The sequence below is a fragment of the Balaenoptera borealis genome (assembly GCF_965194805.1).
Source record: "Balaenoptera borealis genome assembly, chromosome: 17".
NCBI lineage: Eukaryota > Metazoa > Chordata > Mammalia > Artiodactyla > Balaenopteridae > Balaenoptera > Balaenoptera borealis.
The window spans coordinates 50,430,656-50,574,834 of NC_138876.1; the positions used below are offsets into that span (position 1 = coordinate 50,430,656).

The following is a 144,179-nucleotide window of genomic DNA, read 5'->3' on the forward strand; positions in this document are numbered from 1 at the left end:
GATGCCTTATTTTTTTAAATTGAGTTATGTATTATGTGTTAGGCACTGTTAAGTGCTTTGTATACAATAGCTCATTGTTTTTAAAAGCCATCCTATGGCCTAAGTGGTATTATCTTTACTTGATAGATGTGAGGAAACTGAGAATTAGAGTTTAAGTAATTTTCCAAAAGACAGAGAGCTGCTAAATGATGAAGCCAGAATTCAAAACCAGGTCTGGCACCAAATGTCATATTTCTAACCACTGAACTGTTTCTCTCTCTCTCTGCCTTTTGCTTTACCCATTAATTCCCTAAGGTAATGTTTGGTAACTAGCACACAGTCCTACACAAAAGAAAGGGAAGGTAACATTCATTAAGTGCCCATTTTGTGCTGGAAACATTGCATTTATGCTTTCAGATGTGTATGTGTGCATGTGTTTCAGAGGGAAGTGAAAGAGGGAAGTCCTTGCATTTAACACATAGAAGCATTTACTCCATTATGTGGTTAGCATTGTAAGTCAAATAGTGCAATGGGAAGAAAATTGAGTTGGATTTCTTACCATAGTCTTTGTAAACTTGAAGGTCTTTTTTTTTCCTGGTAAAATGTACTCACTGGTAAATATATTCCAAGAAGTTCCAGAAAGGGAAATTCCAATCCCGATTAAGGAGTTTTTTGTTGGTTTGTTTGCTTGTTTTATTGGGATATAGTTGCTTTACAATGTTGTGTTAGTTTCTGCTGTACAACGAAGTGTATCATCTATATGTGTACCTATGTCCCCTCCCTCTTGGACCTCCCTCCCACTCCCCCATCCCACCCATCTAGGTCACCACAGAGTGCCGAGCTGAGCTCCCTGCACTATACACCAGATTCCCGCTAGCTATCTGTTTTACACATGGTAGTGTATATATGTCAATCCCAATCTCCCAGTTCATCCTGTTCCCCCCTCTCCGTGTCCACATGTTCATTCTCTACGTCTATATCTCTATTCCTGCCCTGTAAATAGGTTCATCTGTACCATTTTTCTAGATTCCACATATATGCGTTAATATACAATGTTTGTTTTTCTCTTTCTGACTTACTTCACTCTGTATGACAGACTCTAGGTCCATCCACTTCTCTACAAATGACCCAGTGTAAGTATAGAGAGGGAATATCACCAGGAAGAGGATACATAAATAACAAACCAAAGGAAAGAAAACTTAGCTAGAGATAAAAGGATAAAAAAAAAGATTGTGTAAATATAGGAGCTACCAGTTGCCCTGTTTTCTCTGACACTTACTCTTTATTCCACTAGCTCTATTTTCCCAGTGTAAAATGCTTACAACTGCTCCCATATAGTCTCCCTGTTGTACTCCACTACAAGGCTGCATGTCATATTAGTGATAAAAACAATGGGTCAAGAATTATAGATTTAGTTTCACTTGTGTAGTGACAAATTCAGAGCTGACTGTGACATTAAAGATGACCCTAAACCCAGGAAAATTGGGCCATATAAAGATTTGACTCTTAACTGTCTATAAGAACCCCTCAATACTGAAATCTTTAGCCCAATCTTCATTTGGTCATGAATAGCATCAAGAGAATGGGAAACTAAAATTATTTTATCTGTGCCTTACATTTAAAGGACACATTACCTCCCACCCTCAATTATCTGGATTGAAATAGATTAAGATATATTACTACAATGTTACAAATTTGTAACACCAATTATAAACAAAAACATCTTTAAGACAATCTCCCAATAAACTTTTAAAGGTGAAATAAAAATGACTGTTGGTATTTATAATATTCATTGAGTGCTGCTAATGATGCAGGAACAAATAAACTAGTTACTGCTTGTAGCCAAACATGGTATCATCCACAGCCTTCTATCACTAAAGCAAGGGGCAGTCTAGTAAGCTTGGTAATATATTTTGTATTGCAGCCTTCAGTGTAAATTTGAAAGCCAGAAACAGCAAGCCATGTTATCTTAGCATTTCTAAATTTTATACATTTAGAATGACTGAATTGAAATGAAACTACTGAGTATTTTAAATGCTGCTCATAGATAACATATCACATCATCCAGAATCATAGCCATCTGTGAAAATTATACATAGATTTATTATTCCATGTCATCGATCGATATCATCTGTTCTCTCTACAAATATTTTTTCACTCATTTTCTTTCTTTTCCTCTTCTATATGATTTATTATTTCTTTCTTTCATACTCTACCTCTCTTAATTAAGTTTCTGAATGAAACTTTTTTTTTAAAAAGAAAAATGGCTTATGATAGCAAATAAGAATGCAGTGAAAGAAAACAAAATGAGAGCCGTGGCTTCTCTAAGCACTTGACTTCTATTACTTAGTCTTTTAGTTAATTTTTATGTATCATTTACCAGGAAGAATGTATAGTTATCAAGTCCTGCAAAGCACTTAACAACACAGTAGCAGGTTCTGTTGGTTATTTCAATGATGAGATGTAAAAGTTAAATCTAAAATATAAAGTGCGTTGCAAAGAAGGTGACAATTTTTTGAGAGTTGCTGACTTTCACATGAGTCGGAAATTGCAATAAAATTTTTATAACAATTGAATTTCAGTAAACAAAAAATTGTTCCTATGAGATAGAATTGGCACTACTGGTATTTCTAGTTCACAAATGAGAAAACCTTAGTAAGGTTAAAGGACACGCCCAAAGTCATATGGTTCATTAGCAACTAAATGTGATTTGAAACAGTATTTTCATATTCCAAAGTCTATTTTTGACCCAACATACTGTATAATTAATGCTATATTGTATTATGTTATTTTCATTTAAATATTTTGTCATAAATTATTTCTCTTATATGGCTCTCATTTTTATATGGATATCATTTTTATTAGCTATATAATTCTCCATCAAATTGATGAATATTTTCTTTTGTTTGATTTTGCTCTTACAATAAAGATATAGTGATATTGTCACATACATCTTTACCTTTCTGTTAAATTTTATCCTTAGGATAAATTCCTAGATATGTAAGTGTTGAGTAAAGAATGATTTTTTAAAGTTGTCTTTGCTTGGGATAAGTTATTTCTTTTATTTAAATGATTTTCACAAGAAACCATATAAGTAATGTATAAATATATACTAGTTGAAAAATCCTTGAACAACATAGTGAGACACCTCCTAATAGTGTATATTTTACTTATTCTGGTTGGCCGTGGTCTTTCAGGCTGTGTTTTCCTTAAGTAAGTACATTAATCCTATAATGGAGAACCTGACATAGAACCAGTCAGGTTCTGACTGAACCTGAAGGAATAATAGTTAATGAGTTGAAAGATGCCTTCTACCAGAAGATACATCATAGCTACCTTGCCCCACCAAAACAAAGAATATATTATACATTATACATTATAATGTTACACAGATGAAATTTTAAATTAATTGGTATAATTTTCTAGGATTTCACAATGAATACATTCGCAATGAATGCAGTTATGTTTACTATGTTAAGATCCTTTCTTAAGGACATTTAATAATGTAGTTCCTCATGGATATCTTCATCAACTCAGCCTTTAAGTTTTCTACTCTGGAAAACCCTACTGGAAAACCCTTTAAATCTCATTTCTCCTGATCATGAACACTCCTCAGCTTACTCACTCTCATGATGGTTATTCATTCATTTATCCAACAGATAATGCCAAGTTTTCTAGATGCTGAGAATGGAGCAGTATCTAAGAGACAGATAAGGTCTCTGTTTCCAAAGGGCTTACAGTATTGTTGAAGGAGACAGATAGGACAAAGCAGATAAATAGACATTGTTAGGTTGTAATAAATACTATGATATAGTAAAACAGGAAGACAGAGATGGTCTTGGGCAGTAGGTTGGGGAAAGAGGGCTGTTATCTTAAGGTAAAAAATCTGTCCAAGCTTTTGAGCTAAGACCTAAAAGCTGAGGAATAAGCAGTCTAGGGAGCAATAGATGCAAATTCCTGGGTAAGCAAAATATTTGTACTGTAAAATAGAAAGATGGCCAGAGGGACTGGAGTATAGTAAATGTGGCAGGAGAACGGCTTGTAGAAATCGTCAAGGCCTGATCAGGTTGGGCATTGTGGGTCGTGCTAAGAAATTTGGATTTTATTTTGTTTGCAAAATCAACCTTACTTTGGAGGTTGTTAAATAAGAGAGTAAAATGATGTGCTTTATTTTTTCAAAAGACCATCTGGCTGCTGTATGTCTAGTCCAAAGTCAATCTTCACCCCATCTCGTGATGACATCCAGTGTCTAGCACATACTAAATGCTGAACAACTAAGTTCAAATTATTCACTCTAAGTCCAATATCTTCTCATATATAATCTCTCCTTGTTAACTGTCTCTTTTCCCCACTCCACTGACCACAGGGAAGATTCTTATTCATTAAAACTCATCTAGAGCATTACTGTTCTGGGAAGCCTTCCTAATCTGCAGAGCTGAGTAAAGTGCCCTCCTCTATGCAGCTTTTCGATTTTGTGCTCACATTGTTATAATATGATCATGCCTTTTTGTAATTGTTAGTTGTTGGATGTCTCTCCTTCTATACAATGCTTAGCAATGCTTGTTTCTTTTTCTCACTTAATCTTCAGGGACTTTTTCAAATGATCTGCACATATTCGGTTCTATCTAAACTGCCTTTTACTGTCAGTGTATTTCATCATTTACCGAACTTTGAAGCTGAATCTAGGGAAGGTGGTCTCTCTAAAGATTACCCCAAGCCAACTCTGTACCCCTTTCACACTATTATACCTACACTCTAGACAATTCTTATTTTGCACTGATAGTTGGGTCCTAAATACCTCCAAATTAAAATTGTTTTTATTATTAGACATGAGTTCTTTGAGGAAAGAATTGCATCTTACCTATCTCTGAAATCCTGGCCTCTACTGCTATGTCTGTCACATAGTAAGTACCCAATAAGTGGTAACTATTATGAATTTGAGATTCTTAAAGCAGTGATCACTGATGTTTTCCATAAAGGCAAACTACATCAGCCTAAAAGATATTAAAATCCTCCATTCATAGTGTTTCCAAGAAACAAATATTTTTCAATCAGAAAATATATTTTTACCTTTGCAATGATTCATAGAAATAAATCTTCATATGTAAAAAACTGGATAGGATAGAAACTTTAGTTTTATATATTGGAAAAAACAAATAACCTCTTTTTAATAGTTGCTAAGAGCAATATATCTAACTTTTACCTAATTGGTAATGATTTTTGTAATGATGTTCAAATGTAAATGCAAAGAGATGAGTTTTCCTAACTGTGATAGAGGGTCCATCCCTAAGACTTGGAAGGGCAAGAAGGGCCAAAGAGACTGAAATGAAAATTAGAATGTTCACACAAAGATAAGTCTTTGTGCTTTTTATTTTTATTTTTGAACACATGGACAGCCATAATAGGAAAGTAGGAATTCAGCCAAATGAATGTCTGAACTGTCCCCTTTTTTGGTTAGAAGAGAACTAGCTGAATGGTCCCCTGGGTAAGAGATCAGCATCCCTATACCCACTTCCCTTTCCCTCACTCTTGCATTTTTAAAGCAACAACAACAACAACAGCAAAATAAGTATAACCAGAAAGGATAATGCTACTGTAATCAGTGCGCAGGCAGGGGAGGATGAGATTTTCAATCATAGTTATTTATTGGAGAAAAAACAATGCTGGCCTGACCATACTATAATTAAGGTTGCAAACTCAAAATTCTTGAAACCCTAAAAAGAACACAAGAAGATCAGAGGTGACCTTGCTGCCGACCTGACCGTTCCATCGAAGGGGAGTGCAGAGGACTTGAGGAAAGCATGTGTTGGTCCAGAATCCACATCCTGTTTGTCTCTGGTAAGTCTCTGGTCCAGAGTCTTAGGTCCTTCATAGATTAAGAAGCTTTAAGATGCTGCTCTCCTCTGGCACTCAGCAGGACATAGGCCCCTGCACTGCTTATATTAAAACTGGGTGGAGATGTGTGAATATTCTCAAATAAATGAATTCAACGGGAGGAATTCTTGCCAGTGACAGTTTCTGTAAGATACACATAAGACTTAATTACGATGAAGAGAAGAAGAAGGACCAGTGTGAATCACTCCGTGATCATGTCTAAACTGCAGGGAAGATGCCCTTATTGTAAGACCACATAAAAGAGCCTGAAAAATGGGTGTGAAGGATGACAGGTTCTAGCTGTCATTGGCTAGATGCTCTGCAAACACAAAAACTGGTATTTCTAATGTAAATATGCATGGCAAGGAAGAAAGAAACATTTTTAGATGGAACACATAATGAGGTACTTCTTCTTCTTCTTCTTCTTTTTTTTTCTGATTACTCCAGAAAAACTAAAGACCACACAGGAACAAGATAGTAGGACAGGAAATCCCCTGTACCTGCAATTTTGTTCAGTCACTTATTAGTAGGAGTAAGGAGAAGGGTGGCACACAGGAGCAAGTGCTGCCAGCTGAGATTTAATGCAACCACTAAACAAGAAAACCATGAGAAAATGAAAAATTGGAGCCCAGTTATCTTTCACTGGACAGAAGTGGATCTCATTCACCACTAGCAAAAGGAACCATGATGAGGTGGAAAGGCCATGGGGGCTGGAGTCAGAAGACATGACTTTGAGTCCTGAGCTCTGCTACTTACTATGATCTTGGATAAATCTGGTAGGTCACTTTGAGCTGGTTTACTCAACTCAAAGAAAATAATGATGTTATCAGCAGCAACAGTTTTACAGCATGTGCTATAGTAAATGAGATAAGATTAGCAAAACTAATTTGTTATTACCTTTTCAATAAAAATAGACTAAACTCAAGTGATCATGGGAACTGCTCCATCCTTACAACTCACCATCTCAAATTAGAAACATTTACCAAAAATCTTCTTCCAAGCACACCCACACTCTAATCTCCTCTTCTCTCTTTGCAATTAGTTTGCAGAACAGCTTTCTGATTGCCCACCTTTATTCTAGTCAGCTGTAGGCCAGCTAAGGTGGCCAATCAGGGATCTGAAGTAGATAGACAGATGGGAATTTCAAGTACTTTGGGGAAGCGGGTGTGTATTACTATAGATTTTTCACAGCCTGTTTTGCTGTGCTCATTAGTTGGCTTCTTTCCCTTTGGATTCATTTGCATAGCACTTTTCCACATTTGTACTATCATTTGCAGTTATCCTGACCAAAAACTATGCAGTATGTGACATTACTGAGCTGCTTTCCCACAACCTGGAAAAGATTGACACTTATTAGAGTCCATTTCAAAAGGGCCACATTCATGCATAACTAGTGAAAGAAAAACTTGGCCAAACAGAGTCCCAATTTTAGCATTTGAAATCCCTGAACTAGGTTTATGATAAAAGCAAGACCAAGAGGTAATCAAAAAGGTTTGGCTGTTGTTCATTAGTGCCACTGAATATAAGAAGCTATTAACTTCCCTTAGCTTTGAAAATATCAACAGACCACAGCGATTTGATTTCTAACCTGGATGCCATAATGACTGATGAGTTCAGTTCACTGAAACAAGACAAGGACACTATAATAAAGATTAGCCCTGAACATGGCCTAATCACTTCATCTTCCCAGTTCTCATTTCCTGGTCTGTAATGTGTTAACAATACTTGCCTTACTTATTCCACAGGTTGTTTATTTTTTAGCAGATATTTATGTTTGTTTATTAAGAAAATTATTATAGTGTTTCAAAATGGTAACTTTATTATGATATATATACATATATATCATAATTGCCATTTAGGAAAATATATTTATATACATTGAAAACATATATATGCATTGTTTTATTTAATATATTTTTCAGTTACTATTTTAAGGCTTTATATGTATAAATTATTTATGTATTTATATACCTGTATATGTCTAAATATATAAAAGTATATTGTTAAATCTTTTACTGCAAATCATTACATACAGGTACATAAAGAGTAAAGGAGTATTTTTAGATCTTGGGTTTTTTTTTTTGTTTTGTTTTGCTTTGTTTTATTTTTCTGTAAAATGACTAAGCTCTTTTATGCCCCAAATTGTAGAAATTCTTTTTGGTCACAGACAACTGTTGGTGCTTTTTGACATTCTCTCAAATCATGTTTTAACAGATTCCTTTTACTTTTTTTTTTTTTTTTTTTAATGGCTGTGTTGGGTCTTCGTTTCTGTGTGAGGGCTTTCTCTAGTTGTGGCAAGCGGGGGCCACTCCTCATCGCGGTGCGCGGGCCTCTCACTATCGCGGCCTCTCCTGTTGCGGAGCACAGGCTCCAGATGCGCAGGCTCAGTAGCTGTGGCTCACGGGCCCAGTTGCTCTGCGGCATGTGGGATCTTCCCAGACCAGGGCTCAAACCCATGTCCCCTGCATTGGCAGGCAGACTCCCAACCACTGCACCACCAGGGAAGCCCTCCTTTTACTTTTGAAAGAAAATTTGTTTCTAATAATCATTGTTAATTGTGTATTTTGACAATGTTGCCTGTAAATATTTATCTTTAAAATATTTATGATATAACTTGTCTACTTAAGTAGATATTCTTGATTTTGCCTATCCCAAATTCAGACCTTACAGTCAGAATAATTAAAAAAAAAAAAAAACCTGTTAACGATGTATTTTATGAATAAACTATATTTAGATTTCCTAAAATGGCCATTAGGTAACACAGGCAGATTTTGATGATTAAATGAGAAAATTATGCTGAAAAAGCTACTGAACACTGAACAGTTAGATGAATTTACTTTTTTGTGGTCAGTACATTTCATAGTGAGACTCCATAATATTTTCTTTGAACTGTGATATTAGTTAACTTAAAGCCTACAGAACATTCTAGCTTAGTCTCTAAGAATTATATAGCTGGTTAATATTCACATAATATAGTAGTTAATATCCATTTAACTACTCCGTGGGTATTTAGTGGTTGTTTATTTACTTACATATGCCTAGCTTCTGATTTTACCTTTAACAATGAAATAGCCACCCACAAATATAATTAAGATGAGGCTCAAGACCTTTGCATACGTGGAGATATCCTGCACCCTGGGGCCCCACTTCACAGTCATGCAGTAACAAATATTAAGGTGTCTGTAGAGAAAATGAATATAGTGACTGAAATACAGCATTATCCTAATTGCCTCACAGGAAGAAGTTCTTGCAAGAATCGGTGTTCAGGAAGAACTCTCAATAAGATAAAAGTCCATTGTTTAAAAAACAAAAATCTTGTACTTAAGAAAATGAAGCTACTTTCTACTGATAAAGAAATAGATGTTACATAGTAGTTTATATACTATTTTTATTTTTTCTACCCTTCCTTACCCTATGATTCGAGAGACTTGTTGAGTTCTGAAAATGATCCTAAAGTATGTATAGAGTTAGGTCCCAATGTCTGATCTGGATCTACCAGTCTTCTCTTCTACTTATGTGGAAAAAATTAAGTCTACCCTGTTGCACAACTCCAAGCACACCATTCACATGGAATACATCTCTCATTTTCCTATCCTCGTACTTTTGCTGATGATGTTTTCTGCACATGAAATGCTCTATTGTATATGCCCTTATATTTCTGTTTGTCAAAATCCAAACTTGCAAAGTATGTCTTGATAGTCACCTTCTGTAAGAAACTTTTTCTGATTCCTAATTCAAATGTGAGCTCTCTCATCTTTGAAATATTATAGCACTTGTTTATACTTTTCTGATGGAATATCATTTTTGATTATGTTTTTATATATATTTTATACTCTCAGTAGAATATAAGCTAATTGAGCAAGACTTCATTTCTATGTCCCCACAGTTTTTAACACATAGAAGATTCATAAATGAATGGAACAGAACAGAATCAACTATAATTATATATTTATAGTTTAACTATAAACTGTCAGTAGGTGATGAACCTGAAGTTACCAGTTATTTTTTTTTTTTTACCAGTTATTTTTGATAGAATTTATATGTAAAATTGATATGAAATAAATGAATGAAACAAATTTCAGGGAGATAAAAAACCTTAAGTTAAAAAAATTAATATTATCAGAAAAACAAATGGCCACTTTCCACAAATAGACTGGCCCTCGGCTAAATTTGAAACATTAGGGACTTCCCTGGTGGTCCAATGGTTAAGAATCTGCCTTCCAACGCAAGTGACGTGGGTTTGATCCCTGGTCAGGGAATTAAGATCTCACGTGCCGCTGGGCAAATAAGCCCGCGTGCCGCAACTAGAGAGAAGCCCCCGTGCCACAATGAAGAGCCCGCGCACCACAACGAAAGATTACCAAAAGAAAGATTACCAAAGGAAAGATTACCAAAGTCAGATGAGGAGAGTAAATCCGTGAAATGTTTCCAAGATATATGCATAGCTTGCCCTGACTTTTGTTTGGATGATCCCAACTATGCATAACATAAAGCCCCAAACAGTAAAAAAAAAAAAAAAAAAAAGTCCAACAATGACCCAAATAATCAGAGAAAGCCCAGCGGAGGCAGTATACGTAAGAACCCTCTTGTGGGAATACAAATATGCCTGAGCCAGTCGTATGCTCCACTATGAGACAGACGCCATTCAGTACAGTAAAGTTCTGTTTCATTTGGACTTTTTCTTCTTGGTGAGACATGTTTACCACAGCATATAGAAAAATGACCAGCCATTTTGTACTGGAATCACACCTGTGGGTTGAAGAGGCGGGGAAAATATGCTATGCATAAGATGGTACAAGAAGATGGCAAAAACAGTTCTTGGCAACTGTTCTATCTCCAAAATATATCTTGACTCTGCCACTTCTCTCCATGTTCACTGCCAAGACCTTTGTCCAAGTCACACAGCCCCCAACCTGAATTATTGTACTGTAATAGCCTTCTAACTAGTCTCCCTTCCTTCATTCTTAATTCCTTAAAAATCTGTACCTGCATGTAGTAGCCTGTGTGATTTTTAAAAATTCAAATCATTACATGACTACTCTTCTAAAAACTCTCCATAAAGTTCCCTTTGCATTTGAGATTATATGCACACACTCCTTCCCATGGCCTATACTGGGGCCCAGAGTAGGCCACCCCAAAATATGTCTCAATGGCCTGTTGACTATTTTGAATTAAAGTTATTTAGAAAACGGCTGATGCAGGAGGAGCACTTTGACCCTCTTCTCTGTCTCCCTGAAAGCAGGAAATAAATCTCTCATGTGAAAGGTTTTCTCCCTGCATCTGGAGATGGAATCCCTTATCACCAGAGATCAAGGAATTCAGGGCAGAGAAGCCTGTATAAACAAATCTTTTTACTTCTTTACTAATTTGCTACCCAAGCACAAACTTTGCTATTCCTTACTAATTAAGCACTTAAAGCCTAAGTTTCTTTGTCCTCATAAATTCATTGTTTCTTTTTCTAAAACATATAAATGCTGCCTGCTTTGGTCACTTCTTTTGTCCCATTTCTATGAGACCTCTGTGCACCTGATTAAAATTTGTTTCTTTTTCTTTTCTTATTCTTTCTTGTGTCAATTTTATTATTAGTCCTGCCACAAGAACTCAGGAGGGGCAGAGGGGGAAATTTCTACCTCCTTGACACTTGTAAAGCCCTGTATGATTTTGTTCCCCACTACCGCATCTTGTATACTGTTTCAGTCACACAGACCTCCTTCTCATTGCTCAGAAAAAGCCATGCTCTTTCCATCTCAGAGATTTTTCATTTCTTGTTCTCTTAGACTAAATGGTCATATCCTAGCAAGGCTGGTTCCTGCTTCTCATTTAGGATTCAATTTTGATGACACCTCTTTATTAATTACTCTATTTAAGGTAAGTCTCCCCTGCTAACTCACTATTACTACTTCCTCTTGGTCATTAAAGCTCTTATAACAATCTGTAAGTATTTAATATATTTATTTTGTTTGTTGTCTTTTTACCCCACTGTAAAGTAAGCACCCTAAGGACAGATATTACACCTCTCCTCATTACCATTGATACTACAGGACCTAGTAATAAATAACTGAATAAATATCTCGATAAATAATACTAATACCCTCACTTCACATCAAATCTTGTGTTATTTGGCTTGATTTTTCAGCACAGTAAATTTAATCTGAATTTTCCAACATCTGCACATTTTCACCATGCTGTGCTTGTATAGACAATGCATATTTATCTCTTTTGATAATGGACTAAAGAATTTGTAAAATTGTCCAGAAAACTGATGATACCTGAATACATGAACATTTTAATTTGCACTGAGGCAGGTGATAGATGGGCCCCTGGGTGAGCAGCTGGAGTCTGTTCCTTATGGACTGATACTCCAAGATGAAGATAGGAGAGGCTGAGACCTGCCCAGATAAGAGATGAGAGACCACATATTCCTCATTCTCTAAGTCAAGGAGACCTTCCCAACTAAAAAGCTCCTTGGAGGTCAAAAGGGGAGTGATGTCAAGCTACCCATAGACCTCTTAGCTGGAACCCATCTTGGCTAAGAGATGTGGGCACTCACGGGAGTGTTACCGAGTTCAAGCTCGCTCTGCTCACCACACGACAGGCCAGTAAATCAGAGATGAGGTGTTGAGGCAAGGAGTATGACTTTATTCGGAAAGACCGAGAAGATGGCAGACTAATGTCTCAAAGTAACCACCTTATCGGGGTTTGGATGCCAGTTTCTTTTATAGCACAGAGAAGGGGAGGAGATGAGGAAGTAAACTAAAAAGGCCGTAAGTTTTGCAAATATCACCTGGAATGGCCAACCTCGGGGATGGGATGTGTTAATTTCTTCTTTCTTGCAGCCATCTACAGGTGGAAAGAGTCCGGATGTTTCCCTGAAGAAAGCCACTTTGGTTTAACGTTCAGGCAGAGGGGCAGGGTTCCCTGAGGCAGGCCATTATGTATAGACAGTATCCTTTTAGTGAACAAAAGCAGCAGAAAGCAAAGGTTAAAGTAAAAGAAACAGATCCAATATATAGTCAGATTTGGCTCTTCCCTGTAACAGGAGGGTCCTGAGATGTACCAAATACAGACTCAGAACCAGGCAAATCAAAATGATTGGCCAAAGGAAACCCAGAAGAAATGCCCCATATAAGTGATTTAAACTACCACGAGGGTGCGACTCTCTCTCTGAGTCTGCCCATGTGTCTATCCACACATACTGTACTCTTTTTACTCCTAATAAACACTTTACTTGTTTCACTACTTTTATCTTTGTGGGAATTCTTTTCTGCAAAGCCAAAGGGCCAGGGCCTTGTCACTGACCACTGGTCTAGTGGCTAGGATTTGGAGCTCTCATTGCCGGGGTCCGACCTCAATCTTTGGCTGGGAACCAAAACCCTGCTTTAAGCCACTGCAGGCCAAGGCACCTGAGATCAGTACTATTGTCTGATGAGTAATATTATTTTAGGATTGAACATACAATATGCTTTTAATTTCATGTCCTGTGCAAGTTTATCTTTTTAATAATAATACTATGCTATTTACTCATGGTCAGCTTAAATAGTGTTAGAAATCTTTCTTCTTAAACACCATAGTTTTCTATTACAAAGAAAATATCTGTTCATTGTAGAAGCAAATTTAAATACAGATAGTTTAGAAGCTTAAACAAAATAACCATAATCTCAACACATAGAGATGATTATTATTAATCTTTATGAATGTTCTAAGTACATATGTAATTTATAAATTTTGAATTGCAGTGTATAAATTTTAGGAAACGCAATTTTCACTAACTGTATTGTCACATTGTAATGACATTAAATATTTTTCTATAATTGCATGTTAATGATGCATACATATTCTATTATGAAGAAATGCCATAATTTATTTAACAGTATTCAAGAAATAGCAATTTGAGCAGGTTTGTGACAGGCATTCTGATAGACTCATTGAAAGCCACTGTGAATAAGACGTAATTCTTGTCCTCAAAACGTTAAAAGTCTAGTGGAGAACACAGACCAAGAGCCAGGTAATTGCTAGACAAGGAGCTAAAACTGTGAAAGGGGTGGATTTATTTGTTCCCTATTGATGTTATAACAATAAAAATTTATTCTTTTTCAGTTCTGGAGGCCAGAAGTCCAAAATCAGTTTCACTGGGTTAAAGTCAAGTTATCAGCAGAACTGGTTCCTTATGGAGGTGTTGAGGTGAGAATCAGTTTCCTTTCCTTTTCCAATTCTAGAGCTGTATTCTTTGCATTTCCTGGCATTCTTTGAATTTCCTTCATTCTCCTTCCTCCGTTTTAGAGCTAGCAGCATAGCATCTTCAAATGTCTCTGCTTCCTTGGTCACATATTCTCTCTCTTCTGTAGTAAAATCTCCCTCTTCTTCCCTATTTAAGGACACTTGTGATTACATTTAAGGCCATCTCCAAAATCCAAGATAATCTCCCTGCCTCAAGATCCTCAATGTAATCACGTTTGCAAAGTCCCTTTTGTCATTTGAAGTAACATTCACAGGTTCCAGGGATTACGATCTGGATATCTTTGGGAGCTATTATTCAACAGTGGGTAAAGAGAGCTAGGGGAGCACATGGGAAGAGACTTACACCTAGGGTCAGGGAAAGCTGGGTGCAGTGGTAGATGTCAAAGGTGAGACTTTTCAAAAAAGTCTAGATTAGCCAGTAAAAGGGAAGAGAAGAATGGTCTTTTTTTTTTTTAAACACCTTTATTGGAGTATAATTGCTTTAAAATGGTGCGTTAGTTTCTGCTGTATAACAAAGTGAATCAGCTATACATATACATATATCCCCATATCTCCTACCTCCTGCGTCTCCCTCCCACCCTCCCTATCCCACCCCTCTAGGTGGTCACAAAGCACCGAGCCTGATCTCCCTGTGCCATTCGGCTGCTTCCCACTAGCTATCTATTTCACATTTCGTAGTGTATATATGTCTTACTTCTCCACCATCTTGAAGGACCCCCCAGAATGGTCTTATTAAAGTAAAAAAATAAGAGAAAGCTGAGGACCAGAGGACAGCTGGCATTTATGGAACTGTTGATAATTCGGGTGGATCAAGTTGAACAAGAAGAAGGGATGAGAGAAAGGAAAGGAAAGCAGAAGCCAGAATTGGAAGAGTTTGTATCCTGGGGTAATGGAAAGCCACCAAAGTGTTTTCAAAGTTGGAGGGACAGACCTAGCTTGTGCTCTAGAAAGATAACTCTGGTTTCAGTTTGGAAAATGTATTGGGGAAGAAGCAATCATTCATGTATTCAATATTCAACAAATATTTTTTCAAACTACTAGGAGATGGTAGGCCCTAAAATACTTATAAGTCAGACATGGTTCCCACCTAAGCTTATGAAATCTATTTAGGGAAGGCAAAGCAAAAAGATAATAAATAGTTAAACCAAATGTTTACAGTTTGAGAAATGGTTCAAAAGGAATACATGCGGTGATGTAAGAGAGCCTAACTGGGAACCCTACTTTATATAAGGTGCTTAGGGAAGGCCTTTCTGAGGAGATGAGAGATGAGCTAAGATTGAAAGAGTGAGAAGATGCCAGAAGATTCCTGTCAAGAAAGGCACTATTTGTGAAAGAAAGAGAAAGGATGCCAGTGAACCCCAGTAGAGCCAGCAAGAAGGCTGTGTTAGATGAGAGCAGAGAGATCAGCAGACTCAGACCTTGTAGATTTTTTTTCTAAGCATAATAAAAAGTCATTGTGTGTTTTAAGTCAGAGGGTGACTTGGATGGGTTTACTTTTTAAATATCAAATGAGTATATAAAGAGATACAGTTGATCTGAAGTATGATAATGAAACGGGGATGGAAAAAGTTGTCAGATTGAAAATATATCTTTGGAAATAAAGTTGACAAGACATGATTAGTCGGATATGAATGATGGGGAGTTCAAGAGTAGAGGGAGGAGAAGGCAAGGGAGAGAAGGATAAAGCTTAACTTGATAGATGGTGGTATTATTTGCTGAGATATGAAACATAAGAAGGAAAGCAAGCTTGGGGTATGTGTTGCAGTGAGGAATGAAAAGGTCAGTTTTGGAATGTGGAGTTTTCTGAGGAACATTAAAGTGGGCGGGCCTAGTATGAAGCAAATCTGGAGTTTAGGAGAAAGGGCTGACTTTGGGAGTCATTGATGTCTAGATGACAATTAAGACCATAGAGGGGGATGAGGTAGAACAGAGAAAGGGTATAGAATAAGAAGATAACAAGGCCCAGACTGAATTGAGTAAGAACTTGACAAGGAGAGGACCAAATGTAGCAGAAAAACTAGGGACGTGTGGTGTCACAAAAGGGAAGAGAACCATTCATAAAGGAGAGAATGGTCAGCCACAGCAAATAGGAGAAGGACTGAAAAACTTCCCCTGGACTTAGAAACTCAGAGGATGTGTTAGTGATTTTTGGCAAGAGAAATTTCAGGGGAGTGGTTCAGACAGAAACCAGATTAACTGGGCTGAGGAGTGAATAGAGAATGGCTAGGGAGGTGGAAAAATGAGAATTGCTATAGACAGCTCTTTTAAGAAGTCTGGCCATAATTAACTTAAGCTATTGGTGGGAGTGTTAATTGATACAAACTCTTAGGAGGGAATTTGCCAATATTTACTAACACTTAAAATGTTCATATTCTTTGATCCAAGTAGTTCAATTTCTGGACATAATATTTACTTATAAAAGTACAAAAGTAAATATACTTTTTCACATTGTTTCCAAGAGCAGAAAGTTGGAAAAATTAAAATGTCCTTCAATAGGGAATAGAATAAATATTGGTACATTGCATAATGGAATATCATATAGTGGTTTAAAATAATGATGTAAATTTATAAGTACTGATATAAAAATGTTTAAGAAGTAAGTTTCAGAACAGGATACATAAGTAGTTTATGGAAAAACAAAATCTGGAACTCTAATACTAGACTGAGAATTGTGGTTATTTTGGTGGGGGTTAGTGATCATGTGTACTTTCACTTTGTATACTGTATATAACTGTAATTTTTAATTTTTACCTTATTACTTTAGAAAACAGAGGGGAAAAAAAAGAAATCTGGCTGTAATGGAAAGAGGAAGGAGAAAGAGAGAGGTAGATGGAAAGAGGTAGATTAAAAATATATGAGAAAGTCCTGAGCCGGTTTAAGTATTACTGGAAGGAGCCTGAAGAGGTGAGTGGTTGGAGTGGAGTGAGAGGAAAAAAAGCACTCCAACAAGCTGGAGGAGAAATGGAGAAACAAAAAAAAATTATTCTTAGAAGAAGGAAGTGCCTCTGTTAGCATAATAAGAGAGTAAGAAGCCAAAAAAAAAAAAAAAAAAATTGTGGTTTCCATTCAGTAAAGAATTGTGTGAGTTCTTACCTAGTAGCATTGGAGGATCATTTAATGATATCCTCTATTATTTGATATTTTTATGTTTCACAGTTTTTGTTGTTTTAGGCCAGCATTTCTCAAAGTATGACAATGAGACTCCCTGTGACCCTTTCAGGGGGTCAGACATATTTTCATTATAATTCTAAGATGTTATTGCATTTCTTACTCTCACAGAGGAGATTTCCAGAAGCTACATGATATGTGATTTTGCAACTGATTGAATACATATATGGGAACCCAACACTCTTCTATTTATCTTCTTTAAATATTAAAACATTTGCAAAAGTATAAAACAATGTCACTCTTCTCATCAATTATTTTTCATTTTGGAAAATATAATTATTTTTCATCAAGAAGTAATGGGCATATTATTGTTATTTTAAAATGATTTTTTCCCTCAGTTTTAATTTCCACTATAGCAAATACTATGGATAGATATAACGCCATATAAGCAAAAGGTCTTTGACTCCTCAATAATTTTTAGACAATGCCTCAGTGAACATCATTGTGGCTTAATCTTCACACACACCTATGATTATTACCTTAGAGTGATTCTTGGATGTTGAATTACTGGATCAAAAAATGCACAAAAGACTAAGGAGACAGAACTAAGTGTAATGTGTTATTCTGGATGAGATCATGGAGCAGAAAAAGGAAATTAGGTAAAAACTAAAGGAATCCGAATCAACTGTAGACTTTAGTAAATAATAATATATATATGTTGGTTCATTAATTGTAACAAATGTATCATACTAATATAAGATGTTAATAATAGGGAAAACTGAGTACAGGGTATTTGGGATTCTATGTACTATTTTTTCATATTTTCTAGAAATCATAAACTATAGTAAAAATATAAAGTCTATTTTTTAAAATGGAGTGTATTAGGGCCCTAGGGCTGCCACTAACGCATTGCCAAAAACTTGGTGGTTTAGGAACAAAACAGAAATTTATTCTTTCATAGGTCTGGAGCCCAGAAGTCCAAAATTATGTTGTCCACAAGACCACATTTCCTCCAAAGGCTATCGGGGAGAATCCTTCTTTGCTTCTCCCAGGTTTTGGTGGCTTGTGGCATCCTTGGCTTATGGGTACATCACTCCAGTTTCTGCTTCTGTCTTCACATAGCCTTATCCTCTTCCATCTGTGTCTTCTCTTATCTTTTATAAGGACACCTTGTCATTGGATTTAGGGCCCATCGAGTCAATCTAGGATGGCCTCATCTCAACTTTCGTAGTTTAATGACACCTTCAAAGATCTTTTTTCCAAAAAAGGTCACTTGCATAGATTCCAGGGGTTAGGTCTTCAACATATCTTTTTGTTTAAGTCCACCATTTGGCAAAATTAATGAAGCAATAATAATAATAAAGAAGAGCATTCTAGTCAAAAGCTGGGGAATAATGCAAAAATAATAATTTTGGTTTTAAAAGGTACAGTCTGGGTCTTTCTTTCTGAATGTACTTTGCCAGCTGGGCTCTTTGCCTCTGAAGACCACTCTGAAATTGAGATCACACAGCGTGTGATATGCATGTAAAATATCTGGGAAGGGTGAGTGGGCTGTCAGAGATTAAAAAGACTAAAGAGACTTGTGCATGTGTCTGTCTTGTTTCCTGATATACCTATATGCTAAGTCCTTGAACAGTGACTGGCACACAGAGGATTTCAGTAAATTTTGTTTAATGACTCAATGTGTCTGCCACCCTTTGGCATATATATCCCTACATTTATCTATCTATCTATCTATCTATCTATCTATCTATCTATCTATCATCATCTATCTATCTATCTATCATCATCGTTTTTTACTGTCCTGTGTGTATTTTCCTCTACAACTATAATATAGGTAACTTGAGAACTCAGGTCCACATTGTAATTCTTTCTAGGCTGCATAGTCCCAACACATAAATTTCTACACAAGGGGCCCAATAAAGATGGATTAATTCTGATACCACCAATGACTGATTTATCTGTGAGTCTTGCTCATAATTGGTATTCCCCCTTTTGGTTGGGATGACATTTATTTTAGTGTAAAATAATACAGTGTTGGGTTTCTTTATAGCAGCTGCTCAAATGTGTCATCAAGGATTTTGCAAATGAAAGAGGAAGAATCTATTTAGTAATAGAAAGGGTTCAAGAGCTGATTAAGGAGGTCAGGTGGTTCTGCTGTTTGATTCAGCAGAATTCTTCCTAGAATCTGCAAATTAATATCTGGGTGACCTAGGGAAAATCACTTATACCTCCATAACCTCTCCTAATCTCAGTTTCCTCATCTATATTGTAGGGATAATCATAGTACTACCTTCCTGGTGTTTTCAGAATTAATGATATTTGCTAAAACATTTGATAACATAAGCTTTGTACAGAGTAAGCATTCAAAAAAAATTAGCTGCTATGTTATTCTTAACCATTCCAGTTGAAAAGACCATCTCTCTGCTAATCATCTCTCTCACATTTAAATCTCTGGTCTGGTGCTCTTTCATGATTTCCAGACAACTGCCTACTTGATATCTCCAAGTGGATGCCCAAAGTCTTCTCAAATTTATTATATCCGAAACAGATCTCTTTATTCCATTCCCACAAACCAAGCATTAACCAAAACCAAATCAAATAAAAAAAATTTTTTTCCTATTCTCTTTCCTATCTACTAAACTACTCAGGTTCAAAACCTAGTAGTAATCCTTAATTCTTCCCTTCCCTCATATATAATCCATCACTAAATTGTATTGGTTCTAACTCTAAAATGCATATTGAATCTATTCATCTCTCTGTCTAAACTGTCCCACTCTAGTCCAGGCTTTCTGAGGGGAGTCTCATTTTTGCCTCTCCCCTCCTCCACAATCCACTCTTCACCGAGCCATCAGTGGGCATAAATTTCTCCTTAAAACTCTTCAGCCGTTTTCCATCATGTTTAGAATAAAATTAAACTCCTAAATGCACTTCAGGTTCTGGACTGTATTTATCCTCCGACTATCTCATACCACCCTTCTCCATATTGCCCCCAGCTCTTCTTTTTGCCTGGAAAGCTCTTCCTCCACTCATCAGCATGGCTGGCTTATTCTCCTCCATAGTATTGCATTGTGCAGTGCCACTTGCTAAGAGATGTGTTTCCTACCACCCCAAGCAAATTAATTTTTTCCACCTCACACACAAATTCTTTCTCACGAGACCTTGTTCATTTAATTTTTAGCTCTCTTTGTAATCTGTAATTGTCTTTTTTTTTTTAACATCTTTATTGGAGTATAATTGCTTTACAATGGTGTGTTAGTTTCTGCTTTATAACAAAGTGAATCAGTTATACATATACATATGTTCCAATATCTCTTCCCTCTTGCATCTCCCTCCCTCCCACCCTCCCTATACCACCCCTCTAGGTGGTCACAAAGCACCAAGCTGATCTCTCTGTGCTATGCGGCTGCTTCCCACTAGCTATCTATTTTACGTTGGTAGTGTATATATGTCCATGCCATTCTTTCACTTTGTCACAGCTTACCCTTCCCCCTCCCCATATCCTCAAGTCCATTCTCTAGTAGGTCTGTGTCTTTATTCCCATCTTACCACTAGGTTCTTCATGACCTTTATTTTTTTTTTAATTAATTAATTAATTTTTGCCTGTGTTGGGTCTTCGTTTCTGTGTGAGGGCTTTCTCTAGTTGTGGCAAGCGGGGGCCACTCATCACGGAGCGCGGGGCTCTCACTATCGCGGCCTCTCTTGTTGCGGAGCATAGGCTCCAGACGTGCAGGCTGAGTAGTTGTGGCTCACGGGCCTAGTTGCTCTGCGGCATGTGGGACATTCCCAGACCAGGGCTAGAACCCGTGTCCCCTGCATTGGCAGGCGGATTCTCAACCACTGCACAACCAGGGAAGCCCTTTTTTTTTTTTTTTTCCCTTAGATTCCATATATATGTGTTAGCATACAGGATTTGTTTTTCTCTTTCTGACTTACTTCACTCTGTATGACAGACTCTAACTCCATCCACCTCACTACAAATAACTCCATTTCGTTTCTTTTTATGGCTGAGTAATATTCCATTGTATATATGTGCCACATCTTCATTATCCATTCATCTGATGATGGACACTTAGGTTGCTTCCATGTCCTGGCTATTGTACATAGAGCTGCAATGAACATTTTGGTACATGACTCTTTTTTTTTTTTTTTTTTTTAACACCTTCTCCCCGAGGGAAGGGGAGTGAGGGAATTTTTTTTTTTTTTTTTAAAGCACTTTTCTTTTTTATAGCTACTTTATTTATTTATTTTATTTTTTATTTTTGGCTGTGTTGGGTCTTCGGTTCACGCGAGGGCTTTCTCTAGTTGAGGCAAGTGGGGGCCACTCTTCATCGCGGTGCGCGGGCCTTTCACTATCGCGGCCCCTCCCGTCGCGGGGCACAGGCTCCAGACGCGCAGGCTCAGTAGTTGTGGCTCACGGGCCCAGCCGCTCCGTGGCATGTGGGATCTTCCCAGACCAGGGCTCGAACCCGTGTCCCCTGCATTAGCAGGCGGATTCTCAACCACTACGCCACCAGGGAAGCCCCATGACTCTTTTTGAATTATGGTTTTCTCAGGGTATATGCCCAGTAGTGGGATTGCTGAGTCATTTGGTAGTTCTATTTTTAGTTTTTTAAGGAACCTCCATACTGTTCTCCATAGTGGCTGTATCAATTTACATTCCCACCAACAGTGCAGGAGTGTTCTCTTTTCTCCACACCCTCTCCAGCATTTATTGTTTCTAGATTTTTGATGATGGCCATTCTGACTGGTGTGAGATGATATCTCATTGTAGTTTTGATTTGCACTGCTCTCATGATTAATGATGTTGAGCATTCTTTCATGTGTCTGTTGGCAATCTGTATATCTTCTTTGGAGAAATGTCTATTTAGGTCTTCTGCCCACTTTTGGATTGGGTTATTTTTTTTTTTGATATTGAGCTGCATGAGCTGCTTGTAAATTTTGGAGATTAATCCTTTGTCAGTTGTTTCATTTGCAAATATTTTCTCCCATTCTGAGGGGTGTCTTTTGGTCTTGTTTATGGTTTCCTTTGCTGTGCAAAAGATTTTAAGTTTCTTTAGGTCCCATTTGTTTATTTGTGTTTTTATTTCCATTTCTCTAGGAGCTGGGTCAAAAAGGATCTTGCTGTGATTTATGTCATACAGTGTTCTGCCTGTTTTCCTCTAAGAGTTTGATAGTGTCTGACCTTACACTTAGGTCTTTAATCCATTTTGAGTTTATTTTTGTGTATGGTGTTAGGGAGTGTTCTAATCTCGTACTTTTACATGTACCTGTCCAGTTTTCCCAGCACCACGTATTGAAGAGGCTGCCTTTTCTCCATTGTATATGCTTGCCTCCTTTATCAAAGATAAGGTGACCATATGTGCGTGGGTTTATCTCTGGGCTTTCTATACTGTTCCATTGATCTATATGTCTGTTTTTGTGCCAGTACCAAACTGTCTTGATTACTGTAGCTTTGTAATATAGTCTGAAGTCAGGGAGCCTGATTCCTCCAGCTCCATTTATCGTTCTGAAGATTGCTTTGGCTATTCGGGGTCTTTTGTGTTTCCATACAAATTGTGAACTGTTTTGTTCTAGTTCTGTGAAAAATGCCAGTGGTAGTTTGATAGGGATTGCATTGAATCTGTAGATTGCTTTGGGTAGTAGAGTCATTTTCACAATGTTGATTCTTCCAATCCAAGAACATGGTATGTATCTCCATCTATTTGTATCATCTTTAATTTCTTTCATCAGTGTCTTATAATTTTCTGTATACAGGTCTTTTGTCTCCTTAGGTAGGTTTATTCCTAGATATTTTATTCTTTTTGTTGCAGTGGTAAATGGGAGTGTTTTCTTAATTTCACTTTCAGATTTTTCATCATTAGTGTATAGGAATGCAAGAGATTTCTGTGCATCAATTTTGTATCTTGCTACTTTACCAAATTCATTGATTAGCTCTAGTAGTTTTCTGGTAGCATCTTTAGGATTCTCTATGTATAGTATCATGTCATCTGCAAACAGTGACAGCTTTACTTCTTCTTTTCTGATTTGGATTACTTTTATTTCTTTCTCTTCTCTGATTGCTGTGGCTAACACTTCCAAAACTATGTTGAATAATAGTGGTGAGAGTGGGCAACCTTGTCTTATTCCTGATCTTAGTGGAAATGGTTTCAGTTTTTCACCATTGAAGACGATGTTGGCTGTGGGTTTGTCATATATGGCCTTTATTATGTTGAGGAAAGTTCCCTCTATGCCTACTTTCTACAGGGCTTTTATCATAAATGGGTGTTGAATTTTGTCGAAATCTTTCTCTGCATCTATTGAGACGATCATATGGTTTTTTCCTTCAGTTTTTTAATATGGTGTATCACGTTGATTGATTTGTGTATATTGAAGACTCCTTGCATTCCTGGAATAAACCCCAGTTGATCATGGTGTATGACCCTTTTAATGTGCTTTTGGATTCTGTTTCCTAGTATTTTGTTGAGGATTTTTGTATCTATGTTCATCAGTGATATTGGCCTGTAGTTTTCTTTCTTTATGACATCTTTGTCTGGTTTTCATATCAGGCTGATGGTGGCCTCGTAGAATGAGTTGGGGAGTGTTTCTCCCTCTGCAATATTTTGGAAGAGTTTGAGAAGGATAGGTGTTAGCTCTTCTCTAAATGTTTGATGGAATTCGCCTGTGAAGACATATGGTCCTGGGCTTTTGTTTGTTGGAAAATTTTTAATCACAGTTTCAATTTCAGTGCTTGTGATTGGTCTGTTTATATTTTCTATTTCTTCCTGGTTCAGTCTCAGCAGGTTGTGCATTTCTAAGAGTTTGTCCATTTCTTCCAGGTTGTCCATTTTATTGGCATAGAGTTGCTTGTAGTAATCTCTCATGATCGTTTGTATTTCTGCAGTGTCAGTGGTTAATTCTCCTTTTTCATTTCTAATTCTATTGATTTGAGTCTTCTCTCGTTTTTTCTTGATAAGTCTGGCTAATGGTTTATCAATTTTGTTTATCTTCTCAAAGAACCAGCTTTTAGTTTTATTGATCTTTGCTATCGTTTCCTTCATTTCTTTTTCATTTATTTCTGATCTGATCTTTATGATTTCTTTCCTTCTGCTAACTTTGGGGTTTTTTCGTTTTTCTTTCTCTAATTGCTTTAGGTGCAAGGGTAGGTTGTTTATTTGAGAGGTTTCCTGTTTCTTCAGGTAGGATTGTATTGATATAAACTTCACTGTTAGAACTGCTTTTGCTGCATCCCATAGGTTTTGGGTCGTCATGTCTCCATTGTCATTTGTTTCTAGGTATTTTTTGATTTCCCCTTTGATTTCATCAGTGATCACTTGGTTATTAAGTAGTGTATTGTGTAGCCTCCATGTGTTTGTATTTTTTACAGATCTTTTCCTGTAATTGATGTCTAGTCTCATAGCATTGTGGTTGGAAAAGATACTTGATATGATTTCAATTTTCTTAAATTTACCAAGGCTTGATTTGAGACCCAAGATATGATCTATCCTGGAGAATGTTCCATGAGCACTTGAGAAAAATGTGTATTCTGTATTTTTTGGATGGAATGTTCTATAAATATCAATTAAGTCCATCTTGTTTAATGTATCATTTAAAGCTTGTGTTTCCTTATTTATTTCCATTTTGGATGATCTGTCCATTGGTGAAAGTGGGGTGTTAAAGTCCCTTACTATGATTGTGTTACTGTCGAGTTCCTCTTTTACGGCTGTTAGTGTTTGCCTTATGTATTGAGGTGCTCCTATGTTGGGTGCATAAATATTTATAATTGTTATGTCTTCTTCTTGGATTGATCCCTTGACCATTATGGAGTGTCCTTCTTTGTCTCTTGTAATAGTCTTATTTTAAAGTCTATTTTGTCTGATATGAGAATTGCTACTCCAGGTTTCTTTTGATTTCCATTTGCATGGAATATGTTTTTCTATCCCCTCACTTTCAGTCTGTGTGTGTTCCGAGGTCTGAAGTGGGTCTCTTGTGTACAGCATATATATGGGTCTTGTTTTTGTATCCATTCAGCCAGTCTGTGTCTTTTGGTGGGAACATTTAATCCATTTACATTTAAGGTAATTAACGATATGTATGTTCCTATTCCCATTTTCTTAAATGTTTTGGGTTTGTTATTGTAAGCGTTTTCCTTCTCTTGTGTTTCTTGCCTAGAGAAGTTCCTTTAGCATTTGTTGTAAAGCTGGTTTGGTGGTGCTGAACTCTCTCAGCTTTTGCTTGTCTGTAAAGGTTTTAATTTCTCCATCAAATCTGAATGAGATACTTGCTGGGTAGAGTAATCTTGGTTGTAGGTTTTTCTCCATCATCACTTTAAATATGTCCTGTCACTCCCTTCTGGGTTGCAGAGTTTCTGCTGAAAGATCAGCTGTTAACCTTATGGGGATTCCCTTGTGTGTTATTTGTTGTTTTTCCCTTGCTGCTTTTAATATGTTGTCTTTATATTTAATTTTTGATAGTTTGATTAATATGTGTCTTGGCGTGTTTCTCCTTGGATTTATCCTGTATGGGACTCTCTGTGCTTACAGGACTTGATTAACTATTTCCCTTCCCATATTAGGGAAATTTTCAAGTATCATCTCTTCAAATATTTTCTCAGTCCCTTTCTTTTTCTCTTCTTCTTCTGGGACCCGTATAATTCGAATGTTGGTGCGTTTAATGTTGTCCCAGACGTCTCTGAGACTGTCCTCAGTTCTTTTCATTCTTTTTTCTTTATTCTGCTCTGCAGTAGTTATTTCCACTATTTTATCTTCCAGGTCACTTATCCTTTCTTCTGCCTCAGTTATTCTGCTATTGATCCCTTCTAGAGTATTTTTAGTTTCATTTATTGTGCTGTTCATCATTGCTTGTTTCCTCTTTACTTCTTCTAGTTCCTTGTTAAATGTTTCTTGCATTTTGTCTATACTATTTCCAAGATTTTGGATCATCTTTACTATCATTATTCTGAATTCTTTTTCAGGTAGACTGCCTATTTCCTCTTCATTTGTTAGGTCTGGTGTGTTTTGACTTTGCTCCTTCATCTGCTGTGTGATTTTCTGTCTTCTCATTTTGCTTATCTTACCGTGTTTGGGGTCTCCTTTTCACAGGCTGCAGGTTTGTAGTTCCCGTTGTTTTTGGTGTCTGTCCCCAGTGGCTAAGGTTGGTTCAGTGGGTTGTGTAGGCTTCCTGGTGGAGGGGACTAGTGCCTGTGTTTTGGTGAATGAGGTTGGATCTTGTCTTTCTGGTGGGCACGTCCACGTCTGGTGGTGTGTTTTGGGGTGTCTGTGGCCTTATTATGATTTTAGGCATCCTCTCTGCTAATGAATGGGGCTGTGTTCCTGTCTTGCTTGTTGTTCGGCATAGGGTGTCCCACACTGTAGCTTGCTGGTCATTGAGTGAAGCGGGGTCTTGGTGTTGAGATGGAGATCTCTGGGAATTTTTCACCGTTTGGCATTACATGGAGCTGGGAGGTCTCTTGTGGACCAGTGTCCTGAAGTTGGCTCTCCCACCTCAGAGGCAGAGCCCTGATGCCTGGCTGGAGCACCAAGAGTCTTTCATCCACATGGCTCAGAATAAAAGGGAGAAAAAATAGAAAGAAAGAAAGAAAGAGGGTAAAATAAAATAAAATAAAATAAAGTAAGATAAAATAAAATAAAGTTATTAAAATAAAAAATAATTATTAAGAAAAAAATTATTTATAAGTAAAAACAAACAAAAAAAACGGATGGACAGAAACCTAGGACAAATGGTGAAAGCAAAGCTATACAGACAAAATCCCACACAGAAGCATACACATACACACTCACAAAAAGAGGAAATGGGGAAAAAATAATATGTCTTGCTCCCAAAGTCCACCTCCTCAATTTGGGATGATTCGTTGTCTATTCAGGTATTCCATAGATGCAGGGTACATCAAGTTGATTGTGGAGCTTTAATCCGCTGCTTCTGAGGCTGCTGGGAGAAATTTCCCTTTCTCTTCTTTGTTCGCACAGCTCCTGGGGTTCAGCTTTGGATTTGGACCCGCCTCTGCGTGTAGGTCGCCTGAGGCTGTCTGTTCTTCACTCAGACAGGATGGGGTTAAAGGAGCAGCTGCTTTGGCGGCTCTCGCTCACTCAGGACGGGGGGAGGGAGGGGTAAGGAGTGTGGGGCGAGCTTGGGGCAGCAGAGGCCTGCGTGAAGTTGCACCAGTCTGAGGTGCGCTGTGCGTTCTCCCGGGGAAGTTGACCCTGGATCACGGGACCCTGGCAGTGGGGGGCTGCAGAGGCTCCCGGGAGAAGGGGTGTGGATAGTGACCTGTGCTCACACACAGGCTTTTTGGTGGTTGCAGCAGCAGCCTTAGCGTCTCATGCCCGTCTCCTGGGTCCGCGCTGATAGCCCCGGCTTGCGCCCCTCTCTGGAGCTCCTTTAAGCAGCGCTCTTAATCCCCTCTCCTCGCGCACCAGGAAACAAAGAGGGAAGAAAAAGTCTCTTGCCTCTTAGGCAGGTCCAGACTTTTTCCCGGACTCCCTCCTGGCTAGCCGTGGTGCACTAACCCCTTCAGGCTGTGTTCACGCTGCCAACCCCAGTCCTCTCCCTGCAATCCGACCAAAGCCCGAGTCTCAGCTCCCAGCCCCCGCCCGTCCCGTCGAGTGAGTAGATAAGCCTCTCGGGCTGGTGAATGCTGGTCGGCACCGCTCCTCTGTGCGGGAATCTCACCGCCTTGCCTCCGCACCCCTGTTGCTGCGCTCTTCTCCATGGCTCTGAAGCTCCCCGCTCCACCACCCACAGTCTCCGCCCTCGAAGGGGCTTCCTAGTGTGTGGAAACCTTTCCTCCTTCACAGCTCCCTCCCACTGGTGCAGGTCCCGTCCCTATTCTTTTGTCTCTGTTGTTTCTTTTTTCTTTTGCCCTACCCAGGTACATGGGGAGTTTCTTGCCTTTTGGGAGGTCTGAGGTCTTCTGCCAGCGTTCAGTGGGTGTTCTATAGGAGCAGTTTCACGTGTAGATGTATTTCTGATGTATCTGTGGGGAGGAAGGTGATACCTGCGTCTTACTCTTCCGCCATCTTCTGCTCTCTCTCTGTAATTGTCTTTTGTTTGTTAGTTTGTTTGCTAGATCATTGTTTCACTCAGCCAGGAAAAAGTAATTTTTTTTGAGGTAAGGTCTTCCTCAAAATGACATTATTTGTGCATTGTGAAACAAGTAGCCCAGTTTCCTTGCTTTCAAAAATGCCTAATTTTGTTTAATTAGTGTCAGGACAAATACAGATATTTTTAAAAGGCTGAATTCTCCCTGTTGAAGATATTTTCCTCCCCTCATTTTTTTTTTGACTCATAACATTTACTTTAGAAAACAGTATTGTAAGCATTTTCTTGTCTCTTTCGAATGTACATAAATTCTTTTGGAGACTAAATAGGCCTTTGGTAACTATATAACCCAGAAATGTTCATCTGAAGACCAGGGGGCCATCTCTTAGAAATGTAATCATCAAAGAAGACTGTGCCTCATTTCTTAGTTTCTGTGAAATGATCAGGGCCTAACTTGGTGGAGGGGGAACACATGGCTCCAAGTTGCAAAACTATCTTGTATTATAAGATATGAAATTTTATTTTTCCTTTGGAAATTAGGTAACACAGCTAACACAGAATTAGCTAACACAGAAGTTCACCCCAATTTGACCAGGTGAGTCTAGGATGAAATATGTATGAAAAACAGTGCTGTCAAGTCCTCTTACTTGAGAACCAGTTATTGTTTATCTTGAGGAGGTGCATGAATAGGTTGTATCTGCCTGGCTACATAGAAGGGTAACATTTATTTTTATCTTGTAGCGAGCTGACTGTGATGCCTATCACATTGTAATTTAATGCTTATTCAATAACTAAACTTTTATTTCTCTATTTCTTTTGTGGAAGAGAACTTCTGGGCTGGGAAAATATTCTGTTTTTAATTATATTTCCCCAACATCAGTAGTAAATATACTTCAAGTTTAAAGAAAAATTTAATTGTTAAGTGCTTAATAAAGTAATATCACTACTGGCAAATAAAATTTCTAGTTAATTGATTTTTAAAAATTCGAATTGTCTTTAGTGGTCATACAATACACTCAGGGCAATTTTCAGTGTTCCAACCAATTTTCTTTTCTTTTTGCATTCTTTGATGGAAAATGCCTGTGCAGGTCTAGCTCCTTGAATTCATTTGTGAATCATTAAAATAAACAAAAATGATTCATTATATCATTAGCAAAAGTTGCTTTTGAATTAGTGACAAAATAAGACTTCTAAGGTAGTTCTCTTTAAAGAGCATATTTACTAGTAAATAGATTAATACAGATATAGCTGACATTTTCCACATTTGCTTTCATCACAGAAATATGTTAGTTGGTTTTCTTCATTTAACCCAGTGTAATTCTCTTTACACAATGACTGTGGCAAGAATGATAATATGACTTCTAATGGAGAAAAGGGAAGTAATCTAAAAGTAGTTTTATGTTGATCAATGCTCAGGAAATAGCATACTTCAGATGGACATTACTTTAGGAATAAAGTAACTGGGTTATCTCATAGTACTTTGAAATACCTTGTCGGGGAGGAAAAACTTTTCCGCGATCTTCTTAGGGTCCCTGGCTGGGTCTGAACATTAAACTGACAAGACAGTTTAACAGGAGAAAAGTATATAAATTCTACTAATTTTTTACATATACATGCGAACCTTCACAAAACAGGGAGCAAAACAGGGAGGTTTCATACTTTTTAGACAAAAAATAAATTTGTGAAGAAGTGACAACACAAAGGGGTTTGGGCTAGGGGTAGTAAATGATGAAAAGAGATAAGGGTTAGTTTAACAATATGTGTTTGTACAGATTTCTTGGCCCCAAATTCCCTGTCTCTGGTGAGAAGCTCTTCCTTCCTCCTGATACAGGGAGGGTACATTTCACATGGGAGTTTTATGACCTGTTTTAGCAAAGAAGGGTGAGGAGACCTTCAGAGTGACCTTCTGCTGTTTTCTCAAACTCCTTCAGCTTAAGATATTTTATATGCCAAGATGCTATATTTTAGAGTAGTGTGTCCTGTACCCCATCAGCCTAAATACAGAAGGCTTTGAAGTCTGCATCTCCTGCAGGTTCAGAATCACAAAACTGGTTTTTTCCTCCAAGTACAATACTTCTGGAGGGGAAAATACTCCCTGGAATTATGCTGTCAAAGACTGAGAAGAACCTGTAATAGAGGACATTTCTTCCCCGGCAATTCTATTTACTCCTAAAACTGTTACCGATATGAAAGATGAAACATTTCTTTCTTCAAAAAGCCTTTTCCCCAATAAGCCTGTGTATCAGGAGTGACTTTGTCTATTATGCTTAGGAACAAGATACATCTATTTATGTTTCTAAATTAATTAAACTGACTCAGGCCCTTACCTGATAGGGTTGGTGGGAATTCTGAATCTTACTCTTTCTTCAGGATCCTAAAATTTATGCCCAACCTGGCAGGCAGAATAGGGAGAATGCTCATGCTCCAAAGACCATACCTTTAACCTGTGGTACTCATTGTCTTTCCACTTGCTCTTTCTGCTATATGCTGGTGATATTGGGTACTGGTCCAGCCTGACCTGGACAAGCCCAACTATCAATTGCTATCCACTCTCCTGCTCCAAACCCCCATCCTGGTTCCTCTGGAGTGCTGTGTTTGCAAGGGTCCAGTCTTTTCAACCCAAGAAAACTTCCCAAACCACCATCTGTCCTCAGAGCATCAAGAAAGCTGCTGCTCAATTAGAGCTGCTTTAGGACTTTCATAGGCTTCTCCATACATAAAAACTATTTAAAAATGTATATTTACAACTGCTCGTATTAGTTGTTGTTATATACACTTTTTTTCCTCCTAATTTTAAAAGAAATTAAATTTAAAATATTTTCATGGGCCTTAGGCTCTGAGCCTTTTGCGCTTAACAGATAAGTGGGCCAGGCTCCCAGGACTAGTTTCCACCTTCCTCCCTTAGGGTAGATTCAGCTCCATTGCTCATAATGAGCCTAAAATTCTAAACTGTTAACTCACTTCTGGGAATAGAAGAAATTTAGAATTTTGAGTCATTTAACCTTTGTAGGGTGCCTGGGTGAAATATCTCTCCTTTGTTTGTGATAAGACTATCCCCCCAATAATAGAGACAATTTTTCAACCTTTTATTCCCCTTACCCTTTTAAACTTTGTGCCATTCTACTAAGGGGCAGAGGTGGAAACAAGGCTGGTGGTCATCCTGCCAGTTAGAGCCTTTCTTAGTGAGTGCATCCTTTTTTTCAACACTTTGAGTGTTGTAAACTACTTGGAGAATGCCTCAGAAACAAATATGAGGGAGGGAGGGTAAGGTGAGAGAGCTCAGTGATCTTAGTGAGGGGAAGAGACTTCAAACAGGAAATGAAAAGTACTTGCAGCTATTCTGTTGATAAGTTCCCTCAGGGTTTCTGAATATCTGCAAAAAGGAATCAACCAAAGGTGATGGAAGTTGGAACTTTGGACTGGTTATCTACCATAACAAACTACCTAGGTCAGTAGTTGAATAAGAAGTGGTACAGTTTTCAAGAATGAACAGCTTCTGGATTATTAGTTTGAGGATCCTAGTTTAAAAATTTTCTAGTTGTTTCTATTTCACAGTAACTTCTAGTTTTAAAGATATATCCACTCAAATCTCTCTAAGAGTATTATTTATATTTTAAAATTGTCTTCTCTTTAGTCTTTAATTTTCTTAATTTTTTTTAGATAAATTAAATTAAACTTGAGGATTCTTTATACAATTGGTATCCTTAAATTGTGAGATTTTGGTGGCCATAATGTCTTGCACCTAGATTTTATAAGCAGGGCCTGAGCAATACCATATTGTTTCTATGAAAGGAGAGGAGACATGTCTCTTTTAATATTTTAATGTACTCCTTGCCAAAAAAAAAAAAAAGAAAAGTGTGCTTACATTGAAATACACATTTATTTATTTAGTTTTGTCTGCCTTGGGTCTTCACTGCTGTGCATGGGCTTTCTCTAGTTGCGGCGAGCAGGGGCTACTCTTCGTTGCAGTGTGCGGGCTTCTCATTGTGGTGGCTTCTCTTGTTGCGGAGCACAGGCTCTAGGCGTGCGGGCTTCAGTAGTTGTGGTGATCTTGGAGAGGCAGCAGTAAATGGTGGCATGAAGCAACATATTAATTCCCTGCCCAGGAACTGAACCTGGATAGCCTGGATGAAAACCAGGAGTCCTAGCCACCACACCCCCTGGCTTTTGCCCCCAGTGAAAAATGCATTTCTCACGGAGGCAAAGCTGTAGAAACAGGTACAAAGTTTATTATTAGAGACGTAGCACAACAACAAGTGGGAGAGCACACAAAGAAACTGTTTGTTTAGTTAAGATAGAAGCAAGGCAGAGATGCACACCCGGAGAGAAAGGGTGTGGGCATCCTCCCTAATGAGGAGGCGTGCAGTAAACAGGCGGTTAAGTCATTTATATAGGGCAGTTCTTCCCGGTCTTTGTTTACTTTGACTAATTATCTGGTTTCTTTTTCCACACCTGACCTACCTTAGGACCCTCCCCAACATGTGTGCTCAACTTTTTTCCAAGATGGATTACAATTCAGAGGCGTATGGGACGGCCTTAGCATCACATATTATGGGGTGGTGCCCCCTCCTTTTTGGCCACCAAGGAACCTTTCTGCACATGTGCAATGTTTCCCTTGCCCTAAGGATGGGAAATGTATGACCTCTTGATCTTTTAACAGCGCTTACCCCCTCTCTGTCCTTGCCATAAAAGTGTCCAATGTCCGGTTATCTACCCTATTCCTGTTGTTGTTTCTTATATCGAAGTGCAGATCTCGAAATATAGACAGGAGTCTGGTCATAAATATGTAGTCTGGAGCCCGTTTGTCTCTTTCTTCAGGAAATGTAAACAGGGAGCTGGTAATGAATGTCCAGCCTGGAGCTCATCTTCTTCTCACCCCAGGAGGTGTGAACAGGAGGCCGGTTGTAAATGCCTAGCCTGGAGCCCATCGATCTCTTGCCTCAGTGGCATGCGGGCTCAGTAGTTGTGGCTTGCGGGCTCTAGAGCACAGGCTCAGTAGTCATGGCACATGGGCTTAGTTGCTCCGTGGCATGTGGGATCTTCCTGGACCAGGGCTTGAACCCGTGTCCCCTCCATTGGCAGGTGGATTCTTAACCACTGCACCACCAGGGAAGTCCCTAAATACACATTTCAGATTGAAAAAACAAGCCAATACTTTAAAAACTGACCTGGACATAGAAATTATTTTGATTAAACTTGTAGATTTCATATTCTTTATGATAAATAATATGTAAACACTAAAAATATTTCAATTATGTTCATTAGTGACTAGATGAATGGGTGTACCTAAATAGTGATGATTAATTGAGCTTTGTCAAGTTAATGGGAGGAAGCCTGTGGCATTTTCCAGACTTTGGCCCAGAATCACTCAACATTTTATTTAGTAAAATGAAAAGTTGATGGATAAAATTACCAAGAGCAACTTTGTGAAATTTGTGGATGAAAAGCTGGGAGATTCCAGATTTAGGAATCAAAATTATATTGAATGACTGGAACTAGGGATGAAGTTAGAAAAATTAATTTAAGAGAGATAAAGGCAAATTGTTACATATGGGCCTAAAAACCCAAGTAGAAATAAGGCAAAATAGCATTGATATAAAAAGACAAAGGATTTTTAGGTAATATTTAAATATCAATTCAGCAATGAAATGTGACTGCTAAAAATAGGTTTTTAGTATATTAACTATAAGGGAAAAGATATCCCAACCATGCCAGTAAGACCTAACTAGATTAGGAGCACTGTGTGCAGTTATGGGTACCATACTTTAAGAGGAATAGAGATCATGCCTCTTCTTAAATTGCCATTGAAGGAAAGAGGGAGTATGTTGAAGCAGGAAAGAAAAAGTCATCAGGAACAGAAGTTGCCTGGAAACATATAAAGGGCTGTCATATGGAAGAGAGATTAGATTTATTCCATAATCTTAAATAACAAAATTCAACTGAGTAAATTTTAAAGATCTAATTGGTTTTATTAAATGATTCATAAGTCAGGCAGCATCTCGTCTAGTGACTAGAGAGGGGCTCCAAAGGGCTACAGAAAGGGAAAGGTTTTTAAAGGTAGGACAAGGAAGTCATAAACAAACAAACAAAAGGATTGTTTTGGGTGAGGTTCTTTTCCTTTTGGGAACAAAAAGGGTCTATGTGGCAGATTACCTCACTGGTGCTGACCAGATAATTCCATACTGACCAGTTAAGATTACATTCCTAGAGAAGGCTGAAACTGCAATTAGTTTAGTTATTAAGCCCCAGTTTATTGATGTGAGCCTGGGTCAAGTGACTCCATTTTGGGCCTGTGGTTTTCTTTTTAACAATACTGTTCCAAGGTTTGGACCAATAGATACATACAACAGGGAAATAGATTTTTAAATCAGTGTAGGTGTTGGTGTCATCGAAAAAAAATTAATCAACAGTCAATCTAAGAAAGAAATGGATAACTTTATTCTAGTCAAGCTGAAGATTATAACCTGGGAAAGTCTTTCAGAAAGCTCTGAGGATTGTTCTGTCCATTAGAGGTGAAAGCACAGTTATATAAGCTTTTGAGACAACAAAGTAACATATTGACAGTTTACATAGTCCAACAAGGCAAATAGTGGATCATCATGACCCCTTACAGGATTGAGAAAGGAATGTTATCTTCTAAGGAGTTACCTTGCTGGCTCCAGGAAGATATTGCTTGTTTTTGGCGAGCAGGCATTCCTGTGTCTTCTAAGGAGATCTAATTAATGTATATTGCAGATGTACAATGCACACTGCAGAGGAGGGAGTAGTGGCTTAAAAAAGGCAGAGAGAGAATTTTATGTCAAAATTTTCTTGTCCTGCCTTAACAACAATTTTATTTCATATAGGAAAGAACTATCTGATAGAATGGTCTGGAGATGAAATACATTGCCTCGATAGGTAATAAGGTCCCCCATCATCAATGAAAGTTTTTAATCATGATACATGCATGCATACTTAACATCTTCGCTGTAGAGGAATTTGAGGCATAATTTTTCCTTTGAACCTTAGAAAATCGTTAATTCTGACACCAAATTTAAAATGATTAAGGACAAAATTGGTAACAAGAGTAGAGGCACTGTAGAATAAATTTTCTGGAAAACGATTAGAAGGGAAGAACAGATCAAGTAAAGGAATTTTATTTTATTTTTTTTATTTTTTTATTTTTTATTTTTTCGAGGATACATATATATTTAAATAAAGGTTTGAGTAGATTGGAAGGACAATACATTAAATACACTAGAGATGTGCTTCTCAGAGTTCTGAACTTTAGCATAGGAGCCCATTTAGGCTATGCACTCAGTTTACTTTGTAGCTTTGTTGCCCTTAAAATTAGATCCTGGGTCTAATTTTCTTTTTTTTTTTTTTTTTAAACATCTTTATTGAAGTATAATTGCCTTACAATAGTGTGTTAGCTTCTGCTTTATAACAAAGTGAATCAGTTATATATATACAATATGTTCCCATTTCTCTTCCCTCTTGCATCTCCCTCCCTCCCACCCTCCCCATCCCACCCCTCTAGGTGGTCACAAAGCACCGAGCTGATCTCCCTGTGCTATGCGGCTGCTTCCCACTAGCTATCTATTTTACATTTGATAGTGTATATATGTCCATGACACTCTCTTACCCTGTCACATCTCACCCCACCCCCTCCCCATATCCTCAAGTCCATTCTCTAGTAGGTCTGTGTCTTTATTCCCGTCTTGCCACTAGGTTCTTCATGGCCTTTTTTTTTTTTTTTTTTCCTTAGATTCCGTATATATGTGTTAGCATACGGTATTTGTTTTTCTCTTTCTGACTTACTTCACTCTGTATGACAGACTCTAACTCCATCCACCTCATTACAAATACCTCCATTTCATTTCTTTTTATGGATGAGTAATATTCCATTGTATATATGTGCCACATCTTCTTTATCCATTCATCTGATGATGGACACTTAGGTTGCTTCCAGGTCCTGGCTATTGTAAATAGAGCTGCAATGAACATTTTGGTACATGACTCTTTTTGAACTATGGTTTTCTCAGGGTATATGCCCAGTAGTGGGATTGCTGGGTCGTATGGTAGTTCTATTTGTAGTTTTTTAAGGAACCTCCATACTGTTCTCCATAGTGGCTGTATCAATTTACATTCCCACCAACAGTGCAAGAGTGTTCCCTTTCCTCCACACCCTCTCCAGCATTTATTGTTTCTAGATTTTTTGATGATGGCCATTCTGACCGGTGTGAGATGATATCTCATTGTAGTTTTGATTTGCATTTCTCTAATGATTAATGATGTTGAGCATTCTTTCATGTGTCTGTTGGCAATCTGTATATCTTCTTTGGAGAAATGTCTATTTAGGTCTTCTGCCCATTTTTGGATTGGGTTGTTCGTTTTTTTGTTATTGAGCTGCATGAGCTGCTTGTAAATCTTGGAGATTAATCCTTTGTCAGTTGCTTCATTTGCAAATATTTTCTCCCATTCTAAGGGTTGTCTTTTGGTCTTGTTTATGGTTTCCTTTGTTGTGCAAAAGCTTTTAAGTTTCATTAGGTCCCATTTGTTTATTTGTGTTCTTATTTCCATTTCTCTGGGAGCTGGGTCAAAAAGAATCTTGCTGTGATGTATGTCATAGAGTGTTCTGCCTATGTTTTCCTCTAAGAGTTTGATAGTGTCTGCCCTTACACTTAGGTCTTTAATCCATTTGGAGTTTATTTTTGTGCATGGTGTCAGGGAGTGTTCTAATTTCATACTTTTACATGTACCTGTCCAATTTTCCCAGCACCACTTATTGAAGAGGCTGTCTTTTCTCCACTGTATATGCTTGCCTCCTTTATCAAAGATAAGGTGACCATATGTGTGTGGGTTTATCTCTGGGCTTTCTATCCTGTTCCATTGATCTATATTTCTGTTTTTGTGCCAGTACCAAACTGTCTTGATTACTGAAGCTTTGTAGTATAGTCTGAAGTCAGGGAGCCTGATTCCCCCAGCTCCATTTTTCGTTCTCAAGATTGCTTTGGCTATTCGGGGTCTTTTGTGTTTCCATACAAATTGTGAAATTTTTTGTTCTAGTTCTGTGAAAAATGCCAGTGGTAGTTTGATAGGGATTGCATTGAATCTGTAGATTGCTTTGGGTAGTAGAGTCATTTTCACAATGTTGATTCTTCCAATCCAGGAACATGGTATATCTCTCCATCTATTTGTATCATCTTTAATTTCTTTCATCAGTGTCTTATAATTTTCTGCATACAGGTCTTTTGTCTCCTTAGGTAGGTTTATTCCTAGATATCTTATTCTTTTTGTTGCAGTGGTAAACGGGAGTGTTTTCTTAATTTCACTTTCAGATTTTTCGTCATTAGTGTATAGAAATGCAAGCGATTTCTGTGCATTAATTTTGTATCCTGCTACTTTACCAAATTCATTGATTAGCTCTAGGAGTTTTCTGGTAGCCTCTTTAGGATTCTCCATGTATAGTATCATGTCATCTGCAAATAGTGACAGCTTTACTTCTTCTTTTCCGATTTGGATTCCTTTTATTTCTTTCTCTTCTCTGATTGCTGTGGCTAACACTTCCAAAACTATGTTGAATAATAGTGGTGAGAGTGGGCAACCTTGTCTTGTTCCTGATCTTAGTGGAAATGGTTTCAGTTTTTCACCATTGAGGACAATGTTGGCTGTGGGTTTGTCATATATGGCCTTTATTATGTTGAGGAAAGTTCCCTCTATGCCTACTTTCTGCAGGGCTTTTATCATAAATGGGTGTTGAATTTTGTCGAAAGCTTTCTCTGCATCTATTGAGATGATCATATGGTTTTTCTCCTTCAATTTGTTAATATGGTGTATCACATTGATTGATTTGCGTATATTGAAGAATCCTTGCATTCCTGGGATAAACCCCACTTGATCATGGTGTATGATCCTTTTAATGTGCTGTTGGATTCTGTTTGCGAGTATTTTGTTGAGGATTTTTGCATCTATGTTCATCAGGGATATTGGCCTGTAGTTTTCTTTCTTTGTGACATCTTTGTCTGGTTTTGGTATCAGGGTGATGGTGGCCTCGTAGAATGAGTTTGGGAGTGTTCCTCCCTCTGCAATATTTTGGAAGAGTTTGAGAAGGATAGGTGTTAGCTCTTCTCTAAATGTTTGATAGAATTCACCTGTGAAGCCATCTGGTCCTGGGCTTTTGTTTGTTGCAAGGTTTTTAATCACAGTTTCAATTTCAGTGCTTGTGATTGGTCTGTTCATATTTTCTATTTCTTCCTGGTTCAGTCTCGGCAGTTTGTGCATTTCTAAGAATCTGTCCATTTCTTCCAGGTTGTCCATTTTATTGGCATAGAGTTGCTTGTAGTAATCTCTCATGATCTTTTGTATTTCTGCAGTGTCAGTGGTTATTTCTCCTTTTTCATTTCTAATTCTATTGATCTGAGTCTTCTCCCTTTTTCTCTTGATGAGTCTGGCTAATGGTTTATCAATTTTGTTTATCTTCTCAAAGAACCAGCTTTTAGTTTCATTGATTTTTGCTATTGTTTCCTTCATTTCTTTTTCATTTATTTCTGACCTGATCTTTATAATTTCTTTCCTTCTGCTGGCTTTGGGGTTTTTTTGTTCTTCTTTCTCTAATTGCTTTAGGTGCAAGGTTAGGTTGTTTATTCGAGATGTTTCCTGTTTCTTGAGGTAGGCTTGTATTGCTATAAACTTCCCTCTTAGCACTGCTTTTGCTGCGTCCCATAGGTTTTGGGTCGTCGTATCTCCATTGTCATTTATTTCTAGGTATTTTTTGATTTCCCCTTTGATTTCTTCAGTAATCACTTCATTATTAAGTAATGTATTGTGTAGCCTCCATGTGTTTGTATTTTTTACAGATCTTTTCCTGTAATAGATATCTAGTCTCATAGCGTTGTGGTCGGAAAAGATACTTGATACGATTTCAATTTTCTTAAATTTACCAAGGTTTGATTTGTGACCCAAGATATGATCTATCCTGGAGAATGTTCCATGAGCACTTGAGAAAAATGTGTATTCTGTTGTTTTTGGGTGGAATGTCCTATAAATATCAATTAAGTCCATCTTGTTTAATGTATCATTTAAAGCTTGTGTTTCCTTATTTATTTTCATTTTGGATGATCTGTCCATTGGTGAAAGTGGGGTGTTAAAGTCCCCTACTATGATTGTGTTGCTGTCGATTTCCCCTTTTATGGCTGTTAGTACTTGCCTTATGTATTGAGGTGCTCCTATGTTGGGTGCATAAATATTTACAATTGTTATACCTTCCTCTTGGATCGATCCCTTGATCATTATATAGTGTCCTTCTTTGTCTCTTGTAATAGTCTTTATTTTAAAGTCTATTTTGTCTGATATGAGAATTGCTACTCCAGCTTTCTTTTGATTTCCATTTGCATGGAATATCTTTTTCCATCCCCTCACTTTCAGTCTGTATGTGTCTCTAGGTCTGAAGTGGGTCTCTTGTAGACAGCATATATATGGGTCTTGTTTTTGTATCCATTCAGCCAGCCTGTGTCTTTTGGGGGGAGCATTTAATCCATTCACGTTTAAGGTAATTATCGATATGTATGTTCCTATTCCCATTTTCTTAAATGTTTTGGGTTTGTTATTGTAGGTGTTTTCCTTCTCTTGTGTTTCTTGCCTAGAGAAGTTCCTTTAGCATTTGTTGTAAAGCTGGTTTGGTAGTGCTGAACTCTCTCAGCTTTTGCTTGTCTGTAAAGGTTTTAATTTCTCCATCACATTTGAATGAGATCCTTGCTGGGTAGAGTAGTCTTGGTTGTAGGTTCTTCTCCTTCATGACTTTAAGTATATCCTGCCACTCCCTTCTGGCTTGCAGAGTTTCTGCTGAAAGATCAGATGTTAACCTTATGGGGATTCCCTTGTGTGTTATTTGTTTTTTTTCCCTTGCTGCCTTTAATATGTTTTCCTTATATTTAATTTTTGACAGTTTGATTAATATGTGTCTTGGCGTGTTTCTCCTTGGGTTTATCCTGTATGGGACTCTCTGTGCTTCCAGGACTTGATTAACTATTTCCTTTCCCATATTAGGGAAGTTTTCAACTATAATCTCTTCAAATATTTTCTCAGTCCCTTTCTTTTTCTCTTCTTCTTCTGGGACCCCTATAATTCGAATGTTGGTGCGTTTAATGCTGTCCCAGAGGTCTCTGAGACTGTCCTCAGTTCTTTTCATTCTTTTTTCTTTATCCTGCTCTGCAGTAGTTATTTCCACCATTTTATCTTCCAGGTCACTTATCCTTTCTTCTGCCTCAGTTATTCTGCTATTGATCCCATCTAGAGTATTTTTAATTTCATTTATTGTGTTTTTCATCATTGCTTGATTCCTCTTTAGTTCTTCTACGTCCTTGTTAAATGCTTCTTGCATTTTGTCTATTCTATTTCCAAGATTTTGGATCATCCTTACTATCATTATTCTGAATTCTTTTTCAGGTAGACTACCTATTTCCTCTTCATTTGTTAAGTCTAGTGTGTTTTGACCCTGCTCCTTCATCTGCTGTGTGTTTTTCTGTCGTCTCATTTTGCTTATCTTACTGTGTTTGGGGTCTCCTTATCACAAGTTGCAGGTTTGTAGTTCCCGTTGTTTTTGGTATCTGTCCCCAGTGGCTAAGGTTGGTTCAGTGGGTTGTGTAGACTTCCTGGTGGAGGGAACTAGTGCCTGAGCTCTGGTGGATGAGGCTGGATCTTGTCTTTCTGGTGGGCACGTCCACATCTGGTGGTGTATTTTGGGTTGTCTGTGGCCTTATTATGATTTTAGGCAGCCTCTCTGCTAATGGATGAGGCTGTGTTCCTGTCTTGCTAGTTGTTTGGCATAGGGTGTTCAGCACTGTAGCTTGCTGGTCATTGAGTGATGCTGGGTCTTGATGTTGAGATGGAGATCTCTGAGAGATTTTTGCCGTTTGGTATTACGTGGAGCTGGGAGGTCTCTTGTGGACCAGTGTCCTGAAGTTGGCTCTCCCACCTCCGAGGTACGGCCCTGATGCCTGGCTGAAGCACCAAGAGCCTTTCGTCCACACGGCTCAGAATAAAAGGGAGAAAAAATAGAAAGAAAGAAAGAAAGGAAGGAAGGAAGGAAGGAAGGAAGGAAGGAAGGAAGGAAAGAAAGAAAGAAAGAAAGAAAGGAAAGAAAGAAAGAAGCTATAATATAGTGAAGTAAAATAAAGCTATTGTAAAGCAAAGCTATACAGACAAAATCTCCCCCAGAAGCATATACATATACACTCACAAAAAAAAAAGGAAAAGGGGAAAAATTAATATATCCTGCTCCCAAAGTCCACCTCCTGAATTTGGGATGATTCGTTGTCTATTCAGGTATTCAACAGATGCAGGCACATCAAGTTGTTTGTGGAGTTTTAATCCGCTTCTTCTGAGGCTGCTGGGACAGATTTCCCCTCCTCTTCTCTGTTCGCACAGCTCCTGGGGATCAGCTTTGGATTTGGACCCGCCTCTGCGTGTAGGTCGCCTGAGGGCGTCTGTTCCCCGCCCAGACAGGACGGGGTTAAAGGAGCAGCTGCTTCGGGGACTCTGGCTCACCCAAGCCGCGGGGAGGGGGGGGTACAGAGGAGGCGGGGCGAGCCTGCGGCGTCAGAGGCCGGCGTGTCGTTGCAGCAGCCTGAGGCGCGCAGTGCGTTCTCCCGGGGGATGTTGTCCCTGGATCACGGGACCCTGGCAGTGGCGGGCTGCACGGGCTCCCGGGAGGGGCGGTGTGGAGAGTGACCTGTGCTCGCACACAGGCTTCTTGGAGGCGGCAGCAGCAGCCCCAGCGTCTCACGCCCGTCTCTGGGGTCCGCGCTGATAGCTGCGGCTCGCGCCTGTTTCTGGAGTTCATTTAGGCGGCGCTCTGAATCCCCTCTCCTTGCGCGCCGCGAAACAAAGAGGCAAGAAAAACTCTCTTGCCTCTTCGGCAGCTGCAGACTTTTTCCCGGTCTCCCTCCCAGCCAGCTGTGGTGCGCTAACCCCTTCAGGCTGTGTTCACGCCGCCAACCCCAGTCCTCTCCCTGCGATCCGACCGAAGCCCGAGCCTCCGCTCCCAGCCCCGCCCGCCCCGGCGGGGGAGCAGACAAGCCTCTCGGGCTGGTGAGCGCTGCTCGGCGCCGAGCCTCTGTGCGGGAGTCTCTCCGTTTTTCCCTCTGCGCCCCTGTTGCTATGGGATCCGCGCTGTTAGCTGCAGCTCGCGCCCGTCTCTGAAGTTCGTTTAGGCGGCGCTCTGAATCCCCTCTCCTCGCGCACCAGGAAACAGGGAAGAAAAAGTCTCTTGCCTCTTCGGCAGCTGCAGACTTTTTCCCGGACTCCCTCCCGGCTAGCTGTGGTGCACTAATCCCTTCAGGCTGTGTTCACGCCGCCAACCCCAGTCCTCTCCCTGCGACCAAAGCCCGAGCCTCAGCTCCCAGCCCCGCCCACCCCGGCGGCTGAGCAGACAAGCCTCTCGGGCTGGTGAGTGCTGGTCAGCGCCGAGCCTCCGTGCGGGAAGTGCGGGAATCTCTCCGCTTTGCCCTCCGCACCTCTGTGGCTGCGCTCTCCTCCGTGGCTCCGAAGCTTCCCCCCTCTGCCACCTGCAGTCTCTGCCCGCGAAGGGGCTCCTAGTGCGTGGAAATCTTTCCTCCTTCACAGCTCCCTCCCACTGGTGCAGGTGCCGTCCCTATTCTTTTGTCTCTGTTATTTCTTTTTTCTTTTGCCCTACCCAAGTACGGGGGGAGTTTCTTGCCTTTTGGGAGGTCTGACGTTTTCTGCCAGCGTTCAGTGGGTGTTCTGTAGGAGCAGTTCCACGTGTAGATGTATTTCTACTGTATCTGTGGGAAGGAAGGTGATCTCCGCGTCTTACTCTTCCGCCATCTTCTCTCCTCCAGGAATTTTATTTTTAAGGAAAATCCGGGTTTTGGGGAAAAAAAAAAAAAAGGTCCAGTGGAGAGTGAGAGAAATGACAGGAGGTAGTTTGGGAAGTAGGCTCTATGAAAGATGGGAAGTGCAATTTTAGAGAAGAAACACATTTCTGAAACTAATGAGTTGCTTGTGAGAATGGATAAACATGGAAGTTTTCTGATTCTCCTGTTCTCCTAATTGGTCCTAATTTTTCTTCATAAATTAGGAAATTAAGTATTTGACTGAGGGGGCTGAGGGTGGGCAGAGGATTAATGACAAAGGAGGGAAATACAAACCACCCCCTACTGCTTGGTACTGCTGATGCAACACCTTAGTCTTTCATAATTATGTCAATTTCTTTAGTATAACTTTCAGCATAATTTAGTCTTGCATTTTGTCTTGTCCCACATCAGCTCTGTTTTTCTACTGTCATAATTCGTTTGTCCCTTCTGAAGTTCTTCCTTAAAGAGCTGAGTTGCAGATTCTAATCCACTGATCTGATTATCATGTTTAACGTGAAGTGATCTTTCCAAAATGCAAAATATAACTAAAATTGTTTTAGGAATTCAAGTTGGATGAAAAAATAGTAAAAATTTTAAATTAAACCTCAGTTCTGAGAATACATTCTGAAGACAAGTGTGGCAATCAGACATAAGGAAAACAGATCTGTGAACCAAAGAGAAATTATTTTATGCACAATTCTATCCTGTTTCTTTTTAAAAATTTCTTTCTATTGAAGTATAGTTGATCTACAATATTGTGTTATTTTCAGGTGTACAGCAAAGTGATTCAGTTATATATATATATATTTATATATATATGTGTTTTTGATTATTTTCCATTATAGGTTATTACAAGATATTGAATATAGTTCCCTGTGCTATACAGTAAATCCTTGTTGTTTATTTTATATATGGTATTGTGTGTCTGTTAATCCCATACTCCTAATTTATCTCTCCTCCACTTCCCCTTTGGTAACCATAAATTTGTTTTCTATGTCTGTGAGTCTGTTTCTGTTTTGTAAATAAGTTCATTTGCACTATTTTTTAGATTCCACTTATAAGTGCTATCATATACTATTATTTATCTTTTCTGTCTGATTTACTTCACTTAATATGATAATCCCTAGGTCCATCCATGTTGCTGCAAATGGCATTATTTCATTCTTTTTTATGAGTAATATTTCACCATATATATGCCACATCTTCTTTATCCACTCATCTGTTGATGGACACTTAAGTTGTTTCCATGTCTTGGCTATTGTAAATAGTGCTGCTATGAACATTGGGGTGTATGTAACTTTTTGATTTAGAGTTCTTGTCTTTTCCAGATATATGCCCAGGAGTGGGATTGCTGGATCATATGTAACTCTATTTTTAGTTTTTTAAGGAACCTCCATACTGTTTTCCATAGTGGCTACACCAATTTACATTCCCACCAACAGTGTAGGAGGGTTCTCTTTTTTTCCACACCCTCTCCAGCATTTATTATTTGTAGACTTTTTGATGATGGCCATTCTGACCTGTGTGAGGTGGTACCTCATTGTAGTCTTGATTTGCATTTCTTTAGTAATTAGTGATGTTGTGCTTCTTTTCATGTGCCTGATGGGCATCTGTACATCTTCTTTGGAGAAATGTCTATTTAGGTCTTCTGCCCATTTTTTGATTGGGTTGTTTGTTTTTTTTTATTGAGTCATATGAGCTGTTTGCATATATTGGAAATTAAGCCCTTGTCAGTCACACAATTTGCAAATATTTTCTCCCAATCCATAGGCTTTCTCTTCATTTTGTTTATGGTTTCCTTTGCTGTGCAAAAGCTTGTAAGTTTGATTAAGTCCCATTTGTTTATTTTTGCTTTTATTTATTTTGCTTTGGGAGACTGACCTAAGAAAATATTGCTACAATTTATGTCAGAGAATGTTTTGCCTATGTTCTCTTCTAGGAGTTTTACAGTGTCATGTCTTATATTTAAGTCTTTAAGCCATTTTGAGTTTATTTTTGTATATGGTTTGAGGGAGTGCTCTTACTTCATTGATTTACATGTGGCTGTCCAGCTTTCCCAACACCACTTGCTGCAGAGACTGTCTTTTCTTCATTGTGTATTCTTGCCTCTTTTGTCAAATATTAACTGACTGTAGGTGTGTGTGTTTATTTCTGGGCTCTCTATTCTGTTCCATTGACCCATATGTCTGTTTTTGTGCCAATACCATGCTGTTTTGATTACTGTAGTTTTGTAGTATTGTTTGACATCTGGAAAGGTTATGCTTTCAGCTTTGTTCTTTTTCCTCAAAATTACTTTTGCAATTCTGGGTCTTTTGTGGTTCCATCTAAGTTCTAGGATAATTTGTTCTAGTTCTGTGAAAAATGTCATGGGTAATTTGATAGAGATCACATTAAATCTGTATATTGCTTTGGGTGGTATGGCCATTTAAACTATATTAATTCTTCCAATCCAAGAACATGGTATATCTTTCCATTTGCTTGAATCATCTTTAATTTCCTTTATCAATGTTTTATAGTTCTCAGTGTATAAGCCTTTCACCTCCTTGGTTAGGTTTATTCTTAGGTATTTTATTTTTTGATGAATTGTGGAGATTTTCCCCTTTCCTATAGATTCTTGCTTTTTTCTATTTAGAGAAGACCATTCAATATTTCCTTTAGGATAGGTTTAGTATTGCTTTATTCTTTAAGTTTTTGCCTCTCTGAGAAATTCTTTGTGTCTCCTTCTATCCTAAATGATAATCTTGCTGGATAGAGTACAGTATTCTAGGTTGCAGATTTTTCCCTTTCAAGACTTTGAATATATTTTGCCACTCCCTTTTGGCCTACCAAGTTTCTGGAGAGAAATCAGCTGATAGCCTTATGGGGGCTCCCTTGTAACTGACTCTTTGTTTTTCCCTTGCTGCCTTCAGAATCCTCTTTTTCATCTTTAACTTTTGCCATTTTAATTATGATATGTCTTAGAGTAGATCTGTTTGGGTTCATCTTGTTTGGGACCCTCTGTGCTTTCTGTACCTGAATATCTGTTTCCTTTTTTAGGTTTGAGAAGTTTTCAGCCATAATTTCTTCAAATACAGTTTTGATCCCCTTTTCTCTCTCTTCTCCTTCTGGGATTCCTATTATGTGTAGGTTGACGTGTTTTACTTATCCCATAGATCTCATATGTTGCTTTCATTTTTAAAATTTGTCTTTCTGCCTGCTATTCTGATTTGATGATTTCCCTTAGCCTATCTTCCAGATCACTTACTCATTCTTCTGCATTATTTAGTTTGCTATTTATTGCCTTCAGCTCAGTTTTCATCTCAGCAATTGAGTTGTTTAATTTTGATTAGTTCCTCTTTAAAGTTTCTAACTCCTTGTTACAGTGATCTGCATTTCTATTGATAGTCTTTTCTTAATTCCTTCAGCATTTTTATTACCACCTATTTGAACTTGGGGTCTCGTAGACTGGAGAGGTCTGTTTCACTGTTTGTTCTTTCAGAGGATTTCTCTTGTTCTTTTAATTGGGAGTAGTTCCTCTGCTTCTTCATTTTACTTATATTGCTCTGACTCTATGAATTTAAGAGAAACAGTTATCTACTATGGTCTTGAAGGGCTGTTTTTATGTGGGAGCAACCTCTGTAGACTGTATGAGTCCAATATTTTGGTGTGAGGTCTGTTTTTAGCGTGGATGCTTGCCACATCTTTCCTCAGGGTGTGCTGGCCCTTGTCCCGTTGATAGAAGGTGTGACTGGTGCCATGGTGACCAGTGCCTGCAATGGATGTAGCGCAGGGCCTCCTCTTTGCTTTGTGGTTGTCACAGTCTCCCCAGTTGTTGGAGTAGAAGCCTCCAGATAGAGTTCTAAGCTGTGGTGTGATGTAGACAGGACTGGAGGGCTCCCTCTGGGAAAGGAGCTGCTGTGTGTTCTCTCCAGGAGCTGTTTGCTAGTAAGTGTGACTCTGTGATGCCGCCTGCCACCTGGTGTGCACGCCAACAAAGATCACCATTGCTGGCACTGTTGTCCGTGGCCACCTCCACTGGGGGAGTGCCAGTAATTGGCTTGGAGGTCCTTTAGGCAGGCATGTGCACTCACAGAGCCACTGGCATGAAAACCTGCAGAAGCTGGTCCCTGTGCCCACTGTGGGAGTGCCAGTAATCGGCTCAGATTTCAGTCTGCCTCCATGTGTTCACACCCACAAAGTTGACAAAACCTGCTGTGACTGGCACCCCGCTTCACTGTGAGCAAGCTGATAATGAGGCTGCTATGGTGAACCCACGCCCCACCCCTCCCTTCCTGTGTTGACAATGGGGCTCCTATAGCAGACCTATGCTCTGTCCTGTGCACAACCCAGGTTGCAGCTGGGCCACACTCCAGGCCCTTAGGCTGTTTCTGTGCAGCCAAACTGAGTCCCCTCCCTGGATCTGTCTGCTGAAGCCTGAATATCAGCACTGAGTAGCTGTGCACGTCAGCAGGTGCGCCTCTGGGGCAGGGAAGTGTGGCGATGTGTCACGGACTGTCTGTGCTGGTCTCTCTTTATCTTGCAGGGCTGTAAGCCAGCTCTGCACTCTCCTCTTGAGCTTCTGAAGCTCCCTATCTGTCCTACCAGACTTCCCAGCCAGTGAAGGAGGTTCCCAGGGTGAGGGAATCTTTCTTCTTTCACAGTTCCCTCCCAGGCGTGCAGGTCTCATCTTGAGTCCTCTTCTCCCTTTTCCCTTCATTCTGCCTGGTTATGTGGCAGTCTTACTTGTAGCTTAGGTTGTATGAGATTTTCTGCAAGCTTTCAGTAGGTATTCTGCGAGAATTGTTCCACATGTAGATGTATTTTTGATGTATTTGGGGGAGGAGGCAAGTTCCATATCACTCTACTCTGCCATCTTGATCCCCTCCTCTATGTGTTTCTTAAAACAGAGGGTCTCAAACTATAGCATGCATAATGGCCTGGAGAGTTTGTTAAAACAGATTCCTGGACTCACTACCAGAGATTGATTCAAAAGGTCTGTTAGGGGCCATGAGTTTGCATTTCTAACAAGCTCCAGGTGATGCTAATGCAGCTGCTCTGTGGACTACTCTGCGTAGCACTGCCTTAACATACAGTGCAAAGAATGCATTAGCATTACCTATTACTATCTAGTTAAAAAGTAGATTATTATAAAATTTTAGGCCCCTTCTTAGAGTGATTGAATCTTAGTCATTTTCTTATTAATTCTATTGTTCACATTCATGTATACCACCTATAATTTAGTACTTCATATTTTTTTATTTAAATATTATAAAATGAAAATTTTATATAAGTAGAAAACCAGTACCACTTGTTATATGTAATTTTCAAATGAAATATGATTTTTAAAATTATAAAAATTCCTACTATTTTTCCTGAAGCCTAGTCTCTTTTTGTTAACAATAAAGGATGATAGCACAACTGTAACATTCTGCTTTACTTAACTAGATGACTCGATAAAGAATTACAAAGAAATTCCTCTGTGACTCAAATGTTAATTTAGTGCTGTTTGTCTGGGTACTACCTAAAACAATCCCATTTACTACCAGCTGTATTCACATTACATCCTGGGAAATGTGATTTCAAGGAAACATCTTCCTCCTCCCTTCTCCTGCTTTCATTCCACTGAACCATTCATTAAAGAGATATTTAGAAAGTGTCTACGCCAGGCCCTGTTCTATACTGACAGGTCATACTCAGAATACCTTGTTGCACCTTCCCCTAAACATCACTGTGTTATCAATTACTGGTATAATGAACATTGGTTGCTGAGACTGTAACAATTCTACTAATGGCTGAGAGCTCATTGTAGATTCACCTTGATCCTTGTCATCATCTTCTTCATTGTACATTGTTGTTATTTGTGCAGAAAAAGTTTGCAGAGCTGCAATGATGGATGACTGCATCTGTGCCTCCCTAAGTTATGGAAGAAAGTGGTTGGTATGCATGGAGCCATAAGCATACAGACTGATTGGAAATCTTGAGTTTTTAGATCTACGCAGAAAATGAAAAAAAAAAAAAAAAGGGCAAAGTTCACTTTATCAATCCAGGTACCACATCATCAAATGATAAAAGTCAATTTGAAACCATCAAGATTCAAAATACTTAAAAAGTTGTATAGAGAAACGGGTAAAGCCTCCAAAAGATTTTTCCTCCCATTTCCCAAAATAATCTTTATCCAAACACTTAAAAAAATAAGATATAATAAAAGATAATTCATATGCTTAGTTTCCAACTTTCCCTAGTAATTTCCATATTTCTCAGAGACACAGTAATGAGGCACCACAGGTCCAGCTCCAAAATGGAGATTAAAATACTTATTTTAATAAAATATTTAATTGCCTCAATGCCATCTAGTTAGTTTACTCATTTTTTCTTTTTTCAAACTGTGGGTCATACTGTATATCCCAACTTGAAAACTTGTACTTTCAAATTTATCTTGTATCACACTTTTTGCTGACACTGCTAATAAACATTTTCAGAAAAGGGCTATTACTGCTTGTAAGTTTTCACATTAGTGACATAACACACTAAACAAAAAAAGAACTCACACTGTATATTACTGGTGTGAAAGAGTTAAGAAAATGAAAAAGGCATCCCTGATAATATTATGTGGCAATGAAAATGAATGAGTTAAGCTTATATGTGATCTGGAAGGCTGCACATGATGTACTATTAAGCACAAAAATCAGGTTGCAGTATGATGTGTTATAAGGATGATAATATTAGAAAAGATCCATACCCAAATGGGCATATATTTATTTATTTATTAACCTTAATTAAAAAAAATTGAAGTATAGTTGATTTACAATGTTGTGTTCATTTCTGCTGCACAGTAAAGTGACTCAGTCATACATATATATACATTCTCTTTTTTAAATATTCTTTTCCATTATGGTTTATCATAGGATTTTTTTTTTTTCTTTTTAAAATCTTTATTGGAGAATAATTGTTTTACAATGGTGTGTTAGTTTCTGCTGTATAACAAAGTGAATCAGCTATATATATATACAATTATCTGGATTTCTCCTCCCACTTGCGTCTCCTTCCCACTCTCCCTATCTCACCCCTCTAGGTGGACACAAAGCACCGAGCTGATCTCCCTGTGCCATGTGGCTGCTGCCCACTAGCTATTTTACATTTGTGAGTATATATAAGCCCATGCCACTCTCTCACTTTGTCCCAGCTTACCCTTCACTCTCCCATGTCCTCAAGTCCATTCTCTACATCTGTGTCTTTATTCCTGTCTTCCCCTAGGTTTTTCAGAACCCCCCCCCCCCTTTTTTTTTTAGATTTCATATATGTGTTAGCGTACGGTATTTATTTTCTCTTTCTGACTTACTTCACTCTGTATGACAGTCTCTAGGTCCACCCACCACACTGCAAATAACTCAATTTCATTTCTTTTTATGGCTGAGTAATATTCCATTGTATATATGTGTCACATCTTCTTTATCCACTCATCTGTTGATGGACACTTAGTTTGCTTCCATGTGCTGGCTATTGTATATAGTGATGCAATGAACATTGTGGTACATGACTCTTTTTGAATTATGGTTTTCTCAGGGTTTATACCCAGTAGTGGGATTGCTGGGTCATATGGTAGTTCTATTTTTAGTTTTTAAAGGAACCTCCATACAGCTCTCCATCGTGGCTGTATGAATTTACATTCCCATGAACAGTGCAAGAGGGTTCCCATTTCTCCACACCCTCTCCAGCATTTACTGTTTGTAGATTTTTTGATGATGGCCATTCTGATTGGTGTGAGGTGATACCTCATTATAGTTTTGATTTGCGTGTCTCTAATGATTAGTGATGTTGAGCATCCTTTCATGTGTTTGTTGGCAATCTGTATATCTTCTTTGGAGAAATGTCTATTTAAGTCTTCTATTTTTGGATTGGGTTGTTTTTTTGATATTGAGCTGCATGAGCTGCGTGTATATTTTGGAGATTAACCCTTTGTCAGTTGCTTTGTTTGCAAATATTTTTTCCCATTCTGAGGATTGTCTTTTCATCTTTTTTATGGTTTTATTTGCTGTGCTAAACCTTTCAAGTTTCATTACGTTCCATTTAATATTGTTTTTATTTCCATTTCTCTAGGACGTGGGTCAAAAAGGATCTTGCTGTGATTTATGTCATAGAGTGTTCTGCCTATGTTTTCCTCTAAGAGTTTTTTAGTGTCTGGCCTTACATTTATGACTTTGATCCATTTTGAGTTTATATTTATGTATGGTGTTAGGAAGTGTTCTGATTTCATTCTTTTACATGTAGCTGTCCAGTTTTCCCAGCACCACTTACTGAAGAGGCTGTCTTTTCTCCATTGTATATGCTTGCCTCCTTTATCGAAGATAAGGTGACCATATGTGTGTGGGTTTATCTCTGGGCTTTCTATCCTGTTCCATTGATCTTTCTTGTTTTTGTGCCAGTACCAAACTGTCTTGATTACTGTAGCTTTGTAATATAGTCTGAAGTCAGGGAGCCTGTTTCCTCCAGCTCCGTTTTTGTAGCTAGCCTATATACGGGTCTTTTTGTATCCTTTCAGCCAGTCTATGTCTTTTGTTTGGAGCATTTAATTCATTTACATTTAAGGTAGTTATTGATATGTATGTTCCTATAACCATTTTCTTAATTGTTTTGGGTTTGTTATTGTAGGTCTTTTCCTTCTTTGTGTTTCCTGCCTAGAGAAGTTCCTTTAGCATTTGTTGTAAAGCTGGTTCGGTGGTGCTGAATTCTCTTAGCTTTTGTCTGTAAGGGTGTTAATTTCTCTGTTGAATCTGAGTGAGATCCTTGCTGGGTAGAGTAATCTTGGGTGTAGGTTTTTCCCTTTCATCACTTTAAATATGTCCTGCCACTCCCTTCTGGCTTGCAGAGTTTCTGCTGAAAGATAAACTGTTAGTCTTATGGAGATTCTCTTGTATGTTATTTGTTGCTTTTCCCTTGCTGCTTTTAAAATTTGTCCTTTTTAATTTTTGATAGTTTGATTATTATGTGTCTTGGAGTGTTTCTCCTTGGATTTATCCTGTATGGGAGTCACTGTACTTCCTGGACTTGATTGACTATTTCCTTTCCCACATTAGGGAAGTTTTCAACTATAATCTCTTCAAATATTTTCTCAATCCCTTTTTTAATCTTTTTCTTCTTCTGGGATCCCTATAATTCGGATGTTAGTGTGTCTAATGTTGTCCCAGAGGTCTCTGAGACTGTCCTCAATTCTTTTTATTCTTTTTTTATTCTGCTCTGCGGTAGTTATTTCCACTATTTTATCTTCCAGGTCACTTGTCTGTTCTTCTGCCTCAGTTATTCTGCTATTGATTCCTTCTAGAGAATTTTTAATTTTGTTTTTGTTCATCAGTGTTTGTTTGCTCTTTAGTTCTTCTAGGTCCTTGTTAAACGTTTCTTGTATTTTCTCCATTCTATTTCCAAGATTTTGGATCACCTTTACTATCATTATTCTGAATTCTTTTTCAAGTAGGCTGCCCGTTTCCTCTTCAGTTGTTTGGTCTGGTGTGTTTTTACCTTGCTCCTTCATCTGCTGTGTATTTCTCTGTCTTCTCATTTTGCTTAACTTACTGTGTTTGGGGCCTCCTTTTCACAGGCTGCAGGTTCGTAGTTTCCATTGCTTTTGTTTCTTCTCCCAGTGGCTAAGGTTGGTTCAGTGGGTTGTGTAGGCTTCCTGGTGGAGAGGACTAGTGCCTGTGTTCTAGTGGATGAGACTGGATCTTGTCTTTGGTGGGCAGGACTGCGTCCAGTGGTGTGTTTTGGGATGTCTGTGAACTATGATTTTAGGCAGCCTCTCTGCTAATGGGTGCTTGTGTTCTTGTCTTGCTAGTTGTTTGGCATAGGGTGTGCAGCACTGTAGCTTGCTGGTTGTTGAGTCGAGCTGGGTCTTAGCATTGCGATGGAGAGCTCTGTGAGAGCTTTCACCATTTCATATGACGTGGGGGTGGGAGGCCTCTGGTGGACCAATGTCCTGAACTCGGCTCTCCCAGCTCAGAGGCTCAGGCCTGACACCCGGCCAGAGGACCAAGACCCTGTCAGCCACTTGACTCAGAAGAAAAGGGAGAATAAAAAAGAAAGAAAGAAAAAAATAAAATAAAGTAAAATAAAATAATTAGAAAAAATTAAAAAACAATTTTTTTAAATAAAAAAAAAAAAGTACTAAAAAAAGGGACAAGCAAACCAAAAGCAAATCCACCAATGCTAAAAGCCTAAAAACTATCCGAAAAAAAGAAACAAAACAAAAAAACCAAAAAAATGGACAGACAGAATTCTAGGACAAATGGTAAAAGTAAAGGTATACAGACAAAATCACACAAAGAAGCATACACATACACACTCACAAAAAGAGAAAAAGGAAAAAATACATATAAAAAAAAAAGAAGAGAGCAGCCAAATCAATAAACAAATCTACCAATGATAATAAGCTCTAACTACTAAACTAAAATAAACATAAAACCAGAAACAAATTAGATGCAGAAAGCAAACACCACATCTACAGTTGCTCCCAAAGTCTACCGCCACAATTTTGGGATGATTTGTTGTCTGTTGAGGTATTCCACAGATGCAGGGCATTCAAGTTGATTGTGGAGATTTAATCCACTGCTCCTGAGGCTGCTGGGACAGATTTCCTTTTCTCTTCTTTGTTTGCACAGCTCCTGAGGTTCAGCTTTGGATTTGGCCCCGCCTCTGCATGTAGGTCACCTGAGGGTGTCTGTTCCCTGCCCAGATAGGGCGGGGTTAAAGGAGCAGCTGATTAGGGGGCTCTGGCTCACTCAGGCCGGGAGGGAGGGATGGGTACGGAATGCGGGGCGAGCCTGACTGTCAGGTTGCAACAGCCTGAGGCGCGCTGTGTGTTCTCCTGGGGAAGTTGTCCCTGGATCACGGGACCCTGTCAGTGGCGGGCTGCATAGGCTCCGGGAGAGGAGGTGTGGATGGTGACCTCTGCTTGCACACAGGCTTCTTGGTGGCTGCAGCAGCAACCTTAGTGTCTCATGCCCGCCTTTGGTGTCCACACTGGTAGCTGTGGTTCATGCCTGTCTCTGGAGCTCATTTAGACGGTGCTCTGAATCCCCTCTCCTCGCACACCCTGAAACAATGGTCTCTTGCCTCTTAGGCAGGTCCAGACTTTTTCCCGGACTCCCTCCCAGATAGTTGTGGATCACTAGCCCCCTTCAGGCTGTGTTCACACAAGCAACCCCAGTCTTCTCCCCGGGATCTGACCTCCAAAGCCTGAGCCTCAGCTCCCAGCCCCCACCTGCCCCAGCGGGTGAGCAGACAAGCCTCTCTGGCTGGTGAGTGCTGGTAGGCACTGATCCTCTGTGTGGGAATATCTCCACTTTGCCCTCGGACCCCTGCTGCTGTGCTCTCTTCCATGGCCCTGAAGCTTCCCCACTGCCCACCCCCCATCTCCGCCAGTGAAGGGGCTTCCTAGTGTGTGGAAACTTTTCCTCCTTCACAGCTCCCTCTCAGAGGGGCAGGTCCCCTCCCTATTCTTTTGTATCTGTTTTTCCTTTTTCCCTACCCAGGTACGTGGGGAGTTTCTTGCCTTTTGGGAAGTCTGAGGTCTTCCGCCAGTGTTCAGTAGGTGTTCTGCAGGAGTTGTTCCACATGTAGATGTATTTTTGATGTATTTGTGGGGAGGAAGGTGATCTCCACGTCTTACTCCTCCACCATCTTGAAGGTCCCCCCCGGGCATATACTTTAAATATGAGCAGGAAGAAAGGGATAGAACGATACACATCATGCTGTTAACTTTGGTTGTTACCTTGGTTGTTAGTTGAGGCTAGAAATAGAAGTAGAAACACATGTTGAAGGATTTTTTCTTTATACACTTTGTATTGCTTATCTTTTTTTTTTTTTTTTGTGATTTCAAACTATTTAATTGGGAACGAGGAAGATACAAATAACAAATTTCCCTCTTTCTTGTTGATTTCATTTTTTTAAACAAAAGATCTCACTATTGTTTGATTTTACTGTTTCCCTGAAGGCTTTTGTTTCTTCCAAAGACGGACGCTCTAAATGAGCATCTTCTGGGTCCTATTGATCAGGAGTCCTTTGCCTTTCTAGGGAGGAAAGTAAATCCCTCCAAGGCTCCCATCCCATATCAGACGGGGGTCCCACCAGCCACAGAGCTTCCATTGCCCTAGGGAGGGCTGGACCAACACTCAGAGCTCCCCCCGGGCATGCCGGATGTAGTGCTGATGCAGCCCTGCTTCCTGGGCAAAGTCCTGCCCGCACTCAGTGCAGGCGAAGGGGCCAGGAAGGGGGTGGGCCTCGTGCGCCTGGCGATGCCGCCTCAGAGAAGCGGCCTGCCCAAAGGTCTTGCCACAGTCAGGACAGGGGAAGGTGGGTGGGGTGGTGGTGGGCACAGCCGGCTGGGAGGGCCTGGCCGCTGGACCGTGGCTGCGCTGGTGGGTGATCAGGGCCTTGGAGGAGGGGAAGGAGCGGGCGCACGTGAAGCAGATGAAGAGGACCCCCTGCAGCTTCTGGGCCACGAAGTCCGCTGGGTGCTCCCGCTTCATGTGACGCTCCTGGAACTTGGAGTCTGCGAAGGTGATGAGGCAGCGGGTGCACTGCAGGGCCCCCAAGTGGCAGATGTCACCTCCCGGACTTTGGGGACGTCTCTCCTTGGACGAATCCTGCTGCTCCATGGCCTCTTTGGGGTGCCGGTCCTCCATGGTGACTGAGACCCCTCTAGAGCCCCCGCTTCCCACGCGCGCTTTCAGCCGCTGTGACCCGCTGCCCCAAGCACTGCCCTCGGCTCCCTCCTGAGGCCGGTAGCTCAGGCCTCTGCTTTTGTATTGCTTATCTTTGAAACAATTTTCTAAAGAACTCAATAAATAATATTTAAAAGTTTCTTTGATTTAAGTCTTCAGAAAGTCAAGCATCTTAAACAATAAATAATCCACAAAGAAAGTATATGTGAAAATGGTTTACATGAGAAACACATGAAACCTGAAGACACTGTTTTGTACAATAAAAATATAATTATTACATTGAAAAAATAGCTTCAATTAACCAGAGACAAAAAGAATTGAACTATGCAGCAAAAATCAAACTTTCTACTGTATTAATTTTAAAAATACTATAATGTCTTGGAAGGAGACTAATATTTATCTGAAGAAGAAATTTCATTAAAGTTTCTAATATTCATATGAATCTCATAAAAACAACATTATCAAGGCAAAAGAAATATAAAATACCCTTTTATGCACTGACTTTTCTTCTTGAAAAAGAGTTACTTATAGGCTTTTATTGTGAAATAAATTTAAAGATGGAGATTGAGAAACCACAAGTATTTCTGGGTAAGGCTGAAGACCCATTTGCTTGTTATCTTTCAATTTTTGTACTATAACTTTGGCAAATTCTTCTCCTTGGATGTCACTAGTATCCAATAATTGTCTGACTTTTGAGGTCCTTGTAGGTTTGGTACTAATGAGTTCATAGTCCTCCTTCATGATCAAATCCCTGGACAGGAGGGCATCTAGAGATTGGTTAAGGCAGGCTTCAGTCATTTGGTTCACAATATCTTCCCTTTTACTCTGGATCCACTGTTGGGTTATACCAGGCTGAAATCGCTCTGTAGAAAAGCAAGGGATGACAAGTAAGAAGGTGGGGACAGATATATAGCTATGAGTAAAATTAGATGAAAAACAAAATAATAAGGCATAAAACCTAACTTTACTATGATTGTGCTCATATGGAACACCAGTATTTTGAGGGATGCTATTTATTTTCAAGAAACATTCAGATATTTGGGTTATCTCTTCCCTTTCCCTCCAAGAAAAAGCACTGCATTTTTATACACTATAAATCATGGGGGCAAATGTCACTTTTTCTCAGGTTTTTTTTTAAACATAAAGAATACTTGCATATTTGATAAACAAAAATATATTTACCTTTAGTAACATATTAAGTCACACCTCCTCTTAGCACTCCCTCCCTAGATAGATGGTCATGGAATACCACTTTGGCCTATTATTACATATCAACACTCATGTCTTCGGGGATTGGAAGTGCTTTCCTACTTATGGTATGTATATATCATACTAAAGAAATAAAGACAAATAAAACATCATATAGCAGATCTACTGAACATATGGTTGTGAGATAAATGGCATCATTTACAAAGTGTCTCATAGTACATATTTACCTGAATTTCCCTCAGCTGAGAGTGGATTTATTATTGCTAAAGAGCATGGAGCAGCCCTGTGATCACAGAATGTTGCTCTTTGAGCCACAGAAATGTTACTGTCACAACTGTGATTTACTGGACATTGACGCATCACAGAAAAGTCTTGAGTTTTTCCTATAAAACACAACATTTTCATTAAGGGTAGAATATTCCTTAGCTACTCCTATTAGCTAAAATATGAACATCCAGGTCATAGAGAGGGTAGTATTCAGTGTCTCTTAATTTTTCACTGCATAAGCTGGTTCATAAACCTAATTCCACAAGTAAATATTTTTTGGAACAAAAAGGTTTATGCTTAATGTTTTTACCATATTTCTGTCTTATGTAAATTATAAATCATAGAATTTTACTTCTTCGTGTGGTACCGTATTTTTTCTTCTGTGTCATCTTCCTCCTTCTGCACTTCAAATGTGTCCTCTAAATTTACATATGATGTGTCTTTTTACACTCTCCTTTGGTAAACTTATTCAACCTCAGGGCCTCAATTGTCACCTCCCTTCCCAAATCCATGTAATTAAATTTTCTGTCTTCAGTGAACCTTACATTTTCAACAGCTCAAATTAAAAAAGAAAAAAAATTAAAAACTTAATTATTCATCTTAACTTTAAAACCTGTTTCAACTCCTATTTCTGTTAATAGCACCAATGTTCTTCCAGCTAAACTTGTTCAGCTTTATCTTGTTTTCTCTCTTCCTTCCTGCAAGTGAAAAGTGTGTCCTCTGTAACATCTCTCACACTATTCTCTCCTTCACACTCTGGAGCAGGTCTCATAATCTCTCATCTGTAGTACGATAATAGACCAATAGTCTCCTAACTGGTCTCCCCACCTTGAATCTCCTTTTCCCTTCCAAAATATCCTACATATTCCAGCCAGGATAAATATTCCTAAAGCAAAAAATTTTATCATGTCACACCCTTGCTCAAAAATTTGCAGTAATTGCTCCCTACCCAAGCAAAAGAGCCTGAATGGCTTAGCATAGTATTAGAATTCATCATGATATGACTCCACCCTCCTGATCTTTTATCACCTTTCATTAACCCTCTTCACCAGCTAAACCCAACTACTCACTGTTCTCTGTTTTCTTGCTTCTTTGCCTCTATGCTGTTCCTTTTGCCTGGAATGCCCATCCTTTATAACTATAGGTCCAACCTTCAGCCAGAAATAATTTCTTCATGATGATAACATGGTGTAGTAGTGACATGAAAATATTTATCAAAAAGACCTGGCTTCGAATCTTGGATTTGCCAGCTACTAACTATGTGATCCAGAAGTCTTGATCTTAAGAATCTGTAAAATGAGGAATATCTCCCTCACAAGGTTGTTGTGACAGTACTTTGTAAAAAATGTTACTCTTCCACTATACTACCATAGTTCTATATCCCTATATCTTTTACAATACATTGCTCTTTGTCTAATATTATGGTGACTTAGAAACATTTCTCCTGTTTCTTATAAGAGAGTTTTAAAAATATCTTTCTGTAGTGTCTAACATAATGCTTTTAATACTTAAATAATTTGTTTAACATCCCACTACTATTTTCACATCTTTAGACTGTCACTTTTAAAAATTGAGTTATAAATGCAAATGAAAGACATGTTCCATACAAACCAAGACTGCTTGCTAGAATATGATCTTGAAAGAAAACTGAAAACTTGCAAGTAATACTGACTGAAAAATTTACATACTAGATAAAAAATCATTGTCTTGAGGAGCTGACAGGGACCTTGAAGTTCCAGGAGAAACACTAGTTTTATGGAGCTGAGAGGATCCACATGATTCCTAAAATAAATAGAAGATAAATGACTTAGGTTAATGAAAAATCATTTTAAAAGTTATACAGCTTTAATTTCTAAACAGTTCCTGCTTTTGGCTTATTATAAACAAAGAATCAAAACTAATACAAATTACACTTTACAAAATTAAACACATATGTGAAGTAACAAAAAAAGTGAACTTGATTTCTTTATCAGGTCAATTGGATGGGTGGGGCAATAGTTAAATATATTAGAAATCATTATTTTTTCAATATTTTGTACATAATCTCAGAGACTCTGTCCAGCTCATGAGAAATTTGAGATCTGCAACTCTGATTACCTACTGATTTAGAGCACATGCCTATTCTCAATGCCTCAGGTTCCTTCAACATGGAGGAGTGGGAATCCATGGAAAAAGTAATATAGAAGTTGGATCCAATCCTAGCTCTGTCATGGAATTACTACCTAAGCTTCGACAAGGCATTTAAATAATTTGGCTCTCAGGTTCTTTTTCTGTGTATTTATCTAAAAATGAGCATGTATGGGCTCAAAGATCCAGTGATGAGATAGTGAATATAAAGGTGATTCAAAGACTACATACTGTGTTTTAAGATTCATTTTGAAGGTATTATTACTTTTCTGAATCTGTAAAGAGAACATATCTTATATATTCTTAAAAGAAATCATTAATATGAAATAATTCTGAATGAATGCTACTAAAGAAATCCTTCTTTTTGGATAGCCACACAAATGACATTTTCTTTCTATTAATCATTGTAAGAGGTTAAGAACAAGGCAGGTATTATAGCTTTTTTACATTTGAATAAGAAGGTATAAATATAGTGGCAGAACTGTACCAATGATTTGTCTATGTACTACCCTGGAACACCATCCATTACATAAAACAAGGACAGGGACAGAAGTCAATGCCCAAGAAAGAAAGGACTGTGATTTGATGAGATGAACAATGAACTAAGAATCAGAAGAGCTGGATTTCAAATTGGAGATTCCCATTCTAAAATCCTAAAACCTCCCTGGACTTTAGCTTCCCATCTATAAAAGACTGAGATAGACTAAATGATTTCTCATATTCTGCTCACATTTTGAGTTTAATCAACATAATTATTTTTACCTCCTGTGGACCATAATTTACAGGTATGTTTGGAGATAACTCCATTTTCTTCTTGTCACATAAGTGAATGGTACTTGAAGCACTCTGCAATAAGAATGAATATATGTACTTGAATTAGAGATAATTAGAAAATTATATGAGTAAAATACAATCTACTTAACATATTTTGTATGTTTATACAAAATCAATAGAAAGAAAATCTCAATCAGTTGAGAATATAATATCTAACTTAAAGGTAGAGATAGTGTAGAATAGGGGAAATAACTTTAGAGACACAGTCTTTGAATCCTGCCTCATATTAACTGGTAACCTTGAGCAAATTCATCCTTTAAAATGGAATAATATCTACATGCAGGATCATTCTAGAGATTGAGATAATGAATATAAAGTATCTGGTTCAAACTAGGTACTTAATATATTTCAATGTGTGTGTGTATCTATCTATCCATAATTATTAAGCATTTACTATAACTTAGGCACCATGATTCTAAGTACTATTATTATTTTCATTTTATAGATAAGAAATTGAGGGCTGGACTAATTAAAGGAGGCAGAGTGCCCTAATGGAACAATGGGGGCCAATGAGATCTGGTTTAGATCCCAGGATACCTGTTTGACTTTGGGCATGAGACTTAAACTTAGTTTACTTATCTGTAAACTGGAGATGAGAATACATATTTTGCAGGATCACTGTAAGAAGGATTATAATATATGCAGAGGCCCTAAGATTACTTTGTAAGCATTCAATAAATGGTAGCTATTAAACAGATGATTTATTTAAACACTATGCCTTTGTACTAAAATTGTTTAGTGATTCACTCCTGTCTCTTTAAGCCAGACTTGGATTAGCTGCCATCACTATTGAGTGATTTAAAAACAAAACCATTAGTCTGCTTTTCTTCCCCAAACCAACATAACGTCAAATGCTCTACAGAACTTTAGAAATTGGTGGGATCCACACCCAGCCCTTCATTATTCATACTCAACAACTGTCTGCTCCATAACATGTCTAAGAAGTTTTAGGAGAAAAAAACTACTATTCATCTATGTATATAATCTATGGGGCATAGTACTTTACACACAGCAGTCCAGTGAACATTTGTTAAATACATTTTTATATGAACCTTTAAAATTCATCTTTGGATCCATTTCTGTTATATAAATTTCTTCTGTTCTTTTAAATTTATTAAAATATTTCTTGTTATACAGTATCATTAATTACTAACATCACTTTTCATAACCGATCAGTTAATGATAATTCAAATTATTTATGAACTAGTGAGTCAGTCCCTAGAAAGAAATAAAATGACATATCAAAGAAAAACTTTTTTTGATTCAGTTTTTACTGCTCAAGACATAAGAGATACTATCTGTGAAAACATGAATTATAGGAGCCAGTTCAAAGAACTGAAAAAAATGTAGGAAACTCAAACAAAACAAGTCACCCTAAACTGTGATCTTTGTTTTCAGAAATTTCTTTATGAAAAATCTTATTATCTTAATAAATTTGTATTCTACCCTTGGCCCTGCCATTAGTTAGCTGTGTAGAGTGTTATGTGACTTACTTCCCTATACCTCAGTTATCTCATCTATAAAATGGAGATGATATTCTTTCCCTAACAGTTTTACAGAATTAACACAAGGATTTAAAAAAAAAAGAAAAAAATAACAACAACTCTGAGTGAAAACAATACAGCAACTTTAAAACAGTGACCAAAGAAAGTAATGCTATTAAATGATACTCAAGTATTTAAAAATATACACGAAATTACTTTATTTAAGAAGCAAAATTTCTCCCCCAAATTAACAGTTTTAAATATAGATCCTAGTATTTAAGTTGGTTGGGGACAAAAAAAGGAACTGAATTGGTTCTCTTCCAGTTCAGTTTCTTAGAACCAAGAAAACAGACGCTTCTATCCACCTTTGCTTGGCAGAAGAGGAGAAAGTTGTGAAGAGAGAAAAGGGAACTGAAAAGACAAAGCAAAAATAAATGTTAACAGAAGTTTGTATCTACTAAGAAGTGGAGAGATTGGAATGTTCTGGAAAAGACTACCTACTCAGAAGCGGAGAAGTCAATGAAAACTTATCAAAGGATTAAAGCAGAGTTCCTCCTCAGTTCCTTAAAAAACTCAGGCACTAATATTGCCACCATCAATTTTAAGTTTGGTTAAGGGCAGTTGTTTCCTTTATGCACTTCCCTTTTAAACCAAAGATTATGTTAACAGATACAGCAAACTGCAAGAGGCAAGCAATGTCATTTAGTGATAAATCAATTGTAGATTATGCCTGTTCACAACCTAAGAGATTGGCTAATAACTGATGGTTTTTATTATCATATCTCAAATGCAACTTAATGAAACCCAGAAAGTGTTAAACTAGGCTAACTTTGTCCCTAAAGGACTGTAGTTGCTTTCTAAACAATTTTTGATAGCAGCAAGAAAAACTTGCAGTAATGGGTTCCTTCAATTGTTTTTCTGATCTACAAGAGCAGAATGAGTAAATAAGACAATTGTTCTAGGTAATTCATATCAACTGCTACTTTGGTCTATGCAACATGGAGTGTTTGAGTGGGAAAACAAAAAGATATAAACAAGCCATAGAAAATACACATTTGGGCCTCAATTATTAATAAAAATTCTACAGCTTAACTTGGCAATAAAGTGCAATAACCCAGACATCTTTTACTCTCTATATAACAAAACTTCAGAGAAATAAACATAGATTTAAAACAACAACAACTGTAGTAATTTAGGGCATTAACTGTATATAACTGGCACTCATTACACATTTTAAATTTACATTTGCTATATGAGAGGTCTGAAAATCCCTTGAAATCTGGAGGTGGCTGTTTGAATGAAATGGAAAAGTTCTTTGGTGACAGATTCAAGACAGCATTCATACTCTCTGATAACTACTGCCCCAGTACTGTAGCTTGTATCTGTGGAAGGTATGTAGAAAAAAACTAAATTAAACTAAACTAAAACTCTCCATGATTTAACATTCTAATTTCCGGTATTACATTTAACAATTTACCTTTGTTTTCTTTAGTTGAAGAACAGCTTCAAGAAAAGTTATCTCTTCAAATGTTTTCAGAACTGGTTCAAGTTCTATTAAACATTCTAAATAAGATAAATAAAATGAGTTCAGAAAAAAAAAATGAGTTCAGGTTGCTTATAACCATTAAAATGAAAAACATAAACGCTAATATTTAACTGATAAGGCCCTAAGTAAATTTTTCCCCAAACTGATGACATTCAACTGTCTTAAGAGTGTTTAGTACAGGCATAAAGATAGACATATCTAAAGATAGATCAATGGGACATAATTGAGAGTCTAAAGCTCTTACAAGTATGGGCAATTGTTTTTTGACAAAGTTGCTAAGGCAACTCAATGAGGAAAGGATAGTCTTTTCGACATATGGTACTAGGACAGTTGGATATCCACACAAAAACAGAAAAATTTAGATTCTTACCTCACAACATACATAGAATTAACTTGAAATGGACTATGCACCTAAATGTAAATATAGGTGAAAATCTTCATGACCTTGAGTTTGGCAAATAATCCTTGGATATGGCATCAGAAACAGGATCCATAAAAATTTTTTGATAATGGGACTTCAAAAAAAGTGAAACCTTTGGCATTTAAAAAGATGCTATTTAGAAAAACAAAAAGACAAGCCCCAGACTAGGAGAACACTTTTACCTATCATGTATCTGCTAAAGAACTTATATCTAGAATATAAAAAGAACTCTAACAACTTAAGACAAACAACCCAATTTAAAAATGGGTAAAAGATTGAATTTCACCAAAGGAGACACACAAATAGCTAAAAAGCACATGAAAATATGCTTAAACACCATTAGTCATTAGGAGATGCAAATTAACACTACAATGAGGCATCACTCCATACCCACTAAAATAGGTATAATTAAAAAGACAGAAAATAACAAGTATTGACAATGATGTAGAGAAACAGAAAACCTCACACATTGCTGGTGGGAATGTATCATGATGCAGCCACTCTGGAAAACAGTTTGGCAGTTTCTTAAAAATGAAAGATAAATTTACCATACAACCAAGCAATTCCACTCAGGTAGTTACCTGAGAGAAATGAAAACATATATGTTCACACACAGACTTGCACATGAACAGTCATAGCAGCATGATTCATAATAGCCAACGAGTAGAAACAATCATAATTACCACTATTACTACAATAATATATGGACCTGTTGCTTAAGGGAGAGGCCAGGGCTCTGGATATAAAACTGAGCATCACTAACATATAGATGGTATAAAAGCCATGGTCTGGTCTGGATCATCTAGGGGGAAAGTACAGATGGCAAACAGTAAAGGACCCATATTAGAGCTCTGAGGCATTCCAACAGTTAGAAACTGAGCAGAGGAAGAAAAAAAGAGATAGAGGAAGAGAGGATAATAGGGAGTATGGTCTCTTGTGTCTTGGAAGCTATCAGAGGGAAAGTTTCAAGGAGGGAAGAGTCAGCCATATCTAATCTGCTGAGAGGCCAAGTAAGATAAGCAGTATTTTCCAAAATTGCCATCCTTGGTAACTTGAACAAATGCAGCTTTAGTGGAGATATGAAAACAGAAGACTGATGCAAGTTTGTTAAAAATTGAATTAGAGATGAAGAAGTAGAGACAATAAGTATGGACAATTCCTACAAGGTGTTTAGATCTAAATGGGAGTAGAAAAATGAGGTGGTAGCTGAAGGATGATATGGGGTCAAGAATTTTTTTCCTATATAAAGATAGGATATAATAATAGCATAGATCTGTATGACAGATGAACGATCCAGTAGACAGGCAGAGATTGGCAATGCAAGAGCAGAGAGAGAATATAAGGAACAGAATGCTGGAGAGAGTAAGGGAATGGCATCCAGAGCGCAAGTAATACTGTTTACAATTGTATAAGAACACTTTTTTCCCACTGTAAAAGAGATAAAGCAGGAAAGACAGGTCAAGTACAACTAAGTTTATAGATCTGGTAGTGGAACTATGAGGGAGTGCTCTCTCATGGTTTCTACTTTCTCAATGCTCAAAAGAAATACAGAACATAGAGTGTAGGAGGTTTAAGAAGGGAAGATAAGGTACAATATGCATTACCCCGTCTTCTCTTCCTAAGTTCAGAATCTATTAAGAAAGGCCACACAATAATGATAGATGATGATCAAAATATCACCTTTATTACTGATAAAGCTAATTGGAATATGTCCCTTTTTAGATCTGTAGCATATGGGCTTAGTAATACTTTGTCCCTTCAGTTGACAGTTTTACTCACTCAGCTACAGGCCTTACCTGCTTCCATATGGGGAAGCACAAAATGTGCATTCTTTAGACAAGCTTACTTCTAAAAGGAGGAGAAAACTGAGAAGGGACTAGATAAGTGTGCTTTCTTTTTCTCTAAAACTAACAAATGAGGAGGAGTGCTGAGGGGCAGATAGGACCTAGAAATGTTCCTCTCATGCTTTCCTTCTGGGGATTGAAATGGAATTTCATCTTCACTTTGGAAACATGAAGTATGGGACTTACGCATCTCCTACAGTAGTACAAGATGATCATCTAAGTCTGTAATTCTCAAACTTTTGGGTCTCAGAACTCTTCAAAATTATTAAGAGCTTTTGTATATGTTGATCATATCTATTGACATTTACTACATTAGATTAAAACAAAATTTTAACACATCAGAGTATATGAAAACACATTCCATTATCTGTTGGAGCAATGATATCATCAAACTTAATTTAGTCTCTGGAAAGATTTTTCCAGAGGATGAGAGTAAAAAGGGAAGATAATACCTTAATGTTTATTATTTTGAAAAGTTTTGATTTTATGAACCCCTTATAAGTCTCAGGAACCAACCCCACCTCCAGAGGTCCCTGCACCACAACTTAAGAACAGGTGATCTATGAGAATGTAATAGTAGATGTATTTGAGAAACATAACAGAATTGCTAAGTAGTGTTTAGTGCCCAGTTTTAGCCATTAATTTAAAAAGAAAACAATGAATTCCATTTCTGGCCAAGATGAAGCAACAAGGACCAATTCACCCTCCTGCCTTAAACAACCATTAGCCAGATAAAATGCATGAAACAGTGGTTTTCAAGACACTAGATATCAGGCAACAAAGGACAGTGATCTCTAAGTGATAGGAAACAACGCAGGTCAGCCTTATGACAGCCTGACTACCCAAGCTTACTGCCTTGGGAGACTTTCCAGCTATACTACAGGGTAGGGAAGTAAGGCGGGGCCCAGTGGAAGCTCAGAGTTGAAGAGACAGGGCTGGGAGTTAGGGTAGACGGAGGCAGATAGAGTTTATAGGACAAAGCACCAAAGAGGAGAGGTACACAGAGAGAGAACTCCAGAGATCCGCAGAGCGTTCCTCTCAAATATTCAGCAGCACTGATCAATGCAGGATGTAGAAGTCAGTAAGCCAAAAGCCACTGTTCTGCAATGAACAATAGGGAAAAACCAGGAAGTTTGTAGAGAAGTACTGCCTAATGGCATGATCTTCAGAAGAGCTGGAGTCTTTAGGGAATGGAGAAGAAATTACAGTTTGGAAGTGGCACTGGGGACAAAGGAGATATATATTGGGATAGCCAAAAAGTTCGTTCAGGTTTTTGTAAAATCTTATAGAAGAACCCAAACAAACTTTTTGGCCAAGCCAATACACACATACATATGTATACATATAAATACACATACATACACACACACACACCCTATTACATGGATCTGGGAGATAAGAGATAAAATGTTAATCCATTATTAGAGCAACTTTTGATTTTTTTAAAATACAATGCTGATGAGCACTAGACATAAGTTTTGAATGGAAAATATATTTGTTTTTTTTTTAGTTGGAAAGAAGATTCCCAGTCTACAGCTTGTCTTTTCATTTTCTATAGCATCTTTTGAAGTGTAAAATTTTTCAATTTTTTTGAAGTTCAATTATCAAAGAATTTTTTTAAGAGATCTTGTTTCTGATGTCATATATAAGAGTTCTTTGCTTAACCCAAGATCATGAAGATTTTCTTCTATGTTTACATTTAGGTGATGATTCATTCTACCTCTGAAATAAATCTTAATTCTATCTGATTTTTCGATCTCCAGGATTGGTCTGGAAATTCTACTCTTGCCCTTCTCCAATCAATTTTATACACAGCAGCGAGTGATATCTCCCAAACTTAAATTTAATCATGTTATTTCCCTGAAAAACTCACTTTAATGGCTTTCCATTGTACTTGGAATAAATTTCTAACCTTTTTATGATGATAGTCAACAGCCTCTCCTTACCACTTCAAGCTCATCTCATAAAATAAAAACAACTTTGAATTAAAAAAAACTTTGAGCTTGTCATCTAACTTGTATAGTTGTTCAAGGAATATTTTATTTATAGCGTATTTGTTATTTTTGTAATTCAAAAGGTCCAGATTAAAACTGTACACTAACTTAAGAAAGACGGTCTTTCATCTGGATTTTGCGCCCATCCACTTTCTATTAGAGAGATCATAAGTGCTCGATGAGGTATATCAAATGGCAAACTTTCTTCATTAGTGTCAGGTCGATGTCCTTGTGACACACTATACATAATCTGCAAAGGATTGGTGACTTCTGTCAAAACAAATATATTTCATTCATTAGAAATATATTATGAGTTAATATATTAAATACATTCTAAAGCCAACCAAATGAGCATGAGGAAATCTTAAAATCTTAGGAATAATTCATTACTTCCCTTTCTGTCAAAGGAATATTTATATCCCAGCTATTGCCAGACTTGCTGCCTCTCATGGGAGGAGTTTATATCTTCACCTCTTTAATTCTGGGCTTGGCCATGCGATTTGATTTGGCCAATGGAGTATGAAGAGAGTAGAGTAAAACAGAGCTCAGCAGAGCTGAGCAGAACCTAGCAGAGCCAAGAAGAGCCACAGCAACTAATAACCGAATGTGAATGAAAAATAAATGTTTAGTTTGTAAACTACTGAGATTTTGAGGTTGTTACACAGCAAACTGACCTAAATGAACCTCAAAGTAAAGAAAGAGACACTATTATCAGAAAATTTGAAAAGTATTCTTCAGTGTTTGCTGGTCTTTGGAAGAAGCACTAGTTAAATTTTCATACAAACGATTTTATAGTTGGAATGAATCTTAGAAATAAGAATTCAAAATTCTTACTTTGCAGATGAAAAAAAATGAGGACTTAAGAGATTCAGTGGCTTATAATAGAGTTAACTACTATCAGAACAAGAAGAATCTACATTTTTCTGATCCTTAATCCAGTACTTTCCAACATACAGTGGATTCACATTGATAAATTGTTATGTTTTTCTAGTGTGTTTTCCACAAAATGACTGTTAGGCAGATTTAAAATAAGTGGTCTTTATTCAGATAGTTCTGAGTATGACTTACCAATATGATGTCACCTAGAATAAGGAAGTCAAAGTACACTTACCTTCAAAAGGCTGTTTTCTAGATAAGACTTCCCATGTGATAACTGCATAGCTGTTTAAGATAAAAATATACATATAGTACTTTATAAACTATTCATAATAAACTAAAATGGTACTGATTTTAAAAGCTGACTGTGGAGACACCATTTTTTAAAGTAATAATGTAGTGAAATGCTGCTTAAAGAATCACTATATAGAACCAAGATGATGAATATTCATATACAGTTTTGTTTTGAAAGGGAATTAATTCAATTTGAAAAATCAGGAAATTACTGTAATAAAAACTTGAAGTTATAGGCAAGGATAACTTGTGGATGATTCTTTAACACCTAGATAAGCTATGCCCTTTAATTACATGATTCTATTATTCACACAAAATAAAGAGCAATAAAAAAGGCTGTCTCATGTAGCCCTATTCTATTGACTCTTTTTCTGGTGTAAGTACTGTCTCTTTTGGTAGTGTTAAATGTTAATTGCACTGTTTCCCTCCCCCTATCAAGGTCACATATGATAAAAACCCTTGAATATTATAAATTGGTAGGACAATAAGATATGCTTTAATAATTTTTAAGGATGTAAAAGTAGCTTAAGGCAAGGCATCGGGACTTCCCTGGTGGCGCAGTGGTTAAGACTCCGTGCTCCCAATGCAGGGGGTCCGAGTTTGATCCCTGGTCAGAGAACCAGATCCCACATGCATTCTGCAACTAAGGAGCCCTCATGCTGCAACCAAGGAGCCCATGTGCCGCAACTAAGGAGCCCACTGCCACAACCAAATAAATAAGTAAATAAATATATTTTTTTAAAAAAAGCAAGGCATCTTTATTTTCATATTTTTAATTTTTAATTTTTTTTTGGCCGTACCACACAGCTTGTGGGATCTCAGTTCCCTGACCAGGGATTGAACCTGGGCCACGGCAGTGAAAACTGAAATCCTAACCACTAGGCCACTAGGGAACTCCCAAAGCAAGGCATCTTTAATCTGAAAAACATTAACCACTGTCTCTAATTTATTTTCACCACACTTATGACAGAAGCATAAAAATCGTACTTTTAAAATGTAGCTTCAAAATTCTGATTGATTAATCTTGTTTTTTAGACAAGGTTAACTCTGAGCAAAGGTAACATGCTGTACCTATATATATCATGCTTGATAGTAGCCCTTGATTTTTGTCCAGGTTCATAGTTTTCAGGTGGCATATAGATAATTGTCCCTCCTTCTGGTGCAGATTTACTATTTCGTGATTGTGAGAGGGACATCATGCGCCATTTTGATAAACCAAAATCTGCAATCTGGAAGGGAAAAGAGTAATTGAATTTTTAAATTTTCTCTTTAAAAAAATTCAAGAATTGATTGTTTTTGTTTATATTTATTATATTTAAACATGAGACCAGAGTAAATGCTATATATATTAATATTTTATTTCTATAATAGTCTATTAGTTTCTTAACAAATTGGATTCCATAGTGCTGAACCCAACAACTCTAAAAGCAATATAAACTGACTTGAAGTTCAGCATAATATTACAAATTTTAAAAGAGACTAAGTTTTGAAAAATTAAACAGGAGTATTTTTGCCTTTTATTCTGAACGAGTATATACACTTCACTTTTTGTGACAAGTAGCTTTATATCATGTGCTTTCAAAATTTACCTATACCTCACAGAACTGCTAAACTACTCATATCTAATATGATTGTCACTGGGTATTGTTTACAACTCAGGTTTATATGTTCTTATTTATAATGTGCTAAAAATAGTTTCCTTAAATTTTGAAATAAGTAAAATTCCAATATAGTATAACTCATTATTATATGATTTATGCCTACCACTAAAAGAATACCTGTTGACAATAGTATAGTTAGCATATAAAACATATTTATGTCCATGACAAGGAGTGCCTAAAGCATTATCAGTGACAAACATTCTGTACTTTTGATATGTCCTTTACAGTTTTACTTCACTTGTAAATTTTGTGCAGATACTGTCAATACACAATATCTTATAACTAAGTATCTAAAACGTTCCAATGTTTTTTTTTTTTAAAGGGAGACAAAAATATAAGAACAGAAACAATATTTAGTGAACAAAAGAGTATAGGAAAACTTTGAAGACATTTAATTTAAATCACTTAGACCTTTACACGGCACAATTTAGGAGTCAACAGAGTGGAATGAGCTCCATCCAGCACACCATTTGTGGTTCAATCATTTAACTCTTAAAATGTTTACTAGCTTTAAGAGAAGAAATAATTTATTTAGTGTTTAGATGAATTTGAGATTAAAAAAAAATTATGGCCCCACTCCAAAAAGGGAGGGGGTAGCCTATATGAATCTTTCATACATTATCATAATAAAAGGGTAAGCCTAAGAAAAAAAATTAGAAAAAACCAAGAGGAAACATGGTGCCACTACATGAAGATAAGTTGGATTGATTTCTAAAGGCAATATAATATGTGTTCTGGAACATGGGTTCTAGAGCCTTGATTACTTAGATTTACATTCCATTTCTACCCCTTAATTAGCTGTGCAACCTTGGACAAGTTTTCTAATTTCTCTGTGCCTCAGATTACCCATCTTTAAACTGGGGATAATAACATAACACAGGGTTGTACTGAGAAAATTAAACTAGTTATTCTAAGTGAAGCACTCAGAACAGTATCTGACACATAGTAAATGATCCCTGTGTATTAGTATTATTAATGTTTTGTACATGGGAATAAACCTCTAAAGATTGCTCTTATTCATACAATACCAACAAGCACAGTACATAGTTTCAAGGTCTTTAATACACTTTGAGGTGGTATTAAGACGGGGAACCGTATATCCTACTTCTACTTGCCACTACAAACTCTTATTCCTCCCACTCATTCTCTAAAAGCAAAAACAGTACTTCAGCTGCACATCTTCTAGGATAATAAGCATTACTATGAGAAGCAAAGTTTATTTCTGTGCCACAGTGAGAAATGTTAAAAAAAAAAATTGGGATGTGGTCCATCTTATACCTGACCCACAAATTGCAAACTACTGGGCTAAATACTGGTTTGAATACAGTGCTGGAGAAAATGTATTCTGAGCTTGCTTCCTTATGTGCTCCTTTTACTTCACCTAAGGTCTTCATCTATGTTTTCAAATCTCACCTAGAAAACTGAATCAGACTTCCCTTTATCAGCTAATTTAGTTTGGCTTTCACATGGAACCATATTTCTCCCCCTTCTCTATTACAAACACCATATACCAAAGACACGATTCATTAAATCTGGATCTTCCAGAGAAGAAAAAAAAGTGAAGAATATGATGAGAGGAATACACGTTCCATGATTTCTTGAGGGTCCTGATATCATTCAGCAATGAAGACAGAGAATAGGAACTTTTCTATTCTATACAAGATCTTAACATGCATTTCAAAGGTAAAGGTTCTTTTTAGTTAAAAAAGATGATAAAAGCAACAAGAATTTACTGTATTAGCACAGGAAACTATATTTAGTATCTCAAAATAACCTATAAAGGAAAATAATCTGAAAAATATATAAAACTGAATCACTTTGCTGTAAACCTGAAACTAACACAATATTGTAAATCAACTATACTTCAATTTAAAAAAAGATTAAAAAACTAGAGGAAATTAAAACATACTATTCATAAAAATCATCCATAATCTTATTACCCTACCAGAATACCTATTTTCATTTACATAATACTATCCATGTCTGTAAAATTATAAAGTTATCAGTAAGACGCTATGAAGAATAACTTCTAAGTATTCTGGTTTCCACACATGACGGACAGAACAGTTGAGAAATCAAACATGGTACATATAAATATTTATTTCAAATAAGCCTACCACAGGTTCATTTGTATTTAAGGTGCACTAATTGATACTGACCAGCAGATAAACAAATTGAATATATTCTTTTTAAAGTAGAAAAGTCCTGGTTGATCTTAATTGGTAGTAAATGTTTTTCTTTTAGATACTATGTTTCTGGTTAGCATTCCAGTATAAAAATTTACTTCAAAAAACTGTAGCAAGGTGTGTTTCCATTTAATTTCATTAAGTATTTTAAAAGATTTTTTGCACTTCATCTAAAGGCCCTTCCAAGAAGATAGGTAGATCAGGTAACTGTTACTTTTTCATGAGTCACTGATAAACTTTGACTTTTTTTTTTTTTTTTAAACTTGAAGTATCCTTGACTCCCTTTCTTTCACTCCCCATCCATCAACAAGCCCTGTAGCCTTTTTTTTTTTAATTTTTATTAATTAATTAATTTATTTATTTATGGCTGTGTTGGGTCTTCGTTTCTGTGCGAGGGCTCCCTCTAGTTGCGGCAAGCGGGGGCCACTCTTCATCGCGGTGCGCGGGCCTCTCACTATCGCCGCCTCTCTTGTTGCGGAGCACAGGCTCCAGAAGCGCAGGCTCAGTAATTGTGGCTTACGGGCCCAGCTGTTCTGCGGCATGTGGGATCTTCCCAAACCAGGGCTCGAACCCGTGTCCCCTGCATTGGCAGGCAGATTCTCAACCACTGCGCCACCAGGGAAGCCCCTAAACTTTGACTTTTAAGGAACATTTATAAAATAAAAAGTAGAGACACACAAGATGCATATAAAAGAGTGTCATAATTTATAAGAATAGTATTAGAAAGGTCACAGTTTTGTATGTGCTAAAGCTAATAAAAGTTAAAAATACACACAAAGCCAAACTATTTTAAATTCTATTTATTTCAAAGAAAGACCATGGGTACCCTACTGATCAATGAAAAAGAGAAAGTAGGGATCATCATCACCTATTACTTTGCTTCTGTTTTCTCTATCAAGAATAGTTTCTGGACTGAGATGAAGAAAATAAAGTCCAAGGAGGTTGAAAAGTTTATAAAGTACAAATCTCAGGTCATTTTACATGTATTTCAGGTTTAGTTAGAATACTCGCAAATACCTCCATGGTGATGGAGGTATTACAGGATACGAGAAAAGCAAATGTCATTCTGATTTTTAAAAAGGGAAAATAATATTGATTTTGCAAATCTATATATTGGCAGAGACTATCCTTAATCCCAGGTTTAAAAATTTAGAAAATTTAATGAAAGGGTTACTTTACGACTAATTGATAAAAGAGCCAGAAAGAACTAATGAAAAATTATATCAGCCCAGTGATCAATTTCAGACCTCATATGACATATCCCAAGTACTTGGGGTATCTAGCACAACACTGTTGCTCCACAAACACTTAATAAAGGAATGACAGACTTCATTTCCTTTTTTGTCAGTAGTACTACTGTCAAAGAGTAAACGTTAAAACAGTTTGTACATTATAAAACATTCTGAGGTACTTTAATAATATCCTTGACTATTAAATTATCAGGCCTATTGGGTATATATAGAAGATCTGGAATTCATTCATTTGTTCATTCAACAACTACTTATTGAATGCTTCTATATGGCATATGCTAAGCAGGTGGCAGTGAATAAAACAGACTAAATTTTAGTCTTTGTGAAGCTTATTATATTATAATTGGGAGAGATGGTCAATAAACACATTAATAAAAAATGTTTTGTAAGATGGTGAAAAATACTATGGAGAAGCATTAATCAAGGTATGAGGATACAGAGGAACTAGGTGGGTTGTCAGGGAAAGCCACTCTGATAATGAGGAAGAAAAGGAAAGGGAGTAAGTCATGAGTATGTAACAAGGAAGAATAAATCTGACTCCATATTGGATCTGTTTCTTTTACTTTAACCTTTGTATTCTATTGCTTTTGCTACAAGTTAAGAATGTTGCCTATAGCCTGAAATATACAAGACAGCCCATTCTCAAGGCTCTGACCTTTAAGGGTATAACACTTTTCTATTCATACAGAGATAAAAAGTTACAGAACAGACAATTACATTTGTCTTGTTGGAGGTTTACAGGAACATCAAGACCTGACCTACATGGACTGCTGCAAGAACAAAAGATTCCAAGAAATTTGCAACAACCAACCACACCCTCTCCCCTTTTAGTATAAAAACAAAAGCCTGAATTCTAGCTTGGGTAAGGTGGTTCTTTGGGACACTAGTCCACCATCTTCTTGGTCTACCGGCTTTCTGAATAAAGCTGCTATTCCTTGCCCCAACACCTCGTCTGTTGATTTACTGGCCCTGTCCTGCAGTGAGCAGTATGAACTTGGACTCGGTAACAAGGACACCTGGGAAAGCAGTCAAGCAAGGACTTTTGTAATATTCTAATGGAAAAAAATGGAGAAATATGGGCTGTATAACAGCTCTTTTAGGAGTATTCCAAACAAAATGAATGCTTATTCTCCAAAAGTCCTAATTAATAAAAGGATTGATATTGACCTGAAGGGAGGTTTTCAGACCATGTTGTGTAGCTCTGATTTGAGCTCTGTACTGCTTAATAGTTAATCATGACTTGAAGATATAAAAAAGCAGCTAATTAAATTTGAAGATGACACAAAGCTGGAGGACAAAGTTAAAAATCCTTGGACTACAGAAAAAACATTCAAAAAGGTCTTAAGAGCTGAAGTTATCACCCAAATCTAACAAGATAAACTTTGATGATGTCCAGAAAATATTCTGTAAAGTACATGACAAGGAGACATGACTTAAGTAACAATACATTAAAAAAAAAAGAAAGAAAACCTCTCAGTGCTTTTTGTTGACACTGAGCCCAATTTGAATGTTGTTATAGGACTGCCCCCCAAAAGACGAATTAGTAAGGAACTATGAATACGAAGTAAAGTACTTAAGGACCATTCTACATTTATCACACCACATCAAGGGTGTAACTGAGCAGGACCCTATGAGGCCTTCCTGGGATAGACCTCCCCCCCAACCCCATATCTTCTGCTTTAGCTCCTTTCTAAACTACCTAGATAATAGTATCCAATGCATATTTCCTGAGTTTTTCAGATGCTAAAACCACCACCAAATGGAAGAAATTAACTACTTGATGATCATGGACATGTAACCCCCAGACCTTCTAGCACCTAAGGATTGACCACCATCAACCAACCAGAGAATTTGTGCAAGAGCTGACCACATACCCAAGGTGTGCCCCTTCCTCACCTTGCCTTTAAAAATGCTTTGCTGAAACCCTTTGGGTAGTTAGGGTTTTTTCAGCACGAGCTACCTCTTCTCCTTGCTTGGCCCTGCAATAAACCTTTCTCTGCTCCAAACTCTGACATTTTGGTTTGTTTGACCTCACTATGTGTTGGCCACACAAACTTGTGTTAGGTAATATGGGTACTTTGTTTAGTTCTGAGGATCAAAATTTAAGAGAGATTTAAACACAGATGCATCTAGATAGCACCTGGGATTAAAACCTATGTAATAAGGAAATTGGTTGAATAAACTAAAGATGTGTATAAGGGAGAAGTGTATGTGAGAAGTAGGGGGATTATAGCTAACTTCAAATCTCAGAAGGGCTGTCAGGTGGAAATAAAATTGGACTTTGAACTCACTTTATCACTAGGACCGCTGAGTGGAAGCAACAGAGAAGGAGTTTTGACTGACCATATAAAAAAATGTCACAGTCATTCAGTTATGGATCTTAAAGACTCTGCTGTCACAGGGTAACTCCCTTGGGAGATGAGGGATTGTTGTAGTGAGGATTCAGGGGACCAGCTGATCAGGGGACTAGAATAAGTCACTTCTACCTGTATGGTTCTGTAACTGATATAATAGATTTGTCTCTTTTTTTTAAGCAATATTGAGGCAGCAGCTTGCTTCTTTCTTCCTTTTCCTTCCATTTTATTCTAGGGAGAGGAAGTGCCTTCAATAAAGGTTTATTTTTTCACTTAACTTTTCTCACACTTTTTATATTTATTTTTCTATTGTTCCAACTTCCTTATTACTTATTTGAACATTTTTGGATACTTATAATAATCTTCAATTATGTATATTATTTGAAGAAGTGTAGCAAAATACTATGCAAAAATAAAGTGAGTTACATTTAGTATTAATTTCTCAGCAACTACTTTTTATTTGCTGTCATCAGTTACATATAGGGTAACTGAAATCACTACTCCTCTGGTGCCTTTAGGTATCTAAATCTTATGCTTTATGCAAAAAATTAATTCAAAATAGATCACAGATCACAGATTTAAATGTAAAATATAAATCTATGGAACTTTTAGAAGATAACATAGAAGTAAATCTGCAATACCTGTGGCTTGGTGAAGAGTGCTTAGACATGACAGCAAAAGCATGATCATAAAAGAAAAAAATTACAACTTTTGCTCTGTTAAAGACTCTGTTAAAAGGATGAAAAGAACAAACTTTGAATTGGCAGAAAATTTTTGCAAACTACATATCTGATGAAGGACTTATATCTAAAAAATACACAGAACTCTTAAAACCCAATAGTAAAAAAGCAAAGAATCCAAGTAGAAAATGGTCTTAAGATATGAAGAGATGTTTCACTGAAAAGGATATAGAGATGGCAAATAAATAAATAACAATATTCAACATTATAGGAAAATGAAAATTAAGACCATGGTGATATATCACTATACATCTATTAGAATGCTAGAATAGAAAACTATGATAAAACCAAATGCTGGTGAGGGTGCAGAAAAGCTGGGTCTTTCATACATTGCTGGTGGAATATACAACGGTACAGCCACTGTGGAAAGTAGCTACGTAGTTTCTTAAAAAGCTAAACATATGCTTACCATATGACCAAGCAGTTACACTCTTGGGCATTCATCTAGGAGGAATGAAAACTTATGTTTGTTCAAAAAGTTGCACAGGACTGTTCATAGGAGCTTTATTGTAATTGCCAAAGACTAAAAATAACCAAAATATCTCTCAATAGGTGAACGGTTAAACAACTTTTGTACACCCATACCATGGAATACTAGTCACCAATGAAAAAGAAACCAACTATTGACACAAGCAACAACTTAAATGGATCTCAAAGGCATTATGCTAAGTGAACAAAGCAATCTCACAATATCACACACTGTATGATTCCATTCATATACTATTCTCAAAATGACAAAATTATAGAGATGGAAGACAGGTTAGTGGTTGACAGTAGTTAGGTATGACGGAGGGGAGAAGGTATGACTATAAAGGGGTAGCATAAGTGATATCTTTCTTGTGATAGAGTACTGCTATATCTTGATTGCTGTGGTGGTTACACAAATTTACACATGTTAAAGTGATACAGAACTATATACATGCATTGTACCAATGCCAAATTCCTGGTCTTGAAATAGTACTATAATTATATGTGATGTAACCACTGGCAGAAACTGGGCGAAGGGTACATGGGACTTCTTTGTATTATCTTTGCAACCATCTATGAATCTATAATAATTTCAAAATAAAAAGTTAACAAAGGTCTACTTGACAATTTAAATTAAGAACATAATGACTATATTTTGAACCATAATTTTACCAATGTCTGTAGTCTAGGAATAACTAACTCACTGCAGCAGGAAGAAGTGGCACTGAATTAGGGGCTATGGAAAAGGCAGAGATATTAAATTGGCAAGGTAGAAGAAATAACTAAAAAGTCTTTAAAACTATTAAACACAAGGATGCAGATAAGCTTTTTTTTAAAAAAGGTAACTACCTTAACATGAAATTCATTATCCAATAAGATATTCTGAGTCTTCAGGTCATGATGAAGTAGAGGAGGATTCATATTGTGCAGGTAATTTACACCTAGTGCAATTTCTTGCAGAATACGAAATCTTAATGGCCAAGGAACATCAGGATATTCATTTTTCTTCATATATATGGAAAGAAACAAAACTAAAATTAGTGGCCAAATTTATTTCCACTTAGAAAATGAAATATTCCATGAGGAAATATAGTATTAAACTAAATATCTGGTATAACTAAATTCAGGGCAAAAAATACTCATTTTGTTATACAGTATCAATTTGACGTTATTTAACATCCTTGTATCTTACTTTCCTCAATTTTTAGAGAAAATAATGACTTTACAGTACTGATATTTCCTTTTAGTTTATACTGGTAATGCAACTACATGGTATGGGGTCTTTCTTCAGTTGAGACAGTTTTAAATCATTTTTTATCTGTATAATACCCAGACATATATTTATACTCATACCCATCTTCCCATTCTATGGCTTCTATCAAATAACTTGTGCTCATGAATGTGTACACACACACACACACAATTTGTTTCTATTCAAAACTTATATTTTAAATTTCCTATTAATATAAAACCATACTTGATTATGATAACCACTGCATCAATTAAAATTATGACCATATTTACTTACTAAGCACTAATACTTCATAATTTAAAATCATATATTTACTTGCATTTCAGCTTGAAAAATTAGCATTTGGGAGTTTTGCTTTTGTGAAGGAGACAAAAATCATCTTCATATTTCCTGGTACTTACAAGTGATTAGTCATCTGAACTTTCTTAAATGTTTTCTGAACATAAAAGTTAATACAGCTTCCCAGGATAATGAACATAATCAGAAAAATTAGATAATCTGGGAAAATCCAACAATGAATCATCAGGGACAATGCCACTGGGTACATTTTACTAAATAATATGAAAAAGTATGCTTCCACTGAGCTCAAAACTGTTCTTAAGAATTTTTCTGCAAATGGGTCAGCTTAACTAACTTGGCAGGGGAATGGCTCAAAATACTTGTCTTTACATAGTATTTTGATTTTTTTCAACAATCTTTTGTGAGGTTGGGGGAAGGTGCTTCAAGATAAATCCTGACCTAATAATACAGGACACCAAAAGAAACACAAAACACAAATGTTCAACATTAATTCCTCTTGTATACACAGATTCCCATCCCCTTGAGTAACTGAATCTTTTAATCTTTAAAAAGGTAACTTTTTCTGAAAATTATATAGTTTAAAGAAGTAACAAGGCCTCTCTGCAGTATAGTGCTATATGGAAGCTTTTGATCATGGAGAGGAAGGTAGATGAGTGCTCACTATGTATTTTATGATTCCTTCCAGGAGTTAGCAATCCCCCTGTAGGAGGCTCTGGAATTCCTAATGGGCTCCAAATTTGGGTACCAGAGCATCTACTGGGGTGCTGGGGTATGGGAAGACAACATTAGAATTTATGCTTATACTCATTTAACAAAAGGAAACTGTGTTTAATTAGTATTTGTATCTTACTTGCTGTGTTGGTTACACAAATCTTATACACTGACACTAGTTACTTTACTCTACCCTTGTTTCAGATGGTCCTGTCACAAACAGAATGTGTAGTATCCTGAAATAAAGAGGAAGTCACTCCATGAGTGGTGACAGTGGCACCCATTCTCCCTTGTTTGCTTATAGAACACTGTGATGTATCAGAATTTAGGAGTGTCCAGTGACTAGATTTTACAGATTATGTTACTACTCAGTTTTAACTAAAGCAACCCTCACAAAATAGACCGAGTTCTTTAAAAATATTTCTTGACAGAAACTGCAGGCTAGAGATAATCCTAGTAATATGAGATCAAGCAAACAACAATAGATGAATACACATATTTTGAGAATGAGGACACCCCCCCACCCCGGCCATATTTGTTTACTGATGGGATTCACAATTAAAGCCAGATAACTGATACCTTGAGAAAAAGGTACATGGCTCATGCCATTGTCTATTATTGGAAAAGCTCATATATTTGATACTTAGATTTATTTGGCCTATTAATTCAGAACATTATGAACTGGTATTATTAACATTTAATTCGAACCCTAAATTGTCTTTAACATAAAATGAAATCTGGCTTAAACTAACAATAAACTGTATGATGTGCAGAGTTTATCTTTTCTCTCTCCTGCTCCTCTCCTACATATATATACATGTGGATATTAGAATTCAGTGCAAACCTCAGGAACAGTAACCTAAGCAAAATAATCTAGGTCACTTAGAATGCAGGGTCTGACTCCACAGTATTTTTAACAACACAAAAGAAGCCATAAATGGTGACGTTTTTCATTATTCTTATTTTAATTCATCTATATATCCCCAAATAATCTGATCATTTGTAAAACCAAAGCACTATATAGGTTGAATAACAGAATTATAACCACTGAAAATGTATAATACTTACCCTATGTAGGAGTTCATTTAATGACCCATTTGGCATGTATTCAGTAACTATTCCCAAAAATTCAGGCTCATTGCAAATTCCCAAAATTGGAAGAATGTAACTAAATCTAGCTTTGTGTAAAATTTCAGCTTCTCTTAAGACATCATTTCTTTCACTAAAGAAAGAAAATGTATAATTATTTCAAAGTAATGAAAAATATACAATCATGCCCATAAATACTAATTAATCCTGGATTTTTTCATTCATTAGCTTTTGACCTCATGTAAATTATGTAGCTTCTCTCAGTTTCTTCATGTTTAAAGTAGGGATAATATCTACCCTATATATTCCATAGGTCTGTTTAGAGACCAAAATACCTGTATAAGCCACTGACAGAAAAAAGTGCTACATACAGATTATTATTGTACTCTTCTCAGGAAAGGGAAAGAATACAATGTTTGAGTTTATAAAGTCTATCTATATTAGAATGATAGGTGCTTGAACTAATTACATTAAGTTTATGTTGTATTAAAATGATCAAATTTGATTAGGCTGTTATATTAAATTTTATGGTTGCATACCATGTAAAAATTTTCTAAATATCCTGAATACTAAAACACTTAAATGTTGTAGATTTTAATGACTAGATGATAATAGTTGCATAGGGTCAATAATGCTTAGAAATTATATACTGGAACACAGGAAAAGGACACTGAGAACAGGTAAATGCTTATAATGGATCCCTGGGCTAACTCTGGATCCCAGGTTCATTTGATTTTTCATTCATAAAACAAATAAATATTGAACATTTATTATGAATAAAGAACTGTGCTCAGCATTATGGAGACTATTAAGTTTAAAAAAAACAAAAAACAAAACACATAGTCTGTGACCTCAAACTGTCCAGAAATCTTTTTAAGAAAAATAAGTACTCACTGTGGTCTTGATTTACACTTTTCCAACGATTAGTGATGTTGAGCACCTTTTCATATACCTATTGGTCATTTGTATGTCTTTGGATGTATTAATTATATTGATATTGGTAATTATTCCATGATGATGTATATGTATAGCAAATAATCATGTTTTGTACTTTAAATATATATGATTATATTTGTCAATTATTCCTCAATAAAGTTAAAAAATAAGAAAAGCAAATAAGAAAAGCAAACCAAACACTTAAAATATAAGGCAGAATGTGATAAGTGCCATCAAAAACAAGTAAATAAGCAAGCAAATAAATAAATAAATAAATATAGGGAGCTCAGAGAACTAGTAAATTTGGGCTAAGGGAGTTGCTACAGCCTTTAGAGAGAGATGTCAACAGTACTTTAAGGATGGATAGAATTTCAACCATTGGAAAAAGGGCATCCAAGATATGTGGTCCCTCTCCAAGATGGGAGAGATTTTGCCTTTCTTTTTCATCTGTGTATCCCCAGGATCTGGAACAGTACCTGGCACACAGAATTTGTCTAATAGATGTGTATCAAATGAATTCAAGGAAGTTAAAGTACAGGCTATATCTGGAAAATGGCAAATTGTTTAATATGAATCAGGATGTGTAACAGCGTGTGTAAAGGGAGTGAAGGTGAATAGGGTAGGGTAGCGCCTCATCTCAGAGCCTTAAAGCCAGGTGAGAGTGTTTACACTTTATTTGGTAGTCACTGAGTTGTGACTACAGGTTATTGAGCACAGGAATGACATGAATGGAACAAACTTTTAGGATGATTAACTTGGCAGCAAGGTGTAGGATCAGCAGAAGGAGGTAGAGTTTGAAAGCCAGGTGTTAGAAGATTATAATACTAGTTAAGATGTGAAGCAATGAGAGTCTGAAACTATAAAGGTTGCAGTGGAAATAGAAAGAAAAACACTAGCTGAATAGAATACCCAGGCTCTGGTGGCTGACTGACTGACCTGATTGACTAAGGGAGGTATATACATATATATATATGTGTATATGTGTGTGTATGTATGTGTGTGTGTACGTGTGTGTGTACATATATATATGAAGGGAACTAGATTTGTCATCAATTTTTACCATGGATGATTTGGTATTGGTAGCAGCAGTAATAGAAAGAGAATTGTCTCTAGGAGAAGCTTATTAGGTAAGCGATGATGATTAGTTGGTGCTTAAACCACCCAAGCTCTTGATGAATGGCTGCTGAAATAAGAAAAGCAACAGACATTCCAGACCAGACTATGAAGCCTCCTTTAAAAACAAACAATAAGCAAAATAAAGCAAAAAAATCTTAGTCATCTATGTTTTGAATAGGTAATATACTTACATGTTTCAAAATACAAGAATTACAAGAATGCATAGAGTTTCTCTTCTTCTCCCTGCTCTTTAGCCACTTAATATCCCAACTGTGAGGCAACCAATTATACCAATTTGTGAGACCTGCTTTAATTAAATTTATATTTCCTAAGCTGAAACAGGTCTGTATTTACCTCATGAAATGTAGGTCAACAAGACAGTTATTGAGTGGCACCTTTGCCGGGAAGGTTCCTGGATACTCGGAGAAAGAATTATAGAGAGGGCATGCTAGGGGATATCTTAGTGATACTTAATATACTAATTCTTCCTCCCATTAAGAGTATGATGTATTCTTCCTTCTCTTGTGATCTTATTATGTGTCGGCCACTCTACTACAGTTGGTTTCATTATTCCTACCTTATATATGAGAGCACTAAGGCTCACATAAATTAATAATTTCTAATGGTCATGCCAACAGTAAGTGGCGGATTTGGAATCAGATTTGAATTGCAATTGTGGGACTCTAAAGCCTTTGTTTTTTCCACTCACTGCTTAATCAGAGAAGGAAAATTCTTGAAGTCAGATTTCAGGAAGAATGAGTGGGAAAACAGAAAAAGCCAAAACAGTTTAAAAATAGGTTTTTATATTTTAAAAAATAAAAATGTAAAACAGCTTTTATAGACATATTACCAAAATTACCCATAGCAAATTTCAGTTACAAAACAGTTACACTGTTTACACAAGGTATTTGAACAACCTATCAGACTCATCTACCATAAGGAGTTGGGAGATTGTTCGGGAAGGTCCACTCACTGGGCAGAAGTCAGGTTACAGAGAATAATTCACCAATCACTAAAATAAGAACATGTTACAGCACAAAAACTTATTTTTCTTTTGTGATCCCAAAGAACAATGCAAACATTATCCACACCAGAGCCCAAGAAGTACATGTATCTGTTATTCCCACTTTGTAAGTGAAGGACATAAGACACCCTGTGAGTCAACTGCATAGCCCAGTCCTATGCTCAGACTACATAAATACTGCTAATGTTAACATTCTAGGTAACAAGTGGAAGAAAAAATGTGATGCAGTAATGCCAGAGTGTTGCACTGGTCCTTATGGCTTCTTTGACAGCAGAATTAATTTCCTACCCGATTTAGTGAAGAATTTTAGATTATGAAATTGTTAATGAGCACGAAAGGGAACTCTCTTCATTTCTTAGCCCCAAATGGCACAAAACTTAGATAAATTAAAATCTTGAGAAGCAGCATCCAAAATAGGAGGATCAATCTCCTTTAAAATACCTAATGAGTCCATCAGTGCTAGATTTCCATATATTTTAATAGTTGATTCTAAAATACATCTACCCTGTCTAATCAACCACCACCCTTCAAAGTTGACTACATACACATACACATAATTTCCCAGTAATTGCTCCACAGAATTCAAGACCCAGGGTAAATATACCCTGTATATCACTAAATCAGGATTATGGTACACTAAAAGCGGGAACAATTTCTAGAGGTGTCTCAAACTTACTGTGAGATCTAGCCCATCCAAGCCTGATAGCAAGAGAGCAAATAAAAGCCACAGGCAGATGAAAGTCAATAACATTAGCAGGGCTGAAGCTGAGGAATTTATCTGCTGTTGGATACTGACAGCCTCTGGTTAATCAGGCATCTAGCATGACATATTTTCACTTTAGATATTGGGGGAGGAGAGGAGAATGTTGCAATTGTGGATGTTAACTCACTAAGAATTGAATGCAGGGTCTAGTTAAATTCCTATTGGAAGGAAAATACACAAGACTAGTGACTAGACTCACTGATTAATATATATGGTTGAAAGGTTTCTCTGGAAACAGGAACTAATCTAGCCTTCCCTTGAAATCTGGACATTGCACTAAAATTGTTCCAGGATGGGAGAGACATTCAAAATTTTTGGTCATTTAACAGCTTTCTGATTTCAGTTTATTGTTAGCAAAAATAATACAAGTTTCCTCTAGAGACAGGTTTCCTTCCCTGTGACGGTAAGAGGAGAAACTAAATTGAGTTTGATATCTAAACTTTCATGCCTACATGTGTAAACCAAAAACAACAAAAAGCCCAAACCAAAACGTCCCAGACTCTAGAGCAGTGCTGTTCAATAAAAATATGTGAACCACATATACAATTTGAAATTTTCTAATAGCCACTTTAAAAAAAAGTAATAGCCACCTGTGGCTAAGAGCTACCTGTTGGGCAGTGCAGCCCTAGAATTCGACTTCAGAAAAAAAAAAAAAAAAAAAGGGAAAAACAAAGCAAACAAAAACCCAATTTCAATAAAGAGGACGTTTAGAGTTGGGCTGTGATTGCTGATTTTTGGTGTCTGGAGAAAGGAGGCCCAGGAGTAAGAAAAAAAGGAGAGGGCAGTGAAAAGAAGCGTGATTGCTGCATCTCCAGAGAAGCCTGCTCTCCCCACCATGTTAGCCCAAGCGTTGAACGGCTGCCTAGAGGTGACGAGGTGTGCGGCCGATCCCAAGTGGTCACCGTCGTTTGGGCTTCAGAGCCCGCTTGCCCGGGGTTAGAGCCAGTGGGGTGGGGGACGAAGATTTCGGGGCTCCGCGGTGGAGCCGCCGGGGCGCCCTACCTGTCGAGCAGCGGGGTGTGAATGTGCAGGTGTTTCACGGCCACCTGAACGCGCCAGTCTGCGTGGCGGGCAGAAGACACGGTGCCGGACGCGCCGCGGCTCAGGTAGCGCAAGTCGGCGAGCTTGTGGTACGGGATGGTGGGCAGGGCGCTGCAGATGGCCTCCTCGTTCATGGTAGCGGGTGGCGCGGGCACTCAGGCAAGCCGGTCGATTCCGGAAGTGCCCGCCGCTCCCGCGGCTCCACCCCTTGCGCAAGCCGGGTCAGCAGGCCCTACAGGCTGCGGGACACTAGGTCACGAGGTCGTCCATTCCCCGCGCAGCCCACGCCAAGCCGCTGCTTACCCGGAGCCGGAGCGGACTCTTCTCTTCTAGAGACGGGTCAACTCTGCGGCGGCGGGGCGCACAGGGGAGGAGCTTCCTCTCTCCGACCTGGCCCTCCCAGGCGCTGCCAGCCACCCGAGCCTGCCTGTCGGAGCTCCTCCCTCCCCAGACTTCTCAGGCGACGTCAGCGGCGGATGCCGAGGCGTGGATGAGGGCCCCTGGCCCGCGATCCTCCCAGCAAGGCTCCCGCCTCGGCCTGAGGCCCGAGATCTCCGCTTTGTGGTGCCCAGACGACGTGTGCCACACCGGCGGGGCTCGGGCGGGGGCTTGGGAGTGGGGAAGTGAGCCAGGGGCGCTCAATTTGTCTTCTCTCCCCCCAACCCGCTAGGTTGGAAAGGTTTTCTTTTGGGGAAATTTCCTCTCCGCAGCCTCACACCCAGTCAGCGGACCCTCCCATCCAGGAGGAATCTCCTCTGGTCCCATCGGCGCGTCTTCCGGGAGTCGCCAAACACCGGAGGTAGCAGGGTGGGTGTGGCAGCTGCCGTTTCCTGACTCCGTGCCTGCGCGGAAAGCCCTTTGAGGGAGTGCGGTCGTGACTTACTAGGGCTCCGCACTTCTCAGCCCGGTGAGTCAGGTAGGGGTGTAGATTCACTTGCTTATCTGGACTCCAATCTAACCTCACTTCCAACTACTTCAGTCGTGTGGGGGTGGCTGATAAGCCCTGTCAGAGTTTAATGCTGTCTAAAAGTTCAGATGTTTAGTTCCTGTTGAGTGCTTCTCTACTAGGGACGTATTTTTCTGACTTTTTTTTTTTTTTTCTCTCCTGACGTCCATAATTATAGACAGAGATTGAAAAGTAACCTTGAGAGAGTCCCTCCCTTGATTCCAGGTAAGACTGCAAACATTTCTTTCTTATAGATCTGGGAAGAATGCGGTGTTTAATGCCAACCAAAAAAGACTGCAAAAGTCTTTTTACCTTAAACAAACACTTTTCTACACCTGAAATGACTATTTTGCGAAGTGTGGTGCAAATATTATACACAAGACCAAGTCCATGCTAGGCATTTAATGAATTCTAAAGCAAAAGTAATAGGGAATGCCTGACTTCAATCAGGGATTTCTGCCTACAGAAAATCAGTGCTTCCTGTATTTTTGTATTGCCTGAAATGAGAGTAGCAGTGTTACATTTTACAATAAATGGAAGCTGTAATGAAAGAGTGTGTTTTAAAATTTGATAATTTAAAATAAAATACTTAGCTTTAAAGATATGGTCTGATAATCTGTGGTTCATTCCTTAATAAGCTTTTTGCTACAAAAAGTGCTCAGAAAACTTTTCCCATTCATTCATTCATCCAGTCAGTTTACAAACTAAGAATTCTAGAGAAAGTGAACAAAAATTAAGAAGGGAGGAAATGATCAAAATAATAATTCAAGAATTTTTGCCAGGACCAAAAGACAAAGATCTTCATATTGAAAGGGCCCACCAGCTACCCACAGTGAATGAAAAAGGACCTATGTTAAAGCACACCATTAAAAAGATCAGAACATTAAGAACAAAGAGAAGATTCTAAAAGTTTTCAGAGGGAAGAAGCAGGAATAAACGGATGGGAATTAGAATGGCATTGGGTTTCTCAACAATAACACTTTTATGCTAAAACACTACCGTGAAATTTCAAGTTTTGTAAGACAATAACTTCCAACCTAGAATCCTATAGTCAAACTATCCATCAAGTATGAGTAGAATAAAAACATTTTCACATATACAAGGATGAAAACATTTATTTTCCATCCATCCATCCACCTTTTTTTTTTTTTTTTTTTTTAGGGAAAGTTACTAGAGGATGTGCTCCAACAAAACATGAGAGCAAGACAAAGAGAAAGACATGGGATCCAGAAAAAAGGACCAGGAGAATGTGAAGGGAAATGCCAGGGTGAAAGATATGTGGCAGAATTAGAGAGCAATCGTTTTCACTGCAGAAGGAAGATGGCAGACTCCAAGAAGGAAGACTGGTTAGTGTAATTGAATTTATTTAGATTACTAATTTTGAGTATTTGGGTAGTTATATTGATAGATGTTTGATAGAGCTAAAGAAATACGTGATAAAATTCGAGAGAGAACTTAAAAAATATAAGCAAGTGAAAAAAGGAAGCAATTATTAATTCCATGAAAACTAAAAATTAGACAAGAATGGAAACAGCGTTTCTCCAACTGTTCTGTGGTGGTGAAAACTTTACGACTTTTTAGAGCTTCTGAAATACTAGTATATTATAATTCCAGAAGGAGAGAACATGCAGCATAGAATGCTATAAAATTTATTTATATATTTTTAAAATTTATTTTTATATTTATTTTTGGCTATATTGGGTCCTCGTTTCTGTGTGAGGGCTTTCTCTGGTTGTGGCAAACGGGGGCCACTCCTTATCACGGTGCGCGGGCCTCTCACCATCGCGGCCTCTCTTGTTGCGGAGCACAGGCTCCAGACGCGCAGGCTCAGTAGTTGTGGCTCACGGGCCCAGTTGCTCCGCGGCATGTGGGATCCTCCCAGACCAGGGCTCAAACCTGTGTCCCCTGCATTGGCAGGCAGATTCTCAACCACTGCGCCACCAGGGAAACCCCTATTTAAATTTTTAATTACATTACTTTTAAATTTTAAAAAATTAGTATTCACATGGTTCAAAATTTAAAAGTGTAACAGACAGATAATTCAATAGAAAATTAGGCAAAAGACCTAGATACTTCACACAAGGGTATATCTAAATAGCAAATAGCAAATGAATGTGAAAAGGTGCTCGACATCATCAGTCATTAGAGAACTACAAGTTAAAACCACAGTGCAATATCACTACACAAATACAAGAATAACTAAAATTAAAAAGACAGAATATAGCAAGTGTGGGTGAGGTTTTGTAACAATTGGAACTCTTGTACATTGCTGGTGGGAGTGTCAGTTGGTACAATCAATTTTACAAACTGTATGGCAGTACTATTAAAATTGCAGATATGCAGATCCTCAGCAATTCCTTGCCTAGGTATATGGACATGCATATGCATATACTAGAAAGTTCATAATAGTGCTATTTATAATAGCTTCAAACTGGAAATTACCCAAATATCCATAAATAGTAGAATGGGTAAATGATTTGTGGCCCATTTACACAGTGGAATACTAAACAGCAATGATATTGAGCAGTGTACAATATTGATGAATTGCACAAATACAATACTGGATGAAAAAGCTAGACACAGAAGAGTATACATTTTATGAGTCAATTCCTATTAAGTACAAAAATAAGCAAAACTAGCCTATGCTTTTAGAAATCAGGATAATGTCTACTCTTGTAGGGTGGTCATAGTGACTAGAAGGGACATGATGAGGCCTCTGGGGTGATAGAAATGTTCTGTTTCTTGATCTAGGACCTAGACTTTTGGTGCCAGTTACATGGGTATGTTCAGTTATGAAAATTCTTTGAGGTTACACAATGTGCACTTTTCTGTATATATATATGTTATACTTCAATAAAAGGTTAATAGGTTTAAATACAAAATAAATAATATATGTGGGTGTATATTATGTCTCTTACTTTTACTTAATTAGTATTACAGTATATACCTGTTCACCTTGCTTGTCTTTCACTTAGTAATCTATTTCGGATATCTTTCCATACAAATGCATAAAAAGCTTTCTCATCTTTTTTTTTTTTAGATGATGGATATACCATAATTTACCCCTCATTGGTGGACACTTAGCTGGTTTCCACATATTTACTCTTACAAATTATGCTGCAATAAGTAATCGTTACATATGTCATTTCATACATGTGCAAGTGTATCCATATATATGTCCTAGAAGCTGAATTGCTGGACAAAAGAGTTATGTTCATTTGTAATTTTGGTTTGTATTGTTGAATTGATCTTCACTGAGGTTCTTCCAATTTTTTTTTTCTGCAGACAAATGAGAGTGCTGTTTCTCCACACACCTTCTTTCATTTCTTTTCGAGATAGATAGTATAATGTTGATCTGCTGATTCCTGGATTTCAGTGCTTCTAAACTCATTTAAATGCTAAGATTCTTTTTATTGCAGCCCTTCTAAATATCTGGCTTCAATTTGTTTATCACAACCTCAAACCTTTAGCTTTCATGATAGTTTCACCATTATACAGCTTAAAATATATGTATTCTTAGTGATATGTACATTGTTTAATTAATGCCCATAATGAATGGCTAATGACAGAAAAATGATGCTAAACTACATCAACTAAATGAGAAACAAAAAAATGAGAAAAATTATGCAAATTAGGCTAAAAAACAAGCCTCAACACCTGTATGTTGAATTCATCTATTCAAAATTCTGTAGAATCATATTAAGTCATATTTTCCATTTACTGAGAATAAAGGTTATTTATATCTGCATGTGCTATTTTAGGGACATGGTAGCTTCAAATGGCATGCTTGAAATCTCTCATAGTCTGTTTTTTGTTTTGTTTGTTTGTTTTTTTAAGCTTCAATGCCTTTTATTCCTGTAAGTGCTATTTATTTATTTTTCTAATTTTATTTTTTAAATTAATTTTTATTGTAGTTGCTTTACAATGTTGGGTTAGTTTCTACTGTACAGCAAAGTGAATCAGCTATATGTATACATATAATGTCCATCGACAGAGGAATGGATAAAGATGTGGTATATATATACAATGGAATATTATTCAGCCATAAAAAGGAATGAAATTGGGTCATTTGTAGAGATGTGGATGGAGCCAGAGACTGTCATAAAGAGTGAAGTAAGTCAGAAAGAGAAAAACAAATATCATATATTAACGTTTATATGTGGAATCTAGAAAAATGGTATAGATGATCTTATTTGCAAAGCAGAAATAGAGACACAGACGTAGAGAACAAACGTATGGACACCAAGGGACGAAGTGGGGGGGTGGGATGAATTGGGAGATTGGGATTGACATATATACACTATTGATACTATGTATAAAATAGATAACTAATGAGAATCTACTGTATATAGCTCAAGGAACTCTACTCAATGCTCTGTGGTGACCTAAATGGGAAGGAAATCCAAAAAAAGAGGGGATATATCTCATAGTCTTTTAAATTAGAAACAAGACAGAAAAGTTGAAAAATAAACTACTTAAAAGAGTACAAATGCAAGAATTAAAAACATCTCATATTCTATTTTTTTCTATTTTTTGGTCTAAAAGCATCTGGTAACCATTGGGGGAAAATGGGTGAAGGATATGTGGGACTGCTCTGTATTATTTTTACAACTTCCTGTGAGTCTATTATTATGTCCAAATAAAAAGTTTTAAAAAGTTGTACCTGGGTGTATTAGTTTCCAGGGACTGCCATAACAAAGAACCACAAGAATTATAAAAAGGTATGTAAATGAAAAGTAAGCCTTCCTGATTCTTCAGATCTCCAGTTCACCTCCCCTAAGACAACAAATGAATTTAACAAATATTATGTGCCATAATGCTAGGTGCTGGAAATACAGGGATAACAAAAGACACATGGTCTCTGTCCTTAAAATGCTTTTAGTGTTCTAAGGGAGATAGAACCTAAGCATACAATTACAGTAGAGTGCGATAAATGTTCTGATAGGGAAGTCCAGGGTCTGATAGTGAAGTCCAGGGTCTGATAGTGAAGTCGAGGGCACACTCAGAAATTAGGGGAAAGAAGCAATGCATGGTAATTTAATGAAGAGAGGTAAGGCAAACTGCCCAAAGTCATAGAGTTTTTAAATTACAGAGACATGATTCCTGCACAAATCTATTTGAATTAAAGCTCATATTCTTTCCGGGAACTGCTTGCTGTATCACTAGGGTAGTACATTTTCGGTTTCACTTTATATGATGTCTCAGGAGAGGAATTTAGTAGCAAGAGGGAATTTCCCAGCTACAAAAAGACAGTGATGGACAAAAATTTATTATTAATGGACATTTCATGGGAAATTCCATTTTCTTTTGACATTTTACTTGGCAGGTTTCTAAGAGTGTGGAAAGATATGTTACCAGTAGCACAGTCTGCATTTAAAAATTTTAGCTCCTGAATTAAGCAGGATATTTTGCTTTTTCAAATGTCTTCAGAACTCAAAATCATTTTCTCCAGCTGTCACTCCTAGCTTGTAAGCAAAATATACTAAGATATATTTTTTAGGCAATACACACACACACACACAGAGACAAAGACACACTTTTTTTTTTTTCTGCTTTAGGCAGTGGCTATATGAAAGAGATTATAAGTTCAGTACCCTTTTTAGCATCCTTTTTTGGGCAAGCATAGACAAAGTTGTGGAAGAAGGCAGAGCTTTTCTTACTGTAGTAGCCAATATAGTCTAGGTCAGGGGTCTCCAACCCCCGGGCTGCAGACTGGTACCGGTCGGTGGCCTGTTAGGAACCGGGCCGCACAGCAGGAGGTGAGCGGCGGGCAAGCGAGCACAGATTCGTCTGCTGCTCCCCATCGCTCCACATCGCTCGCCATTCCCCCCACCCAGTCCGTGGAAAAATTGTCTTTCACAAAACTGGTCCCTGGTGCCAAAAAGGTTGGGGACCTCTAGTCTAGGTCATAACAGCGCCGGCTGGTGCAATTTGGAATCGGAAACATGACTGAAGCAGGGATCCAACGTCAGCAGCTGAACAGGTTGCCAGAGAGAACTCTAAGGTTTATTGGGAACTAAGGAACACTCAGGAAGCTTCTTTGACTTAATTTTTATAATTGTAAAAAGGAATAGAAATGTCTGCCCTGCCAGGGAAACCTTGTTGCACAACTCCTGCCAAGGACACTATTCACAGTGGGGAGGTGCCATTCACGTGGAATACATTATGAATGGGCCCCCTAGAGTTGTGCGATGTGGAGGCCCTATAGCCTACCTATCTCCTAGGATTGTTCTGAGAGACTCAAGTTATACAATGAATATAAAAGAACTTTATAAGTTATAAACCTGTCAATCCATGTAAATAATAATAATAATAGTTATTTTCCTGGCCAGCTCTGCCCTTCAAGCAAAACATTCTTACCTAGTTTAAGAAAGAGAAAAGCAGCCCTTATTAGCTGGGAGCTGGCCTGGCACTCCCAATGAATCTGTGGCATTCTCCTGTTCAATATAAACACTTTCATAGAACACCAACCTCAGACAAGACTATTTTGTCACTGTAGTGGAGCAAGAAAAAATAAGACCACTTCATTATCATGTTTGAACAGACAGAGGTAAAAACATTGTTCAAACCACAAAAATGAACAAACATTGCCCTTTCCTGACTAATAATGAGTACCTGCTTCTTCTTTACCAATTATAGCTTTATCTCAATTTCATTATTCTCACTGTCTAGATATAAATTATTAAGATACCTGATCAGAGAATCACTCCTGCTCCTGGAGAGCATCCAATGCAGGGAAGATACCCGTTTCCTTGAATGCTCCTCAGAATCACCTACAAGAAGTCCAAATCCCATAATAAATTATTTCTAACAAACATCCTCTTACTGAGATGTCCTGATTCCTCATGGTACACATAACTCCTGCTTGCAATGAGTCAGTAAACCCAGATTTATAGAACTGCAGATGTGTTCCTGGTGGTCTTTGGATAGAGGACATTGACAGATTCATAGAGCAGTTATTACCCAGCCTGGAGCCCTCACTATCTGCATTTCAGTTAAAGAACTGGCTCCTCTAACTTCTCTAGGGACTTGTCAACGGTGTTGGTTCTTTTTCATAGCCCAGAACTCCTGAGGAAGAGATTCTGGTTGGCCATAATATCACCCTTCAAGTCCTTTGTGGATTATGGGGATATGGACATGAGGTACTGAATTTCTAAAACAGCAACAACAACAACAATATCAACAACAGCAATAATAACTAACACTTATAGGCTAAGAATCTGCCTGCGAATGCAGGAGACACGGGTTCAAGCCCTGGCCCTGGAAGATCCCATATGCTGCGGAGCAACTAAGCTTGTGCGCTACAACTACTGAGCCTGCTCTCTAGAGCCTGCAAGCCACAACTACTGAGTGCACGTGTCACAGCTACTGCAGCCCACGTGCCTAGAGCCTGTGCTCCACAGCAAAGAAAACCCACCGCAATGAGAAGCCCACGCACCGCAACAAAGAGTAGCCCCCGCTCGCCGCAACTAGAGAAAGACCGCTCACAGCAACGAAGACACGATGCAGCCAATAAGTAAATAAATAAATGAATTAAAAAAAAACAAACAAACCCTAACACTTATATAATGCTTGCTACGTGTCAGGGACTCTTCTAAGCAATTTCCATAGAGTAACTCACTTAGTACACCAACACTATGCAATAGATGCTATTATCACTCTAACTTTGCAGATGTAGAAACTGAGGCACAGAGATGTTAATTACTTGTGTAAGGTCCCACAGCTATTAAGAGGCATAGCCAGCAGTTGAACAAAGGAAATTATATTGCTGTATTCTGAATCAGTTCATCTGTTCTCACGAAGTAATAGAGTACTGAGAGATGGAGTGTGAATGATTTGGCACCACTCAACACACTTTTATATGAAGAGTTATTTTATATGTGAGCAAGGATATCTTTTAAAGAAGTTCAGTCTAGCAATATTAAAATGTTGATGTGTCTCTTTAATAATAGTTTCTGTTAGGAATAATTTAAACTTTATGGAACTAATTCCATTGGCTATAATTTGCTTTTTCTTTTACATATTAACATTTTAATTCAGCATTTATTGACTGTCTATGATGTGAATGGCTCTTTGGTATGTAGTATGGGACACAAGCTCTACATTGCTATCTACAGAATAAATAAGCTCTACAATGCTATCTACAAAAGTGATGACTAAAGTCTTTATATACATCATGATGACTTAAGTCTTTTTTTTTTTTAATCAGTCATCAATTTTATACACATCAATGTAGATATGTCAATCCCAATCGCCAAATTCAGCACACCACCATCCCCAACCCACTGCGGTTTTCCCCCCTTGGTGTCCATACGTTTGTTCTCTATATCTGTGCCTCAACTTCTGCCCTGCAAACTGGTTCATCTGTACCATTTTTCTAGGTTCCACATACATGCGTTAATAAACGATATTTGTTTTTCTCTTTCTGACTTACTTCACTCTGTATAACAGTCTCTAGATCCATCCACGTCTCAACAAATGACTCAATTTCGTTCCTTTTTATGGCTGAGTAATATTCCATTGTATGTATGTACCACCACTTCTTTATCCATTCGTCTGTCGATGGGCATTTAGGTTGCTTCCATGACCTGGCTATTGTAAATAGTGCTGCAAAGAACATTGGGGTGCATGTATCTTTGAATTACGGTTTTCTCTGAGTATATGCCCAGTAGTGGGATTGCTGGATCATATGGTAATTCTATTTTTAGTTTTTTAAGGAACCTCCATATTGTTCTCCATAGTGGCTGTATCAATTTACATTCCCACCAACAGTGCAAGAGGGTTCCCTTTTCTCCACACCCTCTCCAGCATTTGTTGTTTGTAGATTTTCTGAAGATGCCCATTCTAACTGGTGTGAGGTTATACCTCATTGTAGTTTTGATTTGCATTTCTCTAATAATTAGTGATGTTGAGCATCTTTTCATGTGCTTCTTGGCCATCTGTATGTCTTCTTTGGAGAAATGTCTATTTAGGTCTTCTGCCCATTTTTGGATTGGGTTGTTTGTTTCTTTAATATTGAGCTGCATGAGCTGTTTATATATTTTGGAGATTAATCCTTTGTCTGTTGATTCGTTTGCAAATATTCTCTCCCATTCTGAAGGTTGTCTTTTCATCTTGTTTATGGTTTCCTTTGCTGTGCAAAAGCTTTTAAGTTTCATTAGGTCCCATTTGTTTATTTTTGTTTTTATTTCCATTACTCTAGGAGGTGGATCAAAAAAGATCTTGCTGTGATTTATGTCACAGAGTGTTCTTCCTATGTTTTCCTCTAAGAGTTTTATAGTGTCCAGTCTTACATTTAGGTCTCGAATCCATTTTGAGTTCATTTTTTGTGTATGGTGCTGGGAGTGTTCTAATTTCATTCTTTTACATGTAGCTGTCCAGTTTTCCCAGCACCACTTACTGAATAGACTGTCTTTTCTCCATTGTATATCTTTGCCTCCTTTGTCATAGATTAGTTGACCATAGGTGCGTGGGTTTATCTCTGGGCTTTCTATCTTGTTCCATTGATCTATGTTTCTGTTTTTGTGCCAGTACCATATTGTCTTGATTACTGTAGCTTTGTAATATAGTCTGAAGTCAGGGAGTCTGATTCCTCCGGCTCTGTTTTTTTCCCTCAAGACTGCTTTGGCTATTCGGGGTCTTTTGTGTCTCCATACAAATTTTAAGATGATTTATTCTAGCTCCGTAAAAAATGCCATTGTTACTTTGATAGGGATTGCATTGAACCTGTAGATTGCTTTGGGTAGTATAGTCATTTTCACAATATTGATTCTTCCAATCCAAGAACATGGTATATCTCTCCATCTGTTGGTATCATCTTTAATTTCTTTCATCAGTGTCTTGTAGTTTTCTGCATACAGGTCTTTTGTCTCCCTAGGTAGGTTTATTCCTAGGTATTTTATTCTTTTGGTTGAAATGGTAAATGGGAGTGTTTCCATAATTTCTCTTTCAGATTCTTCATCGTTAGTGTATAGGAATGCAAGAGATTTCTGTGCATTAATTTTTTACCCTGCAACTTTACCAAATGCATTGATCAGCTCTAGTAGTTTTCTGGTGGCATTTTTAAGATTCTCTATGTATAGTATCATGTCATCTGCAAACAGTGACAGTTTTACTTCTTCTTTTCCAATTTGTATTCCTTTTATTTCTTTTTCTTCTCTGATTGCCGTGGCTAGGACTTCCAGAACTATGTTGAATAATAGTGGTGAGAGTGGACATCCTTGTCTCGTTCCTGATCTTAGAGGAAATGTTTTCAGTTTTTCACCGTTGAGAATGATGTTTGCTGTGGGTTTGTCATATATGGCCTTTATTATGTTGAGGTAGGGTCCCTCTGTGCCCACTTTCTGGAGAGTTTTTATCATAAATGGGTGTTGAATTTTGTCAAAAGCTTTTTCTGCATCTATTGAGATGATCATATGGTTTTTATTCTTCAGTTTGTTAATATGGTGTATCACATTGATTGATTTCTGTATATTGAAGAATCCTTGCATCCCTGGGATAAATCCCACTTGATCGTGATGTATGATCCTTTTAATGTGTTGTTGCATTCTGTTTGCAAGTATTTTGTTGAGGATTTTTGCAACTATATTCATCAGTGATATTGGTCTGTAATTTTCTTTTTTTGTAGTATCTTTGTCTGGTTTTGGTATCAGGGTGATGGTGGCCTCATAGAATGAGTTTGGGAGTGTTCCTTCCTCTGCAATTTTTTGGAAGAGTTTGAGAAGCATGGGTGTTAGCTCTTCTCTAAATGTTTGATAGAATTCACCTGTGATGGCATCTGGTCCTGGACTTTTGTTTGTTGGAAGATTTTTAATCACAGTTTCAATTTCATTCCTTGTGATTGGTCTGTTCATATTTTCTGTTTCTTCCTGGTTCAGTCTTGGAAGGTTATCCCTTTCTAAGAATTTGTCCACTTCTTCCAGGTTGTCCATTTTATTGGCATAAAGTTGCTTGTAGTAGTCTCTTAGGATGCTTTGTATTTCTGCGGTGTCTGTTGTAACTTCTCCTTTTTCATTTCTGCTTTTATTGATTTGAGTCCTCTCCCTCTTTTTCTGAATGAGTCTGGCTAATGGCTTATCAATTTTGTTTATCTTCTCAAAGAACCAGCTTTTAGTTTTATTGATTTTTGCTATTGTTTTCTTTGTTTCTATTTCATTTATTTCCGCTCTGATCTTTATGATTTCTTTCCTTCTGCTAACTTTGGGTTTTGTTTGTTCTTCTTTCTCTAGTTCCTTTAGGTGTAAGGTTAGATTGTTTACTTGAGATTTTTCTTGTCTCTTTAAGTAGGCTTGTATAGCTATAAACTTCACTCTTAGAACTGCTTTTGCTGCATCCCATAGGTTTTGGATCATCGTGTTTTCATTGTCATTTGTCTCTAGGTATTTTTTGATTTCCTCTTTGATTTCTTCAGTGATCTCTTGTTTATTTAGTAACGTATTGTTTAGCCTCCATGTGTTTGTGCTTTTCAAGTTTTTTCCCCTGTAATTCATTTCTAATCTCATAGCGTTGTGGTCAGAAAAGATGCTTGATATGATTTCAATTTTCTTAAATTTACTGAGGCTTGATTTGTGACCCAAGATGTGATCTATCCTGGAGAATATTCCGTACACACTTGAGAAGAAAGTGTAATCTGCTGTTTTTGGATGGAATGTCCTATAAATATCAATTAAATCTATCTGGTCTATCGTGTCATTTAAAGCTTCTGTTTCCTTATTTGTTTTCATTTTGGATGATCTGTCCATTGGTGTAAGTGAGGTGTTAAAGTCCCCCACTATTATTGTGTTACTGTTGATTTCCTCTTTTATAGCTGTTAGCAGTTGCCTTATGTATTGAGGTGCTCCTATGTTGGGTGCATATATATTTATAATTGTTATATGTTCTTCTTGGATTGATCCCTTGATCATTATGTAGTGTCCTTCCTTGTCTCTTGTAACATTCTTTATTTTAAAGTCTATTTTGTCTGATATGAGTATAGCTACACCAGCTTTCTTTTGACTTCAATTTGCATGGAATATCTATTTCTATCCCCCCACTTTCAGGCTGAATGTGTCCCTAGGTCTGAAGTGGGTCTCTTGTAGACAGCATATATATGGGTCTTGTTTTTGTATCCATTCAGCAAGCCTGTGTCTTTTGTTTGGAGCATTTAATCCATTCACGTTTAAGGTAATTATCGATATATATGTTCCTATGAACATTTTCTTAATTGTTTTGGGTTTGTTTTGGTAGGTCCTTTTCTTCTCTTGTGTTTCCCACTTAGTGAATTTCCTTTAGCATTTGTTGTAGAGCTGGTTTGGTGGTGCTGAATTCTCTTAGCTTTTGCTTGTGTGTAAAGCTTTTGATTTCTCCATCAAATCTAAATGAGATCCTTGCCAGGTAGAGTAATCTTGGTTGCACGTTCTTCCCTTTCATCACTTTAAGTATATCATGCCACTCCCTTCTGGCTTGCAGAGTTTCTGCTGAGAAATCAGCTGTTAACCTTATGGGAGTTCCCTTGTATGTTGTTTGTCGTTTTTCCCTTGCTGCTTTCAATAATTTTTCTTTGTCTTTAATTTTTGCCAATTTGATTACTATGTGTCTCAGTGTGTTTCTCCTTGGGTGTATCCTGTATGGGCTCTCTGCGCTTTCTGGACTTGGGTGGCTATTTCCTTTCCCATGTTAGGGAAGTTTTCGACTATAATCTCTTCAAATATTTTCTCTGTTCCTTTCTCTCTCTCTTCTCCTTCTGGGACCCCTATAATGCATTTAGTGTTGTCCCAGAGGTCTCTTAGGCTGTCTTCATTTCTTTTCATTCTTTTTTCTTTATTCTCTTCCGCAGCAGTGAATTCCACCATTCTGTCTTCCAGGTCACTTATCCGTTCTTCTGCCTCAGTTATTCTGTTATTGATTCCTTCTACTGTAGTTTTCATTTCCGTTATTGTATTTGTCATCTCTGTTTGTTTGTTCTTTAATTCTTCTAGGTTTTTGTTTTCTTTTTTTTGGTTTTTTTTTAACATCTGTATTGAAGTATAATTGCTTTACAATGGTGTGTTAGTTTCTGCTTTATAACAAAGTGAATCCGTTATACATATACATATGTTCCCATATCTCTTCCCTCTTGCATCTCCCTCCCTCCCACCCTCCCCATCCCACCCATGTAGGTGGTCACAAAGCACCGAGCTGATCTCCCTGTGCTATGCGGCTGCTTCCCACTAGCTATCTATTTTACATTTCGTAGTGTATATATGTCCATGGCACTCTCTCACCCTGTCACATCTCACCCCTCCCCCTCCCCATATCCTCAAGTCCATTCTCTAGTAGGTCTGTGTCTTTATTGCCATCTTGCCATTAGGTTCTTCATGACCTTTTTTTTTCCCCTTAGATTCCATATATATGTGTTAACATACTGTATTTGTTTTTCTCTTTCTGACTTACTTCACTCTGTATGACGGACTCTAACTCCATCCACCTCATTAGAAATACCCCCATTTCATTTCTTTTTATGGCTGAGTAATATTCCATTGTATATATGTGCCACATCTTCTTTATCCATACTTCCGATGATGGACACTTAGGTTGCTTCCATGTCCTGGCTATTGTAAATAGAGCTGCAATGAACATTTTGGTACATGACTCTTTTTGAATTACAGTTTTCTCAGGGTATATGCCCAGTAGTGGGATTGCTGGGTCGTATGGTAGTTCTATTTTAAGTTTTTTAAGGAACCTCCATACTGTTCTCCATAGTGGCTGTATCAATTTACATTCCCACCAACAGTCCAAGAGTGTTCCCTTTTCTCCACACCCTCTCCAGCATTTATTGTTTGTAGATTTTTTGATGATGGCCATTCTGACCGGTGTGAGATGATATCTCATTGTAGTTTTGATTTGCATTTCTCTAATGATCAATGATGTTGAGCATTCTTTCATGTGTCTGTTGGCAATTTGTATATCTTCTTTAGAGAAATGTCTGCTTAGGTCTTCTGCCCATTTTTGGATTGGGTTGTTTGTTCTTTTGTTATTGAGCTGCATGAGCTGCTTGTAAATCTTGTAGATTAATCCTTTGTCAGTTGCTTCATTTGCAAATATTTTCTCCCATTCTGAGGGTTGTCTTCTGGTCTTGTTTATGGTTTCCTTTGCTGTGCAAAAGCTTTTAAGTTTCATTAGGTCCCATTTGTTTATTTGTGTATTTATTTCCATTTCTCTAGGAGCTGGGTCAAAAAGGATCTTGCTGTGATTTATCTCACAGAGTGTTCTGCCTATGTTTTCCTCTAAGTGTTTGATAGTGTCTGGCCTTACACTTAGGTCTTTAATCCATTTTGAGTTTATTTTTGTGTATGGTGTCAGGGAATGTTCTAATTTCATACTTTTACATGTACCTGTCCAATTTTCCCAGCACCACTTATTGAAGAGGCTGCCATTTCTCCACTGTATATGCTTGCCCCCTTTATCAAAGATAAGGTGACCATATGTGCGTGGGTTTATCTCTGGGCTTTCTATACTGTTCCATTGATCTATATGTCTGTTTTTGTGCCAGTACCAAACTGTCTTGATTACTGTAGCTTTGTAATATAGTCTGAAGTCAGGGAGCCTGATTCCTCCAGCTCCATTTATCGTTCTGAAGATTGCTTTGGCTATTCGGGGTCTTTTGTGTTTCCATACAAATTGTGAACTGTTTTGTTCTAGTTCTGTGAAAAATGCCAGTGGTAGTTTGATAGGGATTGCATTGAATCTGTAGATTGCTTTGGGTAGTAGAGTCATTTTCACAATGTTGATTCTTCCAATCCAAGAACATGGTATATCTCTCCATCTATTTTTATCATCTTTAATTTCTTTCATCAGTATCCTATAATTTTCTGCATACAGGTCTTTTGTCTCCTTAGGTAGGTTTATTCCTAGATATTTTATTCTTTTTGTTGCAGTGGTAAATGGGAGTGTTTTCTTAATTTCACTTTCAGATTTTTCATCATTAGTATATAGGAATGCAAGAGATTTCTGTGCATTAATTTTGTATCCTGCTACTTTACCAAATTCATTGATTAGCTCTCATAGTTTTCTGGTAGCATCTTTAGGATTCTCTATGTATAGTATCATGTCATCTGCAAACAGTGACAGCTTTACTTCTTCTTTTCCAATTTGGATTCCTTTTATTTCTTTTTCTTCTCTGATTGCTGTGGCTAACACTTCCAAAACTATGTTGAATAATAGTGGTGAGAGTGGGCAACCTTGTCTTGTTCCTGATCTTAGTCGAAATGATTTCAGTTTTTCACCATTGAGAATGATGTTGGCTGTGGGTTTGTCATATATGGCCTTTATTATGTTGAGGAAAGTTCCCTCTATGCCTACTTTCTGCAAGGCTTTTATCATAAATGGGTGTTGAATTTTGTCGAAAGCTTTCTCTGCATCTATTGAGATGATCATATGGTTTTTCTCCTTCAATTTGTTAATATGATGTATCACGTTGATTGATTTGCGTATATTGAAGAATCCTTGCATGCCTGGGATAAACTCCACTTGATCATGGTGTACGATCCTTTTAATGTGCTGTTGGATTCTGTTTGCAAGTATTTTGTTGAGGATTTTTGCATCTATGTTCATCAGTGATATTGGCCTGTAGTTTTCTTTCTTTGTGACATCTATGTCTGGTTTTGGTATCAGGGTGATGGTGGCCTTGTAGAATGAGTTTGGGAGTGTTCCTCCCTCTGTAATATTTTGGAAGAGTTTGAGAAGGATAGGTGTTAGCTCTTCTCTAAATGTTTGATAGAATTCGCCTGTGAAGCCATCTGGTCCTGGGCTTTTAGTTGTTGGAAGATTTTTAATCACAGTTTCAATTTCAGTGCTTGTGATTGGTCTGTTCATATTTTCTATTTCTTCCTGGTTCTGTCTCAGCAGGTCATGCATTTCTAAGAATGTGTCCATTTCTTCCAGGTTGTCCATTTTATTGGCATAGAGTTGCCTGTAGTAATCTCTCATGATCGTTTGTATTTCTGCAGTGTCAGTGATTAATTCTCCTTTTTCATTTCTAATTCTATTGATTTGAGTCTTCTTCCTTTTTCTCTTGATGAGTCTGGCTAATGGTGTATCAATTTTGTTTATCTTCTCAAAGAACCTGCTTTTAGTTTCATTGATTTTTGCTCTTGTTTCCTTCATTTCTTTTTCATTTATTTCTGAAGTGATCTTTATGATTTCTTTCCTTCTGCTAGCTTTGGGGGTTTTTTTGCTCTTCTTTCTCTAATTGCTTCAGGTGCAAGGTTAGGTTGTTTATTTGAGATGTTTCCTGTTTCTTGAGGTAGGCTTGTATTGCTATAAACTTCCCTCTTAGCACTGCTTTTGCTGCATCCCATAGGTTTTGGGTCATCGTGTCTCCATTGTCATTTGCTTCTAGGTATTTTTTGATTTCCCCTTTGATTTCTTCAGTGATCACTTCGTTATTAAGTAGTGTATTGTGTAGCCTCCATGTGTTTGTATTTTTTACAGATCTTTTCCTTAATTGATATCTAGTCTCATAGCGTTGTGGTTGGAAAAGATACTTGATACGATTTCAATTTTCTTAAATTTACCAAGGCTTGATTTTTGACCCAAGATATGATCTATCCTGGAGAATGTTCCATGAGCACTTGAGAAAAATGTGTATTCTGTTGTTTTTGGGTGGAATGTTCTATAAATATCAATTAAGTTCATCTTGTTTAATGTATCATTTAAAGCTTGTGTTTCCTTATTTATTTTCATTTTGGATGATCTGTCCATTGGTGAAACTGGGGTGTTAAAGTCCCCTACTGTGATTGTGTTGCTGTCGATTTCCCCTTTTATGGCTGTTAGTATTTGCCTTATGTATTGAGGTGCTCCTATGTTGGGTGCATAAATATTTACAATTGTTATACCTTCCTCTTGGATCGATCCCTTGATCATTGTATAGTGTCCTTCTTTGTCTCTTGTAATAGTCTTTATTTTAAAGTCTATTTTGTCTGATATGAGAATTGCTACTCCAGCTTTCTTTTGATTTCCATTTGCATGGAATATCTTTTTCCATCCCCTCACTTTCAGTCTGTATGTGTCTCTAGGTTTGAAGTGGGTCTCTTGTAGACAGCATATATATGGGTCTTCTTTTTGTATCCATTCAGCCAGTCTATGTCTTTTTTTTGGAGCATTTAATCCATTCACGTTTAAGGTAATTATCAATATGTATGTTCCTATTCCCATTTTCTTAAATGTTTTGGGTTTTTTATTGTAGGTGTTTTCCTTCTCTTGTGTTTCTTGCCTAGAGAAGTTCCTTTAGCATTTGTTGTAAAGCTGGTTTGGTGGTGCTGAACTCTCTGAGCTTTTGCTTGTCTGTAAAGCTTTTGATTTCTCCATCAAATCTGAATGAGATCCTTGCTGGGTAGATTAATCTTGGTTGTAGGTTTTTCTCCTTCATCACTTTAAGTATATCCTGCCACTCCCTTCTGGCTTGCAGAGTTTCTGCTGAAAGATCAGCTGTTAACCTTATGGGGATTCCCTTGTGTGTTATTTGTTGTTTTTCCCATGCTGCCTTTAATATGTTGTCTTTATATTTAATTTTTGACAGTTTGATTAATATGTGTCTTGGCGTGTTTCTCCTTGGATTTATCCTGTATGGGACTCTCTGTGCTTCCAGGACTTGATTAACTATTTCCTTTCCCATATTAGGGAAATTTTCACCTATAATCTCTTCAAATATTTTCTCAGTCCCTTTCTTTTTCTCTTCTTCTTCAGGGACCCCTGTAATTCGAATGTTGGTGCGTTTAATGTTGTCCCAGAGGTCTCTGACACTGTCCTCAGTTCTTTTCATTCTTTTTTCTTTTTCCTGCTCTGCAGTAGTTATTTCCACCATTTTGTCTTCCAGGTCACTTATCCGTTCTTCTGCTTCAGTTATTCTGCTATTGATCCCGTCTAGAGTATTTTTAATTTCATTTATTGTGTTTTTCATCGTTGCTTTGTTCCTCTTTAGCTCTTCTACGTCCTTGTTAAATGTTTCTTGCATTTTGTCTATTCTATTTCCAAGATTTTGGATCATCCTTACTATCATTATTCTGAATTCTTTTTCACGTAGACTACCTATTTCCTCTTCATTTGTTAGGTCTGGTGTGTTTTGACCCTGCTCCTTCATCTGCTGTGTGTTTTTCTGTCATCTCATTTTGCTTATCTTACTGTGTTTGGGGTCTCCTTTTCACAGGCTGCAGGTTCGTAGTTCTTGTTGTTTTTGGTATCTGTCCCCAGTGGCTAAGGTTGGTTCAGTGAGTTGTGTAGGTTTCCTGGTGGAGGGAACTAGTGCCTGAGCTCTGGTGGATGAGGCTGGATCTTGTCTTTCTGGTGGACATGTCCACGTCTGGTGGTGTATTTGGGGTTGTCTGTGGCCTTATTATGATTCTAGGCAGCCTCTCTGCTAATGGATGGGTCTGTGTTCCTGTCTTGCTAGTTGTTTGGCATAGGGTGTCCAGCACTGTACCTTGCTGGTCGTTGAGTGAAGCTGGGTCTTGAGGTTGAGATGGAGATCTCTGAGAGATTTTCGCCGTTTGGTATTACGTGGAGCTGGGAGGTCTCTTGTGGACCAGTGTCCTGAAGTTGGCTCTCCCACCTCAGAGGCTCAGCCCTGATGCCTGGCTGGAGCACCAAAAGCCTTTCATCCACACGGCTCAGAGTAAAAGGGAGAAAAAATAGAAAGAAAGAAAGAGGATAAAATATAGTGAAGTAAAATAAAGCTATTATAAAGCAAAGCTATACAGACAAAATCTCACCCAGAAGCATATACATATACACGCAAAAAAAAAGGAAAAGGGGAAAAATTAATATATCCTGCTCCCAAAGTCCACCTCCTGAATTTGGGATGATTCGTTGTCTATTCAGGTATTCAACAGATGCAGGCACATCAGCTTGTTTGTGGAGTTTTAATCCGCTGCTTCTGAGGCTGCTGGGATAGATTTTCCTTTCTCTTCTTTGTTCACACAGCTCCCGGGGTTCAGCTTTGGATTTGGACCCACCTCTGCGTGTAGGTCACCTGAGAGCGTCCGTTCCCCGCCCAGACAGAACGGGGTTAAAGGAGCAGCTGCTTCGGGGGCTCCGGCTCACTCAGGCCGGGGGGAGGGAGCGGTACGGAGGAGGCGGGGCCAGCCTGCGGCGTCAGAGGCGTCGTGACATTGCAGCAGCCTGAGGTGCGCTGTGCGTTCTCCCAGGGAAGTTGTCCCCGGATCACGGGAGCCTGACAGTGGCGGGCTGCACCGGCTCCTGGGAGGGGCGGTGTGGAGAGTGACCTGTGCTCGCACACAGGCTTTTTGGTGGCGGCAGCAGCAGCCTTAGAGTCTCATGCCCGTCTCGGGTCCGTGCTGATAGCCGCGGCTCACACCCGTCTGTGGAGCTTGTTTAGGCGGCGCTCTGAATCCCCTCTCCTCGCGCACCGTGAAACAAAGAGGGAAGAAAAAGTCTCTTGCCTCTTCGGCAGCTGCAGACTTTTTCCCGGACTCCCTCCCGGCTAGCTGTGGTGCACTAACCCCTTCAGGCTGTGTTCACGCCACCAACCCCATTCCTCTCCCTGGGATCTGACCGAAGCCCGAGCCTCAGCTCCCAGCCCCGCCCACCCCGGCGGGAGAGCAGACAAGCCGCTCGGGCTGGTGAGTGCTGCTCGGCGCCAATCCTCCGTGCCGGAATCTCTCCGCTTTGCCCTCCGCACCCCTGTGGCTGTGCTCTCCTCCATGGCTCCGAAGCTTCCCCCTCTGCCACCCGCAGTTTCCGCCCACGAAGGAGCCTCCTAGTGCGTGGAAACCTTTCCTCCTTCACGGCTCCCTCCCACTGGTGCAAGTCCCGTCCCTATTCTTTTGTCTCTGTTATTTCTTTTTTCTTTTGCCCTACCCAAGTACGTGGGGAGTTTCTTGCCTTTTGGGAGGTCTGACGTTTTCTGCCAGCGTTCAGTGGGTGTTCTGTAGGAGCAGTTCCACATGTAGATGTATTTCTAATGTATCTGTGGGAAGGAAGGTGATCTCCGCGTCTTACTCTTCCGCCATCTTCTTCCTACCCCCTAGGTCTTTGTTAATCATTTCTTGCATCTTCTCAATCTTTGCCTCCATTCTTATTCCGAGGTTCTGGATCATTTTCACTATCATTATTCTGAATTCTTTTTCTGGAAGGTTGCCTATCTCCACTTCATTTAGTTGTTTTTCTGGGGTTTTTTCTTGTTCCTTCATCTGGTGTATAGCCCTCTGCCTTTTCATCTTGCCTATCTTTCTGTGAATGTAGATTTTGTTCCACAGCCTGCAAGATTGTAGTTTTTCTTGCTTCTGCTGGCTGCCCTCTGGTGTTTGAAGGTATCTAAGGGGCTTGATGGGAGGCTCTGGTGGTAGGTAGAGCTGACTGTTGCTGTGGTGGTCAGAGCTCAGTAAAACTTTAATCCACTTGACTGTTGATGGGTGGGGCTGGGTTCCCTCCCTGTTGGTTGTTTTGCCTGAGGCAACCCAACACTGGGCTCTTTGGTGGGGCTAATGACAGACTCTGGGAGGGCTCATGCCAAGGAGTACTTCCCAGAACTTCTGCTGCCAGTGTCTTTGTCCCCACCGTGAAACAGAGCCACCCCCCCTCCTCTGCAGGAGACCTTCCAACACTATCAGGTAGGTCTGGTTCCGTCTCCCCCGGGATCACCGCTCCTTACCCTGGGTCCCGATGCGCACACTATTTTGTGTGCGCCCTCCAAGAGTGGGGTCTCTGTTTCCCCCAGTCCTGTTGAAGTCCTGCAATCAATTCCCACTAGACTTCAAAGTCTGATTCTCTATTAATTCCTCCTCCTGTTGCCGGACCCCTAGGTTGGGAAACCTGACGTGGGGCTCAGAACCTTCACTCCAGTGGGTAGACTTCTGTGGTATAAGTGTTCGCCAGTCTGTGAGTCACCCACCCAGCAGTTATGGGATTTGATTTTAATCTGATTGTGCCCCTCCTACCGTCTCATTGTGGCTTCTCCTTTGTCTTTGGATGTGGGGTATCTTTTTTGGTGAGTTCCAGTGTCTTCCTGTCAATGATTGTCCAGCAGCTAGTTGTGATTCTGGTGTTCTCGCAAGAGGGAGTGAGAGCACTTCCTTCTACTCCACCATCTTGGTTAATCTCCCGATTTAAGTCTTTATATACATCATTTTTATTGTTTAGAAATCTTCCTTATTATAATAACAACTTGGAATTGGAATATAATTGACATTAACTGATCTGATTCTAGCAGAAAAATATGGGGCTTTGGCACCCAATGGAGTTAAAAGTCTCCTTCTTCATTAATCTATGTGTATGACCTCTTCGGTATTTTGTAATCTCAGTGAGTCTCATTTCCTTCATCTATTAAATAGTGAAAATAATACTTTTCTTAAGGGTGTTAGGAGAATTAAATAGGATAATGTGCATAAGATTATACCCAATAAGTATTAGTTTTCTTTCTCAAAGTAAAATATTTGGGCCTTGCCAAATTTAGTCTAAGTGAGAATTATCAACTTTATGATTGTCAAGACTGGCTTATGAATTAGTGAAAAATGACTTAAAAACTGTGTAGGCATGCTCTTGTTTCAAATGTGATCTCTCTGAAGACATGGGCCATATCTGTTTTGTTCAACAGTGCCTAGGACAATGAAAGTGATAATAATCCACCTACTATCACCTTAGGCTGTGGAAGGATGTTACAGCCAGTAGAAGACTGCAGTTCTTGGGTGAAAAGCATGCAGAATTCTCTGGTGTGCTCACTTCAAGTTTTTGTTTTTTCAAAGTTACAAGTTCATGTTTAAAAATCGTTATAGTTCATAGAGGTAAAATTATGACAAAAGTACCAGATTTTTAAAAATCTTTGCAGCCAATATTCTGATAACTCTCTGAATCTAAACTCTATCTCTAAACTCTTAGACTGTAGTCTAAGTAGCAGTAGTATCTTCTTTCACCTATTTAGAAAATTAAAATATTATTAAAGAAACCATGTACAACTGAATATGTTAGATAGAAGATATTTTATTTTAAGCATAATTAGGTATTAAGTTTATTCCTTTTAGTAGATTTAGTGAAAACTTAGTCATCTGATTGAATGAATATATCAATCTTCTTTAAAAACTTATTATGAAATAAATAGATGAAAGAAGTATTAAAATTGAAATACTAACTTTTCACACATAAAAGTGTTTTACATTCTACCAAATACAATATCATTAAGACAAGCTTGTGTTGTAACTATTATCCCTATTGAGATATGATGGGGCTAATAAATGATATTATAAAGGCAGGAAGATTCCAAAGAGAAAGGGAAGAAAAAAAGATGAGCTACTATGTTACCAAACCTACAAGTCAGGTAAGGTACTCTTCTTCCCCTAGGAAGGAGTACTGGCCTGATGAGGGAAGGGGAATGGATGGTACAGCGAGAGCCTGGGTATGTTATTCCAGCGAAAGAACTCCTCCTGGAAGAAAATACCTGGAATGAGGGGATGGTGGTAAGTGTTCTCCCCAACAATTCCCATTTTAAAGATGGGAAAACTAAGTCTAAGAGTAGATTGACTAGCTTCAAGTATTACAAGTAAAAGGTGATAGAACTGGGAGTAAACCAGATGGTTTATTTCAGGTTTATCAGAGGGCCCTTATTAATGAGGTACATGATATAGTATCCTAGAATCACAGTAAAACCAGGACCTATACATGTAAAAGTCAGAGCCGAATATCATAAATTTGCAACTTTCTTTATATTTGCTTTGTGATGAGGTAATGAACTTACTAGAATAAAAGCATTGTATATATTTTTATTTAGTGAGTACTCAAATGGTGCATACATCTGAATTAAATGCCTGAAATATCTCAGTTATTAAGAAGCTATCATTGGAGACGTAATAGAGTGTACATATGTTTATGCACACAAATATTTAACAGAAACACTGTAAAGATGTTCAATTATATTCATGCTGAAGTATGGAGGTTACCAGAGAGTTAGTGAATGAGGAATTTAATCACTATTATTTTGTAGAGTGTAAATGAAATGATTGAGAAAAACTTACAGAAAGAGGTGATTTGAAGGTCAGTTCAAAGGAGAGAATCATTTTTAGTTGCTTCCAGAGAGTTTTTGGTACATTTTAGAGAGGGCTACAAAATCCAAGTATGAGAACCATGTCCCACCAGGACAACTGGTGGGTCTGCATGTTTCAAAGAAGCAATAGCATGGTGAATGAAGTCTGTACCTCACTACACTCTGGGGCAATAAAATGCTTTAAGGTTCCATAATATGAGTTTGTAACATCTTATCTATAATTTGTGGGTAGATGGGCAAAGGCTTGGCCTTAATCACACATATAAAAACACGTTAACAGGATCATGTTTGGTTTTAACCCCAGTCTCTATTTTAGTACCTGCATTGCTTATCCTTACTGAAACTTGCTTTCCTCATCCGTAAAGGAAGTACTTTATGAACTGTGACATATTAATTAATTTTAGTTCTGAATCATGGCTCTTCTTTAAGGTTTTCTTTGTTCTAGTTTAGTGTCATTTGAGGGTGAACACTGGACAAGGCACATATAGAAAAACACAGGGTATTTCCTGCCTTCCAGGAGTTTTAAGAAAAGAGAGAACAGTTTTTAGAGGCTTAGCACTTATTCCACCCTTGGATGTTTCCTTACTAACATGGTTTCTAAAATTACTCATCTGTGTGGAGCTCAATAAATATTTCTCCACTGACTAACATAAGACAGGCAGATCAAATAATTAGATATAACACTTTCATTCATACAATATAGCATGTTATCTTACACATGAAAATTGACAAAATGTTCAAAGAGTAACCAAACTGGCTTTTAGGATCTAGCTGTGTCAGTCAGTTTTGGTTTATTATCTCTCTCCTCTGCCTGCTGTAACTTGTATTTATTTATGTAATCTTCATGTATAACTTCTAAACTGCAAGAGCTAGACACTATGGCTTTGAATGTAATTAAGTCACAGTATGATTAAGGAATTGTTTTCTAATGCAACTCTCCCTAAACCTCAAAACATTTGAATAATTCTATAGTCCTCCATTTGTCTCAGTTACTGCTCAGAGCACTAATGCAGCAGGTTGTGTGCCTAGGCATTATGGGGTACTTGCTTTCACTGTTGAGCTTTCTAACACTACAAATAAAACATAGATTATTCAGAAAGTACAAAGGTTCAACATCTTCCCACAAAAACTTTGATGAAGTTATTTCATTAATTATCTCTTAAAAACAAAACAACTGGATAACAACAGGATACCTATTGATTTATGAGATAAAAAATTTCCTTTGAAAAGATAAATATTGATGCCAATACACTGGTGATGAAGTGGAGCCTTGGGTGTGGGGATGAGGCCAGCTAGCAGGCATTGTCTGAGTCAGGACCTTGAGCTGGGTCAGGAGGTATAGACCATATAACTCTATTATCGATCATTGATCCTGGGGGTGAATGACAGCATCCTGTGAGATTTCTGAGTCAGTTCTGAAGTAGGTTCTCATTCAAGTTGGGCAAACATGTAAGAGCAATATATAATTCCTTGGGCACCAGCCCAACCTGGAGTTGATGCTTAGGATGAGGTAGGTAGACAGAGACTAAAGGATCAATTTTTTAAACCAATGAGAAAATTGCTGAAGTTGCTCTACTCAGGGCAGGCGTTGAGGGGTGCAGAGTACAACTGAGGAGTGGTTTATCCTTAATTCTTAAGTGTGCTAACAGTAGATGTGTAGTTTTATTATATGGTATTTTGGGTCAGTAATGATAGTCTTACATACATGTCTGCTTCTATATGTTACTTATACATTATATATATTACATATATGTATCTATAATTACATTAACTCATACATGTACATTGTATAAAATTTAGAAGAATCAAAAGGGGTATAGTGAAAAGTTAGTCTCTACCCCTTTCTATGCCTCCCAGCCACCAATTTCCCTCTCGGAAGGTGAATTACAGTTGCCAGTCTCTCACTTCCTCCTTTCATGCTCTTTGTTCTAGCCGATTAATCTCCCCAAGCCCAAAGGCTCCTGCTCAGAAATTTTCCAGCTTCTGTATTTTACTGTCTGGTTAAATTTAACTTTATTTACCTATCTTTCGAAGCCTCAATGCTTTATTTATTCTTCTTTAACTTCTTTTTTCCAGTTCTCCTAACAAGCTCCCTATGTCTCATTCCTACATGTACTTGTTCTCACTTCTCATTCATGATCGTCTCTCTTCTCTAGTCTACCTGAAATTTCTGCTTCTTTGAGACTGAAGTTAGACCCTATTTCTTCTGACTGCTCCACCCACTCCCATTGATTTCCTTCTTCTCTGAACTCCTAGGCATCTACAAAGTGAGTTATGCTTCAGTATTCCAAAATGATGCCAAAATATGTTAAATAAAATATTAAGTTGCATTATTTGACTGTAACTATATAAATCCAAAGAGGCAAAAAGTTTAGCTCAAAGCTATCAGCTGTTACAATTATCTTTGATTAATGAAAAAAATTAACATACACAATTTTTCAAAATATCGTTCTTGGGGGGAAAGAGAAAAAGGAGTACTTGCTGGGGAGAAGTTGCAAACCACTAAATGTACACACATCTAGTACTTAACTATGTAGTCAAGTGGTTGAGAGCATGATCTTTGAAGTCAGGCACACCTAGGTTTGACACTATCTGATATTTTGGAGCCTTGGTTTCTCAACAAGGAAATGAGTTATCAAGTAAAGCACTCAGCACAATGCCTACTGTATAGTAAATGTTCAATAAATGCTTTGTGTTATTGTTGTTAAATCTTATTTGCTATTTTGTATGGTTTGTCTCCTGTGTTGGGCAGAATAGTTGACCCTCTTCCCCCTCCAAATGTCCACATCCTAATCACCAGAGCCTCTGAATGTTACCTTACATGGCAAAAGGGACTTTGCAGATGTGATTAAATCAAAGATATTAAAATAGGGAACTTATTCTGGATTATAAGGTAGACCCAGTATAATCACAAGGATCCTTTATAGATGGAAGACGAAGAAAGAAGATTCAGGGAAGAAGAATCAGTGTCAGAGTTAGAGTGATTTGATGAGAGAAGGAGTCAACCTGCTGTTGCAGGCTTTGAAGATGGAAGAAGAACCAAGGAATACTGGCGTCTAAAAAGAAGCTGGAAAACATAAAGAAAGGGATTGTCTCCCAGAGCCACCAGAAAGGCTTTTAGCCCAGTAAGATCTGGTTCAGATTTGTGACCCTTAGAATTGTAAGATAATAAGTTTGTGTTTTAAGCCACTAAGTTAGTGGTAATTAATAAAGCATCAGTAGGAAATGTGTGTACCTCCCCAGCTGAAGACCAATTTCGTAAAGCTCATAGTGTCCAGAGTAGTGTGGGATGGGAACATAAATGAATAAATTGGGTTTACTGAGGGTTCCAGCAGAGAGGCATAGCAACTTGTAAATTGTCCTTTATAGTAAAGAAGAGGAAATCAGAGTTAGCTACAAGCCCGGTCTCTTTCTAAATGTGGATTTCCATTACAATATAAATTTAAAATACTGGGGAAATTCCCTATCTCACTGCCCGGGAAAGATCCCAACAGGCCATAAATTCATCTATACTCCAGTCAGGTTTTCCCCCTAAGTGTTCTTACCTCCCTTACTTACTGCTAATTTACAAGATCAGTAATAATCACTATCATGCACTGGGTGCACAGTCTGTGTCAGGCATTGTGCTAAAGGTTTTGTACACGGTATCATATTTAATCCTCACAAAATTCATGGTGGTAAAAAGAAATGTAGTACTTTGTTTTTCAAAGTTCAGGTCATGAGCTTCAGTGGAAATTGAAATCAGTTTGGTGAGGATTGACAAGCAATTTTAAACAATAAAATACAGTAGAAAAATACCAGTGTACTGCATGAAATGAATAAGTATATTTTCATAAAATTTGGTTTCAATTATACATATAATAAAGACTCTCAAGTTATAGGTGAGTCTTAATTGATAAAATATATATGTATTGGGTTGTGTTGTAGAACATATTTCTTACTATGGGTCATAGTAAAAATATTTCTTACAGTGGGTTACATTTAAAAAATTTTAAACCCACCAGTAAAGTTGTTAAGAGTACAGGCTTTAGCAAAAAGGTTACCTTAGTTTAATCCTAGTTCTTTGTCTTACCAGCTCTGTGATCTTGAGTGGGTTACTTGTTCTCTCACTCAGTTACCTTGTCTCCTTGGGTCTCACCTCAAAGGGTCTTTTTGAGGATTAAATGGATGAATCTAAGTAAAGCAGTTTGAACAGTGCTTTAGTAGCAAACACTCAGTTACTGTTACTTTCCCAATGTTACCTGGTTAGCAAGTGGCAGAACTGGGCAGATTCCTGTTCTGTCTGATAAAGTTTAGTCTTGAGTTTGAAATCAAAGGTAATTTCAAGCTAACTTAGGTGTCCCCTCAAAACAAACAAAGAACAAAATAAGTCTCCCTTTACAATAAGTTACCAGCAAATTAAAAATATGGGAACCCTCATCTTCTCAGGAAGTTGGCCTATGTTGGCAGAGTCTTGTCTCTGAGAGAGTACAGGTTTCCTGTCTTGTTCTGCTCTGAGTTACAGGAGAAGAATATGTGGAAGGGATTAGGTTGTTTGACATATAGAACAAACTGGTGACTCACATAAAACGTTACCATAGGATCACCATATAAATTATTACATCTAAAAGGAATCAGGTAAAGGAGGAAATCCTGCAAGAATCTGGAGGGAGGCCTTCAGTCTAAAAGTTTGTGAGATGAATGGTTTTGTTATTGGTTGTATTTGTCTTTTGTTTTTTTCTGCTCTGTTTCCTCCCTCTGTTCCAGCAGGCAGCTGAGGCATTTTATCAATTTCTTAAAAAATTTTCTGACGCTACCTGGTGTTACGTGCTTTGAGTGTTGGTTGAAATATATAGCCAGGCTATACTGCTTTCATAGGCTCTGAAAATTTAAGAATTTAAGAAGCTAATGAGTCTCTTAAGTTATGCATAAGCCTTAGTTGCTGAAAATTATTCTGGGCCTTTAAACTGCTGATTTTTATATTCAGGTTCTCATTTTTTACTGCCCCCCGTTTGCATGGTGCATTTAGAAATGAATATATTTGCTTATTGGACAAATACTCTTTACCCATGTGTATTAGAGAGTAATAGAAGTACATGATCTAGTTAACATTGCTTTTAAAAAGCAATATAACTCTCTAATAAAATAAGTCCACTTAAAATGAAAAGTTTTAATGATAAAAATGTTGGGATTCGAGGATACCCCAAAATAATATCTTTCTTATTCTTTTGAACTTGGAGCCAAATGAGAGATGAATTCAGTAGTCAGCAGACAGTGCTGAACAGCACTGGACTAAGCACACACACACACGGCCTCCGTGCAGCCTCAGTGGACTTGTTAACTTTGTCTCTGAATCACATCAACCAGCTCAGTTCCCAGCACAGCTGCACAACTGCCAGCCACTCTGGAGGGGGCAGGCCCCTCACCACATGGTAGAGAGTGGAGGGAACTTATTAACTTATTCAAAAAGTATTTATTTATTGAGCATTCTATGAATGCTAGCATCTTTCTAGGTGCTCGAGACAGAGCAGTGAAGAAAAGAGACAAAGTCTTTGCTCTCCTGCATGGTTTTATTTACTCATTTATGGAGGTCAGGGATGGGGAGGTAAAAGGGGGCAATAGAGAGAATAAAGAAATGCATGCCTCTGACTGACGTACTGGCTCTGAAAAGATTGAGAAAGTTCCTGTGAAATGTCTTGGTTTCTTGTCCTAATTCAGTTATCAGATAATTCCTGAGCCTATAAGGGAGGGAGAAGGGCAAGAAATACTAGTATGGTCCCTTTAAGTAAACACGAGGCAAGGGAATGGAGGTTCTCTTCCAATAAAAAATCATGTTTGTACATAAAAATTCAACAGATGTGGGTAAATGTAGTAAGTGAAAGTTATCCCAATTTTCTAAGTATCACTCCTCTACCTCCTACAAAATAACCATTGTTAACATTTTATATTAATATCAGTAATTACCAATCAATATCAATATATTTTTCTGTGAACATAAAACATACATAGTATGCATATTTAACCATTTAAAATATTTGCTAGTTAAACTAACAGCCCAATCGAAAAATAGGCAGAAGACCTAAACAGACATTTCTCCAAAGAAGGCATACTTGAAAAGATGTTCAGCATCGTGAATTATTAGAGATATGCAAATCAAAACTACAATGAGATACCACCTCACATCGATCAGAGTGGCCACCATTAAAATGTCCAAAAATAACAAAGGCTGAAGAGGGTATAGAGTAAAAGGAACCCTCCTATATGGTTGGTGGCAATGTAAGTTGGTGCACCCACTCTGGAAAGCAGTATGGAGGTTCCTTAAAAAACTAAAAATAGAGTTACATATGATCCAGAAATCCCACTCCTGAGCATGTATCTGGACAAAACTATAATTCAAAAAGATACATTCACCCCTATGTTTATAGCAGCACTATTCACAATAGCCAAGACATGGAAACAACCTAAATGTCCATTGACAGATGAATGGATAAAGAAGATGTGGACGTATATACAATGGAACACTACTCAGCCATAAAAAAGAACAAAATAATGCCATTTGCAGCAACATGGATGCAACTAGAGATGATCATATTAAGTGAAGTAAGTCAGAAAGAGAAAGACAAATACCATATGATATCACTTATATGTGGAATCTAAAATATGCCACAAATGAACTCTCTATGAAACAGAAACAGACTCACAGGCATAGAGAACAGACTTGTGGTTACCAAGAGGTGGGGTATGGGGGAGGGATGGACTGGGAGTTTGGGGTTAGTAGATGCAAACTATTACATATAGAATGGATAAACAACAAGGTCCTACTGTATAGCACAGGGAACTATATTCAATATCCTGGGGTAAACCATAATGGAAAAGAATATAGAAAAGAATGTATATGTGTATAACTGAGTCACTTTGCTGTACAGCAGAAATTAACACAACATTGTAAATCAACTATACTTCAATAAAAAATATATATACAGATAAACAATAAATAAAATATTTGCTAGGTATAAACATGGAAAAATAAAGTAGAAAAAAAAAAGAAAACAAATGAATGTGCAGACCCTTTACGTATCCTTACTGAATACAACTGCTTTTTTTTTTTCTTTTTAATTAATCAATTTATTTTTAGCTGTGTTGGGTCTTCGTTTCTGTGCGAGGGCTTTCTCCAGTTGCGGTGAGCGGGGGCCACTCTTCATCACGGTGCGCGGGCCTCTCACTATCGCAGCCTCTCTTGTTGTGGAGCACAGGCTCCAGATGCACAGGCTCAGTAGTTGTGGCTCACGGGCCTAGTTGCTCCACGACATGTGGGATCTTCCCAGACCAGGGCTCGAACCTGTGTCCCTTTCATTGGCAGGCAGATTCTCAACCACTGCGCCACCAGGAAAGCCCCAACTGCTTTTGAGTACTATTTTCCTTAACTATCATTTTTTGTTCCGATCTCAGAAGGAGAAAAACTCTAACATTTTTATTTTTTATATCTACTGTGATCATAAGTCTTAAAAAGTCTTGAGTCTTTTCCTTATTCATTTATTAAGTACCTATATTCACCAGATACTATGTAAGATACCAGAAATGGAAAGATTAATAAATGCTAACATCCTTTAAAGTTCATGTCTGTATTGTCTGCTCCCAGGAAAACTGCTTTCTGGGGCCTGCTAGGAACCCTTCAGTGCCCTCTCCTGTGATGTGCACTGATTGAGAGTCCTTTCTGGATGTGATGTCCTGACAGCCCACTAATTAACTGCTGCTTCTCTTGAAGTAGGGGTGTCTTGAAGCTCTCTGAGAAGGCCTAGGTCATGTCTCCTATACTTCATAGGCTGTGATCTCTTTCCTTACTTTTGGAGACAGAAGGATGGTGAAAAGATGCCACTTTATTTCTTTCTTTTTCTGGATTAGGAAGGAGTTATATATTGGAATTATGGTGCTGGTTTACCTCCTAAAGCTGAATTGTTTAAGTTTGGGTAAAAAGTTTTTTATTTTGTATAGAACAAATAAAAATTACTTAAACTAATTAGGTTTCCAAATATTCCAACTTTTGACATAAGCTGCTTTGTAGGTTGCCATCTTTTATAAGGGTTTACTTTCATGGTGCAACGTATTTTCATCACTGTTTTTTTTTTTTTATTTTTTTATAGCTACTTTTTTTATTTTTATTTATTTATTTTATTTTTGGCTGTGCTGGGTCTTCGGTTCGTGCGAGGGCTTTCTCTAGTTGCGGCAAGTGGGGGCCACTCTTCATCGCGGTGCGGGGACCGCTCCTCATCGCGGTGCGCGGGCCTTTCACTACCGCGGCCCCTCCAGTTGCGGGGCACAGGCTCCAGACGCGCAGGCTCAGTAGTTGTGGCTCACGGGCCCAGCCGCTCCGTGGCATGTGGGATCTTCCCAGACCAGGGCTCGAACCCGTGTCCCCTGCATTAGCAGGCAGATTCTCAACCACTGCGCCACCAGGGAAGCCCTCATCACTGTTTTTTAAAAAATATTTATTTATTTATTATTTTATTTATTTATTTTGGCTGCACAGGGTCTTAGTTGTGGCATGTGGACTTCTTAGTTGTGGCATGCACGTGGGATCTAGTTCCCTGACCAGGGATCGAACCTGGGCCCCCTGCACTGGCAGCACAGAGTCTTACCCACTGGACCACTAGGGAAGTCCCTCATCACTGTTTTTTATGTTATTCTTGGCTTAGATTTTGAGCCCTCTGTTCATGAAAAATCAAATGAAGTTCTTTAGCTATGTTGCTTACTTATTATTATTCTCCAGCCATGTCCCTACTAGTGAGTAAAGGATAGAATTCAGGCCATGATTCAGGTGATCCAGGCTTCATTTTCAAGTAATTTAACTGAAAGATTATGGTTTTGAATGATTAGGGAAATGCTCTGCTCCTTTTGAAAGACTTGTTCAAAAATCGATCCCATGGAAAACACAGAGAATGTTAAGAATGTGGAGAGTTTGCATCAAACTTTTAGAAATTTTGTAAAGAACCAGAACAATGATGGCTCTTACAAAGAAACCTATGAGCTTCCTTATATTTGATCCTCCATGGATATCTTTCCTTATACTTTGACTCTCCATGGTCAGCAATGGAAGGATCTGTGGGGGGGAAGGGAGAACTGGACCTAGCACACAGGGTTTCTGTCCTTGGCCTCTTGAGTATCTTGCTAATCATTTTTGCCACCACCACCCTGGTCCCCAAGGAAGAGGTTGACATTGCCATCTTTGGCACCCAGGCCCAGCTAAGGCCCAGCTAAGAATTTACCACAGTGCAGCTGAGACCCTAATGGTGTTTACCAGATGTTCAGGGATAACAACAGAGAATTACAATATAATGAGTAACAAATAACCTCTCACTAGATGTTGCTTGCTCTTCAGAGCATATGGACCCCAACCTCACTTCACAGGAGTACTGGAAAGAAGAGAGCAATTTAGAAAGTCTCTTCACTTTAGTTTTCCCAGGCTGCTGCCCCTTCTCTTATCTTTGGCTTGGAGAAGGAGGAGGTTCTGGACTGAGCAATCACTTCCTCACAGCCTTAAACTGGAGGCTTATCTCACATGGGGGGGGAGGAGCCTAAATAAAGATTACGTCATGTGAACTGTTGAAAGAGTTATTTCAGTAGAAGCATGCTGAACAGAATGTGTTGAAATAAAATGCCTTGAGAATCTAAAGAGTTTTCCATCACTGCCATTTTCAAAAGGAAAACTTAGAAGGCTACAGATATTTTAAAAAGCAAGCAAGCAACAACAGAAGAGGACAAATATCTAAAAAAGAGAATTCCAGAATAATCTGTAAACCAGTGCTTTCACACGCTAAAATGTCATAATGAAAAAATTTCTCAGAATGTGTGTTATCTCATGTGGTATTAGTGGTCAGGGTAGTGATAGTAGTTGTGGCATATGTGCCCTTTCTCCTTTTTATTCTCTTAAACATTCACTTGTCTTTTTGTGCCATCTCTATTGGGAACTAAAGGCATATATGCTGGATAATATAACTCTTTAATTCATATGAGTATATTTGGTTACATATTTTTGGAATTAGGTGTTGTGTATGCCACTTTCTGCCATTATTAAGAAAGCACCTAAAATGAAGTTGGAAAACAGGACTGTCAGAAAGAGCAACTTTAGCTTAGAGCAGTGCTTTCCAACCACACCGTTAGAACTGCCTGTGGTGCTGGTTAAATGCAGTTTCCTGGACCCCAACCCACACTTACACAATCAGAGTCTCTGGAGGTGGAGAGGGAATCTGTGTTTGGAGCAAGAACCAAATGATTCATTTGTCCACTAAATTTGGCTTAGAGATGTTGTACAGATTTTGACACCAGAATTTTCCTACCCCTAGTTAATTATGTAACTTAGCTGCCTTCTCTTCCATTCTGTACTCCATGTCTCTGCTGCTACCAGTACCTTTGACTGAAGGGGAGGCTAAAGTAGTCTGTGTGTCTTCTCAGTAACACTAAAGCTCTTATTGTCCTGAGAGCACAGACCCCCCAGTTAACCCAGCTCCTTGGCTTACTTTTAGTATCATAATAAAAATGTAATAAAGTGTATTTTACATGTTTTAACTTAATTTCCTTTACACTTCACAAAGCACTTTCACATATGTTATTTCATTGGCCTACACAGTTTACTTTCTGTAGACTTCCTTATATATATGAAACAAGCATATTAAAATAGAAGAAAATTCAATTATATATATGGAATATGTATAATACAGATTGGCCTCTTCTAAATGATCAAATGTCCTAACATGTACTCTTTCTAGAGGTTCCTAGATTATATTTTTTTTGTTTGTATAAGTTTTAAATTTGCAGTAAGTTCCTCAAAGATATTCTTTCTTACTAATTAAAAATTCCTTAAGGGTTTTTTCTTTTTTGAGTGCTCCCCTGGGATTCCTGAAATTCTTCATCAATCTAGATGTTGTCTCTGGGAGTCAAAGGATAGAGGCAGACTGAAAATCAGATTAGTCCTGGTAGGATGACTGGCGCTCCCGCATGAGAGAATTTATTTTTAATAATGGAGCAACCTTGTTTGTGCTAGCTTACTGATAATTCATTCTATAAGTATATACAGGCACAAGGGGATACAGAAGTGAATAAAACCTACGAAAACTACCTACCCTCCTAGAGTTCACATTTTAATGGAAGGAGATAGACAATAAACAAAATAAAATATATTAAATGCTATGGAGAAAATTAATGTAGAGAAGATGGCTAGGGAGTACTGAAATGTTTGAAATGATAAATAAAACACTCTGGGAAAACTCACTAAGTAGGTTATATTTGAGCAAATAATCTGAAAGAAGCGAGAGTCATTTACGGGGGGAATAATATTTCAGATATAGGGCACTACAAGTGCAAAGGTCCTGAGGAAGGAATTTGCATGGCCTGTTCCAGGTTAGTAAGGAGACCTACATTACTGGAACTGAGAGAGTGAGGAGACAATAGTAGAAAATGAAATCAGAGAGGTGACCGGGTGCTAGACTGATTAAGGCATGATAGGCCATTATATGAACTCTGAGCAAAATGTGTAGCTGTTGATGGGTTTTTAGTAGTGGAGGGTCCTGGCATGTTTTAAAAGGATCATTCTGAATGCTATGTAGACAACAGACTGAAAAGGGCAAGGGAAAGAACAGGAAGACAAATTAGGAGGCTAGGGTAGATTACTATACAGCAAATATTCATCCCCCTGTCCTCCTCTCCATTAGGCAGAGTATAATTTCCCCCACCCACTAACACTGGATTCAGCCTTTTAAACTTGTTTAGCCAATGGAATGTGAGTGAAAAGTGACGGTGTGCCAGTCAAGAGGTAAGACTTTAAAAGACACAGCTAGTTTATTTTCAGTTCTCTATGCTTTTGTCAAAAGAGTATCCCACGTAGCCATTGCTGCTTTAGCCTGGGTCCCAGATTGAGAGACATGGTGCAGACCTGAACTCGACTGGCAATCTACAGCCAATTCAAGATTACTCAGCTAAGCTCAGCCAAGCAGAGCAAGTCCATAGCAGACTTGTAGATCTATGCTGAAGAAATAAATTGTGTTGAAAGACACTGAGATTTGGGAAGATATTTTTAAAGGCAGGATTATTGCACTAAAACCTGATTAATATAGGTGCCATTGAAATACCCAGGCAAAGAGCGACGGGGAACTAGAATGAAATAGGATGGTTATGGTAGGATTCAATTTTGGATATATTCTTGAAAAGACAGGGAAGACTAAAAGAGGGACAAGTTAAATGCAGGGCATGCAGAGGAAATCAGAGTTAAACATTGTGCATGTTAGATTTGATACACCTATTATATTTGCAAGAAGAGCTGTCCAGCAAGTAGTTTGATAAATTTTTTTAACATCTTTATTGGAGTATATTTGCTTTACAATGCGGTGTTAGTTTCTACTGTATAACAAAGTGAATCAGTTATATGTATACATATATCCCTTTATCCCCTCTCTCTGGTGCCTCCCTCCAAACCTCCCTATCCCACCCCTCTAGGTGGTCACAAAGCACCGACCTGATCACCCTGTGCTATGTGACTGCTTCCCACTAGCTATCTATTTTACATTTGGCAGTGTATATATGTCAATGCTACTCTCTTACTTCATCGCAGCTTATCCTTCCCCGTGTACTCAAGTCCATTCTCGACATCTGTGTCTTTATTCATGTCTTGCCCCTAGGTTCTTCAGAACCATTTTTTTTTAAGATTCCGTATATATGTGTTAGCATACAATATTTGTTTTTCTTTTTCTGACTTACTTCACTCTGTATAACAGTCTCTAGATCCATCCACATCTCTACAAATGACCCAGTTTCGTTACTTTTTATGGCTGAGTAATATTCCATTGTGTATATGTATCACATCTTCTTTATCCATTCATCTGTTGATGGGCATTTAGGTAGCTTCCATGTCCTGGATATTGTAAATAGTGCTGCAGTGAACATTGGGGTGCATGTGTTTTTTGAATTATGGATTTCTCTGGGTATATGCCCAGTAGTGGGATTGCTGGGTCATGTGGTAATTCTATTTTTACTTTTTTAAGGAACCTCCATACTGTTCTCCATAGTGAACTGTATCAATTTATATTCCCACCAACAGTGCAAGAGGGTTCCCTTTTCTCCACACCCTCTCCAGCATTTGTTGTTTGTAGATTTTCTGATGATGCTTATTCTAACTGATGTGAGGTGATACCTCATTGTAGTTTTGATTTGCGTTTCTCTAATAATTAGTGATGTTGAGCAGCTTTTCATGTGCTTCTTGGTCATCTGTATGTCTTCTTTGGAGAAATGTCTATTTAGGTCTTCTGCCCATTTTTGGATTGGGTTGTTTGTTTTTTTAATATTGAGCTGCATGAGCTGTTTATATATTTTGGAGATTAATCCTTGGTCCCTTGATTCATTTGCAAATATTTTCTCACATTCTGAGGGTTGTCTTTTCTTCTTGTTTGTAGCTTCCTTTGCTGTGCAAAAAATTTAACTTTCATTAGGTCCCATTTGTTTATTTTTGTTTTTATTTTCATTACTCTAGGAGGTGGATCAAAAAAGATCTTGCTGTGATTTATGTCAAAGAGTGTTCTTCCTATGTTTTCCTCTAAGAGTTTTATAGTGTCCAGTCTTATATTTAGGTCTCTAATCCATTTTGAGTTTATTTTTTGCGTATGGTGTTAGGGAGTGTTCTAATATCATTCTTTTACATGTAGCTGTCCAGTTTTCCCAGAACCACTTATTGAAGAGACTGTCTTTTCTCCACTGTATATCCTTGCCTCCTTTGTCATAGATTAGTTGACCATAAGTGTGTGGGTTTATCTATGGGCTTTCTATCCTGTTCCGTTGATCTATATTTCTGTTTTTGTGCCAGTACCATATTGTCTTGATAACTGTAGCTTTGTACTATAGTCTGAAGTCCAGGAGCCTGATTCCTCCAGCTCCATTTTTTTCCTCAAGACTGCTTTGGCTACTCGAGGTCTTTCATGTCTCCATACAAATTTTACGATCTTTTGTTCTAGTTCTGTAAAGAATGCCATTGGTAATTTGATAGGGATTTCATTGAATCTGTAGATTGCTTTGGGTAGTATAGTCGTTTTCACAATATTGATTCTTCCTATCCAAGAACATGGTATATCTCTCCATCTGTTTGTTTCATCTTTAATTTCTCTCATCAGTGTCTTATAGTTTTCTGCTTACAGGTCTTTTGTCTCCCTTGGTAGTTTTATTCCTAGGTGTTTTATTCTTTTTGTTGCAATGGTAAATGGGAGTGCTTCCTTAATTTCTCTTTCAGATTTTTCATCATTAGTGTGTAGGAATGCAAGAGATTTCTGTGCATTAATTTTGTATCCTGCTACTCTACTGAATTCATTGATTCACTGTAGTAGTTTTCTGGTGGCATCTTTAGAATTCTCTATGTATAGTATCATGTCATCTGCAAACAGTGACAGTTTTACTTCTTCTTTTCCAATTTGTTTTCCTTTTATTTGTTTTTCTTCTCTGATTGCTGTGGCTAAGACTTCCAAAAGTATGTGGAATAATAGTGGTGAGAGTGGACATCCTTGTCTTGTTCCTGATCTTAGAGGAAATGCTTTCAGTTTTTCACCATTGAGAATGATGTTTGCTGTGGGTTTGTCGTATATGGCCTTTATTATGTTGAGGTAGGTTCCCTCTATGCCCACTTTCTAGAGAGTTTTTTTTATCATAACTGGGTGTTGAAATTTTTCAAAAGATTTTTCTGCCTCTATTGAAATGATCATATGGTTTTTATTCTTCAATTTGTTAATATGGTGTATCACATTGATTGATTTACGTATATTGAAGAATCCTTGCATCCCTGAGATAAATCCCACTTGATCATGGTATATGATCCTTTTAATGTGCTGTTGAATTCTGTTTGCTAGTATTTTGTTGAGGATTTTTGCATCTATGTTCATCAGTGATATTGGCATGTAGTTTTCTTTTTTTGTGACATCTTTGTCTGGTTTTGGTATCAGGGTGATGGTGGTCTTGTAGAATTAGTTTGGGAGTGTTTCTCCCGCTGCTATATTTTGGAAGAGTTTGAGAAGGGTGGGTGTTACCTCTTCTCTAAATGTTTGATAGAATTCACCTGTGAAGCCATCTGGTCATGGACTTTTGTTTGTTGGAAGATTGTTTTAAAATAAATTTATTTATTTATTTTTGGCTGCATTCCACCTTCGTTGCTGTGCATGGCTTTCTCTAATTGCAGTGAGCAATGGCTACCCTTCGTTATGGTGTGTGGGCTTCTCCCTGCAGTGGCTTCTCTTGTTGTGGAGCACAGGCTCTAGGCACGTGGACTTCAGTAGTTGTGGTGGTGGGCTCAGTAGCTGTGGCTTTTGCTCTCTACAGTGCAGGCTCAGTAGTTGTGACACATGTGCTTAGTTGCTCCGTGGCATGTGGGATCTTCCTAGACCAGGGCTTGAACCCGTGTCCCCTGCATTGGCACACAGATTCTTAACTACTGTGCCACCAGGGAAGTCCCTGTTGGAAGATTTTAATCACAGTTTCAATCTCAGTACTTGTGATTGGTCTGTTCATATTTTCTATTTCTTCTTGGTTCACTCTTGCAAGGGTGTTCTTTTCTAAGAATTTGTCCATTTCTTCCAGGTTGTCCATTTTATTGGCATATAGTTGCTTGTAGTAATCTCTCATGATCCTTTGTATTTCTGCAGTGTCAGTTGTTACTTCTCCTTTTTCATTTGTAATTCTGTTGATGTCAGTCTTCTCCCTTTTTTTGTGATGAGTCTGGCTAATGGTTCATCAATTTTGTTTACCTTCTCAAAGAACCAGCTTTTAGTTTTATTGATCTTTGCTATACTTTCGTTCATTTCATTTTCATTTTTTTCTGATCTGATTTTTGTGATTTCTTTCCCTCTGTTAGCTCCGGGTTTTTTTGGTTGTTCTTTCTCTACTTGCTTTAGGTGTAAGGTTAGGTTGCTTATTTGAGATTTTTCTTGTTGCTTGAGGTAGGGTTTTATTGCTGTAAACTTCCCTCTTAGAACTGCTTTTACTGCATCCCATAGGTTTTGGGTCATCATATTTTCATTGTCATCTGTTTCTAGGTTTTGTTTTATTTCCACTTTGATTTCTTCAGTGATCTCTTGATTATTTAGTAGTGTATTGTTTAGCCTCCATGTCTTTGTATTTTTTACAGTTTTTTTTCCTATAATTGATCAGTGTCTAAGTGTTGTGGACAGAAAATATACTTGATATGATTTCAGTTTTCTTAAATTTACTGAGGCTTAATTTGTGACCCAAGGTATGATCTATCCTGGAGAATGTTCCATGAGCACTTGAGAAGAATGTGTATTCTGCTGTTTATGGATGGAATGTCCAATAAATATCAATTTAGCCCATCTGGTCTAATGTGTCATTTACAGCTTGTGTTTCCTTGTTTATTTTCATTTTGGATGATCTGTCCATTGGTGAAAGTGGGGTGTTAAAGTCCCCTACTATTATTGTGTTACTGTTGATTTCCCCTTTTATGGCTGTTAGTATTTGCCTTATGTATTGAGGTGCTCCTATGTTGGGTGCATAAATATTTAAAATTGTTATATCTTCTTCTTATATTGATCCCTTGATCATTATGTAGTGTCCTTCTTTGTCTCTTATAATAGTCTTTATTTTAAAGTCTATTTTGTCTGATATGAGAATTGCCACTCCAGCTTTCTTTTGATTTCCATGTGCATAGAATACCTTTTTCCATCCCCTCACTCTCAGTCTGTATGTTTCCCTAGGTCTGAAGTTGGTCTCTTGTAGATAGCATATATACAGGTCTTGTTGTATCCATTCAGCCAGTCTATGTCTTTTGGTTGGAGCATTTAACCCATTTATGTTTAAAGTAATTATTGATATGTATGCTCCTATTACCATTTTCTTAACTGTTTTGTGTTTGTTTTTGTAGGTCTTTTCCTTCTCTTATGTTTCTTGCCTAGAGAAGTTCCTTTAGCATTTCTTGTAAAGCTGGTTTGGTGATGCTGAATTCTCTTAGCTTTTGCTTGTCTGTAAAGTTTTTAATTTCTCTGTTGAATCTGTATGAGATCCTTGCTGGGTAGAGTAATCTTGGTTGTAGGTTTTTCCTTTTCATCACTTTAAATATGTCCTGCCAATCCCTTCTGGCTTGCAGAGTTTCTGCTGAAAAATCAGCTGTTTCCTTATGGCGTTCTGTTGTATGTTATTTGTTGCTTTTCCCTTTTTACTTTTAATTTTTTTTCTTTATATTTAATTTTTTATAGTTTGGTTAATATGTGTCTTGTTGTTTCTCCATGGATTTATCCTGTGTCGGACTCTTTGCACTTCCTAGACTTGGGTGGCCATTTCCTTTCCCATGTTAAGGAAGTTGTCAACTATAATGTGTTCAAATATTTTCTCAGACTCTTTTTCTCTTCTTCTTCTGGGACCCCTATAATTCGAATGTTGCTGTGTTTAATGTTGTCCCAGAGATCTGAGACTGTTCTCCATTCTTTTCATTCTTTTTTTCTATATTCTGCTCTGCAGCAGTTATTTCCACTATTTCATCTTCCAGGTCACTTATCCGTTCTTCTGCCTCAGTTATTCTGCTATTGATTCCTTCTAGAGAATTTTTAATTTCATTTATTGTGTTGTTCATTGTTGTTTGTTTGATCTTTAGTTCTTCTAAGTCCTTGTTAAACATTTGTTTTATTTTCTGCATTCTATTTCCAAGATTTTGGATCATCTTTATTATCATTTCTCTGAATTCTTTTTCTGGTAACCTGCCTATTTCCTCTTCATTTGTTTGGTCTGGTTAGTTTTAACATTGTTCCTTCATCTGCTGCATATTTCTCTGCCTTCCCATTTTGTTTAACTTACTGTGTTCGGTTTGTCCTTTTTGCAGGCTGCAGGTTCATAGTTCCCATTATTTTTGGTGTCTGTCCCTAGTTGGTGAAGTTAGTTAAGTGGCTTGTGTAGGCTTCCTGGTGGAGGGGACTGGTGCCTTTTTTCTGGTGTATGGGCCTGGATCTTGTCTTTCTGGTGGGCAGGGCTGCTTATAGTGGTGTGTTTTGGGGTGTCTGTGAACTTAATATGATTTTAGGCAGCCTCTCTGCCAATTGGTGGGGTTGTGCTCCTATCTTGCTAGTTGTTTGGCATGGGGCATCCAGCACTGGTGGTTGCTGGCCATTGGGTGGAGCTGGGTCTTAGTGTTGAGCCCAAAATCTCTGGAAGAGCTCTTGCCGATTGATATTACCTGGGGCTGCGAGGTCTCTGGTGGTCCAATGTCTGGGTTTCGGTTCTCCCACGTGTGAGGCTCTGGCCTGACACCCTGCCAGGGTACCAAGACCCTGCCAGTCATACAGCTCAGACAAAAAAGAAGGAAAAAAAAAGGAATACAAAATAATATTGGTAAAATAAAAAATAATGATAAAATAAAATAGAAGAAAAGAGCAACCAAACCAATAAACAAATCCACCCATGATAACAAGCACTGAAAACTAAAGTAAGATAAGCATAAAAATCAGAAACAAATCAATCACAGAAAGTAAACCCCCATATCTACAGTTGCTCCTAAAGTCCACCACCTCAATTTTCGGATTATTTGTTGTTTATTCTGGTGTTCCACAGATGCAGCGTTCATCAGGTTAATTGTGGGGATTTAATCCGCTGCTCCTGAGGCTGCATGGAGAAATTTCCCTTTCTCTTCTTTGTTTTTCACAGCTCCTGTGGTTCAGCTTTGGTTTTGGCTCTGCCTCTGTGGGTAGGTCACCCTCAAGCATGTGTTCCCTGCCCAGAGAGGAGGGGGTTAAAGCAGCAGCTGATCAGAGCTCTCTTGCTCACTCAGGTTGGGGAGAGGGAGGAGTATGGTAGTCATAATTGGAATGCGGTGGTATCAGAGGCTGGTGTGAAATTGCAACAGCCTGAGGTCCACCGTGTGTTCTCCTGGGGAAGTTATCTCTGGATCTGGGGACCCTAGCAGTGGCATGCTACACAGGCTCCCAGGGATGGGGGGTGTGAGTAGTGACCTGTGCTCGCACACAGGACTCTTGGTGGCAGTGGCAACAGTATAAGCTTTTCATGCCCATCTCTGGGATCAAGCTGATAGCCACAGCTCACACCCATCTGGAGCTTGCTTAGGCAGTGCTCTGACTTCTGTGGGCACACGGGGAAGGAATCCCCTCTCCTCACACACCCCAAAACAATGGTCTCTTGCCTCTTCAGCAGGTGCAGACTTTTTCCCTGACTCCCTCCTGGCTAGTTGTGGTGCACTAGTCCCCTTCAGGCTGTCTTCACACAGCCAATGCCAGTCCTCTCCCTGGGATCTGATTTCCGAAGCCTGAGCCTCAGCTCCCAGCCCCCACCTCCCCTGGTGGGTGAGCAGACAAGTGTCTCAGGCTGGTGAGTACTTGTTGGCACCGATCCTCTGTGTGGGAATCTCTCTGCTTTGCCCTCTACACCCCTGTTGCTGTGCTCTCCTCTGTGGTTCTGAGGCTTCCCAACCAACCAACACCCCCCTCCCTACCAGTGAAGGGGCTCCCTAGTGTGTGGAAACTTTTCCTCCTTCACAGCTCCCTCCCAGAAGTGTGGGTACCATCCCTATTCTTTTGTGTCTGTTTTTTCTTTTTTCTTTTGCCCTACCCAGGTACGTGGGGATTTTCTTGCCTTTGGGGAAGTCTGATGCCTTCTGCCAGCATTCAGTAGGTGTTCTGTCGGAGTTGTTCCACATGTAGATGTATTTTTGATGTGTTTATGGGGAGGAAGGTGATCTCCACGTCTTACTCCTCTGCCATCTTGAAGGTCCTAGCAGTTTGATATTTAAATAAAGACTTAAAAAGAACACTTCTGCTTCTGGCTGTGAGTAAAATGGACTGGATTTACTCACCCACGTTAAATAACTAGAAAACTGGACCAAACAATGTTTTCCAGGCATTTGATAACAGGCACTGGGAATCCTGAGAGAAGGAAAACAAACTTGATGGAGTTTCGTGGTCTAGCTGAGCAGAGGAAATTAGGATAGGAGTCCAGGGAGGCTAAGGTGGCTAGAATATTTGGGACAGACAAGGAAGACAGGGAGAGGGAGAGCGAGAGCGAGAGTGGGAGCAAGAGAGAGAGAGAGAGAGGGAAAAAGAGGGAAAGAGATTGATTGATTGATTGATTGATTCAGTGATTAGCAGAGGTTCCTTGAGCCTTTTGTCTGAATATTGATATCTGCATATGAGAGAGGAAACCACCCCAGGCAGGGCACAGAATCATTGGAAAGCAATAAGCCAAATAATTCCTGAAACTCACATGAGACAGCAATGAGTTTTTTTCCCCCAGTCAGAGAGGAAAGACCTTGCATTATTTGGAGTATTGGATAGAATCCTCAGAAAGGTACCTTAATAGTGAGGTTAGTAGTGAAGCAAAATTAGTCTTAGACTAAAGGATGCTCTGGGTTTTCCAAACAAAGTGAAAAAATAAGCCTCAAAAATGTTAGACTGATTCTAAGTACAATAACCTAACAGTGTGAGAGAAGACAGCCCAACACTATGAAAAGGAACACACCAAAACCCACCGCCCAATTGTGCAAGGTCTAAATGTTCAATATCTAATAAAAAAAATAACAGGAATTCAAAAGAAGAAGAAGAAACATAACCCATAATCAGAAAAAAATGTAAACAATAGAAACAGAACCAGAAATGACAGAAATGATGGAATAACTAAAATTGGCTATTATATTGTTAAATATGCTTCATGTTAATAAAAAGATAGAGGGGAACATGACTATGATGAAGAGTGAAATAGATAATATAAAAAAGACCCAAATCAAATTTCAAGAGATGAAAAAGACAATTTCCAAAATAAAGAATAAACTGGATGTGATCAACATATGATTAGACATTGCAGAAGAAAATGACAGAACTATAAAAACTATCAAAAATGAAGTACAGAGAGAAAAAATACTGAAAGAAAAGTGAACAGAGCATTAATGACCTGAAGTACAATGCCAGGAGATCCTTCATACTTACATTTGAAGTCCTAGAAACAAGGTGGGAAGAGAGCAGAAAATAGTTAAAGGATAGTGGCCAAATATTTGTACAAATCTGATGAAAACTATGAACTCACAGATCCATCAACAAATCCCAAGAAGGAAAAACGTAAAGAAAACTATACCAAGACATATTATAATCAAATTTTAGAAAAGCAGTGATAAAGAGAAAATGCCATAGTAAAGAAGACACATTCTCATCAGAAACTTTTTGACAGAAATTATGCAAAACAGAAGACAGTCCTCCGTGTTGAAAGAAAAGCAAACTGTCAGTATAGAATTCCATACTCAGTTTTTTTATTTGTCAAAAATGAAGGTGAAATAAACACTTTTTCTGAAAAACAAAAGCAGATATAATTCAGTGTCATCAGAGAAGTTATTCAGGCAGAAGGAAAATGATATCAGATGAAAATTTGGACACCATTGAGGAATAGAAATTGTCAGAAATGGTAAGTATGTGGTAAATATAAAATAATTAATTTTCTTAGTTTTTAAGTCTCTTTGAAAGATAATTGACTGCTTAAAACAAAATAGAAAGAATATATTATTGGGTTTATAACACATGTGGAAGTAAAGCATAAGGTAAAACTAGTGCAAAGGATAGGAGGGTGAAATAGAAGTATAGTGGTGAAGATTTCTTATACTGTATGTGAAATGATTTATCATCTGAAGGTAGACCATTGCATTAGTTATCTATTGTTGGATAAGAACTTACCCCAAAATTTAGTTTAAAAAAACCGTAAACACTTATTATCTCATATGGTTTATGTGCTTCAGGTGGGGCTTAGCTAGGTGGCTCTGGCTCAGGGCCTCTCATGAAGTTGCAGTCAAGATGTTGAAAGGGGTTGTTGTCATCTGAACACTTAATTGGAGCTAGAGAATTTGTTTCTGAGATGGCTCACTCACATGACTGGAAAATTGGTTCTGGGTCTTGGCCAGTTCTTCTCTGTGTGAAGTCTTCATAGGGCTACTGAATGTCCTCAGAGCATGGAAGCTGGCTTTCCTCAGAGTGAGTGATGCAACAAAGAACAAGTTGGAAGCTGTGCCATATTTTCAACCTACCCTAGGAAGTCACACACTGTCAGTTTTACATGTCCTATTGTTTGCACAGGTCAGTCCTAATCAATGTGGGAGTAAACTATATTAGGGCTTGAGCACTAGAATACAGAGATCATTGGGGAGCATCCTGGAAGCTGGTTAACACAATTGTGGTAAGTTAAAGTAACATATTATAAACCCAAGAACACCACCAAAAAATTCCTTAAGCAAAATGTCAGCTAATCTAATCCAGTCATGTATAAAAAAGGATAATACATCTTGACCAATTAGAGTTTATATCAGGAATTCAAGGTTGGTTTAACATTCAAAAATAAATAAATACAATTCACCAATTAACAGTAAAGAAGACAAAACTTAAAATTATCTCAATAGATGTAGTAAAAGCATTTTCACAAAATTCAACATCCATTCATGATGAAAACTCTGCAAAATATAAATATAAGAGAACTTCCTCAGTCTGATGAAGGGCATTTACAAGAAAAACCTTATGGCTAATATTATACTGAATACTTTCCTCTTAATATTGGGAATAAGGCAAGGATGTCCATTCTCACCACGTCTTTTCTGTTTTTTTGTGGTTCCTAGCTAGTGCAATGTGACAAGAAGAAACAAAAGACATAGAGATTAGAAAGGAAACAGTTTTTATTTGCAGATGACATGATCATCTACATTGAAAAACAAAAACAACTAATGAATTTACAAAGAAACTACTGGAAAGAAAAGTGAAGCCTCTGGAACTAACACATATATTTAGCAAGGTTTCAGGATACAAGATATTAAAAATTAATTGTATTTCAATATATTCACAACCTACAATTGGGATTTGAATTTAATGTAATAAGACTTTTTAAGTGGTGTTAAAATTTTTAATAGTATTCAAATATGAAATATATAGGATAAATTTCATAAAATATGTGTAGGGTTTATACACTGAAAAATACAAAATTTACTTAAAGAAATTAAAGAAAACCCCAATAAAGGGAAACGTATACCACGTTCACAGATTGAAAGACTAATTATTGGCAAAATATCAGGGCTCCCCAAATTGATTTACAGATTCAATGTAATCTCGATCAAAATTGAAACAGATTTTTTTTTTCTCTTTTTTCTTTTTTTGGTAAAAATTGACAAGTTGAGTCAAGAATCTATGTTCAAATCAAAAGTCCTAAAATAGCCAAAACAATTTTTGAAAAAGAACAAAACTGAATAACTTATTATTATCTGATTTCTAGTCTTACTTTAAAGCTGCAGTACTCAAAGCATGGTATTGGTATAAAGAGCGACATATAGAATTATATAAATGGTTCATGTTGGATAGTGACATGAACCGTGAATCTTACCACCTAACCTATAAAAATTTCACTTTAAAAGGACTGTAGACCTAAATGTAAGATCTAAAACTATAAAATTTATAGAAGAAACTATAGGCAAATATCTTTGTAATCTTGGTTGAGGCAAATACTTCTTAGGACACAAAATGTATGAACTATATGTAAAAAAAGATGGTAGAAAAAGAATTAATCAAAATTAAAAATGTTTCTCTTCAAAATAAGCTGTTAAGAAAATGAAAAGCTAGATACAGATGGGAAAAATATTGGCAAAACATATATTTACTGAAGAACTTATATCCATAATATAAAAAGAACTCAATACTTAATAAGAAGATATACATCTAATAACAAAAATGGGAGAAAGATTTGTAGACACATCACCAAATAACTTATATGAATATGAAATAAGCATATGAAAGATGCTCACCATCATTAGTTAGTGGGGCAATGAAAATGAAAAGCACAATGAAATGTCCACATGCGAATATTCACAGTAGAATCCAACTGATCCTCAACTGGGAATTGATGAACAAATTGTTGTATATCCATGCATGGAATTCTACAAAGCAATAAAAAGGAAAGAACTACTGATAGGAGCAATAATGTGGATGAGTTTCAAAAGATATGCTAAGTAAAAGAAGCCATTCTTAAAATATTACATAATGCATGATTCTATTGATGTGAAGTTCTAAAAAAGACAAAACCATAATGACAGAAAGCAGATTGGTGGTTGCCAGAGTCTGAGGGCAGGGGAAAGGGATTGACTGCAGGGGGGCAGGAGAGAACTTTTTGGAAATGGAACTTTATGGAAATGTTCCATATCTTGATTTTGCTTACCTGACTGTATTCATTTACCCAAGCTCAAACTGTATACTTCAAATTAATGAATTTTATTGAAAGTAAATTTTACTTCAATACAGCTAATTAAAAAAGTTCAGAGGAGAAGTTTGGGGTAGAGATATAAATTTGTGACTCATGAGCATGTAAATGGTATTTAAAGCTATGAAATTGGATGATATATGTGAAGTATAAAAATTAAGCATTGAGGCACTCCCAATGTTTAGAAATCAGGGAGATGAACAGGAAGTAGCAAACGTGACTCAGAAGGAGTAACCTAGTGATGAAAACCAACTATGCATGGTGTCCTGGAAGCCAAATGATAAAGGTATTTCAAGAAGATGTGAATGATAATCTGTGTCACATGCCATTGATGCATAAAATATTATGGGGAAAGAATATTTACTAGTGAATTTGGCAGTCAAATATGAAGAGAATTCATATTTTCCCTTGACAAGAGCAGTTTGGCTCAGCTGCTTGAAGTTGATTCAAATGAGAATGGGTGCAGATAAATTAGAGACATTGAATACAGACAACTCCAAATTAGTTTTGTTGTAAAGGGAAGGCATGTAATGAAGTGTAGGCTGGAGGGGTACTAGGTAGTGAAGGGAGTTTATTATTTTTATTATTTAAGATGTTAGCAATATTAGTATGTTTTTATGTTTATAGGAAAGATTCAGCAGAGAGAGAGAAACATTTATGATATAGGAGAAAGAGGGAATATTTGCTGGAGCAGTGTCCTTGAGCATGAAAAAGTTGATGAGATCTAGTAGATAAGTTGAAGCATTGGCTTTGGATAGGAGTATGGACAGTGAACCTGTATTAACAGGAGAAGAATTTAGAGTGTGTGGGCACATAAATAATGAGGTGGGTAGATGTGGTAGGAGCTTGTGGGAATTCAAAACAATTTATTTCTATTTTCTGAGAGATATAGGAAGAATGATTATCAGCTGAAAATGAAGATAAAGCAGAAGTTGGAGAATTGAAGTGAGAATAGAAGATATGAAACAGTCATAGATGGTGGGACTGTGAACAAACTGGGAAATACAATTTTTTGCTTTGTTTTGTTTTGTTTTTTTTAAGGTAGACCAATGAATTTTAATGTAATAGTATGAAAAGTTCATTGATAATACGTAGATTCAGATTATTGTTGAATATTGGTGTAATATCAAAGAATAATGTCTACAGTTATCTGAAAAAGCTATTAAACTATTCCTCCCTTTTCCAACTAGTTATCTGAGTGAGGCGAGATTTCATTCATAAATATACTTCAACCAAAAAAACATATCACAACAGATTGAATGCAGAAGCAGAGATGAGAATACAGCTGTTTTCTGTTAAGCCAGATATTAAAGAGACTTGATTTGCAAAAAAAATGTAAAACTCTTCCCATTAAATATATATTTTGTTTGTCTTGGATAATATAGTTATTTTTCACTGAAAATGTCATTTTTGTAATATGTTTTGTTATTATTTTTATTTTTGTTATTCTTAATGGAATAAGAAACTGTTTTAAAAATTACTCAGCTTTAATTCTAATATAGTAAATATTGATGGGAATAACCACATAAACAAAAGGCATTTGGGATTCTTGATAACTTTTTTAGGAGTGTAAAGGGAGCCTAAGATCAAAAAGTTTAAAAATGGCTAACCCTGGAGATATTAAAGAAAACGTTCTTTTTTTTTTTTTTTTTTCACACACACACACTGTATTTTATTTTTACAAGAGATAAATAGACTGACACCAAGCATTGTACATGGATGACCACAACAAAAGCAACAATGATTGCAATTACCAAACATGAAATACACTCATACTATGTCATAATATTGACATTCAGTACAGTAATCCTCCACTGTAACAGCTCCTTTACTTTGCAGTGAAAATTGATTTGTATATTCTTTGCCTCTGAGTCCTTGTGGGATTTTTTTTTTTTTAATGCAGACAGAAAGTCACAAAAATTATACTCATCCTCATCAGTTCACTCAGTCCCATGTAATTAATTTTTTTTTTCATCTTGATCTTTTGTTAGCACTTTTATGAGTTCATCAGTTTTTCATTAGAGTTCTGAAAATGCTTATTCATTCAGTTCAGCAGTACAGTCAGTTACCAGAAACCTGTACTTGTCAGAGTCTTTTCCATGAATTTCTTGAAGATGAAACCCTTTTATAGGAACATATTTACAAAATCATCAGAGTACACCCAGAACTGTCTGTAAATGACAAAAGACTTAAAAATGACCACGGTAAAAGATTTGATGAAAGTTCATAATAATGCAGTTGACAAGGAAATTAGTTATTTCTGAGATATACATTTTAAAGTAATAACTAGGATTATTACTTATAACATTATACCAGAACATATAAGATTTTTAGAAATTTCATGTAATGTCTGAAACATTTATATTAACATATTTCCATACATATTTCCATACAAATACAAATATAAGATTTTTAGAAATTTCATGTAATGTCTGAAACATTTATATTAACATATTTCCATACAAATAACCCAATGAAAGTTTAGTATTAGTTGTTTTGTTTGTTTTTTTATACTGCAGGTTCTTATTAGGCATCAATTTTATACACATCAGTGTATACATGTCAAACCCAATCGCCCAATTCAGCACACCACCATCCCCACCCCACCGCAGTTTAACCCCCTTGGTGTCCATATGTCCATTCTCTACATCTGTGTCTCAACTTCTGCCCTGCAAACTGGCTCATCTGTACCATTTTTCTAGGTTCCACATACATGCATTAATACACGATATTTGTTTTTCTCTTTCTGACTTACTTCACTCTGTATGACAGTCTCTAGATCCATCCACGTCTCAACAAATGACTCAATTTCGTTCCTTTTTATGGCTGAGTAATATTCCATTGTATATATGTACCACAACTTCTTTATCCATTCGGCTGTTGATGGGCATTTAGGTTGCTTCCATGACCTGGCTATTGTAAATAGTGCTGCAATGAACATTCGGGTGCATGTGTCTTTTTGAATTACGGTTTTCTCTGGGTATATGCCCAGTAGTGGGATTGCTGGGTCATATGGTAATTCTATTTTTAGTTTTTTAAGGAACCTCCGTATTGTTCTCCATAGTGGCTGTATCAATTTACATTCCCACCAACAGTGCAAGAGGGTTCCCTTTTCTCCACACCCTCTCCAGCATTTGTTGTTTGTAGATTTTCTGATGATGCCCATTCTAACAGGAGTGAGGTGATACCTCATTGTAGTTTTGATTTGCATTTCTCTAATAATTAGTGATGTTGAGCATCTTTTCATGTGCTTCGTGGCCGTCTGTATGTCTTCTTTGGAGAAATGTCTATTTAGGTCTTCTGCCCATTTTTGGATTGGGGTGTTTGTTTCTTTAATATTGAGCTGAATGAGCTGTTTATATATTTTGGAGATTAATCATTTGTCCGTTGATTCATTTGCAAATATTTTCTCCCATTCTGAGGGTTGTCTTTTCGTCTTGTTTATGGTTTCCTTTGCTGTGCAAAAGCTTTGAAGTTTCATTAGGTCCCAATTTTTTATTCTTGTTTTTATTTCCATTACTCTAGGAGGTGGATCAAAAAAGATCTTGCTGTGATTTATGTCAAAGAGTGTTCTTCCTATGTTTTCCTCTAAGAGTTTTATAGTGTCCAGTCTTATATTTAGGTCTCTAATCCATTTTGAGTTTATTTTTGTGTATGGTGTTAGGGAGTATTCTAATTTCATTCTTTTACATGTAGCTGTCCAGTTTTCCCAGCACCACTTATTGAAGAGACTGTCTTTTGTCCATTGTATATCTTTGCCTCCTTTGTCATAGATTAGTTGACCATAGGTGCGTGGGTTAATCTCTGGGCTTTCTATCTTGTTCCATTGATCTATGTTTCTGTTTTTGTGACAGTACCATATTGTCTTGATTACTGTAGCTTTGTAGTATAGTCTGAAGTCAGGGAGTCTGATTCCTCCAGCTCCATTTTTTTGCCTCAAGACTGCTTTGGCTATTCGGGGTCTTTTGTGTCGCCATACAAATTTTAAGATGATTTGTTCTAGCTCCGTAAAAAATGCCATTGGTAATTTGATAGGGATTGCATTGAATCTGTAGATTGCTTTGGGTAGTATACTCATTTTCACAATGTTGATTCTTCCAATCCAAGAACATGGTATATCTCTCCATCTGTTGGTATCATCTTTAATTTTTTTCATCAGTGTCTTATACTTTTCTGCATACAGGTCTTTTGTCTCCCTAGGTAGGTTTATTCCTAGGTATTTTATTCTTTTTGTTGCAATGGTAAATGGGAGTGTTTCCATAATTTCTCTTTCAGATTTTCATCATTAGTGTATAGGAATACAAGAGATTTCTGTGCATTAATTTTGTATCCTGCAACTTTACCATATTCATTAATTAGCTCTAGCAGTTTTCTGGTGGCAGTTTTAGGATTCTCTATGTATAGTATCATGTCATCCGCAAACAGTGACAGTTTTACTTCCTCTTTTCCAATTTGTATTCCTTTTATTTCTTTTTCTTCTCTGATTGTCGTGGCTAGGACTTCCAGAACTATGTTGAATAATAGTGGTGAGAGTGGACATCCTTGTCTCGTTCTTGATCTTAGAGGAAATGTTTTCAGGTTTTCACCATTGAGAATGATGTTTGCTGTGGGTTTGTCATATATGGCCTTTATTATGTTGAAGTAGGTTCCCTCTATGCCCACTTTCTGGAGAGTTTTTATCATAAATGGGTGTTGAATTTTGTCAAAAGCTTTTTCTGCATCTATTGAGATGATCATATGGTTTTTATTCTTCAATTTGTTAATATGGTGTATCACATTGATTAATTTGCGTATATTGAAGAATCCTTGCATCCCTGGGATAAATCCCACTTGATCGTGCTGTATGATCCTTTTAATGTGTTGTTGGATTCTGTTTGCTAGTATTTTGTTGAGGATTTTTGCATCTATATTCATCAGTGATATTGGTCTGTAATTTTCTTTTTTTGTAGTGTCTTTGTCTGGTTTTGGTATCAGGGTGATGGTGGCCTCATAGAATGAGTTTGGGAGTGTTCCTTCCTCTGCAATTTTTTGGAAGAGTTTGAGAAGGATGGGTGTTAGCTCTTCTCTAAATGTTTGATAGAATTCACCCGTGAAGCAGTCTGGTCCTGGACTTTTGTTTGTTGGAAGATTTTTAATCACAGTTTCAATTTCATTCCTTGTGATTGGTCTGTTCATATTTTCTGTTTCTTCCTGGTTCAGTCTTGGAAGGTTATACCTTTCTAAGAATTTGTCCATTTCTTCCAGGTTGTCCATTTTATTGGCATAAAGTTGCTTGTAGTAGTCTCTTAGGATGCTTTGTATTTCTGCGGTGTCTGTTGTAACTTCTCCTTTTTCATTTCTGCTTTTATTGATTTGAGCCCTCTCCCTCTTTTTCTTGATGAGTCTGGCTAATGGCTTATCAATTTTGTTTATCTTCTCAAAGAACCAGCTTTTAGTTTTATTGATCTTTGCTATTGTTTTCTTTGTTTCTATTTCATTTATTTCTGCTCTGATCTTTATGATTTCTTTCCTTCTGCTAACTTTGGGTTTTGTTTGTTCTTCTTTCTCTAGTTTCTTTAGGTGTAAGGTTAGATTGTTTACTTGAGATTTTTGTTGTTTCTTTAGGTAGGCTTGTATAGCTATAAACTTCCCTCTTAGAACTGCTTTTGCTGCATCTCATAGGTTTTGGGTCGTCGTGTTTTCATTGTCATTTGTCTCTAGGTATTTTTTGATTTCCTCTTTGATTTCTTCAGTGATCTCTTGGTTATTTAGTAACGTATTGTTTAGCCTCCATGTGTTTGTCTTTTTTACGTTTTTTTCCCTGTAATTCATTTCTAATCTCATAGCGTTGTGGTCAGAAAAGATGGTTGATATGATTTCAATTTTCTTAAATTTACTGAGGCTTGATTTGTGACCCAAGATGTGATCTATCCTGGAGAATGTTCCATTCGCACTTGAGAAGAACGTGTAATCTGCTGTTTTTGGATGGAATGTCCTATATATATCAATTAAATCTATCTGGTCTATTGTGTCATTTAAAGCTTCTGTTTCCTTATTTATTTTCATTTTGGATGATCTGTCCATTGGTGTAAGTGAGGTGTTAAAGTCTCCCACTATTATTGTGTTACTGTCGATTTCCTCTTTTATAGCTGTTAGCAGTTGCCTTATGTATTGAGGTGCTCCTATGTTGGGTGCATATATATTTATAATTGTTATATCTTCTTCTTGGATTGATCTCTTGATCATTATGTAGTGTCCTTCCTTGTCTCTTGTAACATTCTTTATTTTAAAGCCTATTTTATCTGATATGAGTATAGCTACTCCAGCTTTCTTGTGATTTCCATTTGCATGGAATATCTTTTTCCATCCCCTGACTTTCAGTCTGTATGTGTCCCTAGGTCTAAAGTGGGTGTCTTGTAGACAGCGTATATATGGGTCTTATTTTTGCATCCATTCAGCAAGCCTGTGTCTTTTGGTTGGAGCATTTAATCCATTCACGTTTAAGGTAATTATCGATATGCATGTTCCTATGACCATTTTCTTAATTGTTTTGAGTTTTTTTTTGTAGTTCCTTTTCTTCACTTGTGTTTCCCACTTAGAGAAGTTCCTTTAGCATTTGTTGTAGAGCTGGTTTGGTGGTGCTGAATTACCTTAGCTTTTGCTTGTCTGTAAAGCTTTTGATTTCTTCATCAAATCTAAATGAGATCCTTGCCAGGTAGAGTAATCTTGGTTGTAGGTTCTTCCCTTTCATCACTTTAAGTGTATCATGCCACTCCCTTCTGGCTTGTAGAGTTTCTGCTGAGAAATCAGCTGTTAACCTTATGGGAGTTCCCTTTTATGTTATTTGTCATTTTTCCCTTGCTGCTTTCAATAATTTTTCTTTGTCTTTAATTTTTGCCACTTTGATTACTATGTGTCTCCACGTGTTTCTCCTTGGGTTTATCCTGTGTGGGACTCTCTGCGCTTCCTGGACTTGGGTGACTATTTCCTTTCCCTTGTTAGGGAAGTTTTCGACTATAATCTCTTCAAATATTTACTCAGGTCCTTTCTCTCTCTCTTCTCCTTCTGGGACCCCTATAATGCGAATGTTGTTGCATTTAATGTTGTCCCAGAGGTCTCTTAGGCTGTCTTCATTTCTTTTCATTCTTTTTTCTTTTGTCTGTTCCACAGCAGTGAACTCCACCATTCTGTTTTCCAGGTGACTTATCTTTTCTTCTGCCTCAGTTATTCTGCTATTGATTCCTTCTAGTGTAGTTTTCATTTCAGTTATTGTATTGGTCATCTCTGTTTGTTCTTTAATTCTTCTAGGTCTTTGTTAATCATTTCTTGCATCCTCAATCTTTGCCTCCATTCTTATTCCGAGGTCCTGGATCATCTTCACTATCATTATTCTGAATTCTTTTTCTGGAAGGTTGCCTATCTCCACTTCATTTAGTTGTTTTTCTGGGGTTTTTTCTTGTTCCTTCATCTGGTATATAGCCCTCTTCCTTTTGTTCTTGTCTATCTATCTCTAAATGTGGTTTTTGGTCCACAGGCTGCAGGATTGTAGTTTTTCTTGCTTCTGCTATCTGCCCTCTGGTGGTTGAGGCTATCTAAGAGGCTTGATGGGAGGCTCTGGTGGTGGGTAGAGCTGACTGTTGCTGTGGTGGTCAGAGCTCAGTAAAAGTTTAATCCACTTGACTATTGATGATTGGGGCTGGGTTCCCACCCTGTTGGTTGTTTTGCCTGTTGAAACCCAACACTGGAGCCTACCTGGGCTCTTTGGTGGGGCTAATGGCAGACTCTGGGAGGGCTTACGCCAAGGAGTACTTCCCAGAACCTCCACTGCCAGTGTCCTTGTCCCCACGATGAAACAGAGCCACCCCCCGCCTCTGCAGGAGACCCTCCAACACTAGCAGGTAGGTCTGGTTCAGTGTCCCCCAGGGTCACTGCTCCTTCCTTTGGGTCCTGATGTTCACAGTACTTTGTGTGTGCCCTCCAAGAGTGGGGTCTCTGTTTCCCCCAGTCCTGTCGAAGTCCTGCAATCAATTCCCACTAGACTTCAAAGTGTGATTCTGTATGAATTCCTCCTCCCGTTGTTGGACCCCCAGGTTGGGAAGCCTGACGTGGGCCTCAGAACCTTCACTCCAGTGGGTGGACTTCTGTGGTATAAGTGTTCAACAGTCTGTGAGTCACCCACCCAGCAGTTATGAGATTTGATTTTACTCAGATTGTGCCCCTCCTACCGTCTCACTGTGGCTTCTCTTCTGTCCTTGGACGTGGGATATCCTCCTTGGTGAAGTCCAGTGTCTTCCTGTTGATGATTGTCCAGCACTCAGTTGTTATTCTGGTGCTCTCGCAAGAGGGACTGAGAGCACGTCCTTCTCCCATTTATTTATTTTTGATTTTTTCACTGTGCTTTTGATGTCATAGCCAAAACATCATTGCCAAGACCAATCATATGCAGGGAGATTTTTCTTCTAGAGTTTCACAGCTTTGAGTCTTACATTTAAGCCTTTAATCCATTTTGAGTTTAATTTTTGTAAGTGTATAAGAAAAATTCCAGTTTTATTATTTTGCATGTGGCTATCCAGTTTTCCCAGTTATTGTTGGAGAATATCCTTTGCTCTTTGAGTATTATTGGCTCACTTGTAAAGTATAAGTTGACTGTATATGCATGGATTTATTTCTAGCCTCTTTTTTCTGTTCCCTTGGTCTATGTGTACCATACTGTTTTAATTACTGTAGCTTTGTAATACAGTTTGAAATAAGGAATTGTTATGCCTCCAATTTTGTTATTTATCAGAATTACTTTGGCTATTTGAGATCTTTTGTGGTTGCATAAAAACTTTAGGATTGTTAATTCTATTTCTTTTTTTTTTTAAATCTTTATTGAAGTATAATTGCTTTACAATGGTGTGTTAGTTTCTGCTTTAACACAAAATGAATCAGTTATACATATACATATGTTCCCATATCTCTTCTCTCTTGCATCTCCCTCCCTCCCACCCTCCCTATCCCACCCCTCTAGGTGGTCAAAAAGCACCGAGCTGATCTCCCTGTGCTATGAGGCTGCTTCCCACTAGCTATCTATTTTACATTTGGTAGTGTATATATGTCCATGACACTCTCTCACCCTGTCACATCTCACCCCTCCCCCTCCCCATATCCTCAAGTCCATTCTTTAGTAGGTCTGTGTCTTTATTCCCATCTTGCCACTAGGTTCTTCATGACCTTTTTTTTTTTTTTTCTTCCTTAGATTCCATAAATATGTGTTAGCATACAGGATTTGTTTTTCTCTTTCTGACTTACTTCACTCTGTATGACAGATTCTAACTCCATCCACCTCATTAGAAATACCTCCATTTCATTTCTTTTTATGGCTGAGCAATATTCCATTGTATATATGTGCCACATCTTCTTTATCCATTCATCTGATGATGGACACTTAGATTGCTTCCATGTCCTGGCTATTGTAAATAGAGCTGCAATGAACATTTTGGTACATGACTCTTTTTGAACTATGATTTTCTCAGGGTATATGCCCAGTAGTCGGATTGCTGGGTCATATGGTAGTTCTAATTTTAGTTTTTTAAGGAACATCCATACTGTTCTCCATAGTGGCTGTATCAATTTACATTCCCACCAACAGTGCAAGAGGGTTCCCTTTTCTCCACACCCTCTCCAGCATTTATTGTTTCTAGATTTTTTGATGATTGCCATTCTGACCGGTGTGAGATGATACCTCATTGTAGTTTTGATTTGCATTTCTCTAACGATTAAGGATGTTGAGCATTCTTTCATGTGTCTGATGGCCATCTGTATATCTTCTTTAGAAAAATGTCTATTTAGGTCTTCTGCCCATGTTTGGATTGGGTTGTTTGTTTTTTTGTTATTGAGCTGCATGAGCTGCTTGTAAATCTTGGAGATTAATCCTTTGTCAGTTGCTTCATTTGCAAATATTTTCTCCCATACTGAGGGTTGTCTTTTTGTTTTCTTTATGGTTTCCTTTGCTGTGCAAAAGCTTTTAAATTTCATTAGGTCCCATTTGTTTATTTGTGTTTTTATTTCCATTTCCCTAGGAGCTGGGTCAAAAAGGATCTTGCTGCGATTTATGTCATAGAGTGTTCTGCCTATGTTTTCCTCTAAGAGTTTGATAGTGTCTGGCTTTACACTTAGGTCTTTAATCCATTTTGAGTTTATTTTTGTGTATGGTGTCAGGGAGTGTTCTAATTTCATACTTTTACATGTACCTGTCCAATTTTCCCAGCACCACTTATTGAAGAGGCTGTCATTTCTCCACTGTATATGCTTGCCTCCTTTATCAAAGATAAGGTGACCATATGTGTGTGGGTTTATCGCTGGGCTTTCTATCCTGTTCCATTGAACTATATTTCTGTTTTTGTGCCAGTACCAAACTGTCTTGATTACTGTAGCTTTGTAATATTGTCTAAAGTCAGGGAGCTTGATTCCTC

General features: G+C 37.8%; 2 protein-coding genes and 2 long non-coding RNA genes across 7 annotated transcripts; 2 read left to right on the forward strand and 2 right to left on the reverse strand.

The window, feature by feature from the left end:
• Nucleotides 1-21,420: 21,420 nt before the first annotated feature.
• RIPK2 (receptor interacting serine/threonine kinase 2) lies at nucleotides 21,421-85,705 on the reverse strand. Of its 4 annotated transcripts, XM_082363496.1 has the most exons (14): nucleotides 85,532-85,705; nucleotides 80,670-80,823; nucleotides 78,188-78,343; nucleotides 69,751-69,908; nucleotides 68,621-68,670; nucleotides 67,618-67,779; nucleotides 63,182-63,267; nucleotides 60,149-60,232; nucleotides 58,948-59,041; nucleotides 57,220-57,375; nucleotides 56,270-56,646; nucleotides 48,886-54,849; nucleotides 30,564-35,006; nucleotides 21,421-21,827 (listed from the first exon to the last, which is right to left on the reverse strand). In XM_082363496.1, the coding sequence occupies exons 1-11, from the start codon at nucleotides 85,702-85,704 to the stop codon at nucleotides 56,309-56,311; spliced, it is 1,611 nt and encodes a 536-aa protein (XP_082219622.1). In that variant the 5' UTR covers nucleotide 85,705; the 3' UTR covers nucleotides 21,421-21,827; nucleotides 30,564-35,006; nucleotides 48,886-54,849; nucleotides 56,270-56,308. The 4 variants fall into 4 exon arrangements, with proteins under 4 accessions (XP_082219622.1, XP_082219624.1, XP_082219623.1 ...); XM_082363498.1 differs by lacking the exons at nucleotides 21,421-21,827; nucleotides 30,564-35,006 and adding an exon at nucleotides 81,585-82,809 and having other exon boundaries at nucleotides 49,820-54,849; nucleotides 85,532-85,645; XM_082363497.1 differs by lacking the exons at nucleotides 21,421-21,827; nucleotides 30,564-35,006; nucleotides 67,618-67,779 and having other exon boundaries at nucleotides 49,820-54,849.
• LOC309614813 (zinc finger protein 576-like) lies at nucleotides 54,921-55,793 on the reverse strand. The gene has a single exon (XM_082363683.1). It carries the CDS (start codon nucleotides 55,742-55,744, stop codon nucleotides 55,232-55,234), a length of 513 nt encoding a protein of 170 aa, XP_082219809.1. The 5' UTR covers nucleotides 55,745-55,793; the 3' UTR covers nucleotides 54,921-55,231.
• Nucleotides 85,706-86,037: 332 nt separating the features above from the next.
• On the forward strand, nucleotides 86,038-91,176 carry LOC309614821. The gene is made up of 5 exons (XR_014236387.1): nucleotides 86,038-86,147; nucleotides 86,241-86,477; nucleotides 86,695-86,741; nucleotides 87,678-87,862; nucleotides 89,557-91,176. It is a non-coding gene; the product is annotated as an uncharacterized lncRNA (long non-coding RNA).
• Nucleotides 91,177-129,154: 37,978 nt separating this feature from the next.
• LOC309614861 lies at nucleotides 129,155-135,634 on the forward strand. The gene is made up of 2 exons (XR_014236438.1): nucleotides 129,155-129,303; nucleotides 134,937-135,634. It is a non-coding gene; the product is annotated as an uncharacterized lncRNA (long non-coding RNA).
• The last annotated feature ends 8,545 nt before the right edge of the window (nucleotides 135,635-144,179 follow it).

Bases quoted from the DNA above. Each gene is read 5' to 3' on its own strand.
- LOC309614813 (XM_082363683.1), bottom strand. From the start codon at position 55,744: ATGGAGGACCGGCACCCCAAAGAGGCCATGGAGCAGCAGGATTCGTCC.
- RIPK2 (XM_082363496.1), bottom strand. From the start codon at position 85,704: ATGAACGAGGAGGCCATCTGCAGCGCCCTGCCCACCATCCCGTACCAC. The intron at 68,671-69,750 runs GTACAGCATGTT...TATCTTAAACAG, and splicing joins ATCAAGCATGATATATATAG to CTATGCAGTTATCACATGGG. The intron at 57,376-58,947 runs GTATGTAAATTT...TGTGTTTTATAG, and splicing joins AGACAATGATTTTTTATCTA to GAAAAACTCAAGACTTTTCT.